This window comes from Lepeophtheirus salmonis, chromosome 6 (assembly GCF_016086655.4).
Source record: "Lepeophtheirus salmonis chromosome 6, UVic_Lsal_1.4, whole genome shotgun sequence".
Lineage (NCBI taxonomy): Eukaryota > Metazoa > Arthropoda > Copepoda > Siphonostomatoida > Caligidae > Lepeophtheirus > Lepeophtheirus salmonis.
This window is the reverse complement of record NC_052136.2, coordinates 52,810,032-52,954,210: the sequence shown is the minus strand read 5'-3', so window position 1 is coordinate 52,954,210 and position 144,179 is coordinate 52,810,032. Positions and strand designations below refer to the sequence as shown.

Below are 144,179 nucleotides of genomic sequence, written 5' to 3'. Positions count from 1 at the left end.
GAATTTCGATACAAGTATTCCCACCCCCTCCCCCGTGTTTATTTATATATTTTAATTTATGTCAAAATATGAATATCTTTTGTTAAATAACTACCTAATTATTTTCTATTTATCAAATTATTGAGTCACCCATTAGTTTGTTCAATTACATGCTCATTAGAATGAAGGAAAGTCAAGCGAGATTGAAGTGTAACGAACATAAATGGCGATAAAACAGAGTGAATAATTTCCCCATTGGCTGAACTCTCGCGCAAATGAGCTTTCTCCAACGCCCCAAGGGGAATAAGTATTTAATTTCCCCTTTTTTCCTGTTCTCCTAGCTAGGTATGAGGAGTGATAGCTGTTGTATAGACTGCGTGTACTACACCATAGAGCATAGTAGGAGGGGGAAAACTGTCGGAGAAATGAAGAGCGCGCGTTTCCGTCAAATCATGTACGGCAATTCTCTAAAGACTCAATTGGTAGATTTAGTTATAATAGAACGCATCTCTTAAATGATTGTATATTACATGTGAAACGGAAACAATCTGAACAAGTATTTCTAATTAGAATCAGTAGAAAAGTCTATGAGAATGGAAAAGACGAAATCCGGAGGAGGCTTCTCCATAGAAAACATTTTATCTACTCCAAGACGAGGAGAACAACACTCTGAAAGAAACAAACCACAAACCCTGACTCCTACAGCTCATGAATCCCCTCTTCCACCATTTCTCCATCCATCATTTCCCACACCATTACCGTCTCTTCCGGCAACCTCCAACCTCCCTCATATATATCCACCCCTCACCCCTCACGGATTCCCATCCTCCTTTCTTAGAGCTATTCACCATGAAGAAGATCATCCAGGATTTCGAAATCATCATCAACATATGAGAAGTGAAGAAGAAGACGAAGATCCTTCTCTCGGTGGCGGTGAGGATGAAGAAGAGTCTCGAGAGGATTCACCTCCATGCAGTGGCTTGGGAGGGTTTATGGGTAAGGCACTCACTCATATTTGTTTTTTTATATCAACACCTTTATGAAAGGATGTATTCAGCATTTTCGAGAAAATGCTGAATACATAAATCAACAAAAATAAAGCACGTTTAAGTGAAGCAAATAGTTGTTACTTAATTGATAATGCCACCTGCTTTTTTGAAGGATTGTACTTTTTTATAAATAAATATGCTATATGTTTTAGTAAATTGAATAATACACTTTTATTATTAATTGAAAGTAATTTTGGACATATATTTATTCTTATTTGGATAAAATATATGCAATTAACACAATCATAGGATCTGTTTACACTCCTCTTCTTGCAAAAAAAAAAATGATAAAGGACTCTAATTAAACGGGTAGAGCTCCAATTATTTATATCATTCTTACCAACAGTTTTTGCACTGTTTTTTATTAACTAATATTAAGTACATTCACAGATCAACAACATCAATCAAGTTCAAAAGATTTATGCTCAGAACACAAATATATAGACTGATCAACTGCTGACAAATAAATGTACTGTAAAGCTCCATATTAAAAGACAATGCAGTGATTTCTATAGGTATACCTAATAATAGGTATTTGCAATAGTTTCAGCATTTTTTAATAAATAAATTATTTATTATTTTCCACAAGATATTTATTTATATACACAGCTATAATTTTGTTGGCATATAGCGAGCAGTTGGCTATGATCTAGTATAGCTGCAGAGCATTTTTACAGCTACAATCGAGTTTTATTTAGTCAGGAACTTATTCCAAATCATAGCGAGCTTTTGAAAGCTATGTAGTTTTTTCTTCAATATTTAAACACTATCAAATAACTAAAAGATTTTTTTACTCAGCTTTTTAGCTAGCAAGTTAATATCAATAAAACTACATGGCTTTCAAAAGCACAGAATACTTTAGCAAGCTATATGCTAACGTTAAGCATTTAAATGTTTGTAGTAAATCGATTTGAACGTAATATTCAAGATTGAAACTTTTGAATGTTGTCTACTGAATTAAACCATATTTTGAAAAGAAAAAGGTCTCATTATATACCCATAATTTGATAAATGATGTATTTTATAGTGATAAATTCATGCCTTAAATATTCAATTACATACATTTTTATTCATAGTTATTAGTTATCAAATTAAGTAAATTATGTTTAGCAATTCCTCGAACAATACAGTTAGTAGATTGCCCAAATAGAACCAACTGTTTAAAACATGAGGTGTATGTCACGACTTTCTGCATACAAACACTTTAATCTTTTTTAATATAAAAATGATTGATATTATAGGTAATAGATTTATAAACAGAGTATTCTAATGCACTCTGCAAATTTATGATTTTGAATTTCTTTTACATTCCACTCCCCCCTCCCCCTCCCTGAAGAAATAACATTGATCGTTTTTATTTTTCTTTCAAAAGAGAAAATAGATTCATGATGTCAATTTTGAGAAAATCCAGAGCTCCCGGAAGATGATTATCGTCCATATTACAGACTACCCTACGGAATTCCAAATGATACCTACTTCATTATGACATTATTTTTTGTCTTTGCTTTTTCGTTTTTCTTAAATTGCTTTCTCCTTAACTCGTTTTATTAACATTATGATGACTTTTGCATGCTATATTAGTAAGTAAAAGACTCAAATTACATACATACCTTTGTAGAGAGGATAATTCGAAAGTAACATAATTGCTCTAATGTCAATAGGTCGAAGATAAAGAGCGGTGAAAATTGTGTTAGGGCGTCGCACTTCCGTTTAAATAATTAAAAGTGATATATTTATTGGGAATTTCTTTGGTATGGTTTTTGAAAAATTGGAGAAGGAGGGAATTTGTCTTCTTCTCTTTGGAGGCTTTTATTTTGAGGAACAGGGGTTTAAAGCTGCTCAATTATACGTATATGGAACTTTCTAAAAATATGTTTTGAAATAAATCAATTAACAAGTTTATTTTGTAAATCATAATCTATTTAAAAAGTGCTTCTTTTCGACATGACTGCGATGTCATATTGGAGGGATACACTTATATTGTTGAAGTAATTAGTAAATGAAATTAAAATGTTGGAAAAACTAAAGCTCAATGAAGTTTCCTTTGATGGACTTAAAAAATAATAAATTTAAATTCTTGTAAATAGGTGAAAGTCGAGCATTTTATACAAAATAAATATTTTAGATGAATAAATAATATTTCGATATCACTCCTTATTGTATATCATAAGTTCTATACTTTTTTTTTTAAATCAACAAGCTCAATTTTTATCAACTTAGCAATTCGAAAAAAAAAAAAAATTTAAACACAAATAATGTAGGTAGATAAAACAGTTTTTATTTTTATTAAATATGGTTTTTCCAAAATGCCAGACATCTCAAATGATAACTTCGTGGCAAGTTATTCTATTTTTTACCTGTGAATAATTGAATACATATATCTGGGCCCAAACAGTACAAAGCACATTTTGAACGACATCGTACTCACGGGGCTATAATCATCAAGGATTTTTTTTTTTGGGGGGGCAGTGGCTTTTTCAATAGTTCTATCTTTCACCCCTTACTAATTTTGAATCCTCCATAGTCGCTCCAATCAGGCCCTCAACAACAAATCCGTGATTACGTTACTGACTCAAAGTACAGACGAACTACAATTTGCATTATTTGATGAATATTCAAACCTCATTAGTTAGTGTTCTGATCGTATTTACGAATCCTTTTCTTATAATATACAAAAGAGTTTAAAAAATAAGAAATTCTCATGGGAAAGAACTTTTAAATTAATTGTTAATTTGCCAAATCTTTTTTTGTAAAAAAAAAATTATGAAAAATGAGAGTAGATGCTATTAGAGTTAAAAACAACAATTTATTTATGTAAAAAATAGTTAAAAGATGGTCTCTTCTGTCATTATGAAAAAGATCATCATTATTCTTTGTACATCCCCTCTTCTCATATTGTGTGTAAATATTTTTTTCTTATTTCATCTCAAGAAGGTGTCACCCTCTCCTCTTTTTTTCTTGTTTCTCGCTCTCCTAAGAGAAATCATTTACTCTTCACGTTGACAAATATTCTCCGTCTGTGAGATAAATTTTCCATGTATCTGTTACAGTAGTTAGTTATTTTGTACTACTATTAAAGATGATCTCTTAGATAACTCATTCAAACAGAAAGTTCTGTAATAGTATTATTTCTCTTCCATGCCGCATATGTAGCTTGAATAGGAATCAACAGTAGAAAAAAGTAATCATTATTATGATATGGACTTTAAATTTGTTGTTTTGTGAATGTATTTATCTGTCTTTAAATGCTTATAGAATTACTTTTAATATGTAAAAAAAAATCAACGTTCACTCATTTTTGACAGTTTGTTTACTTTTTTGTTTGTTAATTAGGTGAAGATTCACCCTCCTCTATTTCACACCAAAATGAGTCCAATAGTGGATCCACCTCTAGTGAGGACCGCAAAAAACGTCCACGTACGGCTTTCACTGCATCCCAAATCAAGGCCCTAGAAACAGAATTTGAGCGGAATAAATATCTCTCTGTTTCTAAGCGGTTATTTCTTTCAAAAAATCTTAATTTGACAGAAACGCAGGTAATTTATAATTAACTTTTGTCACCCTACATATTTAAAGTGTATTTTTATCCATTATATAGATCAAAATATGGTTTCAGAATCGTCGAACAAAATGGAAACGAAAGTATACAAATGATTTGGAGGTGTTAGCACAGCAATATTACTCTAATATGGGAATGGGCCTCCTCTCTCCACGGCCCATGTTTGTCGGAGATCGTCTCTGGTAAGTGGAATAAACCCTACCTTAGAGGCATAGCTGGGCTCAATGATCAGTAGGGGCCATTCAAACAGAAAGAAAAACATAGTAAAGTCAAGGGTAATTCGATTGGCAGTTGATATAATTGCACTATATTAGATCTTTATCATGCCTGCTACAAGACTATAGCGCAACGTGTTTGTAATCTTGATTAGATTCTTTGTGATATCACAGAAATAGTCTACGCCTGAAGTGAACAAATATATGTATGTACATAGGCCACAACTTTGTAAAAGTAGTGATTCATTTCGCCCATTGGTTTATAGCTTTGGGTTGCACCGTAAACCCCCCTTCGAGAAATCGCTTAATATATAATTGTAATAAACCATTTTTGTCAGTATTCCATCAGTCTGTTATAGTTCCATTTTCATTCTCAAAACATTTTTATAAAATCTTCCATTTACATGTAGGTTTGTAGAACTGAAAGTCTCAATCCACGGAATCAATTATTTAAATTTTACGAAAGAAATCCTATTAATATTTATTTCTTTGATAAATATTATTAAAAAAAGCAAATTTAACGTCATCCATTCATCCATGTAATTCCACACAAAAACGTTTAAAAAGTTTCAAAAAATATAGCCGCATATCTCAGAATTGGAAATTAATATGCTTATATAATTTTACAGTCAAATTCTAAAGGTAAATTAAGCAAACTATTGAAGTTAAAGTAAGAGTTGAATTAAATATCAGCGATTTTTTTTTTTTTTTTTTTTTTTTGAGGAAAATATATTTGATTTTGGTAACTTTATACGCTCATATCTCTAGACTTAATGAACTAATTGGTCCCAAATTTTCTGTAGACACCTAGTTTAGTTGTATCTATATCATTTCAAAAATTAGTTAATCAAGATAAACTTGATTACCTCACGTGGTACATTATACATTGAACGGCCCTTTTGTCAAGTGATATCTTGAGAATCATATCATGTCTCCCTCAAGTTTTTGTTTATCAATGGGACATAAATTAACTGGAATAATGTTCTTTGATTTACACATATTCGGGGTGCAAGTTAAGCCACTCACACTGGCTAATCCACAAATATCAATATTCATTTTTTTATTATTATAGGCTTTTCAATCCTTCTGGAACAGGGGTTCCACTTGCGGCCTCTCCTCTTCAAACCTGCCCTCCGCCCTCTCCCTCAAGTCATCATCCTCCTCATCTATTCACCGGACAACAGCTCTCACCCCCAAACACTTCATCTAATCCTTACCATATCCATCATCACCATTTAGGACTAAACAATAATGTTCCTATGGAGTCCCTAGAAGCGCTCACCTCACCACCTGGCTCTCCTCCGGAGCCCCTATCTTCTCTGAGCATTCTGACTCACCAAGCAGCAGCCGGCGTTGGCACAACCGTGACTTCTTCATCTTTCAAATAATATCTGTACATATATTATATTAAAAATATTGACCTACATATATATTACGATTGCTGGGCAAACGGATTCCATCCGGGAAAACTTTAAATACATACTTTGATATTAATACATTATAATTACAAATATACATATATTATAACTCAATCGAATAGAACAATTTTTTTGTCAATTAAATGATGTGTCTTTTTTTATTGATAGTAAAATCTGCATTGCACTTATCAATCAATTTTTCCAACTTTTAGTCAATATATCCGCCCTGAGAACTGATAGTGAGCTCCAAGCAGAAGCTGCTGCAATCACTCTGGATATCCTGGGAGCTCATGAAGTCCCAGGCCTTGTTGACGGAGGTTTTCAGCGTACATGTGATGTTGTAGCATCTCTTGTAGGCCTTGGATTCCACATTCAACTAGATGGAATAGTCTAGGGTGTTGAGGTCTGGTCTTTGAAGCGCCTAGAACACCTTTGCCCAGAAGTGCATCTTGGCATGGAGCTATTCCCGTGTTTTCTTTGCAGGGTGAACAGGTGTTTCATCTTGTTTTCAGAGTATAATTTCGATTTTGAATCATATTTCTAAATAAAACAACTTTATAAATAAAAATTAAAGGCTTGATAAAAAATATTTCAGCACTAGAAAGATAAAATATTTATTAAGTTATCAAATCATACAAAAATCAATTGAAATGAAGGGTTTTAATTAGAACCTAATATTTCTTCCATATTTTTTTCAATTTGATTATATATATTATAGCTAAAACAAAAGAATATACCTTCTATTACAACTTAAAAAGATAAACCGTAAAAAAAAGAATGTTCAAACCCACCCGGTTATACCTATATAAATATATATATATATTTTTTTTTGAAAATTTCAAAAATATACACCTGTTTACGCAAAAAACAAAATTATATTCCAAAAATTTCAAATACTAAATTTCAATATTAAATAATTTAAAAATCAATTACTTTTCTCAAAAAATTAAATTTTTTGGAAAAAAAGTTCAAAAATCAGGAGCTGATTTACTAATTTCCTCAGAGTTCAGCAGATCAACAATTGTAATACAAATAAAGGAAGGAAATTAACAGCTGGTAATAAAACAATTATAAATTATTTATATTTCGAAATTACCAATGGACATCACTATACAAAAATATGAGTTCTAAAAAATCCCCTTTACTCTCCAGAAGGTTTCATATAGAGATGACTGAAGAAAAAACAGACTTCTTGTGTAGCATGTTCTAGAAATTACATCTAAAAATAACTCAGCAATAAGAGAAGATTTTTAATAAGTAAAGATGAACAACAATTATAGATGTATTATATACATCTATAATTGTTATAAGTACGAGTACTTTTATTTAAGTAGTTGACATTTACTCTAGATGAGTAGGAATACGTACACACAAAACAAAACAAAAAACGTGTTAATTGAATTTTTCGCCATTTTTGTTTAAAATGTAAATTTATGTCATTTTTATGATGTGACAATGCAGTTAATTTTTTTATACTTCTCATTAAAAATTAACACATAAATGAAATATTTAAAAAAAAAATGGAGAAATTTTTTTTCTTTTTAGTTTGCAAATTAAATTTAAAACTAACTATATTAATATTTTCATCAAAAGAGAAATTTAGACTTACATACAGTCAAAAATATTGGATCACTAAATTAATATATTGCAGGTCCTTTGTGTTCATCTGTAAATAATTCATAAGTCATTTAAATGATAGCAATAACAGATATATACTTTTTGTATACCTATGAATATCTCTATCATATATATGTATACCGGGCCGTCAGAAAGTCTTTGTGATCTTTCGAACCTATGGAAGCACTTTTGTTGACAGAATTATCAAGTAATATTTGTTAGTTAATCTGTATGCAACGGGGAACCAAATTAGCTTCATTTTGTGACCTTTAAATGAAACAATCCTGAGCATTATTATTGAGGCCGGAGTTTGGTGTTGAACTCTTCGCAGAGGTTGTGTTTGACTTCTCAAAAATATACGACCCGATCATTTTGCATATTGTACACGGGATCCACTCTAAATGTTTTCACGTCCGAGAAAAAAAAATTTGGTTTCTGTGATACCTCAGATCATTGTAAAGCCTTTTGCACCGCTCAAATCGTAATTGTTGTTGTTGTTGAGTGAGCAAGGGTCGTTCAATATGTCCGAGACGTGTCACTAGCTTCTTTACGGCTCACCAATGCTTCTTTTCCATGTCCGTCATCTTCGGATTTTTCAAAAAAGCTTATTTGGTCGTTTTAGGCATTAACTGATCGGCCTTCCGCTTCTATGAACATCACTAATGTCTTCACCACTGTTGACGATAATCCTGACCCTCCAGAAGTTGGTTCTGCAGACATTAGAGTCTTTATATTATCAGAATTGCTTTATCTGGCGATGACTAAACGAGCCACTTTTCTCTCCATTTTCGTTAATAAATATTTATCCAAGAGACTTGGTAAATAAGTATTCAAAAGGTAAATAATCAGCTGTTCTTTTTTGTTAATGCAACTTTTGCACAAAATTAACCCAAATCATTGAAAACGCAATTACAGTCATGTTCCAAAACTTTTTGACGGCCCAGTATTAGAGTAAAGCTAATTTACAACAAATTAAAATTGTGCAAAAACCAAATTAGTGCTGAAATTCAGCACGAAAAATATAATTGTCTAGGTGGCAAACGTTAAATGTCTCAGAGAAATTCAAATTGTATTAAATTTAAATGAACATTGTGGGTTATAAATTTAGAGAAGGAAAAATGCTCGCATTTTTAAGTGTGGGAGGATACGTAGGATATAATTGGCAAAATACGAGTTACAATTTATACAAGAGGAGAATTTAATTTTTACAGGGCGAATGCCCTTATTTTCCCTTATCTAGCAATAATATAAATAAATGTTTCTCCTGGGCCTGTCATCGACACTCCACAGACTCCTTGTACCTCTTGATCGTATAGTGGAAAATGATTTGGACACATTGGGTCTTTCAAGTCCTTGGTACAGCTCTTCCCTTCCAAATGAAGCGAAATGATGGCGCGCTTCGGAATGATGATGTCATCTCAAGAAGATGTTTTAGAAACAATCTTTTTTGGCAACAAACAATGATGGAGGTTGTGTAAATCATATGCAACCAACAGAATTAAAAAATATAAACCCGTTTAGGAGAAATATTAAGTTGAATTGGTTGTCGTAAGACTTATTGGTCACCTTGTTTAGAAACTCTAATTCACTATGATTATATATTAAAGCCAAAGATTTACCCTTCCAAAATTACAGTTTTAGAAAACTGACTTATGTACATATGTATAATACAACGAATGTAATATGTTTGTATCGAAAGCAATATAACATTAATGACCAATAATTTTCTTTCATCAAATGCAAGGAATCAATCAATCTTCTTCTTTTTTATTGATACAATAGAGTGATTACTTCGAGTCCTATCTATCGAGGTATACTTTTTCTAACAGCTGTAAATATCAATAGGAATCAAACAAATGTATTTCATTCGGTGTTCTGTGGAACGCATAATGCAAGCACCTATTAGTGTGCAACGAAAAAAGTACAATAGAAGAATAGGTCAATTAGATTGCATAGAAAAACCAAGAGCTTTCATATTCCATGTTCTAAGAGATATGTTTTTAAAGTCATTTTTCTTTAATTCATTATGCTTATCCACCTCAGAGACTGAAATACCTTTCTAATATCATGTTTGTATCATAATTTACGTCACCTATTCCATCTTATTATATACTTCCCCCCCTCTCCTTGCTCTCACCTGTATAACGAGGTCTACTTATCTGTAATGCCCAAATATATTAAGTCAATATGTATACCTACATAATTATCATATAGTTTACAACACTTTTAATATAAACATGTCATTAATTCAATTATATTTTTTGAAAGTCCTTAATATACCCTTCATCATTAACACGTTTATTGTAAAATGATAAAGAGAACTGATATGAGATATAATGAAAATTACTAACAGATATTTAATAACCTAATTAATATTGATTTATGTCATGTGTTTAAAACTATCTATAATAAAATACAAGTTTTGTTTGTTTAACAACGTATACATATGTTTTAAATTTTAATTACTTGAAACATGGATAAAGTTAACAAAACACTTTTTCCCAAAAATGTATCATACTTTTTTTGTTTTATACTAATTTATCATAAATATACCAATTCAATTTACTATCAAAAATAGCTCCAACTTCTGCAAAAATATTGTTGTAATCAAATTAGTAATGTAGGATTTTGAATTAGTGAAAAAAAAACTATATGGCAGGGCTTTTTTAGAAAAATATTTTGAGCACGCAACTAATTTTGAATAATTTTGAATAATTTTTAGCAAAGAATTGCTTTATTAAAACATTGCTTCTTAACAACTTCTATGCATATTTACAACTCAATGAATAATGAAGATCTAACAGACTAAATATAGTATTAATTTGTCAAATATTTATAATACGAAACCAATGAATACAACATTAGAAACAACTTATATTATATTGATTTGAGAATTTTCTGTCCAGGGTAATTAGAACTGTCTGTAATAGTATAGGTAGCCATGTATCTCAAGCACCTCCTGTTTTTGAAATTTTTTTTAAATCGGACCAGAAATGTCATCCCAGCGAGATTCAATACTTTGGAAATCAACTCTTTTTCGTGCAGGTGACACTCCAACCGAGGTAGTCAGATTTCTGGGAATGGCTCGGAAGACCATCTACAATGTTAAAAAGAGACTAGACCACAATGAGACCATTGAGACGAAGGAGACCTTCGTAAAAAGCCCAACATTAATGCAGATGCCCACAAGAGCGCAACTGGTAGGGTTCCCAGAGGGTTACAGGCTCATGGCAGCCATGTGCATTGACGATTTTAAGGCCAACCTGCCCGACTGACTCCAAGCAAATTTCCCCACCGGTTACGTTTCAAAAATGAAACTTAAAATATTGAATTTTCTAGTAAGAAGCAAAAATTCCTGAAATACCTCATAAATGATAATCGATTTATCGGATAATTGTTTCCGGAAAGGGGACAACAATAGTACTAGGCGGGAAATATAGGTTTAGAGCAGTGGCACCGGAATTATAGGTGCCGTTGGCCCCTCCCGCCCATTCAGAATTTTTATAGTTTTCCCCATAAAAAATGATCTTCTAGTATTTTTTTTTCAACCGCAATGTCTTTATTTATAAATATTTATATGAACAAAAATAAAAATACACACATAAAAGGAAATTTGTGTTTGTATAAAAAACATCATTTAACATTATAATTAAAAATTAATTTCCTTCAAAAAGACCTAAAAACTCAAAACAATATAACTAATATATACGATGTTTTTACAAAATCGCATAATCATCCAATGTGCTTAACTTCTCATCAAATTTTTTCTTCAACTAGAAAAAATCAGGCCATTGGTGTTTTTTTCTTCAAAAGTGAGGATTAAAGAATATCTATAGCACTAAGTTATCTTACTGCGATTGAGTAAAACATATAACTTTGATAATGAGATGAGTTTGACATGAAAATAATTATGAAAATCCATTGCAGAATGAGTATTTACTAAAAAGAAACCGAAAATCAACATTATAAGCCTAACAATTTGAAGAATGTTTTGGAGCAGAGAAAGAATAATGCACATGACGTTTAATTAGATCAGCTACAATCAGCTGTGACAAGGGAAGATGGATGAAATGGAAATGAACTAGGGGCTAGAATTATTCCGATCCAAAAAGGACTTAAAATTATAACTCTGCGAAAAAATCATGAGGATTACGCTCCGTCTTTTATGAGTACAAGCGAATGTTCAATCAGTCTTTGAATATAATTAGATCTATTTAGGAAAAGGTGTTCACTACTCAGGAACTAAATAATAATAACAACTGCTTAGGAAAAGAAAATTGATTCTTCAGACTACCAATTCAAGGAATACTAGAGTACATGGAAGGTGCTTAGTTTTGGGGTGCTTACATACTAATATTTCCTTTAGTCCTGTTCATTTTTTTATTTGTGAAGGAATAAGTGTTTAGTTATAAGTTCCCTATTTGTGTTAATTAATTGAATTAGTTACAATGGAGAGTGGGTAAGTGTTCATTCTACAGTTCCAATCATTAATTAGAGTTAATGAGACTATCCATTTTCCTCATCATACTGAAGCTATGCCTGATTAACTATCAGAGTACTTCCCAGCTCCCAATAATCATTACGCATTACTTCTTACAGCTAATATGTTAATCTGTTGCTCCCGTGGCTGTAGAAATGTCTACCGTGAGTTAAAAATTGTCAAAATGGACCCAATTCTTGTATCACCAAGCCTAAGGTTTCTTTCCACTCATTTCCTAAGAATGACGACCTCAGAAAAAAGTGGATAAGTGCCATACGTAGGGAAGGTTTTGTTCCTACAAAGCATTCTCGTATTTGTAGTCTTCATTTCCATGAGTCCTGATATCAGTTGGAGAGGAATGACAAGAATTTTACTCGATTAAAAAACAATACATCTAAAAGAACCAAAATCGTTTAAAAGTTTTTTAAACGATTTTGGTTTTTTTATTTTAAATATTTTCCTTATTTATATATTGAAATTATTCTATTGTTTACATTTTAGAGTTCAGCAAGAACACCAACGACTGTAGCAAAAAATAACTTCATTCCTGCAAAAAAATCAAATAACTACCTTTGAAGATATAAGAAAAAATATTGACAGATCTTCCCTTCCTCAAAAAATCCACGACGTTTATGAGGAAGATTTGGCTATATTTTTTTCATTTTCTACTCTTTTGGGTGTTGCTCAAATGTGTTATGAATTGAAAATTCTTAGAGATTTGTCATTTGATAAATTTTCAAATGGTTTTTCAGTTTCTAAAAAAGAAATTGCTCATATCTACGAAATCGAAGACGATTGAAAAATATTCACGGATAAATAACTTCATCGCATTTTTAAAGAATAAAAGAGATGATATTTCATCTGACTTATTGAGGGCAAATAATTTGTTAAAGTCTTATTTATAAAAAAAAAGAGTGGGACTCAAGTGAGAATCTCCAATTTGTTATTACAATTTAGGAGTACGAAAAGAAGAAGATACTCTCCTAAAATTCTAGAAATATATACTTTATGGCAAAATAAAAGCCGGGTTCTTTATCGTCAAATCAAATAATCTGGACTGATTTCTTTACCCGAGTGTATTTTTTGTTAATGGTCAGGTGAATACTTCTACCATAGACTATCTTTCTGCATGACTAAAATCATTATCATCGAAAGATGAATTTATACCAATCATAATTGAAGAAGTTTATTCGAGTCAAAGAGTTGAATTTGTTGGAGGATGTTTCTATGGATGTGAAAAAAAATGGATTTACAAAAACTGTTTCACGCTTCATGATTAAAAGTGTTCTTGGGCGATACAATGACATAGTTTGTATGGTTCCAATTACCAAAATCAATAGTTCCACTATCAAGGAACATTACCTCAAAGTTTTTGAGGTTGTAACTGATGCTGACTTTGTGGCGGTTGCAACTAAAGTTGACGCCGATTCTGCGAAAAGGAAGTTTTATTGGGACGAGTTATGCCCCAGAACTAACTGTACATATATATTAAATTCATTTGCCAAAACAGAACAAAAAATGTATCTCCTTTTCGATCCAGTACATATTTTTAAGAGCTTCTTTAATAACTTCTTAAACAAAAGTAGATTCATATGTCCATCATTTACAGAAGAAAAACACAATTCTTTATGCCAATATTTGAAGCCGAACATGGACTTGGTCTCAAATTTCCCCATAAGCTAAATCAAAAAGTTATTTATCCTCAGCCAATGGAAAGATCCATCGTTGATATGTGTAAGAATGTTTCATGAATCAACAATAAATGCTCTTTCTCATAATGTTTCTCAAAATCCATCAAATGAGTGCTACAAAACTGCAGCCAAGGTGTTGAGAATATAAGAAAGATTTTGGAACTGTGTAAATGTCTGCTCTACTTCCACTCATGTCTGTAAGGGAGATGCCACTCTGAAGCACATCACCTACAATGATGAGGACAAAATAATTATTTTAACATCGTTTTCCTACTCGTTGAGAAAGTGGCAAGATGTGACCCAAAAGGAAAGCTTTGAAGGACTCACACCAGAAACATTTACTGCTGCATAACAAACAGCAATTGGTTTAATTGAGTTATGCAAGTATTTACTAGATATTAAAGGACCTTCTTTTACAAAAAAAATTAACTGTGATCCAATAAAGAGAAGGTTTGGATGTTATTACCAACTCGGAGGAGGAAATTATTATATAAGTACAAGGCAATTCTTGGAAGCAGAGAAAAAGATACGTTTGTCTTTACTTTTGAAGACCGAAATAAAGTCATTAGACAATCTAAAAGATATTTTTCGGGGTGAAGATGAGAAAGAATTAAGATTTCAAGACGTAGACAAAAGTTTATCTTCAACCCCTTCCGATTGCTTCTTGAATCTTCAACTTCTTTCCGGAATTGAAGGTCTCATATATGTATTATTTAAGTGGATATTCTACTCAATCCCTGATTAAATCACTAAAAAGAGACTGTTGTGCAACGTTTTTATCCGCATCAGGAGACATTAATCTCCAATCATGTACAAATCGAGCAGATGTTGAAGAAACTGAGAAGTTTTTTAATAGCATAAACAGAGATGTTCTTAAAAAACCAAGCAATGTTATGTTGCTTTTATGTAGTCACATATATTCTTAATTCAGTTTGTTTCATAACTTTTTTATATCGAGAAATCACTCAATGTATCAGATTAAATTGTATTTTTAATAATTTATTTAGAATATATATATACACCTATATAGTATAACTAAATCGTTTTTTGAATTTTGGGATGTTCTTTAAATATTCTATTTATTTATTTAGCCCAACGTTTGAAAGAAAAAAGCGCACGCGGAAAGAAAAGTATCTTCCATGTAACTCTGGTATTCCTTGACAACTTCTAAAAAAAAATACGGCCAGCTAAAAAATACAGCAATTCATCATTACATGGAGACTTGAGTAATAAAGTAAAAAGAATAAAAGAGTGTGATCTCACAGTAAGTAAACACAGGGGAAAATACATATGAAACAAAATGGATAGGACGCATGCACAGCATCTATATTAATAAAGCAAATTTTTTCTGTCTATAAAAATGTATGTATGGAAACGAGTCACTCGATGCACTGTGCATAGAGATTCATGAAGTAGGCATATCATAAACATATTTTGATCTGAGAAATAAAAATACAGTCTTATAAAATAAATATTGTAGCCGTGTGCATATAACAACGAACGTGTATATAGGGGGCATTGTACAGTGTGCCCAAAAAAATTATATCTGTTTTATAGTAAAAAAGAAAATATTTTTGGTCAGAATAAAATGAAATTTTATTGAATTTAATTGAATTTTTCTGATGCAATAATTTTCGATGATTGCATCATACATCAGTATAAAAGTGCTCAGAAAATACCAGAGGATGTTAGTTGAAATTCAATACCCAAAATGGTGAGAGAACACTCTTTGGAGACCAGGGCCAAGGCTGTTGGCATGATAGGGGGTGGATCAAGCCAGAGAGACGTTCCTCAAAGGTTACAGATTCCTTTTAAGACCATTGAGTATTGGTGTAAGAAAAGGAAGGATGACAAACCCTTGCAAATCAGAAGGGTCGAGGAAGGAAGAAAAAAATTAGCAAAGTTCCCAAACTGGTGATTTCAAAATCTTTGACCAAAATGAGGCAATCCACAATTAAACTTGCAGCAAGATGGACTTTAAAGGGCTATCCAATATCCAAGTCATTTGTCCACAACTACCTGAGGCACTCTTTGAATGCTTTGCCATACAAACCTCGTCTTCACCCCAAACTTTCAGAAAACCAAAGGAAGGCCCGGCTTCAATTCTGTCGTGAGCGGACCAACAGTCCTGATTTGTCTTCCATTGAAAATTAGTGAGCTTTGGTCCAGAGGGAACTCTATGAAAATGAGCCAGCAACTTCAGATGATGAAATAAAAAACTTACAAAAGCATGGGAAAAAATTTCTCCAGATACTTTGAATAATCTATATGAAGGGATGCCAAAACGCATAAAAAATGTATTAAGCTTAAAAGTTGTCATATTGGGAAGTAAATAAAGTTTTTCATAAAAAAAACCACTTGTTTAGGTTATTTTATGATTTTTTTTTAAAACCACCATCAATTTTTGGACATATTGTATATAGTACACATATAGTGTATATGTACATCATATAAATTTTTTTCATATAAGATATACAAGGGTTGTTTGAAAAGTCCGACAGATGACACTACTGACACATAACGAGTTTATTAAGCATTAATTTATGAAAGATAAATCTCCTCAGAAGACTAAAAAGAAGCTAGATAATCATTATGGGGACTCTGCACCTTCGATTAGAACAGTTTATAAGAGGTTTCAAAATTTTAGAGTGTCCATATGGGCACCTATGACCTTGAACGTTTTGACGCCCTGTTGAGGTTACTACTCCAGAAATCATTGATAAAATCCAGGATATCATCATGGATGACAGTAGAGTGAAGGTGCGTGAGATTGTTAGTGCTGTGGGCATCTTGTGTTGGAACCCTATTTCCATTAACTTTGCGACCACAACTACAGAGGTGTGAGCTAGTGTATTGTCGTGATGGAAAAGGACTTTTTTGTGGGCCAATCGTGATCGTTTTTATTGCAGCCTGATTTTCAAACGGTCCAATAACGATGAATAATATGCACCTGTAATAGTTGTACCCTTTTCTTGATAGTCAATGAGTATTATTTCTAACAATCCAAAAGACAGTCGCCATAATATTTCTAGCCGTTTCTTCGATTCATACGAATGCCAAACAGAAAGAAATAGACCAATCTGACTGAAATTTGGTGTGTGTTCTTCTGTTGTGTTTGTTCATTATTTAGTTTATTTAAAGTTCTAGAACGGTAAAAGATTCGAACTTCATGCTATTGTGTTGTGTTCATATATGTAATGATCAATAATCAATATACTTAATTATTTTCTGGAAGAGAACACTAAATAATTTATTTACTTGACATTGTATATAGCATATGAACAATAACATTCCGGCAATTTATCATCCAATATTTTTTAATTGAATTAAAATATGCTATCTCATGTATCTATAAAGTATTTATCAAATAGTAAGTTTTGCCCAAATAATCCTTCGACGAAATGTCCGTTTGGCAAATTACCATTCGGCGAATTGTCCGTACAGCAAATAATCCGTTCGGCAAAATTTTGTTCGCCACAGTTAGCAAATACAGGAGCAAAGTTGCTTTCATCCATCTCCATTTGCGCATCCTTCCTGTTCTTTCATTTTAAGATTCCGGTTTGAAATTTTGTTTCAAAAAAATAGATAAGAATCCGTATGTCTACGAAAAAAAGAAAAGTGGACACCGAGTGTCTGTTTTTAATGAAAAGTGGGAAGTAGAGTAGCTATTTGTAGTAACAAAGGACCAAAAAGCTAGTTGCGTAATTTGCAATGAAATTGTTGCAGTTTTGAAAAAGTACAATCTTCTTCGTCACTATGAAACAAAACATATATCAGATATTTAAAGTTTTCCGGAAAGTTACACTCTGAGAAATATGAGTCTATGAAACATGGCTTAGAAACTAGAAAGAAACTTTTTCACGAGAAAGTTTTCATTTTGCCTTATCAATTTCCAAGTAAATAACTTGTTGATAGAGAAAAACAGAGAAGGAAAACTAGTTGTATTTTACAGCTGCTTGCCTGATGATGACTTTCCCAAAACTGAAGGACATTCTCGCTGGTATGAATCAGTGTTTGGAACAAATATTTTCAAAAATGAATTATATTGAGGTCAGTACATCGCTCGCAATTAATTAATTAACATTTGAAAGTAATTCTCTTGATTGGATACGACAGTTCCAAGCCAAACGTCGATGATGTCTTGAAAGCTAAACGTCAGTTTCACGATTCAAACTAACCTTTTTTTCTGCTTAGTTTGTAAGATTTGGATCTGTACACACTGCTCGTTTGATGAAGCTATCTTTTTGCTAAGGTCAGTTCTTTGATAACTTTTTACCAATTAAACATGTTGGTTATTTTTGTTTTTTTATTCATTTCACACCACTCATCCATGCTTAACATAAAATGCTAAACTTGGGATTTCGTCTTTTTTTTCCTGAGTTTTTTTTTCTGGTTTGCAAGTCTTAAACTGAATGGTTATGTGGCTCGCATTCTACATTCTTTCAGTTATCAGCCCCGCAGTAAAATAATGTTTGGTGACCCCTGGTTCAGGTGAATGCTGAGCTACTTAATGCAAAGTAATCCATAGATTTGAAAAAAAAATAGTTTCATTCAGAGACACTCTTCTCCAATACAAGTTAATATGATGAACTTCGGAGGAACTGACAATATAATAACTATATAATGAATACTCCATCAAAAAGTTAAATAATAGGTCCTTACTCCATACTCACTCATACATTAGGAATAAGAGATTAGAAATTAGATCTGAAACGAATATAAGAAAAGTCAATATAAAAAAATAAGCTCCTTCCTTGACAAAATGGAATCATAATTGATAATTACTTTTGGAGCACTTTTTCAAGTTTCACCACCAAAAAATGAAATTTTCGGACAAAATCCTTTGTCCTTCGACAGCTCCATGATTAATTACGTAAATCAAAAGCAAGGGCTTTCAATGGTCAATAGGATAAGTGACATTCATATTCATGATTCATTAATTTTCACAAAAAAAAAATTTTTCTCTTTTTCAATGTTGTTAATTAATGGAAAAAATATTTATTATTTGTTTGCAATGCTCAATTAAAGAGGTGACGAGTCTAGTGCCCATCTATATGTTAAGTAATTTATGGTTCATCCTAATATGTCTTTTTTTCTATTGCTTTATTTTTTTTTTTAGAGAAAAACTAAGACCATATTTGGAATTTAATGACCATCTTAATACAATAAAAATGTCTGATGTCTACCATTGCAACTAATAAATATAATAGTACCTTTGAGCGACAAATATCCACAGGATATATCAATCCACATTACTCAAGATGTACATACATACCTTATTGTCTGATTCCAGGAACTTCCTGACTCATAATTATTGGAAGAGCCTCAAATTACTTACTTCCAATTTCCTTTAGTCATATTTTAAGTTCCAAAGTAGACAATTCATTAAGAATTTCTCCACTCGTCAATTATGAGCTCTCCAACAACACACACACACACTAAAAAAGAGTTGTAGGGTCAAAAGTCATCTCTCTAATAAGACAAAAAAATATTATTAAAACTTGACTCAACTTTTCCATTCCTAAAAAAATAAAAAAAACATTTTCTTTTCTTAAGTGTCTCATTATTGTTTCGTGATTTATAACAAGCATTGACAAAGGTTTCATAAAGTAGAGTATTATGTTATACTTATAGAAATTTATTCAAAATGGTAATTATGTTATATTCATAATTAACAAAAAGAGCATTAAAAGTAGCACCCAACCCTCAAAAAAATCAATTATTTCTTTACAATAACGTTTGACACATTTTTTACTTAATGATTTCCCCCAAATGTGCACAATATATAAAGATCTTATTCGGACTTGGGCGTCAAAATGATCTTATGCAGATAATAACTTATAGTTTTGTTTTGCTAGACGACGTATCTATTTATGAAAAACCTAACTCCAATTTCATGGTCTTAAAAATCTACAACTTTAATTTTGTCAATCCAGTTTTTACATGCTAAATATAAAAATATAAAAAAATCATAACAGCAATGGGAACTTTTTTTTCATGATTTTTGTGTCATTCATCTTTAAAAACAATCGGATCCACAATTTGAAGGGACTAATTACATTAGTAGAAATATGAACACAATAATTATTGGGAAAAAGTGTCAATATCACATGGACGGCTAATTTTTATGAATTTTATACAATTTACTGTGCTTATTTACCCTTAAAAACGTGGCTGAGTTGAATCGATTTACCATGAAAAGACCCCCCATTGTGTTTTGTTTTATAAGTAAGCATGAAAAACTTTGATTCCTTTTTTTCTGTAGCTCGTTTGACTCAGGCAGGCCAAAATTTAAAACAACAACATACTTTCTCTATTGTTTAAATATATTCAAAGATTACACTAGAATGTAGTTAGTTATACCTCAAATTGTATTTGAATACGACCCATCAAATGTTTCAACTGTCCTGTAGTTGGGGAAGATTGCAACAGTTTAAAAAAATCAAATTTGAGTTAGAAACTAAGAAAATTAGATTCATGGTTGTTCAAGTAAACCATGTAAAACAACAACCTGAATGTTAATGAAACCATTTAACTCTGTAATTTCAATTCATACAACAAAATCGACACATTGAAGGGCTCCATCATCAAGTAATGAAACAAAGTATCCTCGATACTTAGGCCTCATATCGAGCGAATTAATTGCAAAATATTAGAACCAGTAAATAAAATTTGAAGCCACTACTTGCTTCCGTTATTGATCAGGATGTAGTTAAAGGGTATTTTAAATTTACCTGAACGACCATATAGATGAATATTTCTCTAGGAATAAATAACTAGACCTTTTGAGGTGTTAAATCGATAATTTTCAATGTGCCATAGCAGATTATTAATTATATAATATGTATATTTTTGATCAGTGATCATATAGCAAATAAATTCAATTCCACAACTCACTTTATTGCCCTGACCTGAAAAAAACAAAAACATACTCGCAATGACTATATAAATATATAAGATAATAACCTACACGAGGAAAATTGCGACACTTTTTGCAAATAACCCCTTTCTACTGAGCGTTACAGAATTATCGAAATACTATTAAATGAATGAATTTTGAATATGATAAAATTATATCGACTATTAGCAAAATAATAAATAATTCAAATAATATCCGAAACCGTAAAAGCAAAGAACTATTGCATTATTAGAATATTTAATGACCCTTAAATAAATGACTTTTACTCCTCAAAATCTTTTTTTATACCATACGAGGAAAGTAGAAAAAGTTGTTGATTTTTTTTTTAATAATAATTTGGATTATTATTTTTGTTTCATAACCCTCCATTAGTGAGCTGGGATATTATACAACCTGAGATTTATAAATAAAAATGCTTCTTTTTCCTTTGAATACACATTTTATCGCCAATACTAGTTTATTATGCTTCTGAATCTTCTTATGTTGTATTGTTTTGGTTGAGTCAAGTCCATCTTTATTAGAATCTTCTTTTATTAGAAAAATGGTTTACCAAGGTTTTGTGAATTAGGAAAAAACCGTCGAAATAATCGTACACCTTTAATAATAAATATTAGGCTAAGTAAAAGATCTGAGCTTTTTTCGCTAAATGTATTTAGCTAGCTATATCTCACAATAAATGTTTTGTGAAGACAATTATGTGTTACCGTGTTCCAAAATGTAAGTAAAAAAGAGATAAATCGATACATTCTGCAGTATCAGTACAACCAAGGTAAAAAGCCCAAAGAATTTGTATTTTTTTATGGAGCAAAGCAAAGCAGTGGTTCCAACGATTCCGTTCTGGTAATATGAAAGTCGAAGATGAGGCATGCTCTGGTAGGCGAATCCTCGAAAATACCGTTAAAATAATAGAAATTGTCTAGTTGGACCCGCATGTGAGTACTTACTCCATTGCCCAGGAACTGAAGATTAGCCAAAAAAGCGTTTGGAACCATTTGCATTATACTGATATTAAGAAGAAGCTCGATTTATGGATAAGTGAAGCGAAAAAACGCTCAGAACTTTTTACTTCACATATTATTTACCTTGTTTATACACAGAGATAAAATAATATAAAGTAATACTTCGATATGAAATTCGTTTTTGAACCGAGCTCCTTCGTCAAAAAAAAATCATCCTTCAATAGAATGTATCCCATGAGAAATATCTAAAAAAATAGGCCTAAAGTTGCTCTGTCGTCCCGTCTCCGTCAAGGCATTGAAGGTTGGACGAAATGGTTGCTGCCGTGAAAAAGTATGTCGAGGGTACAAGACTCCTGAGGCGACCGCAGGTCAAGGCATTGAAGGTCACGCGAAAAAGTCCGAGGACAAGAGAGGCAAGGTCACTGTCAGCGACCTCTCCAGGGAGTTCAACGTCAGCAGAAGGACCATGGACCGGCTAGTTAAGAAAGATCTTGGCCTTAAGGTCTACAAGAGAACCCCTCGTCAAGCCCTCAAGCCTGTAGACAAGGAAAAACGCTTAAAATTTAAAGGAATGTTTAGTTTTAGACGCACACACCTGTATCATAATCGTGAATGACTAGTTGAATAAATAATTCGTTATTGGCGGTTTTTAAAGGGTGTGAAATTGTTGGTTTTCCGGAATCAATCCGGTTCTAATTATCCGACTTGAAAAATCTACACCAATAGAGCTTAGTTTTTTATTCAAAAATTAGTAAAAAAATGAAAAAAAAAAAATTCAAAAATCTATAGCTATTCACAAAAAATAGATTTTTTAGAAAAATTTCACAAATTCACAAGTGTTCACAAAAATAATTTTTTGGAAAAAAATTACAAAAATCCACAGCTGTTTCTCAAAAAATGAAATCTTTAGGAAATAAGTTTCAAAAGATATATTTTAAATATAAAATTTTTCGGAAAAAAATTTCAAAAATCTTCTGTTGATTACAAAAAAATTTCAAAAATCTTCTGTTGATTACAAAAAAAGTTCAAACATTATATTTTTGAAAAAAATTTAAAAATTAAATTTAAAAAAAAAAAATACAGTACAATAAATTAAATTTCAAATATTAAGTTTTTGAAGAAAAAAAATCTAATATATGACTTTCTTGTAAAAATCAAAAATTCCTTAATTGGGAGGGGCTACAGCCTCTCTGTTCTCCCCCTGTATACGCCCCTGGAATTGAACAAATCGTTTTTTTGTAAATTATAAATTGAACCTATTAAATGATTTTCATAAATCGCACCAATAAAAAATCAATTACAATTAGTTTAATTAAATAAAATATTCTGTCAAACTAGTATTTGGTAATGTAAATGGAGTGGCTTTAGCTTTTAAATGTTTCAGAAAAGGACCGTTGCAACAGTTCCCAGTTGTCATTACTTAAATATATCCATTCATTGATTGACAGTCAAATAAATGAGAGCTGTACAAACGTCCTAACTTGTACAACAATGATTCTCCTACTAAATTAGCACATACTATAATAAATACAATAGATCGTATAATTCAAATAGAAATTTATGATGGAACAAAATACCTACCTGACAAAACATGTAATTTCCTTTATTAATGTCAAATAATAAGGGATATGTCAAGTGTTTTCCGATAGCTAATAAAGTTAAGAGATATCAAATAGCTGATATTATTGTCATCACTGACATAACAACCTATACAATCATTAAATATGTGTATTAATAGTAACCTAATACAATAATTTTTAATATTCTATATTATCAAGAAAAGTTTCACTCCATGGTATTAATAATAACTCTTGCTTCCTTCAATATGAAAGGATGTTCCATTAAGGGAACTAGGACATTTCATTATATGAACATGAGATAAAATTTGAGTATTTAGTGAGTTGATGTCATTTTACTGAATTGAGTGAAACATTCATTGTTTTGCAAAAAAAAAAAAAAAAAAAAAAGACTGGCTAATTGTCATCAAGAAGTCTCTAAAAAATAACATTGATTCAACTTTAGAGCCTTCTAGCGAGTAAAAAGTAATTTATGTATGCATGAATGTCTGTGTATATGAAAAAAAGTTATCGGGTACACTTTATGTAGTTCTCAATGTTGAATATTATATACCAATAAGCTCGAGAGAAGTATCAAAAGCAATTTCAATATCTCCAAATGCGAGCCCAAGTCTAGTCGCAAGTTTTTGGATAAGTTAGTTAGTAAGTTTCAAGACTGGAATATTATTAAAATCTTAACCTTATCGATCTGACGACGGATTCGAGTCGAGTTAGGAGTCTTTCATATTGAGTCCTAGTCATATGTGAAATTCCTTTTTTTTCTAGTGCAAATCGTGACCTCGAAAAGTTTTTAGTCCAAATTTAATAAGAGTTCTGTACAACCCGTGTCCAAGTCTCAAACTATGATTCGTAAGTTATAATTATAATTAAATAATGACCGAAAAAACTGATTAATATTTTGTTCACTTCACTTCTAAATCTATATATTGAGTGTAACTAAAGAAAACAGCACGTACTTTTAGGAGGTTGCATGAGTCATTCACGTCCTGAAGTAACAATCCTCGATTTAAGTCAAGTATGTCCCGTGCTGTTTGATAATTTGATGCCAACAAGAATCCAACCTCATAATACCCTTCTCGTAGAAGCCCTTGCCCCTATTGACAAAAAATTCGGACAACCAATTTTCCCAGGCCTCTATTAAGGACAAATTTGTACTCCAAAGTGCGTTGGCCATAGATAGGAAAAGGTGGTAGTCACTTGGTCCAAGGTCCAACCTGTAGGCTGGATGCATGAGAACTTCCCATAGGAGCTCCTAGAGTTTCTTGTGCGTCATCAAAGATGTGTGCTGCCTGACGTTGTCTTGATAAAACACGATTCCTTTTGTATTTGAGTTTTTTATTTAATCCAGCCTTCTGCAAATGGTTCAAAACTCTATTAAAATCAGTATTTATTTCCTGAGTGATGCTATGACTGCTAATATTATAGTCTATATCGATATTTTACATGATTTTATCAACATTTTCGACAAAAGGCCTACCAGTGTGTTGTGGCATTATTCACCTCCACTACACTAGAATAAAATCACTCAAACCACTATTGTGCAACACACTCTAATAGAGTATTGGTCCCGTATACATTGCAAATTTCCTTGGTCGCTTTCGACACTTTTTTTCCTTTCAGATGGTGAAAATGTAAATTATGGCAAATTTATTCCTTTGATACCTCCGTACTCGAAACACCATGACTCACGACTGATCCTGCCAAGTGCAATATTATAGGAAAACCGTTTCTAGTATACACTCACACCTTGGCATCTTTATCGTATGATCTGATGTGATCAATAATGAACAAGATATACTTCGTTAAAAAAGAGCGTGAAATACAAAATTACATTTTCCCCAACCTATTATTAAAAAAAAGAGAGAAGTATTGTATGACTTTAGATGAGGTTTATCAACGAGCTAAAGTACACATCAAATCATAATATTTTTTTCCTCATGCTGTTTTTTATTTTTTTTAATTAGTATGCTCATGAAAAACGAATAGTTCAAGAAAACAAATATACATTCCTTCTACATTGTTAAATCAAAATTTGTATGTTTGTCGACGACTAATAACTTTGAGTATTCCGGGGTAGAAGATTTTATGTTTCTGCAAGCAATACCTAATAACAATATCCATCTTATATAGCTATGTTACAAAAGTCTTTCTTCTCCCCCACGTATTAAGTTGCTCGAACAACTGATCGATAAGAAGTTTGGTGATGTACAAAAAGCCATAAATATATACTTCTTTTAAATTGTATATTTGATAACTTCTTCATAAAAATATAACAAAAATTTACCCTAATAATGTTCTAAAGGGGTAAAACTATATTGGCATTGCAAAAATATAAGAAAAAGTCGCAAAATATAGCTTCATTTAATAACTTAAAATGGTCTCCGAATTAGTTTCGTCATTTTGGGATAAATGACCCTTTTAATTAATAGATTTTTTTTAAACCTAAGGTAACTTAAACATTTTTTTATTTAGTAGTGAAAAAAATATAAAAAGTAATAGACAAAATCAGTTTTTATGCGATGAAGCAGTTTGTTGTCGCTAATAAATAGAGGATGTAATGAACTGCGGATTTGCGTGGAAGTTTGGGAAAATAAATCACCCTTTCAGTTGACGAAGAAAATCTTTAAAAACACCTAAGGAAGCTTGAATATTTTATATTCATTGTTCAAAAAATATAAAAGTTGATTTACAGAATGAGTTTTTAAGTGGTGAAGAAGTTTGTATTTGAGAATGAATAATAGGATTATTTTTTTATCTTCAAATTGGCATCGACTTTTTGGTCAAAAATGACCTTTCTAATTAATATAGAATTTTCTTTTAATCTAAGGAGGCTGGAATATTTTTCTATTCATTAGTGAAAACAATATCAAAATTGATACACGAAATCAGTTAGTATGAGATTAATAAGTTTGATGGGGCTTATAATTTATGAGAGGAGTGTCATGTTTGTGTTATGCTCCTTCTTTTTCAGTCTCTGAACCTCGTACAATTCACATATAGGAAAGTTTAGATTGCGTGATTGAAACTACGACTGTCCTAAATGACTTTTTTTCAGAATTTGTAACATACCTATCCTATATATATTTAAAAGTCAGTTTTTGGTTTTATCCCTCATGGAATCCAAAACAGTCGAACAGATCCGAAAAATAAAATAATGAAGCATGTTCCTATGATATTTTTTTGGTCATTAAGACCCTGTTTCTGACACGAAATATTACCTAACTTTAATTCTCTCTTTCTATATCTCTCTCCTTCTCTCTGTCTCTCTTCTTTTCTTTTCTCCTTTTGTCTCTTTCTACATTCCCCTCCCTGTTTCTTTTAGCTTCAATCTTTGTTTCAATTCCCCTCTATTCAGCCCTGCAACGCGGGTGCCCTCTGTTAGTGTATTACATAAATTTCCAAAGGCCCTTATCCTTTTAAATGAACAAATGCCCACACAAAAGTAAGCTAGAATTACTTTTCTCAAAAATGCAGAGTAGGTTAGATTTCTAAGTTTTGACAAATTACCGTCAATTTCTAAATACAAATTATTTTATTAACCATTTGGAAGCGTCCTAAATTGCACTTAAAGTAGCAAAAATTGATCGTCTCTATTCTATAGTTAAATTCTTGAACATATTAACTCATCCCACAAACTTGAATACAAAGCTAATTGACTCAAATATGTCTATAAAGTAGTGAAAAAAGAAATTATCTTCTCTAATTTTGTTCAAGATTGTTTTATTTTGATACACTCAGAATCTAAGTTATGTATGTCATTTAAAATAAGATTTTACAAAATCTGCTGTGTCCATTTTTTACTTGGAAATAACAACTAGCATGTAGGTGATTGACACAAATACGATACAAATGATATCATTAAATGAAGTACAAAGGATTATTTAACATTCATTTACGTTGCAAAAAGGATATTTCATAATTTGACGAGTTCCACAATATCACCCTATGAGAAGCAATAGATATCAAACTATATTTTACTATTCTACCCATTACTTTTATTTTTGTGTAGTGTTTGTGTGTGACATTTTGACAAATCTTTAAAGTATATTTTGTGCATACTACACATATTATAGGGTTAATTAGATTCAATAGAGAAAAGTAGGTAAAAACTAGTGTTGTGACTAGGTCTGAGATTGGCTTTTTCACGATTTGTTCAAAGGTGATTTTTTTTTACTGATATTGAGAAAAATTCAGAGAGCGGACTTAAATTTTAAAATAAACCAATGTATTAAAATTTTTAGAAAAAAATGACATTTTTTCTGTCAAATTTCGTTTCTAAAAAATAAAAATGACGTTAAACCGGACTAAAGACCAATTTTTTTTAAAAGATATAATTTAACTCCGGAACCATTCAGGACAGAATTTGGTCCAAATTAGTTACGAGGGTGGTCCCAAAAATGTTCGGATCTCCAATAGTTTGAGTGAGCTGATGTGAGTGTTTTCGTGAGAATGGATTCAATTGGATATCAAGCTGTCATTAAATATTTGTTCTCAAGAATGAGAAAAAACTTTGGTGCGTAACTTTGAGCAGATGTTATATGGATGTGACTAACTGACTAGCCATTTTGGAGAACAAATATTTAATAACAGCTTGATATTCAATTTTGTACATTTCCACAAAACCACTCACATCAACCCACTCAAACGACTGTTACATAACAATTGCGCCTTCAAAATGCCTGAAACTTCCGTGAGTAACTGTAAACAGATGCTAGATAGATGAGACTAAAGATATGACTAACTATTATTTACAAGTGCTGTCATCTTCAAGTAGAGTTCGGAAACTATTTAGAACACCTTTGTAAAACTTTTACGAATCTAGGATTTCCAGACTGAAAATCGAAAATATGTAGTAAAAACACTACTACTCAAAATATCTAATTATATTTTTATCATCTTATACATATGTAGGTAAATAGCATTTTGGAAACTTAAATATACATCATAAACTTCATGATATGTGTATAAATAGCCTCAGGTTCTAGTCTGTTTTTTGTCTTTTACAAAAATATATGATAAATGCATCTATGTAACAGTGATTTAAAATACAATGTCTAAATACTCGTAAAGTAACGACACAAAATCATTAAAAAGCAATAACTATTTATTCGTTTTTGTTTCTTTTATAATTTGACAATTTCTCTGTTTTTTATTATCTCATTATCAAGACATAATATGTCTACTCTTTCAAAATACCTAAATTTTGCATTAGTCTTTGTACTAGGAAACTAACTACTTTTTGTAACAACTGTAATTGTATTTTTATATTATCTAATGAGGCTGACTATTCACGGATAGACCTTAATTAAGGTAATGATATCCCTTTTTATGGTGACATATCTACAAAAAATACTGAATTATTTGATTATATTTAGTGATAAAAAGCAGTATGACGATTAAAGTATAAACAAATGTTTCAATATTTGCAATAAAATCCTGCTTCAGTGTACAATTGGAATCAAACACGTATTCATTTTAGGACAATTAATTAAAATTATATCCATATTTAATGAAACCTATTGGAATCAATATGGGATAAAAATTGGCTTTGTTTGTAATAAAGCATGTGAAAAATAAACTGGCCATTTGATATTGGTAAGAGTGATTTATCATAGCTACAATAATATATTATAATTTTTGTATTTTTTTGCTCGTCGAATCCATATTTATAATTATTCCCTAGAGATGGAAAGCTCTGAAACTCAACTCATTAATCACTTAAAATCATAAATCTTATCCCCAAAAAGTAATAAGGAGATAGTTTCTGTTCTGAATGTCAAATACATCTACATAACTTAAATGATTTGTCTATGCTCTTAATTTTTTATGATGCATCATTTCCAAATTGTTAAGTAACTATTTAGTTATAGTATCAACACCTACAGAAAAATGTTTGAATCATTATTATAAACGATTTTGGAAATCAGGGGTCCTCAATGCTGTAAACTGAACATCCTCCTAACTGCTTGGATTATAAGAATTGATTCAACTCATTAACACCACATCTGAAGCATTATCTTTTGATCCAAAAACGCAGGTCAGTCAAATTAAAGAATAATGGTTGTTAAATGGTCAGTCAAATATTTTTTTTAAATATTTTTTAACTAAATAATTTTCTTTGTCAAAAAAATATACTGTTTTAGTAAATTTATATGGTTTGACGATTTAATTAGGAATTTGCAATGATTTTTTTGATCATCACGTCCGGTTTTTGAGAATTTTCGATGATATATTTTTGGAAACAAAATTTTGTTAAGTTTAAGCACTGAAACTTTTCAAATTCCGTATAAAATGTATTTAACTAATTGATTAGTTAAATTACAAAATATGAATCCTAAAATTATACATTTTGCTTTATTTTTATTTGAATTTAATTAAAGTGGGTCGGATCAAATGGGTATATTTTATTTTTCATTAATCACTTTTCATTTTAAAGTATTATAAAATTTTCTTTTAAATACATAAATGTAGCCTTTACTATGGGTTATCGTTTCATCAAATTGATATAGTTGATTGTATTTTTTTTTTTTTTTTTTTTGGGGGTAATATATGCTTTAAAAATATGATAAAAATAATTACACAAATTAAAGTTTTTTAAACTAAAAAAAAAAATATATATATATATACAGGTAGAACTTTTTGTCAAAGCTCTTTAAAGCCTAAAATTTCAGAAGCTTTTAGTTTTTGTTTCATATCTACATTAGTTTCCCCATAAATCACATTTTCTAACGCGGGGTCAAACGGGGATAATATAATTAAAATGAAATTAATATATGGCTATGTCAACAATATATGTGGCTCTCCTCCTAAATTGTTTTGAGCCTTTCACTCCAACAGATTTTAAGCCAGACACAAATGATTAAAATATATATATATGTATTTAAATATAATTTTAATATTTTCCCGTCACCAAGGTTAATAGAAATACAAGATTTTTAATAGTGACGTGAAATAGTATATAATATTACTATTAATCATATAATTTCTATAATTACATGCTGTTAATATATCGTTGTTATTCTCTATGACGTCAAAATCTGTCTATCTTGCCCTGCAGTCCTAACGGTACTTCAAATTGAAAATTCTAGCTAGCCCGATTACATGATGGTCTAACCTCATATTTCTATTAACCTTGCCCTGTACTACTGAGTTTATAAATTTCGAAGGTTCTCCTTTTTATAGCAGTAATTCATTTTCTTCTTCCAAAATTATAAAAACAGGCAGCAGATGTACCATATTTATCGCTCCCGCCTTCTCCTGGCGCTCTTATATATAATCAATCTCTAATTATTACATTAAAAGATGTGATTTAATATATATCAATGTTGCTCTCATTCAATGTCGTGTATGGACTAAAAAATTCGAATTGAACGTATCTAAATTTGAAACCGTGGCTTATAGTAATAATTTAATTTTAAAGACAATAAGTATATTTTTAAGTGTATTTCATTATTTTTCATTTTCAACTAATATCTCAAACTGTTTCAAATTGTCATTTGTCAAATATATTTGTATCTACTTTCTCCCTATTAGGACTTTAAATATTCTCCAAATTATATCTTGCTGATTTTTAAATATCCTTCATATTACATAAGAACTGTCTAATGTAATTAGATATGAGTACTCCCTCAATTTTTTTCTATAATATCGCTAATTTAATACTTTAATTAAGTGATAATGCGACGTAATTGGATAATAATTAATCATATATTGGTCTCCATATTTTAACGTTCCCTTCAGTACCGTTCTAAATACTAAGGCAGCGTTCAAAGCAGGCAGAAAAGCTGTCATATACAATAAACTTTGATAAATGACGTCATCCTATATGTATACCAGAGCATTAGTCCGCTCAAGAAATCCTCAGCGCGCTCCTACTCAGTTACTAATTTTATTAGCGCCCTCTCGCTCCTGCTCAATTAAAAATGAGCTTTGCTCATGTTTTTGTTTGTATTGGAGTATTTGAATTTGACAGCTCTTTATGATAGTAATTAATGTTCCGGAAATTTATATACTCGTATAAAACTGACAGATCTCAAATGATTTGACTCAATGTCAAAAGTTTGTTTGTTTTTTTCAAAGTTTTCATCTTTTAAACTCTGGCATCTATCTTTAAATAATTGACCACCTGTAGAAAATATTCTCTTAAGGGTAGCTCAGAATAGTAGTGTATAAATCAGAATGTAATATTTATGCTTGATTAGATCTAAAGTAAATTTTGCCAAATATTCAAATATCTTTGAATAATAATTATTAATTTGATAGAATTCACATTTCCGCATGTAAATAACATAATATTAAGTGCTAATGGGTAGTACAGTTTGTCTTGAGGCAAGTTCAAGTGTTCCGTACGATTGATGACAATCAGATTTTTTGATGTTATCTCATAAGATGCAGAAACAGAAAAACTGATACAATTTCTTTATAAATGAGCTAAAATTCGAATGATTTTATCACTCTTCTAAAATGGCAAGAACACTCCAGCTCGTTATTCAAAACTATGAGCACGCTCCTTCTCTCACTCAAGAATTTGGAGCACTGCTCACTAATGCGTTGATTTCTTCCAGTGCTGTAATCATAAATCTATCTTCTATAATTTTAATAAGTCTTAATAATGAATAATGCCACTGACTTCTACCACGCTAGAATATGATTGGTTGTGTGTTTTGCTAAAATCTGTTTGTCTCGCCCAACAGTTGGCACGATACAACAAATTGAAAGTTCTACCAATCCCGATTATATGATGATCTCACCTTGCTTACACCGATGTCATATATTAAATAGTACTATCAGTCAGGGAGTTATATTATTTTGACGAACAATCATAATATGAAGAATGAGCATAATTTTATCATTATTTCAACAGAAAAGACCCATTTAATGTATTTTATATTAATAAACATGACATATTTTGACTAAAAAATTCAAAGGGAACATCAATTTCAATCAAAAATGAACAATAATGAGGTATACACCTCATTTATTTATATTTTATGGTGAAAAATCCTTATGGATATATGTTATAAGCTAAAATGTCCTGAGGCAAAATAACTTTAGGTGAAAGTACTGGATACCAAATATAAGTAAATAACGCTCATGCCTACTGATAAACTAAGGTACTTTGTCATAATTTTACTGAAAATGATACCTTGTAGAGAGTGCATTAAAATTTGAGGAATATTGAGGATTGATACAGCCAGTCTATTTTTAAATTATAATATGATATGTAATTTTCAAGATTTTCCCGTCTTTTTTAGAGGAAAGTTTGAAAGATTCTATGAAAGTAAAAAAGATTTTGTTAAATGTTTGTATTGCTGTAGAGTTCCGACAAAAAATTTTAATAGTTATGTTTATCTTGGATTATAAAAATTAAAGGACTTCAATAAAAATGAATCAATACATTATTATTTAACCTATTTAAAAACAGGGTTTTACAGAAGAAATATATTTCTATCATTTCTTATAAATAGTTTAATTTTAGGTGCAAAAGTAAGAAAACATAGTTTATATATTAAGAATTTTTATACGAATTGACGTATTTTAATAATGCAGATCATTCCATTCTATTAAAAAAAAGTATTCGGTAATAAGTGACTTTAATTGATAGTTTTATTTAAAGACGTCGCAACAATTTTTCTAAAGGTGACGGTTTAATTTCATTTTCAAATTTTTCTTCTGACATCCCACTTTTTCCGACACAAATATTCCTGTCAGAGTGTTACCAATGATTACTCTTATAATTTATAATAAAAAAACAGCAATGAAATGTGATTAAAATGCTATTAATATAATGGATGAATGTGGTATTTAAAAAACAATTACGTAGTGAAGAATTCATCATAAGAATTGATAACTTATTGAGCCTTTATTAGCTTTAAAATGTATGTCAAGGACAAAGAAAAGTATATAAATTTTCAAAGCTACGAGGTTACGTTATTTATTAAATAAAAAGTTACGTAAAATTGAAACAGCTAACATCTTTTATATTTTGTACATAGATAAATATTTTTATTTATTAATAAAATATCACCTTAAATATTAATCACTTATCATTAATCAAAATTCACCTTTTCTTGGCGTATGAGTTTTATATAATACAATAGAATTATTACTTTTAGCACTTATCTAATGTATACAGTCATATACTAATTCAAATTAATTACATGAATATTTATGGAAATTGGAAAATATGTTTTAATTTACAGCTCATAAATCATCATAGGAACGCTTATAAAATATGTATTATTGTTTTTACTGCATTTGAATTTTTATAAATGGACAGTTTTTCAAAATAAAATTGTGTATTGTTCTAAGAACGCTACTTAAGTATGGAAGTAATGGACCGGAGGAAAAGTATTAAAGTAGATGATTTGATTGGGGCTAATAACATACACTAAATTATATTTGTGTTGTGTCTTGACGAGGGAGAGACACAAACTTATTTATAGTTGGAGAGATCCAGGATGACCGAGAGACATGAGGAGAAGAAATCACGTGGAGGAATAATATAACACTTATTTATCAGATCATGTGTATTCTTTATAATACAAAACCATACTCTAATTTATTTACAAAATACATGACTATTTATACTACGTAAAATACAGTGCTTTTAATACATATAAAAATAAAATAAAATACAAGAAGATAAGAACAAGGGGGAAGGAAATATGAAATACATTACAATTTGTCTGGGATTACTATTTAAAATGATGTACATAAAACTACGATAATAATATATATATAGGTACAAGACAAGTAGACACTACTCCTAAAAAAGTTCCTAGATTTACCCAAGATACTTAGAGACACTTACTATGGGGGGGGGGGCAAAGTGAAGGAGTTTGGATGGGCCGTCTCCCCCTAGTGTAAAGAGAATAAGGGCTACTACGTCACGACAATAACGCGATATTATAGGTCGGTCTTAGGAACATAGTCTCCCTTGTTTTTAGATTGAATGGTTTTTTTCCCTTAACTAATCTTTCCCTAGATTCCTTTACGTAGAACTAATCCCTATGTCATACTAATAAAAGTAAATAAAGCAATGGGGATACACAATATGTCCCTTATAAATGGTTCTTCAATCCTAATTCTTAAATTAAATACAAAAATATAAGAAATATATATAACATAGGTCGGTATACGTCACATTGTTATCGTCATCACGTGTAATCACGTAACATTTCCCCCGTCGATACCTTTTTGTACCACGCAACCTTTCACCTAAAAATAAACAGAAAAAGGTACATAGTTAGCCAAATAAGTCTATCACACCATTTATCTCTTAAATATTCCCAGACTTTAACCGTCATATTATTTCTTCCCCATTTTGTAAATGAATTACATATAATTAAAATCTACATAGTATTTTATTCTATACTGTATTATAATATTGTTTAATAATATCTTATTAAGAGTAGTTAGGACTAGTTATTATCTTGCTTCTAATGAAGAAATAGCCCAAATTTCTTCATAGAAATAATAAAATGGCCAATATCTATATAATATATTATACTAGCTAAGGATTACCCGGCGTTGCTCGGGCTAAGGAAGGAGAGGTAAATCATTTAGAAAATGGTCAAATTAATTAAGAAGATATTCGGAAAATACTTCTATATTCCGTCTCATCATAGCAACTCGCCCCCCCCAAAAAAAAAAAAATACTCTTATTATTGCCTTTTGTAACTTTAGTATTATTATTATGAATATATAAAAAATATAATGTGTTATAAACTTGAGATAACATACCAACATATATGCATCTAAAAAATTGTCTAGATTAGAAGTCTATTTTCTATTTTCTTCAAACAATTTCCAAATCGAAATTCGTGAAGTAAATTGCAAAATATTTTTTTCCACTAATTTTGCATAAAATTAGTAAATAGCATTTATTGGAATCGTAAAAGAAACAGAAACCTACCAATATTTTTTTTCGTACTTGCAAAAACAAAAAAGTTATGAAGAATAATGTTGTCGAAAAAATAACCCTCGCTAACTGGTTCATTTTTACAAATATTGCAAAAATTATATAAAAAAGCGTTCCGGAAATTGAAAATATTTCTGTGAACAGTTAAAGCTTCAAATTTTTTGTTTAAAATGTATACGTTTTGTTGCATTTTCACCGATTTCTTTTATGTCCATAACTTTTTTGATTTAAAATAAGGTTAGGAAACGTAGTTATTCGTATAGTTGTTGTTTGAAACGCCAATCTCTTTTTGATAAATGACTAAAATCCCTATCTAGTCTCCAAGAGCAGCAAAAAACGGTTTTGTTGGATTTGTTTGCTGGGGAGGTTGAAGGAGTGAATTCCGACCAAGACATTTTTCACCTGTTTATTGTTTTCGTGCTTGTTTCCTTACTTGGTTTAATACTTTTTTTCCCCTAGACTCTTTAGAATAACCTTTAGAATTTACTTTGTAGGTTTATCAAAAAAAAAAAAATATATATATACAGATATATATGAAATGGCCATGACGTATCAAGGGAAAATGAGGAATTCACAGCTGATAACAAAATACGTAGGGTATTTTTGTGTAGCGAGGGAACGCTGTGTTCCTCCAACAAGAAACAGAAAAAAAGGTCATACATCAAATGGTAGTTAGCCAAGTAAGTCAATCAAACCAACTACGATTTATCTCTTATGTATTCCCTGACTATTACTGATCGAAATTGATAATCTAGTTTATTTATTTAAGGAATGTAGTATTGGGCATCAAACATATTCTTACTTTGATATCAACAGTTGATGAATACTTCATCGAAACGAAAGCAAATCAATTGTACATCTATCTATATATAGTATATATTCCAGCATAAAATCAATCTGGATACATGACAATCAAATTAAAATCATAAGCTCAACAATAGGATATATTTTTAATTAATTAAGGTAATATAATATCCTCTTTTTTGTACATCATCAAATATTAATACTAGAATGAGTTGACTAAACTTCACGATAACCCTGGAGAAATATTTTATGATCCTAATAAAATTCGACCACTGGACACCAATATAAATTATATAATATATAGTTATAAAAATATGACCTAATATTTGTGACAATTTGTCTAGTTGTCAGTAAGTCTTTTTTTCCCAAAGCTTTTATAATTATTCTTTAAAGTATAAAGTGTGTTCGATCATGAAAGAAGAAGGATTTGTTGGGGAGTTGAGTAAGTCCTTGTTGGATTCGAAATAGAATTGAGGATTGGCATATTTAGAATCATTGTCTTCTCTTTGTTGATTTCCAGGTCAGATTTATTCCTGAACAGCTCATAATGTTACAAGCAATACCTCGCTTCTTCTTTTGATTCGGACTCTGTAGAGATATAGTTGTCGTCTGCGTAGAATGGGCTGGAAATTTTTTTTCCCACCAAATTATATTCCTAGCAGTTTATTATAATTTTTGTCCATCAAAGGTAAAAGTGCCAAGTTAATCAGCTATGGATATAAAGGATCGCTTTGAGGAGCTCCTCTTTTTTATGTTATTGCTTTGGATAAAACTCCATTCATATATAAGAAAGAGACTGCATTCGAAATGCAACCTATGACAATGTTAAAAAGTCATTGTCAAAACTCTCTTCGATATGTTTTAGAATAATTCGATGGCTTATATAATCATTAAGACATTTTGTTTTTGATGTTTTTTTAGTGATGAGTAGAATGGAAGAAGAAAAGTTTATGATATTAGCATAAATATTGAGATAATAGTTCAAATACTTATTGACCTGAGCTTAGAATAGGATATCAGACGATTATGAAGAAGAATTCGCAAAAAAATATATGTATTTATAAAGAGGCAGTTATGTCAATGAATATTGTTTTAAAATTGAAGACTTTTATAGAAATCCCTCAATTCATTCCGATTAGTGAAGTTAGAGCGTAGTCATATTGAAAAACAGTGTTGTTATTGTACAGAGGTTGGTCATAAATATATTGAATGTGTAGTGAGGAAAAATGGATTGCCCAGGACTTCCTCAAATAAATATTATGAAAAACTGCAATGGTATCACATAAATACTAAAGTCTCTGTTAAAATACAATGAGACTGGAGACGATAATGATGTTCTTTTGAGTTAATAAAAATAAATCCTAAGATGATCGAAGCACTTTTAACTGAACACTACTTCATTTGAATGTAATATCATTCACTGTAGTCGACTCCATCTTTTTTTAAAGATTCCAAGACTTTTCTAAGTTACCACGCCTCCGTGTCTTCCTTCTATTTGGTTCGAGTTGAGTCTGTTTAATCATACTCAGAGTCCAAGTTTATGATAAAATAACTGGAGTAACACAGTTCCGGTAGTATCCACCTTCATGGCAATACATCGAGACAATTCTATCACTTTACAGGCAAAATGCTTAGTATGTATGTCACTTCATTATATAGTTATATTATCAATTTCAAGCCACAAAACTGACTAAAAATGTCTGCTATAACCCATTGATACCATAATTATCTATTATTTAAAAATTACATAATGTTTTAATGAAAAATGAAATAAAAAGGTAAAATTCCTGGGTTCTTCAAATCTATATTTCACACTCACAGCCGGCGAATAATTATATATATAAACTAATAACAATTATGGTCGTAATATTAATAAGAAGTAGCATAGTAGAAATACACAGAAATCACTTTCAACTATTCCTCGCATAAAGAAAAGGAGAACCTGGAAAGATTTGTCGAATTATCGTAGATTTATATCAGTTGATATTATTTTTTTTTTGAGAGAGAGAAAAAAAAAAAAAAAAAGTGGCTAAAAATAAATGCTGCTTCGAACTTTGGGATTTAAGTTTTTAAATAATTATTTAAATAATAATATTTCTTGCATGTTTGTAATAGTATTGTAATTGAACATTATTCTAAGTATAATAATATAATATTACTCACAACAAATGCGTAACTAGAAAAAAAAAGAAAGCGTCTTTCTTAATAAATAATTATAATAGTAAGTAATTTTAAATATTTGGACGAACAAAAAATGTAATAATATAATAATTATAGTTTTTTTTTACAGTGCATTCATTCATCGATCAAGTAAATAACAAGAAATCATCCATAATATAAAAAGCGCACTAAAGTTATGTATCATGTTTTTTTTTAAATATATAAATAAAACAATTGCTGAAATACCTATCGATCATAAAGTGCTCATCACGGAAAAACATTTAATTTTGAATCAGAATATCTTTAACGGGTGACGAAGGTAAAGAATTTAGTTTTTTTGGTGTTGGAGATAAAGGGGGAGGAGGATCTTGAGGAGTAGGAGGAGGAACTCGATCATCCTCAATGATTTCCAGAGCCTGGATCTTATCCAGATTAGGAGAGTGAACCTCAGCTACAGTCTTTTTAATAGCTCCTCCAGCAGCAGCTTCATAATTGTTGTTGCTACTATTCTGTTTATTCTTGAGGGTTTTGACTAAGATGGTGAATCTGGTAAGATCCTTGTCCTGAGGCTCTAAGCGTACTGCCTCTGTGAGATCATTGATAACATGATCCAGATTCCAAGGTTTCCCATCATCTGGATTATATGCCTCTGCATCAATTGCATCTTTTATAGCCTTAGCTCGATACCAATAGGCTTGATAGCAGTCATTTTGAAAATCAAGGACTGAGCTAGCTGCATCAATGGCTTTAGCAAATTCCTCATTCTTGCGACGACTACGTGAGAGATTCAAGAGTAAATGAACTTTGACCCGGAGGAATACACCTCTATGCTGAGGGAAAGTGTTCAAGTCGTTGGATGAAGGAAGTCTTTTTAAGGCGTACTCATAGCGATGTGATGAATCTGAAAGTCTTCCTTTGGAAAACAATACATTCCCATCCTCTAAAAGCTTATTTAACAGAATTAACCTACCGATAAAATTATTATATGAAACAAATAAATAATTAAGAGGATATCTAAGTACTTACAATACAGAGGGTTTGCATTTTGCAAGGGTCCACGTGCTTTGGCCCAGTTTTGCTCCTTTCTTCAAAAAACACATGATAGCAGGAACATGGTCACCCATGATAGCTCGATCAACTGGTCGAAGTCCTTCATTATCATAAGCATTTAAATCCGGACTCTCATTCTTCCGTGGTTCCAGCAATAATTTTAAAATAGGAACTAAGCCCAAACTCGCTGCTTTATGAAGGGGCGATTGACCTTCTTTATCACTGATTTCAATGCTTGCATTTCTAGCCAAAAGAGCTGAAACAGACGTGGCTTTGTTAGACATTACAGCCCAGTGAAGAGCCGTGTAACCCTTTGAATCAGTAAGGTTTAAAATATTTTCATCCAGATTAGATAGCAAGAACTCAAGAATGTTAACATCCCCATTCATGGATGCCATCATGAGACAAGAACGCCCATCAGAGTCTACCTTATCCAGTGCCACACTTCCAGCCTTCATAAGTAACTCAACAATGGCCCAATGTCCATTTTTAATAGCTACTTGCATGGGTGTATAACCAGTTAAATTAGTCTCATTTACATTGATTAAACCCTCTCTTCTAAGAAGAATGGCAACAACATAATCGTGGCCATTTTTACTAGCTGCGGTTAAAGGAGTTTCTCCATGAATGACACTATTTCCATTAATGGCAGTTGACACACGCAACAAACTCTCCACTGCATCAATTTGACCAGATATACAAGCAGCAACTAGAGCATTTTGTAACGACTCTTCATCTGTTTCTGATAAATCCCGATAATAGGGAAGGATGTACTCCAATGCCTTAATATGACCATAGTGTGCAGCAACGGAGAGAGGAGTCTGTCCATCAGAGTCACATGTTTTGACATCACAATTATGCTGTAGAATGAGTAAATCGAGTATTTCAGCTGAAGCGTCATCATCATATCTGTATTCCTCGAGCAGATGCATTAAAAGAGGAGTTTGGCCCCTTTCGTTTGTTTTATTCACATCAGCACCAAATTTTAGAAGCAGAGCTACCATTTCGGGATAGTTTTTCCTCGAAAATATTCCAAGTATAGGAGCATTATCAAAGAGTGGAGAGACCGAATTTGGATCCGCTCCACAAATTAACAGTAGGCGAGAAATAACAATATTTGGAGCCATGAGATTTCTAGGACAGGATAGAGCTGCATCAAGATTTTCGGATGCGTCTTGTATAGCTTGTACATCAACGGAACGAATGTATGGATTAATGGGATCTGTTTCATTTACGGATTGTGCGTCATCATTGATGGTAGGTACTACCGATTTTGGAGGACGAAACATGTTGGCTTTAAGTACATGATGTCCCAATTCCAAAGTTGGCTCGGGACCCAAATTGCCCATTTTAATCAAACGACGAGCAAGTCCAGCATGACCCATTCGTGGATCACAAAGGTATTTCCTATCATGTGGATTATTTCGACGAATAAGCCAATTTCGAAAGCTTGTATGACGAAATATAATTGTATCATCATTCCGTATCACTACAAATTTGACAAAAATGAATTAGAACTCGTAAATATGTACAATGACATCATGAAATACTTACTTAAAAATCGATTTAAAAAGTTGCACATCTTTTTAAATTCCTCCATAGAAAGAGTAGAATTGGATTCAAGAGTGATGACAGCTTGATACAAGCTATTTACTGTCAAAGGATTTAATGGAGTAACTAATACAGAGAGTATATTTCTATAAGGCTCAAAACTAGCCGAACTAGGGAACTTGAGATTAAACTCCAAGAGATAAATTTGTGAGAGGGAGATGGGGAGTACATGAAGGTTGCTTGACTTAATTTTAAGAAAGTTACGTGAAATGAGATCCAGTGTGAGTCGAATAAAGAGTATGTTTCCATAGTAGGGTGGCCCAAGAAAATGGGAAATTAGGAGATCAATGGGAGATTTGGGACCAGGAGAGGTTGGACGCCAAATGCCATAGGATGCAGGACGAATATTGTCCATCATTGTATCTTCATGACGCTTGATCGTCTTTGAAACATATCCGGATACATCCTTCATTACTCTTTCATCATCCGTGCTCCTGTCCAAACTAAAAGAATAGATAGTTAGCAATGAAAAATACATAAATAGGAAACTTATATACATCTATTAAAAATCCTGACGTAATTAAGCCTTTTAAATTGCCAGGCCCATATAGATATGTATATTATTTGCAGAACTGATTTACGAGGGATTTATAGTACAAGAAAATATTTACGCAAGTAAAAATAAATTAGTACTATATACATATCAATAACATAAAAGTGAATTGAGAGCAATGATATTAACATTTAAAATTTCTGGGCCATAATTCAAAAATAAAAAGATATTCCCTTTGTTCAAGAGTAATTATGTATGAAAATATGAATTATAACTACAAATTTATGAATCATATTTACCTGAGTCGATGAAAGGGTAATAATTTTTGTATTTCCTCTTGAGTTTCAGCATTCAAAGTTACAATAACCTTTAGCCAAGGTGGAAATTCGGGTAGAGTATCACTTATAAACGTGGAAATAGTTTCTCTATTGTCTGTGCGATGGATTTCTGCTTCATCAAGCCCGTCTATAACAATGGACTTTAGGTCCCTTTCATCTTGAAACAAGTCCTTTAGAGGAAGGAGTATCCCTTCTACAAAAGATCTGCGAGGGTTAATGAGACAGGCAGAAAGACTGAGTCTCTTTTGTAGATCGGGATCGTCCAAAAGGACTTGACGGTATGGAATAACTGACTGAAAGAGGAGGGACGCTAGGGAATGTACAAACTCTGGTATTGAACAGGTTGGAGCATTGTAGGACTGACAAAAGTGATAGGCAATCACGCTGGAAGAGAGAATGTCCACTGTAGTGGGTGGCTCTAATTTCCTTGCATTCTTACAACCTGAAATAAAGATATATACTATTAAATATATCCAACCATATGTAGATTAAATAAGATTAAATCAATGGATGAAAAAAATACAACTAATAATATTTATTTGTTATTTTTTTAATTAAATCAGAAGACAAAAAAATCTTTTTATTTATTAAAAAAAACCAAGTATCTTCAATAATAAATATTGGATATATGAAGAAAAAAATGCAAAAATATTTATTAGCACAAATAACCTTATTACATTATATTTTGCACCTTTGAAACCATAAAATATACCCATATGTACATAAATGGTGTTACAAAAGCCATAATTATATATACATATACAACCGCTATATTCCACTTTACATACCTTTTCGACCAAATGAACTTTGACGAATCATGTGTTTAACAAGAGCCGTTTTCCCAGTTCCAGGGAGACCTGAGATAATAATCCCAGCATTTGTAGGAAGATCTGAGCCAAGATGATGAACAGAGTCAGTAAAAACCCAACGACGATTCACTAAATCCTCTCCAGGTCCGACCACATCAAAGTCCGCAAAATCGTCATCGTGACCAAAGTATAAGGTTTTGAGAGGGTATTGAAGACGCTTTGAGTCCTTTTCTATAAATATAAAATATAAGAATTAGCTCAAAAAATTCACTCAAATTAAAAAAAAATCCAATTTGCATGAAATTTGATATATTGTATTTTTTTCCAAAAAAATATCGTCTTTGTGTGAAGATATAAGTTACAAGTCAGGAATGTTTCATTCCACTAACAAATTAAAGCTTCTTTCTACATAAGGGGGGACCTGACAAAAATTAAAAATAGAGGATATTGAAAAGCTTTTTAGCACATTTAAATATTACCTACATAGTTGTGGTTAAGTCACGAACCATGATTATTATTTAACTTTAAACAAAAAAAACCAACTTCCACGATCTAAATGCATTTACTCAACGAGGCAAACACAAATTGTTTCTTTTTATCCGCCATATTCTTACTCACTTCTTTAATTTGTACAAAACTTCTACTAGAATTAGAAAACTCTGCTGCAAATTTTATTTAAAAACCTTTAAGAGTAACTCTTTGGTTCACGCCTTATACATACAGCATAATATGATGTGTGATCCTTTAAACGTGTATAAATAAATAAGATGCCCATTTATGCTTTATTTAAGCAAGAAAAAAATAAGGGAACACTCCAAAAAAAGAAAAGGTCTAACAACTTTTCAATTGTTTTAATACTTTTTTTCTATAATATACATATATGAAAAGATCATGCTTCCAAATTGGAAGGATGAAGATGAAGCCATAGTAAAATGAAGAGCGGATATGCATATGTATATCTCTGAAACCTTTTTTTTAAGCAACATAGTTGTTAGTATTGATAATCTCATACTTACACATTTTTGACATGATGATGAAAAGTAACTGTCACAAAATGAATTTTGTCTTCAATGTACAAAAATATTAAAATAAAATGAAGTTGATTTGTAAGTCAATGATTGCAAGGAATTAAATATAATTTATCATACATTCCATAGCGAGTGCCTATTGTTTATACACTTTTGTATAATGGGCATTGATTATTTTGGCAAAATATATACATTCAAGACAGACTCTCATAGAATTCTTAAATATATATTCAACTTACTCAAAGTATTATTAAAGTTTTCTTCATCTTCTTCCTTGAGAGTATTTGGAACTTGAAAAGTTCTTTTAGGAGCAGCATATGAGGCTGAATCAACAAAGGACATGGAGGAGGATCCCGTGGAGTGTTTCAACTTTCTCCAGGATATCATTGAATGTCGCTTTTGATTGTTTCGAAAGAAGGATGAGGATGTAGACATGGACCTCACAGATGAGGGCCTCAATTCGCTAAAACTCGACTGTCCACTGACCATAGACTCTCGATCCATTTCACGATCCTCATAGCCTCCAGCAGAACTGAGCAAATCATCCTCAGTTCCTCCTCCACCATTTGCTGCTCCTCCATAGACAAAATCCTCAATGCGTCTTCTGATGGCATTTCGATCCTCGAGACTCGACATGGAGGTGTTGTAGGATTGAAATCCAGACTCAGAGCTGGCATTGCAAATACTTCTTCGTTTGATGGGTTCTTCTTCCTTCGTGCTTGGAACTGGGGAGCCGCGAAGGGATTGACATCTGAATCGATTTCGGGAAAATGCTCCTGTTGAAGCAAATAATAAAAAGATGATTAACACTTTTGAATTAACATTTTTATATAATAATAAACACATTAATTGCTCTGTAAATAAACACTTTTCAAAGGGAAAAAAAGAAGCCGAGTTACATGTAATTTAAGTCTTGTTTAATAGCTCACTGATATTTCCGTCCCAAAAAATATATATTTATTTATATTTTGCAATAAACATACAAGGTAAAAGTATGTATACAATACGCATACATACCTATTATGACTTTTGAGTATACGGCGGGGGATAAAAAGTATTTAATATATTTCTAACTCTATAAGTACTTTTTTGATGAAAAAAAAAAAAAAAAAATCAACTGTACTTCATAAAAATCCATGAAAATTAGATCATCGAAAAAATATTAAAAATATTTTTTTCAAATAAAATCAAATCATTATCTTATTTAGTTTGTGAACACAAAAACAAGCTAGAATGATGATTCTCAAGATTGAGCCTGGATTACACTTGTGTTCTTCGACGAACAATTTTTTTTTTTTTTTTTGATTAATTCTTTAAAAAATGTCACAAAATGAACTTAAAGAGGTTACATAAAAATTGATAGCTTTTATTTGAAAGGCCGTATTGAGGCCAAATTAAGTATCATAAATCAAATGAAGGTTCTAAACTATACATATTTAATATTCTTGCATATCTTTATTGATCCCAAAAATTGTAATACAAAGCATAGAATTAACTGAAATTGTCTATCAAATATTGGGTTATGTGTAATATATGCTGTAAAAAAAATAACTGGACATTTCTGGATTTTTGTTAAAGATTCTTTTTTTACCAATATTTTTAAATAAATAATAACTTTTTTAATTATAGTAATTTTGTTGAAAATGTTTCTAAAAAAATATATTTTCGTCAATTTCCCTATTTATTAATAGTTATTCCAATGGTTCTCAAAGGAGCTTCCGCAGAACCCAAGGGGGGTTCCTTAGTAGACCTCCTGGGGTTCCGATTTTTTTTTCTCTAGACTATGTGTATTTTATAAAGGCATACAATTGGGATTTCTCTGAACCAAATAAGGTTCAGTATCAAGTAAAGTTTAAGAATTATATAGTTGTATTATCATGTTCTGGATGTAATATAATTTGGAAAAAATCGCACTATTGCTCATGATATAATTAATAATTATAGTTTTATTTTAATCAATATAACTATTTCTAATATTGTAATACTGATTTGGTAATATATGTATGAAATACTGATAAAAACCCTTATATTTATAGGAAAAATCTTTGCTAAAGAGCAAAAATAAGACAAAAAACTATTAAAATCTCATTTTGTAAATTGATAAACAATTTCATTATTTTACAATTTGAACAAAATGAAGTAGCCCTCATATTGAACAACAAAGAAAGAGATCTTATCAGAAGCAATACTATTAATTTGTTAATTTTTCTTCTAATACTGATTTTTAATTTGCACGTTAACACACAAAAAAGAGAAAATATTGGAATACAAATAACCCATGTTTGTATACGCTTGTAGAAATATCTGATTTTTTGATTAATAGGAATAAAGGGGAAAGTATTTTTGGATCGGAGTCTCTTATCAAATTTTACATAATTTGTAATTGGATCAAAAAATAAATCTTAATTTAATATAATAATAAGATGAAGCATATATATTATGATTGGGGATTAAATAGGGCAATATATTCAAAGAATAGAATAAAAAATATAAATATATAAAAACTCAACCCCTTTTCGAGAATAATGCAATGAGGAAGAAAGTTTTATTTTATTTATTCTACAGCTTGCGTGTACATAAAACAAGTGATGCGTTGGCACAAAATCAATACTAAACAAAAACCAAGAACAATACCAATATCTTTTTTTACAACCAAAATATAAACACATCAATATTTAATTGACTTATTTCGGTCAATTGGATTGAGATACTCAGGAATATTAGCTATCGTCTAGAGGAATGGTTCCCAACCGGAGTTCTGAGGAGCAAAATGACTTCGCAGTGTATCGTGTAATGCTCAGGGATATTATCCACTAATTACTTTTCTAAAAAATCTGAAAAATGTAGTATTTTAAAAAGGTAAAAAAGAGTTTTAAAAGACATGCAAGAGACAAATATTTGGTCCAAATGAGTTGCCCCCCCCAATATTCCTAGAAGCTTTGTAGTGATTAAAAGGTTGAGAATTACTAGACTACACCCTTCAATTAATATATGAGACTTGGTTAGCTCTAAAATGGTATTTCAAATCAGACACGTCCGTAGGATTATATAAATATTTGGCGTTTATTTTTTTTTGAAAAAAAAACTAAATTTTTGAAAAAAAAAAATTCAAATATTAAATTTTTCCAAAAAAACATTAAAAATCCATAGTTATTTTCAAAAATCTGAAGTTGTTCAAAAATCAAACCTTAATTTTTTTGGAAAAAATCAAAAATCTATAGCTATTCTCAAAAAAATAAATTTTTTGAAAAACATTTCAAAAATCCATAGCTATTCACAAAAAAAAAAAAATTTTGTGGGAAAAAATGAAGAACAGATTCTGCAAATAGAAGCTATCATATCATTTTTATAACTGTGTAGATTAACGGCACATTCAAAAAATTAATCAAAATAATATATTAGGATAAATGTAAGGTAATTAGATTGAGAATAGATATTTAATCCAGACCCATTCTTGAGAAAAATCACTCAACTTTTTGGTTGTGTTGACGTATCACAAATGTACATTGTATATGTACTTATATATAGATAAATAAATTCGAGTTCCATCTCCTTACCTTTCTGACAAAGAAGACATTTCTGATTTTTAAACATGCAGGCATAGCATTTAGCATGACCACAATTTGAGTCGATGAGTTTGCGTTTATTAGAGTTATTAAAAGGTAGATTACAGCTGGGACATCGATTTGAGGAGCCGGGACGAAGTGGAGGGAGCTCAGATCCAATACGTTGACTTCGAGATGAGGGTGCAATAGAACAAGATGAAGATGAGGAAATGGAGCAGGTCTCAGAGGCAGCTGTTGCAAAAAACTCTCTATTCACATCTAAAAATAAAAATGAATATATTAATATTATTGTTAAATCCATTGGTATTTTCTCTATAATATAATTTTATGTAAATGGATGTATTTTAAGTATCAAAAGCAATTAAGATAAATCATTAACATCATAAGTATTTTATTCCATCTGAAGCACCCACACAATGCATTTCTAACCGGTAGCATCAAAGGACTTACATCCTCAATTAGACAAAACAATCTTTATTAAAATGTCAATTTACGTATAGTAGACACTACTTACGATAGGAATTCATATTGAAAGCTCCAATAAACTATATATGTACAACAAGATTAAATAACTAATTTAAACTGCATATTAAAATAACTAGATCACAAAGAACAACACAGTCAGTCCACCTCTATCACCATAAAGAACTACCCAGTGACTAAAATAAAACTGAAATTTTTTTGGGGAAATGAAAATTACCTGCTGGGAGGCGTAGAGACGCTGCTGACATATGAGCGTGAGCTCAATTCCATTGATGTTGATGATGGGAAGCGCTCGTATTAAATATGTATGTACAATACATATGTGATCTTTAAATTTTGATGTGCTAGGAACACATTTATGTATTTATAGAAATTGAGTTTCCCTTCTATGGGAAATAAAAAAAGGACACAATGACTATTGAAATCGTTCTAACCCTTTTCTAATATATATTTTTAGTACAAGTTGCGACCAATAAATTAGACGTAAATATGAATAAAGAATTTGAGTACTTGTAGTGATTAATGTTGTAATTTTTGACCATTTTTGATGAAAATTACTAATTGATAAGTAAGACGTTGCACATTATAAAGTTCATATGCACAGAGTTATATTACTTGCTCAGGCTCCTTCGTCTAAACTACAACATTTTGAAAATTACAAAAAATTGTTAATTTCAAAAAATACCATCAAATTTGGAAATTTTAATTCATAAATAGAATCAAGGTTTTACACCTTAGTTAGATTATAAATCAATATAGTCGTCTTTTGCCTTAATGACCAGTTCCAACCTGATGCAGACCTTTGCATAGTAGTTCTTTACAAGGCACGGCTCTAGGTTGGCTCTAGCAAGGACGATGTTGGTCTTCAGTTCGTCTTTTGTTGTGTACTGGAATCCCAAAAGCTTCCCCTGAGGTGCTCAAAAATACCGAAGTCGGGACTGTAAAGAGTCCAAAATTTTATTTTTGAACTGGGTAACACGATTTTATCTATCCAGAGGCTTCAAACTCTGACTAGGAATTCTCTTGTAGGGATTAAGGTTTAAGTCTTGATTCACCAAAATGGTGCATGGTGGGGTTGCTGCTGTCAAATATACGGTCACTTTGCCTCTTCTGCTTTTAATGGTGCCTTCAACTACATGAAGTAATTATTTTGGCCTCTTTGACCTTAATCTGGACCCTGTGGAAGCTTTTGGTGTTCTCTCGCGGTCACTCGCAGAGCATTTACATACCAGGACTTTTTCCACATGCGAATAGTTCAAGAATTACAGCTATGCGTTTGGTTATGACACTTTAATTTCTCGGTTGACTTTGCTTATTTTTTAATTGCAATTTATTTAAACAATTGTTTACAATAAGTTATAAGGGTTAAATATCAAAATTAAACGAAATATGACAAAGGCACTCCATTTAAACAGTGTTGTATTTTAGACGGATAATAACCAAGATATTGATCAAAATGCAATGATAACATCCATCAGGTAATATATTAATGATGGTGAAATTAAATGAGGCTTTATGAGACGTGTACAAATTGTACAATTTCGATCTATATACATAGCTAGTAAGTATTTAGGAAAGTATCTGGACCCACTAATAAAAAATATCAATAATAAGGGGTTAAGTTGATAACTATTTTTTGGGTGCAATTAGGAATTTTTACCCCGAGTGGTGAGGTCTAACATAAATCTTTGAGGATCTTACTTAACATAAAAGGAAGGTTATAAGCTATGGCTGGGGTTAGGTTAGGGGGAAATCAATTGTTCATTGTGCCTTAAATCTAGCCTATGGTATAAATATATAATAAAAACTATATTAAACAGATAATAAATAAAAACTGTGTGGAAACTCTATTTTCATTCTTCAGGAACACGTTTCATAAAAATATATTTATTAAAAAAAAAAAAAAAAAGAACATTTCCTCGTATTTACTTCAACAATTATAAATTCATCCATCAATGTCAAAAGGTCGTCGTCGGCTGAGTATGAAAATGAGGACCTATCAAGAGCTTCGTGCACAGAATAATTAATAAACAATCAACGATCTATTGAGAAATCAAAATATATTAGGATTTGAATGAAAAAGTCAGAGGTCACTTCTTTCGGGTAATACCTAGTTAGTCAACAATATTACTAATTGAAATAGAGGTAATAAATTATGGATACCTTTGTATCTGTCCTAGATTGGATGTAAAAGACATCCAAGGAACAATCTTTCCTAAATGACATCATCATCAATCTACCTCGGTTATTTTGGGATGAAACAGATTTTAGTTCCTATATTAAGGACTGATACAACCAAATAGTACTACAGTCAATAATTTACTGAAATTAGCACAAAAATTTTCCAAACATAATTTCGAAAAATAGATTTTTTCTCTTTTGAATGATCAAAATTCGAACCATTTATTCCAGTAATCCAGTATCTAGGCCAGGGATGCCCAAACTTTTAATATATAATATTAAATATATTATATTTCAAATGTATGCCCAATCTTATTTTTCACAGCCAAACTTCTTAAAAAAGGTTAATCTGGCAACCCTGTTCAGGCGCGTCCGCAGGATTTTTTTTTTTTTTTTTAGTTTTTTGAAAAAATTAAAAAAAAAAAAAAAAAAATCCTCAGCTAGATAGTTTAATCGAATGACCTTCTTTTTTAGACCAGAAACCCGTAAAAAAATTATTTTCTCATAATTTTTTCCCCCTCATAGCGATAATTTTTCAAGAAATACTATCTGAAGCGAGAATGAATACTGGGCCGCACTTAAACATTAATCAGGCTGCAATATAGCCAGCGGGATACATTTTGGAAGTCCCTGATCTAGGCGCTTTTTAGTTTATTACAAGGAACAGATAATATCATTATTCGAATAACATGTTCCAAATTCTAACGATCGATTCCAGCCACCTCGGTAACAAGTGAGATACTCTTTTCCGTCATTGGGGAAATAATGATTAAGAAAAGAAGCAGAATTGGTTTTAGTGATGTAGGAGATATCTATGTTGGTAAGTGTGTCACGAAAATCTCCATCGAACATTCAACAAATAAATTCCTATTTTAAAAAACCAAACCTTATTCAACTTCAGAAACACCAATTGAAATTTGGTAAAATATGGTATATCCTTATTCAAACCCAAAAACTAGAATTCACTGAATTCAAGTACTTCTACTAAAACTCCAATCCTGCTAAAAATTCAGAACATTAGTTATAAAGACGGGGTTTCACAAATATAAATGTGTCATTAAGTCCCACAACAGTTTTTCAATCCATTAGAAACTCGATCCATCATCCAACACAAATTATCGTAATTACAATTGAATAATAAATTATTATACAACATAATATGTATTTTGAGTAAAATACTAAACACTCAAAATGTAGCCGACCTCCTAATTGACTCTCATTAACTGAGCAAAATATTTGGGTCAAAAACCATTCAAAACAACTCACATAATACATAGTTCATTCATAAATGGATTTTTTTTGGTGTGTGTGTTACCAATAAATGTTTTATTTTTCTAACTCGTTGAATCAGGAACCAACTTGACACCAGCAATAAAAACAACACCTGTGATTTTCCATTCCTTTCCATTGTTTTATATCGTATATATATATATAGGATACAAAAAAATCATTTTGAATGAATTATTGTATTCACGTATTTTTAAAACTACACTCTTTATTGTTGATAGTAAATGAGGGTTTTTAAAACACCCATGGACACAGAGTTTTTGTATTGACTATGAATTGTAATTAGCTAAAAGTTAAAAGTATTTTTTTTTATACTTTTTTTTTTGGCGGAAAGTTATTTTAAAAAGATCAATAAAATGATATTGAGAAGATTTGAATAGAAGATATATAAGCAACAAAAGTATAAAGATTTTGAACATTGACAACATAATCATTTTTAAACAAATTATATAAATATGTAGTTTAATAAGAAGGGAGCCGACTTTAATTGCTCAATGTATATTTGAACACATATCCACTCAATTGAGTTAGTTTTTTTATGAGCTCAAGTTCAAGAAGAAAAAACAACTTCTTTTTTTTCTGAAGCACTCACGTAGTACTCCTAACTTAGAAGGACTGCAGTGTAAGAATCAAGTTTGATAAAAATTAGCTCATATATATATTAAAGTCATGTCTTTCCTAACTCCAAATGGAATCAAGGCTAAAAAGGCTCTCCCTATGTCAAGCTATAATTAATGAGACTATTTTATTATTTTACGACATTCTAAGTAAAAAAAAATAATATATATAGAACTCATTTCCATAAAATATTTCCCTATATTGCTGATTTAGGACACAAATGTCCCGTTTGGTTCAAATTTTTACCGATTCTAGGAAAACTACTCGTCATTTATTAAAAGTTTCCGGTTGGATAATTATTTCACTATATGAACATAGATTAATTTGTTTCAAAATGATACAATATTGCATTTGCTTTTGAAATACCGCACAATATACATACTTTTGTGCAAAATTTGAATATAACTTCATATTTTTCTTAAATAATTAATCCAACATTTTACAGATTTATATTGGATCAATTGATACTCAAATGCACATCTATGGCTTTCCTATATAAATATCATATTATGGAACTACAAGTTCATTTTTACTTGATTAGCTGCATTGCTAATAATCTTAAAAATGGATAAATTTATTTATAAATATATTATTATTCTATGCAAAGAATTATAACAATTTATATTTTAACTTATTCAATTTCAACGTTTAAAAACTATTCGACGTTTAGAACACTACTAAGAAGCATGTTATGGTAAGTAAAAAACCCACAGCTCAACACAAAAAAATACAGATTTGTATTAGTGTTTTAGATATTCATTTGTTGAAATTGAATTATATATAGTTTAGTTGTGAATATTTCAACTATATCACATCACAATAATCAGCCAATTTCTACAAAAAGTTACCTATATTCATTATTCAAGGTCTACATAATAAGGTATGGGCAGTAAAAAATGTAGAAAATGAAACAGTAATTTTAAGGATCCAGGGGTACCCCAAGTACCCAGTGCAACCTGAGAGTTTGGAACTTTTTTTTTTTTGGTATTAGAGGAGTTCCTCTAATTTATTGGCGGTAGTTTTTAGCAATCCCACACACACTATCCCTGGGCCAATCCGATGGCGAAGGGTATTCAACCATATTATAAGAGGCCCTAAGCTATTTATCTTCTCGCCCTCCCTACCAATAATCTCGATCCATTTCTTAGAACATTGGATTAAATTTTAAAGAAATGCAAGGAAATTGTATTGCAATAATATTATTCACACTTGAAGGTAGTCCCTTGGGGGATGGAACGAACAAATATGTTCAGATATTTATCATTAAACATATCATGCGAATTTATGTGTTATTATTCATCATGAAGTTTGAAAAAAATACGGGCAATTTTCTCCAGGGCAGTTTTCCTTGTACCATTATAGATTATTATAGCATAAATACCCCAACAACAGCGGACATCATCTCGAGTCTCTAACAACCTCCTCATTAAAAACGCCATCGCTCTATACATTATCTATGACTAGGAATGACTTTTGTATTCTTTACTCTCCAGACCTTGACTAGATATATGTATGTATTGTGAGAATCCACTGTTTACAGATCCCCAATCAATTAATGTAGGTATATAAGAAAAAAGTAATCATATTCAAAGAGCAGAATTATTTCCCTTTTCCACGCAAATTAATTATAATTCATTTTCACAGAGTTTTAAAGCCATAAATCATAATTAAATATATTTTTTTTTGTCACAATAAAGGAACAAGATGGACACTACGTCTAGGAAATAAATTTGTATTTTTCTATGTACATATATGAGATAAATATCATATTTAAAATATTTAAAAAAAAAGAAAAGAAGATAAACGACCAAAATAGTAGCCAGCAACACATGTAGGAATGTACCTTTCAATAGCAATTAAAACAACCTTCACTCTCCCCCCTAGGTACTCACCCCCTACACATACAAATAACTTTATAATTGGAGGCCTTAATTTATGTTTTTTGCCTTACGTCATCACCGTTATGGGCGTAGGGAAAATCATCATTGCCTCTAAATAATAAGACAAAGAAAAAAGTTCATATGGTAAAAAAAAAGAAGGATACTACTTATTTTTTTGCAACGTAACCTGATATAACTTAATACTCAAGCCGTCATTCAGATGATAGAACTAATATATAAATATAATTTGTTGATTAAACGAATTGGATATTCAAATAAATTATATGACAAAGATAAAAACTCAATTGATTCTTCTTTAAGATGAAAAAAAAAGAGATATACACACAAGAAGGAAATAAATTGGTAGATCTTTATTATACTATATTGTACAAAATTCTTAATAAATCTACCTATTGGCTGACTACTTATCAATATGGACCTCTAAATTAAGTGCATATTATTTGTTCCTCCTAAAAAAATAACATCTACTTTAATGTTGACTACTTTTTGTTAAGTAGTTACTAACTCAAAATTGATTATTTTAATTTTTATTAATATTACAGACTTCCTTTGTTTGTTCTTTCGGAAGGATAATTAATATATAATATATCAACAATATCTCATTAATTATTATATAGACCAAAGATGCAATTCTTTAGGATTTATCCCCATATTTTGTGATATTGACGTTACGTTAAAATAGAACATCTTGGGATTATATACATACAATAATAATTGATTATATTAATTATATCTTCAAACTTTGTTATCCAAAGCGTTAAGAGTTCAGAATGGCAGAAAATGTGTAAACTGGCAGCCTCCTATAGTTTTTATAACGAAACTTGAACAGGGGAATGTTTATCAACGCTGCAAAGATAGGCTTAAAACGCATAAAGAAAATTATGTTACACACTTATCAGGAGATATTGTTCAAAGTCAAGAAGAATATGACTTATAACGGATTTGAGTTAAGTGTCAAATTGTTTTGATATTTCAACCAGGGGCGTTGCTAGCTTCCATCATTTGCAAGAAGGAGGCTTAGCACATATGTTGTGTACAAATTGCAATTTTGTGCAAGTTGCAATCAAAAAATGGGATGACTAATTTTAAATGAAGGGGTGACAATACTTTGAATGAGGATAATGCAATAATTGAATATTCAAAAATAGATGGTAGAGGTATTAATGCTGTCATTTTTGACTATTTTAATAAAAATACTAAAAAATAATTATTAAGTGGCACAATATTAAGTTCAAATAACCCAAGATTTATAGAAATACAAGGTTATACAATAACACTTTTCCAACTGATATTTGACTTCCACCACGCTTTTTAATAGTGACGTCATAGAGAATAAATGTTACTATGAGTAGCTATATATCACCCTCCTTGACTTTTACTGTTAGAATACCGCTGTTATTCTCTATGCCGTCAAAACCTGTGTGTCTTGCCTAGCAGTCGGTACAATACATCAAATTGAAAATTCTAGCAAGTCTGATTACATGATGGTCTAACATTGTATTTCTATTAACCTTGCAAATACCCAAAATTATATTACACATAAATGAAAAATATCCATGTAATTTTAATAGATGAAAATGAACGGATAGTATCAATGTATAGTTAGTAATTAGAATGACCAAATTTTGTAATTAAAAAATGAATTTTAAGGAGAATAAATTAAAACTTGTACAAGTTGCTTGTATACAGCTTCTATATATGATGATGATTTTTTTGCAGCACTTTCAGAATCGAGGTTCACCACCATTGAAAAATATGATACAAATAATGATTGCATTGTACCGTTAAATACGATTGCACTTTCACGAGTGTTTTTTATTATACTTTAAAGTTGATACATACACAAAAGGAAGTTTTATTGTAGAGGAAATAGAAAATTACAAGTATTTAAATCAATAAATTTTAAACCATTAAGTAGTAGACAGAGAGTACCCACCCATAACACTCTTTAGTGTTTAATAGTCTGATATATGTCTTAAAACATCCACAAATTACAAAATAACAAAAACATACATTTGCAAGACGAAAGTAAGAAAAAGATTGATAAACCCATTAATAATAATATGTATTACTAAGAAAACGGATTTATTCATCACCAAAGCTCGATGTGTCAAATTTATTTTTGATAAATCTTCTGTATGATAATATATGTATCTATAGATATTTATATTTTAAAGTTCATCAGCATATATTGAGTGCATATATCAAAAGATATGAAATTTAACGGAGTTGTTGAAAAGATGATTCTTTGGGGTTAATATATTTTTTTAAACAAAAACAAGCAAACGTTTAATTTGCAAAATATATTGCTATTATAATAATCACAGAACATATATCCACTCCATCACAACAGATTTCAGGGGCATCTGCTGGCGTGGGCTGAAGTCCCCCCCCCCAAATTAAGGAATTTTTGCTTTTTACTAAAAAAATTATTTTCTCCAAAAATTTAATATTTGAAATTGTTTTTCAAAAAATTTTATTGTTTGTGAATAGCTGTGGATTTTAATTATTTTTTCCCCATAATTTTACATTAAAAAATTTTTTTTTTTTAATTCTTTTCACAAAAATTAATTTTTGTGAAAAAACCCGTGGATTTATGAATCTTTTTTTACACAAAGATAAATGCATGCACTGCTGAGAGATAATCAATGCAGAAACAAGATAAGGAACAATTTAGATTCCAGGCATGATAAGTCTATTTAAAAAGCATGCACAATACCAATCACTTTGTATTCAATTATAGTACACTTCAAAATTCCGTATTGCGTTGACTCATAAGTATATATATATATAGGGCTATTTTGTACCTTTTAGATGGAACTTAAAAATTAGTGCTATGTCAATCTTTATTTATTTGCTCCATTCCAGTCTTAGGACTGGTCCTATAAGTCCTTAAGACTGTCGGTCATTCGGACTATCAGTACTAGAACTGATTATAACAAGAAGAATTAAAGTTGAATGATGTTATCAAGGAACGAACTATATATATTTTCAGGACTGCAATCTTTAGTCCTCAATATGGACTAATACAACACAGCTTACCGGGTCAACCGTTTTTATTTATTCATTTATATTATGCAAATTTTGGGAGGTTAAGAGTTATTTTTTTTACAATGTCCCAACAATAAGCAATGTTGTACAAGACCTCATTTTCTGCCGATTGCTATGAAAAAAAGTGTCATAGTCGCCATCATGAGTACACAGTACTAGAATAGGATTGAGATCGCATCGCTCCTCCGCGCGGGATTGTCATAGAATGTCATCTGGAAGCAGACTGGGACCTCGAGGAAACAATTTATAATGTATCCATGCGGTTGAAGGTCGGGGAGGACCTCAGCTCTCCTGGAGCAGGCAGGAAACTCTCCATATCTGTCAACCTCCTGCAGTCGGCCTTCAAGAAAAAAGCCAAATTCCTCAACTGCTGACATGACCCGGAAGATGAGCAAGTTCCCATCAGCAGAGTCCAGGGCTCTAAAAAAGGTAGAAGGAAAGTCTTTGTGGCATATTCCACGGCCACTGTTGACAAAACAGCGAGAAAAGTCTTTTCTAATGAGAAGAAATTTACTGTTGACTTAGAACAATAACTCACAAACTAACGATTAGATTGTCATGAAATTTTGAGAGCTGTCTTTTGAAAATGAGGTTAATTAAAAAATTGCACAATTTATGTGTAAAATCCGGTAATTTTCTGCTCATGTCTTAAGATATCCGAGGTAATAGTCGTGAGACATGGAGAGCCATGTCAGTCGCCCTTTTTAAATTAGGCCTATTCTGGAAATTTAAAAAAAATATGTCTTTAAAAAATTGTAGTTTAATTAGTTATTCGGTCAAAATTGAAGTTGTCCCCCTTAAAAATTTTCATGTCATTCACCTATGGTAAAGGTAGATAGATTTTGACTTCTTTTAGCAAAGATTGCTCCGTGGGGTGTTTTTTGCGTCTAATTTAGACGTGTGCTTAAGATTTAAGACGGGACCTGAGGTGACACCAAAATTTAGAGACCAACTACGAATATACCATTAAAATAAATTGCACGATCTATCAAACATAATTATCAATCATTTAACCAACAAGATATTATAACACAGTAAAAAATAAACAATAATAATTATTCCAAACTAAGAGGCTCTTAGCTGGTAGTTCGATGTACATAGGATTTATGAGAGTCACAAATGACCCATTTTTATAAATGGTCATAAAGATCTCCTTTTTTGACCTCATTAAACTCACTCATACGTATTATTTATACAAAGAAATGAAACTCGAGTCAGTTGGAGTTTTTTTTTTTTTTGAGCCATTAAAATAACTAACCTTAGAAAAAAGGTTATTTTTTGCACAAACAAGGGAATGCAAACGACTTAACTGCTTATAAAATTAGATTGGTGTTTTTTTTTGTTGCCCATTTTGGTTTAACCGTATAATTGCTTAAAAATAATTCATATATAGGTATACAAATTAGGTAAAAATTATAATTTGCTTTCATACCTAAGTACATATATCAAAATAAGTATTTAATTAGGAAAATTGTATTAAAAATACTTATTAAAATAATCATTTTTTTAAATAGGAATAAGTAATATTTGTTTTTTTTTATAAAGTCATGATGGGCTTTTGATTGCTTTGATATAAAAAAAACCCTCTCTTAATATATATTATTTTTACTCTTTGAAGAGCTATTTTTAGTAAAGTCATTCTGTTACATTCTTTTATGCCTCTTTAACATGAAATACCCTTCAAATAAATAAATAAGTATTTATTATTTTAGGTTCATCAATCTTTGGCTACATTAAGAAAGAAGAGGTTAGATTTTTATAAGGGTTGCCAAAGTACTTAATATGGGCCCTGTCCCAATAATCAGTTCTTGAAAACGTCTTCAATTTTTAAGCATCATTTATACTAATATAATTGTAAATATTCTGAGTTTACTAATTGAATTCGTTCAGTTCAAGTATATTTCATACCCACGAATAGTTTGTCATTATTTTTAATTAACTCATTTATGTACAATGATTCATAAGTGCAACCAAAGATCACTTTTATGCATTTTTGAGGTATTTAAAATGTGTCGAATGTTCCGTATGTGCATTTTGTTTGTTGTTGCTATAATTGACAAAATAATGAAGAAAATTGCACAAATATGTTCAAACTTAATTAAGGAGATTTCAAATACATTAAGAACATATCAATAATAGCAGAATCTATTGTTGGGGACATCAGATATTTATGATGATTACTAAGATTATATAGGTCCGGTTCCACGTCCCATTGGCCCTGTACCTTTTGTCGGGGTTTTAAAAACGTGCATAACTCTGAAGAACTCTTTATAATGCATCATTTTTACTAATGATAAGTACCTCAGTTTATTAACGAAATAAGTTGAATAAAGCTTATATCGTCATTATTCTTAATTTAAGCATCTTCTAAGTATTCATGTATCTAATAAATATTGGACAGTCAAAATTGATTGATGATTACGTCACGGCCTGATATATATAAGAACATCATTTAATTTATATTATTCAATTAGACGACTTTTATGTCTGTTTCCGACGCGTCCTTACGGGACCGGACGTCAAAATTTTGGGACTCTTACATTCCTAATGATTAAGCCATTCAGAAATATAATAAAAAGTGGTTTGGAAACGATTTGGACGCATCATTAAAATGTTGAAGCGACGTCATTTTTTTTTTTTTTTTGACCCATACTGAAGTCAGTCTTATTATTGCTGCAAAAGTTTTGGTTCTTCTTGACTGTCTAATAATGCAATTTACTTTTTGATGTTATAGGTAGTCCAAAAAGAGATGTAAACTGTCCTTGCAGCCTTCTCGGGAATAACACGTAGAGGCGTAACCTTTTTTGTTATTGCTCAGAGATTTTTAAACTTAGAGACTTGGGATGAAAACATAACTGTTAATTTTTGTTTCAGCTGTCGTTTAGCCCGTAAAAATAAGGGGGATAAAATCGTATTAAAATGTTACAGCAAGTTTTGGGTCCCCACTCTGTACATCTCTAATTTCTACTTTGAGAGTTAATATTCAAATTTGTAACAGCAATTTTGTATATTATGGTAATAAAAAAATAACAAATAAACAAAAATCCTACCTATAACTTCTGTGTTTACTTTTCGTCTACCTATTTTAATCAGTAGTAGATAGTCCTCATAAAAAACAAAAACAATAATTTAACATATACACATAGGTACCTATACCCCATAGTCATAACAACACTCTAATAGTAATTATTATGGGTTGCACCTGGTAAAAAATACTACTCAGAGTTAATTTACAATATCTGTAAGTTGAAATAAACAAAACTTTGTATGTATTTTTTAACTTAACATGAAGTTATGTTATTACTTGTTTATGCTCCTTAATTAATGTTGACAAATGAGAGGAAAATCTGTACATTCATACACATGTATTATTATGTATTCCCTAGTGATTTGAATTTGTTTCATAAATAAGCACATATATTAATGATTCATAATATAAAATTATAATTTCACAATGTTACGCCATGTTTTTTCTCATTTACAAACGTATCTTTTCCACGGCTGGTTTAAAAAAAAAATAAACAAGGGTACAAAGTATTTTCCTTTCAGTTGTTTTCATAAGTTGACTCTTCTTTGACTTAAAAATCAGCTGATTCTACAAAAGGGTATATTTTGTTATAATTATACGAGGATGGTATGGAAAGTTTCCAACCTCATAATTGTTCACGAGACACTAATTGTTTTCTGGCTCAATTACACGGAGTTGGATTGACTTATACGCGTAAAATTTTAACACAACAATCCTTTATATGTCTTTCAATCTATATAAAGATTACACTTTCAAAAACAAAAATCTAATGACACTTTGAACCTCGATTTAATCCATTTTCAAAAAATACTCACATCAACTTGCTCAAACTGCGCGTCCAAAATAGGCGAAACTTTGGTAAGTAACTGTCAACAGTTGCTAGATGTATGTGACTAGCTTTTATTTACAAATCCTGAAATCTTCACGTTGAGGTCGGAAAGTTTTCAGAAATAATAATTAAAAGAACCTTCATATAATCTGTCATTTAAAACTGACGTCATTGATTCTTATATTGATAACAGTTGACAAAAAAAATAATACAGAAGGCTAGGTGCAACATGTTGTTTTTTTTTCCTTCAAAATTTTCGATATCCTTTTGAGAGTCAAGTTTGCGCATGTATAAAAAAGCTTGACGTGGTCCACATTTAATACACTATCCCTTTACGCTGTGCATACACAAATAACATAATAGATTTCGTACTATCTGGATATGACCTCTTTTTAGGAACATTAAGCTTATATCACGATATAATTAATAAGGCGCATGAAAAATGGAGTAATTTCATTTCTTTTCATTTTTCTCAAAACAAAAAGCTTTCAAAAAAATAAAAAGAAAACCGAAAAGGGTCAAAGAGTCAGCCAAAAATACATCATACGCATAAATATCTTTGCTTTTGTTTAAAAAAGAAAAGAAAATTGCATGACCAAAAAATTAACACGTTCAATTTTTATGTCTTTAGTGATATGTACACTGTACTCTAAATATGAATTGCTATTTTTGTACTATAAATAAACAAACAAATACAGGCATCACCAAATGGAACGTTTCAAAACTTTCAAACATAAACAAAACTTTTTTTTTGTTTTCAAATTTATAAAAAGAAGTCACAAAATAATTTCATATATATATATATAGCAACAAAGAACTCTTGTCTAGTCAAGAAATATCTTACTTATTTATCATCTTTTCAAAATAATATGTAAACATTTATTTGGTCTATATCAAACAATTGCAAATAGAGAGCTGTTGGCTATGACTTAACATGAACCATCGTTAACAGCCTTATTTAAGGATGAGTTGATTCTTAAGTTAAAATACTACTATTTTTTTGGTATTCCATTGTTAGATTATAGTTAGAAGTTTCTTTGATCAGCATTTGATCACTAGTTACAATCATATCAACAATATATTGTCTTTTTTATGTTTGCATCGACATTTTTAGTCCGATTGGAACATGTCAACATTATTTAAAAGGTGAGAGCCTAGGAAATTCAGTGGTACCAACGACTCTTCAAAATTTTCATACATAAGAGTTTTATTCAAACATATGGATAAACAGTGAGGCACACACACAAAAAAAAAACAACAACATAAATTTAACGTCATCACATCACAATTTGAAGAATGTTTGGACAGAGAGCAGCTAAGCTGTCATGAGATTTTATTAGAGCAGCTGCAAACAGTCGTGAAAGGAAGGAAATATACACAAATTCCACTCCGAATATAGCAATAATCTAGGCATAAATTACTCCGATGTCGATCTTTAATTTTACTCCAAGTCCAACTATGACTTACACTTATAACCAGTGATGTAAATCTAGTTAATTTTTTAAATGACTCATTTTCTTTTTGGAAATGGTAGTCCAAAGAATGAATTTTCTTTTCCTTAGCAGTTGTCATTATTAATTAATTCATAAGTAGTTAACATCCTTTCCTAAATAGATTCAATTATATACAAAATCTGATTGAGTATTAGTGTTTGCTCACAAAAGATGGAGCGTAACCCAGAGGATTTATTACTGAGTTATAATTATAAGTCTTTTTGGACTCAGAGTAGAATTGGGGATCGACATCCGAGTAATTCTAGCAAATGTCCTTGTTTAAATCCTTTTTTCCTCCCTCCCTCATCACAGGTGATTGTAGCTGGACTAATAAAACGTCATAAACATTATTATTTCTCCCTTCCAAAAGATTATTCCAATTGTCAGGGTTACCATGTTCATTTTTGGTTTATCTTTTTTTTAACATGCCCATTCTAAACTGGATTTTCATCACTACTTATAACTCCCGAGGAAACCTTCATTGAAACTCGTTGTTTTTTCACTATTTATATTTAGATATTTTGTCTTCAAAATTAAGTAATAATGGCACAGTTCTGGAAAATTAAGTAAATCAAGTTAAGATTAAAAACTAAAAAAAACCCTCCCGCTTTCTAGGACATGCTTATACACATTTATCAATAAATTAGGATGAAAAAGGTGAATTTTAAATTGATATACTCTAGCATTGATCCTTGAACTGATAATTAATTCCTTATTGTGTAAGAGAGAATCAGCAAAATTTGAATGCTACAAGGCCCCAAACTATCAAACAATGAATTATTTTATCATTTTTCTCAAAGACTCCCAGTTAACTGCAGAATTGGTGGTTACACCCTTGGCTTGCTACATGTTGTTAATATCAGTAACATAGAAAATGTAAAAGAGTTGGAAGCTCAAACAAGGAAACTGTTTTTTTAATCCAAAGAATTCCACATTCCTTGACCCACTCCTGCTGTTGTGTGCCACATTAATTATATTAACGATCATAATAAATGTTTTGACACATCATAATATGTACATACCTAAAATAAAAAAATAAAGTCATTAATACAATTAGTTTTAACGTAAATAAAAAAAGTATTTTTTACTAAATATACAATAATACATAGAGTAAGTATAGGAAGATACATTTTGACATAAAACGTTTTCATTAAATCATAGACATGATTGTTTACTTCTTTCTACAACATCAACATCTATTTAAAGCAACACATGAGTAATATTATTTAATTAATACTTATTGGTTAAAAATAACATGAAGGTAAAGGGGGTGGGAGCAGAAAGAATGGAGATTATGTACATTAGGGTGGTTTGTTTTTCAACTTTTTTCGAATTCAAATACAGCATGTATTTTACATTTTACATTTATTAATTAGTCAGTATTCTAAACTATAAAAAAAATTTATAAAGTTTTTTTTCTAGAGCTACCCTATTGAGTACAAAGAGAAAATAACATAAGGAAAATTACATCCTTCCTTCCTGAAAATGTAAAAATAAAATGCGCGTTATATGCGGATCATCAAATTTTCCCAATTGTTTTTTGTTCTATACGACAATTTGAGAAAGAAAGACTTTATAAACACTTTTAATAGGTTTAATTTTTTTAACAATTTAAAAAGGAAACGAAATTCGAAAAAAGTTGAAAAACAAACCTCTTTATTGTACAGTGAGGATGGTATAAACTCATCTAGGCTTAGGAATTAGTGTTGTATCGTCAAATTTGATGATCATCTGTCCCCTAGATCCGCATGCTACCTTTCAAGACATTCCGCTAGATAGTAATTGAAGGCTCGTATGACGAGATTCTACTCTGTAGACAAATTTATAGCTCCAAGGGATGCAATTTTGCATATTTAGCGCTCCAAAGCATGTATCTAGATTTTTTGTTTCTTTTAGGACATTATTTTGATGAATCATTTGAATAGTAATTCAGCTTATTAAAAAAAATATTTACTCTTTATAAAGTTATTCTAGAGCATTTTAATAGATGCATTTAATATTATGATGTACTCATGGTCATATAGTATCGGTCCTTATTTAGGACTGTGGTCTAGTACAGTCTGGTCCTATCCGATACAGTTTAGTCCAATTTTTAGGTCCTTAAATCAGGTAATATCGATCCCAAGTGACGTCAATGAGGGTATTTCTTTTCTTTGTTTGTCTTTGCAAAAAATATATTTTTTAATTATAATACGAATAAAATACAAACATAGCTTATTTTTACATAGTAATATAATATATTCCATTATATAACGGAATAATTAAAAAAAGGAAAACACTCTCAATGACATCCCGAAGGATCGATTATATTTATACCTTCTTTAAGGACCGACACAGCAATATTCGTAATAAATATTTCATTTATCTTATTTGCATTAATAAACATTCGATTTTTTTATGAAAAAAAAACTTCAAGGATCGGCAGTTAAGGACCACCCCAACACTAATTGAGACTAGGTTCGAGATATAATTTTTTTTTTTTTTCGGCATTAAGTCATTTTTATCTACTTTTTTTCGGTATCACCCCCATGGAGAGATCCCCCCTCCTCCCCCCTCTACTTAAATAACAGAGTTGGTCACTTATGTAACAATTTAAACATCATATGATTTTCATTATATCAGTATTCACAATTTGGACTACAACTGAGCAGCTCTTCTAACAATTAACCATTGTCCATTATATACACATTTAAAAAAAAAAATTACGTAAAAAGTATATTTTTTTGTAATCTTATTTTTGAATGGGAATGAACAGAAGGGGGTCATTTCACTTCCTGTTTTGAATAAATAATATTTGGAGAAGATTCAACTTGGGTAATAATCTAAACACATATGTGGTGTTCTAAAAGGTGAGAAAATGCATTACACAAAAAGAAAAGAATAACATTCACAACAGGAGGAAGAGCAGGAACAACAACATCCTTCAAGAATCTCATCTCTTTTTCTTTTCAAATCATCATAATAGCACCATCGTCATCACACAATGGAACTGCATTCACACAAAAAGATAATAAAGAAAAACAGAATAAAAGGTTAAAGGAAAAAAACAAAACAAAGAGCTTTGCATATTGTGAACCTACATAAGTATGCATGTACTTATTAAAATTTCTCTTATTTAAAGCACATCTATTATTTTTATCCAAAAGGAGTTAAGGCTTCTCTCAGCCTATTTCTTATGTCTTCTTCGCTCTCTTGTAATTTTTTGGAATTGTTCTTAAGACATCATTTTAAAGATCAATCCACTTTTCAGCAGTGAAATTACCAGATGTATCAAATTGTATTTCTTTATGCATATTAATTAAACAAACAATAGATTAATGCGTGGTCATAATGAACTAATTCCTTGAAATTAGAGCCTTGTTCATTTCTAAGAACAAAAAAGTGTTTGTGTTTTTTTTTTCTTTTAATTTTTTAAATTCGGAGATTTTTTGCTAAGAAATTGATTTTTGTTTGTTTTCTTATTCAAAGTAATTAACTGACTTCTTTTGCTCATTTTAATATTTTAAATAGAAAGATTTTCTTCAAAATAAGGTTAGTATTTTTTTTTTTTTTTTTCAAAAAAAACCGCATGGTTTTAACATTTTCTCGTTAAAACAATGAAAGATCATACGTAAGAAATTCGTATTTACCTCTCCTCTGTTTAATGATTCATTGATTATATATAAATATAATTGTATCCATGAATATTTTGAGACGTCATTTGTTAAAATTTTCTTTGGTTTTTGATTCTGTTTAACTTGAAAATTCATCAGTTGACCTAAAATTATTTTGGGTGTATATTGAGGAAAAGTATTGAAATAAAACCATTAGTAACTTTTTGTATAAATCTCTCTAATTACATGAACTATTATTACAAATAATAGATAACATTAAAAAAATAGATCATAAAACTAAAAAGAGTTCTCAATTTTTCCTATGTGGAACAAAATTGACTCGTGTATTAAAATTTAAGTTATCCGAATTCCAATTTTTTTTAATGCACAAAACCCTTACAGTCAAAAACAATAGATGTAGGGAAAGAAATGGAGAGATGTCTAATTAATTATTGTTTATACAAGGAAACCATCAGAAAAAGGACATTTTGAACGCAAGAAGTTACAAATTGTACTTCGTCAATGTAGTTAAAACTTAATCAGAAAACCGTTGTCTTATCCTCTAGCTAAATCTCCCTTTATCCCCTTAAAAAAGTTTCAAATAATTACCATGGTACATAAGCAATAAGTAGAAACAGATCTGAAAATAAATGTGTTAGAGGGGGTAGAATTAATGTGAAATAAGTCATTATTAGTCATGAGGGTTAGTCAGATTTAAAAAAAAAAATATCATATGAACAATTTATCATAACAAGATAGGTATTTTTGCGACAATTTTTGATGAATGAGTCATAGATGAACAAAGAAGATTGTATTAATAACTAAATGTTACATTCAAAGTGAGTACGTAAGGGAGAGTGTGCACATTAAAATGGTCCAATAACCATGATTCAGTTGTTTTTCTACATACATAAATAAATACACAAAGATGGCTTTAAAAAGAAAAAAAATCTGGATGGAAAATGCTTGGAAAATCAAAAGACGCTCTAGAACAGAGTGATTGATGTTCATACTTACAAGTTAGCTATTAAAATATATATTTTTTATCCTCAACTTCATGTCGAAACCGTTCTCTTTTTTTTTTTTTTTTGACCGTACACATATTACACACATTTGCAAAGAAAGAAAGAAGAAAAAAGAAATGGAAGGAAGAAGCAAAGAGGATATCATATTTCAACTTTTAATTATTTTCAAGAAATATGTATATAAGTATATATATATAATAATAATAATACGTGACATCTGGGACCCTTCTCAACATTCGTCAACTGCGGCGTAGATAACTTAGTCTTTTCTCCTAGGGCACATTGTATTTATATGTATGTATGTTATATAAATATTTATAATCTAGTTTTATAATATATTATGCTCTTCTATATACAAAACGGATTTGCATATTCGCAAAAAAAACATTATTATTATTATAAAAATAATGAGAAACAATTATCTATTTTTCCCTTCCTTTTTAATAATGTAGAATAAATATTGGTGATGGGATGATTAATTGGGATCGGGTGATTTTTCTGGAATTGGAATCGAGATCAGCAAAATAATGTTTAATTTGCAATTCCGATTCTCATTTATTACTTTTCTAAATTATGAAAAATAAAAAGCCCTCCCCCCAAAAAAAAAAAAAGGAATTTTTCTTTTTACTAGAAAATTTAATATTTCAAATATTTAAAAAAAAATTAATTTTTCGAATTTTTTTTCCAGAAAATTTTTTTTTTTTTTCTCTCGAAAAATATTATATTAAAAATTTAATTTTATAAATTTTTTTGAGAAAAACTGTGGATTTAAGGCATTTTTTTTTAAATTAATTTTTTTGTTAACAATTGTGAATTTTGGATGTTTAAAAAAAAAAAAAAGATTTGATTTTTGGATTTAAAATGAAATAAAATCCAAAAACCAATGCCCCCTCCCAATATAATCATGTGTACGCCCTCATAGCAAAATTGTATTTTTTAACTAATATTAAAGAATCACCATCGGGAATTTTTACAAGAATCGCATTGGAATCGGTATTTTTTTTAAATCGTCTCATCACTAATAAATATCTATGTACATAGAATGACTAAGAGAGTCACGATTTTAATCAGAGTTTTATGTCATGCTCTGTATTTTTTATTCCTCTTTCTTTATCTACCTATGTGCCTACTATTTTGAAGAGCAAAACCGTTCATTCCTCCCTCTCCTTCCATTAATTAAAGACTACGTGAGCTATAAAAAATAGATTTCCAATACTAATTAGTAAAGGCGGCTCAAGTATTGGATAGAAACCTTCAAAAGGGGAGTGAGTCGGTCATCCATGAAGGGTAATTCATCTCCCTTTTCTCGTGGATGAGCTCTGTCGTCAACAACGCCAGAGCAGCACCCTTCACACCAGGGGGCATTCTTCTGTTGCTATTTTAAGAGGACTCTGAGAAAAATAACATGAAATGACAGGGATAATAAGAGTAGAATACAACAATGATATATCTGTGTGTATGGGACCTTCTGACCAAGGGTGGCTTTGTCTATCAAACTACATAGACTCAAGAGGTAGCGACTAAAAAAAAATATTTTTTTTTTACAAGACATTTTTACTCCTCCTTAGTCAGCAAATCGTCTTTGAAAAATAAATAGACTCCAACGGAATGTTTTTAGAGTCTTCAAACTATTAATGAATTCATCCTTCTCACTAACATAATTTATTCAAATTGGCGGATGACATTTTGGTGTGACTCTGTCAAGGTCGTGTTCTTTATTTGACATTTTGTTTGTATAGTGTAGAGTTGAATAATCTACAAAGCCTAAATATTTGTATATTCATATAATTGTGTGGAAAAGGCACCGTACTCATATGGAGAAATAGTACATTTGTGTTCAAAACAAGGTGGTTAAAAAAAAAAAAAATTCCATGAAAAATAGAGCAAATAAACATTACAATATTAAGACTCACAAGATCAATTAAAATCAAATCCAATTATAAATATATTTTTAGATAAAAAAAAAATAACTTTTGCTCAAAACACCTTTACAGATACTTTATGGTCAAAAACGGGTACTCTACAGATAATCACACGTCGGCGAGTAAAATTTATATTAATAATAATATTTATTTATTAGCTTGTACTTGTTTTTACTCGGTTATTAATCATATCTCTATCAGTATTGCTGGGTTATTTCTAGTCCTTCCATTTTTGTATATGCACTGAGCAAAAAAAGTAGTTCATAGTTTTAAGAGCTATTCATCTGACTTGAAAACTCATCAATAAATATGCACGATTACCTCTCATATAATAATATATTTGTTCATTTCCTGCACTCTCGGGAACACAATTAAAAGTAGGTTGGGGGAGCAGTTTAATAAAAATGACAGTCTTATATTCAGGACACATAATCACACAAATTGTCATCGTTATTGTCGTTCGAAAAGTGAGCGAAGGGCATCTTGGCTCTCCTGCTTAATGAAGCTTCTATGTAAGTTGTTCGTGGGTATTATAATAACTGCAATAAATACTCAGTTTTACCCAAATAAAAAGTTCAATTATTCGAAGTTAAGCCCCATTCCCTATGTTAATTAGTGTCCTGATTTTTAAAATATTATAATTTGGTCTAATTTTTATGGAATTTTGTTGAATAAAACCCAATTTTAATATAAATAACGCAATATTTCTCTTAGAGATACATACAGCCATTATTTTGGTTCTACGATATAGTCTAATAGCCACCAATTTTCAAATTTACGAGGGTGATCCGAAAATTTCAAAATTTTCCTACTTAATAAAGATATAGGACCTTTTTTCTGAATTTACATATTTATTTCCTAACATAGTCCCCTTGTAACTCTACAAACTTCTACCAATGATGCTTCCATCTTTATAACCCGTCCAAATAGTATTCGGTGCTTTTTCCGCAAAATAATTGTTCACGAGACACAGCAAGTCAAATTTTAACACAAAAATTCTTCATATGTATGCCATTGTTTGAATCTATTTAAAGGTTAGACTTTCAAAAGCAAATGTTTAATTACAGCTCGAAGCTCGATTTTGTCAATTTTCACAAAAACGCTCATATCAACTCCCTCAAACGACTTTTATATAACAACTGTGCGTCACAAATGGCTGAAACTTTAGTAAGTAACTGTCAACAGATGCTAGATGTATGTGGGTAGCTTTTATTTACGAGTGCTGCCATCTTCTTTTTGAGGAACACCCAAATAGAATTGTTACAAAAAAGGAATCTTTGTTTATGAGGCCACGTGTTTTAAGCAGCCACTATTTCAGTTTCCCTTGCATGAACACTTAGTACAAGTTTGCTTGTACTTTATAATATGCCAATTCATCACTAAAAATATATGATGTTTGAATCATTGGATACAAAAATGTATCCTAAGGGGAGAGTGAGGTAGTCCCTTTTGTTATTTCAACACACACAAAATATGTATTCATTTTCCATCTGTTTACGTACATCTTCAAAAAAAAGGACACTAAAAGTATGTAGATGTTATTACCATAGAAAAAGAAGAATGATAAAATACCTACAATACACACATCAATCCCCTTATGTAGCACAATTCCCCTTTCATCTATCCATTTACATATTATCATCAGAATCAACCACTACTAGTAGTACAATACATTACTACGACGACCTGCTCCTATAATAATTTAACTCTCTGAAAGAATCTTTTATTCCTTAATATCCCCCCTCTCCCTCCTCTCATCAACAGCAGCATATTTCTAACAAATGAATATTTAATCAGACAAAAAAATATATAAAATATAATAGCGTTAGGGATGTCAGGTGTAGTAGGACTGGAGAAGAACATAATCATACTAAAAATATGTATATACATATAATATGTTGATGAATAGAAGGTGATGTAATGATGTAATATGGACTCCACAAAAAACAGCAAATAAATGCATCTACAAGGTACAATCAGACTCATCAATATATATATTGTGTATGTATATGTATAAATGAGTCTAAAAATAGCTACAAAGACGAGGCTTTCTAAAGTAACAATCACGGTGGCAAAAATACAGTAACCCTTTTTGTCTAGATTTACCTATCGTTGTATATGCAATGGAATTTTGTGTAGGTAATTTTCGAACCATATCAGAACTTTTCCACACTAGCCGTAATTCGAAAAAAGTTCAATATTAAACTGCTATATTGTATAGTTTTTAATTTGAAGATCCCTTAAATAATAAGTACATAATTAACAAAAATAAGATAATAGTAAATCTTAAGCAGTTTGTTATAGATAATCAATTAATATATTCTATAAAATGCTTATAGTTATATGCTTATAAGTACATAATACCTTCTCATAATTTGTCAGTTACTATCTTCACACACGAAAAAAAAAATATTTTTTTAAAATTATTATTAAGAGACATTAAATGAAGCACGTAACACCCAAGGAACACTCAGAATAACAAGCTAAAAAAATAATAAATAAATAAAATAACAAGTCATGTTACAACTTTCCAAATACGCCGATGATTTATTCTCAAGACTTTACTTACAAACATACATAATAATCAAATTAATCAACAAAAATCACATCTTTCAAACCTTTTCTTCTCAAAAAAAAGGCAGAAAAATATCCTTCAATCAATTGGTTAACTAGGATATGTCGTCATTATCTTCAATTGTTGGACCATTCTCTATTTAATGGAATTAATATATTCGAGATACAAAAATGGTCAATACTCAAAATAAGACTAAATAGAATTGGAACTAAAAAGAATTACAATTCGATCAAGCCTTGATTGTAAATAGAAAAGAAACAGTCATAAAAATAGAAGTTCCTTAAAGAATTATGATTACTTTTTTTTTATTTTTCTAACTAAGCTAGATCAGCAAAAAACTATAAAATGGGGGGGGCTTTAAAATGTATAAGATGAACAAATCAGTTCCTTAAGGAGAACTTATCAAATATTAATTAACATCATAATCCACTGGATGATTCTATAAATTCCTTCTTTTGACATATGTCTCCTTCTTCACCCCCCTAACTGAATTAAATATTTAACTTAATTAATAGAGGAATGAATCAAAAGGAAACGATGACACACACAAAGTCCCATTGCCAAAAAAAAAAAAAAAAAAATACACATGCCACAAGGGGATTTATAATAAAATGGATTTTTTTGGGGGTTATGTTACTAAAAAAAAATAAGGAACCATTTAAATCAATTTCTAAAAAACAAAAAAAGATTGACTCTACCTTTTCCAAGAAATGGATTTATATTTCCCTACTACTATTTACCAACTATAAAGCTTTTGTGTTCTTCTTATACATAGTAAAAAGTAAGCAATAAATCTTGATATTGTTGGTGTCTTATACATACTTTTTTTTTTGCTGTAGCTGTTTTGTTCAGATCAAAAGACTTTTCATACCATTTAGAAAATATTTTTTTAATAAAAATAAATGTATAAGATACATCGTAATTCATTTAGTATTAAGACTCATTTCAAAACATTTTTTTTTAAATTTGGGTCTTAAATAATTTTTTTTGAAACGATTTGCACCAATATTTGGATCAAAAATGTAGATCTCTAGGGACTTTCCCGGGTTGGGCTGGAGGAGATGTAGCCCACTCCCCCCCCCCAAAAAAAAAAAAGAAAAATGTATCCAAATTTCAAAAAAATTCAATTTTGTTTTAACTTTTTTTTTTCCAAAAATTTAATAATGAATTTAAATTTTTGAATATAATATTGAAAGTTTCAAAATCAAACATCAACCCCTTTCTACCCCAAAAATATTCCTGCGGATGCCCTTGGTGTCAGACAGAGGACTATTTCTTTTTTCGGTCTTCTTTTCTGCTCCAATTTTCTCCTAAACTCAGTTAGACGTTTACGTTTTGTGCATTTACTAAACACTTTTAAATTCATATGAATTCATTGGACAGATGTTCATAATTTGAAAACACAAAGTAAGACGTCATCAATAATTTATTTATAAAATCAGGCTAAACCGAATTTTAAGTGAGGCCTATTTAGACTTAATTATTTATTGTGATCCGTCCTTACGAAAATTCTTTTAAGGACCAAATTCATTCTGCCTAACAAAAATTAGAATTCTCAGACGTTTCTAGAATTTCCAGACAAAAACCAACACTTGAAACGATTAGAGATGGTATTTTTGTAGAGCACGAGGAAAAAGAAGGAGTGAGAGTCATGGTAATCCAGAATTAAGATCTTTATTAACATCAGCTGCCGTTAATTTGACACGATCACATAGAATGAATATAAATTTAAAAAAAATAAAACAGTGTCAACCATTTTTCTTTTTCTAATCCTAACACTATATTTTTTTCTCTACAAAAATCCCATCACTAGCTATATATCCCTACCCAAAAAATATATTAGTAGGAAATTAGTCAAGTGATTCATTTGCATACATAAAATCTTTTATAATACTCCTTAAAAACCCCAAACTTGAACTATACTAAAAAGGAAAAACACATCTACATACATCACAAAAGATAATTAACTCACATTAGCCAAGAAAGTTATACAAAAGAAAAGAACTACTACTCATTGAAAAAAAGATAAAAAAAAAAAAAAAAGAGTATACGCGTACATATAAAATGAAATCAGAGTTGTGGTATTTATTTTACTATGGTTCTAGGGCATGTTCTAAAAATGATGAGATGAGTACAAAAGTAAAAAAAAAAAAAAAAACCTATTTTTTCATTAGTTAATTTATTATTTTTTTATAGATCGCGATATCATTAATTTTTTCTAATTCTAAAAGGAGCTACAAGAGTGGAAAAAAATAACACTTTTCTCACAATAAGAACAAAGAATTTATATATACCTATATCTAATTGTAAAGGTATAAAAACAGGAGTATTTGTGAAGAAAATCAAAGGTACAATAACATTTATAATTTATATATAGAAAATGGTGTAAAAATATACGAGAGAAAAAGCAAGAAAGAAATGAAAAAGGTTAAGGTTTATGAAGGATTTCCTTTCTTCAAAATCCGTTCCTTGAGTGCAATCCACTTCGTAAATAAAATATTATTATATTATGTATACCCTTCTAAGAAAATCAAAATGACTTCCCCACATATGTAGAGGTTTCCAAGAGAATGACGTTGCATATTTGGGTTTTTTTTTAAATATAGAGACTGTAGATGAAATTTCTACATACTTTGCTTATTTAGGTTCACTTCATATCAAATATAGAGAAAATATGCTTGAAAATGTTCAATGAGAGTAATTCTATCAAAACTATCTATATTAATGCTTTAAATGAAAACCATTTAATCAGAAGAGTTCCCAATCTGGAGTATTTCTCGAAGAAGTACTTTTTTTCTTTTACCTTGAATGTTAATACCATGTCACATATGCTACATTATAAAGAAGGGATCTGTGTAAAGAAAAAAACTAAGTCTATTGATTAGAGAAAAAAAAACCGGTAGTCTTCTTTTTGGTTTATTATTTCATAAGTCGTGAAGGTGTTCGCATCTTCCCTTAAAATAAGAATTATCGCTTATCTTTGCTATAAATAATATAACAGCCAGTTGATTTTAACAAGGGCCTAAATTCAGTAACACGATACGTCTCACTTCCACCTTAGCCTCGCACTCTTACACAAATATCATATCTAGATATATTTATTGTATATCTTGACCTTTCCTTCGATAAGTTAAAAAAAGGATAATGGGTGGTAGTTGGCCAATTACGTGATTCTTCTCAACTATTGGACAATTCCTTATTTTCAAATTAGGGAACTGTTCAAGTTTAGTCAAAAAAATTCATTCGAGTTCAACAATCATAAAAATTAAAGGACACAAGAGTTGTCTAATCGACAGCTGTAAAAATATATAGGAAATTATGAGTTGAGTTTATATCCATAATTGTAAAAAAATATGACCTGTTAGTTTGTTTGAAACAACAAAACGAAAATTAAAGTGGTCACCCTGACAATTTGAAATATTGTTAGAAGGAGATCAGTTTCCCTGTCATGATGTTACATTAGATTAAATACAATCAACAATAGGATCAAATAAATCAATATAGATCCCACTCCGTATCTAGAAAAGGATATAGACAAGAATGACCTTGATGTCGATTCTCAATTCTACTCCGAGTCCATTAAGTACAGGTTGCAACTACAAAAAGTCCCATGTCAAGTGTTTTTCAACTATATGTATAGGTATCTCTTTCAGTAGATATGTCTTATCTCAAAGTTGACATATTTCATTCTCTCAAGGACTGGTTTTCACGCTCACTGGGATTTCCATCTTTTTCACATCTCCAAGTATGATTTTAGCTTGCATATTTTTGGTATCAAAGTGACATTATTGTGCTACATCAAAAATAAATGAAATAACACTAAGGATACAAAAAAAGGTACAAAAGCGTCTGTGCCCTTGATGAATTGCATTTTGTACCTACAAATATCACATACATGAGAGTTGAACCCTAATTAATCAGATAAAATATGAGATTTCCCTCTCCCCTTTCAAACGGCATTTTTTATGTATCTCGTATACCTACATAAGGAAGAAAGGTGTGAAGAGATTCCTTTATAGAATATAGAACATACCTATACTAGTAACATAGGTATGTGTGTATAATTGAAAAAAAAAAAAAATTAGAAGCTTCTTACACGAAACAAAGAAAAAACTATTGTAGCATAATTTCCATAGGCGAACTGAACGTAATAGTATTTTGAACAATAGACATAATCAATATATAAAAGAAGAACTCTTCTCTGATTTTAAGATACCTACAATGTATATCTAGGCTCCTTTAAATATATGACGATTATATATCATTACACTACTTTCTGTTATTACAAAGCGATTAATCAGTTATACATACATATGTAAAGTGATTTGACACACAATTAAAATAATTCATTGATATATTAATTAAAACAAAGTCATTTGTCAAATATCAAACAAGAAACATTATTCATTTTGGATAAGTCTCACACCATCATGTCCATTAGAGTAATTAGGTATCCACTCCAAAAACAAAAAATCATCATTAATCTAATGACCAAACATCAATTTAACTTGGTAGATCTTTTATCTACTATTAATATTTCTCATTTACCGGGATAATGTCTTTGAGCAAGACATCCATATCAGGATCCTGTTTGTAAATAATAAATACCGCTAAATTTAAGTATTTCTTTTTATATTTTAAGTACAAATAATTCATTTTAAGATAGTCTTACACAAATATTATCAACTTCCATTTTATCATTATCACAAAGAGTGCGCTACAAAAAAAAAAAAAAAAGAAGAAGGACCTGGGAAGTCCCGCTTTTTTTAATTCCGTTACCCGATCACACCCACAATATAAAAAAACTGAAATTGAAGTGGCCAAAATAGCTAATTTTTGGTTGTATGAATGTTTTTACGCAATCCGACCCTCCGGTTGATAGCTAACTCATTTTGCCTATATAACTAGAATGGGCACTCGGTGGAGCCAAGTTATGTATCTCAATTTGTTACAAAGTTATGTTGGCTTATGCATTTTTTAAGTTTTGTGTTACCTTGGCCTCTCAAAATTTAATGCCCTCTTACTGTGATCTTAAATGGATATTTTTTTTTTTGTAAGAGCGCGAGGAGAAGGCAAGAGCGAGACATATGGTATGGCTGCATTAGGAACTTTGTTAATATCAGCGGCCCGTTTCATGATTTAGGAGGGAGGAAATTAATTACTGCTCTAAAGTGGAGAACTTTCTACATTTAAAATAGCATTAGTGCATGGAAAATATTATAATTATATTTAAATTCATATATGTATATTTTATTATGGATTTTTAAATCAATTTACACCAAAGATAGGCGATAATTCTGCTTTTAGAGGGAGAAATTACCAATTAAATAATGAACAAAAAAGAAGAAAGAGCACACGCATCAACCGCTTCTCCTTTAATAATATCTTTACTTAGTCTTTTCTTTACACACATCCCTTTTTATTCATATATAATCTTTGTACCAAGTTTGATCAAAATCGATCAGTAAACTTTGTCGTAATCCTGTTGAATAACGAACCAACTATGGCAAAAATATAACTTCCGTAGTCCTAAGAATGAAATGAAGCTTATGTTATGAAATAATTAAATGCAGGATCTACTGTCAAAAATAATATTGCCCAGAAAACGAGATCCCGGGAGAGACACCTAGTACCTAAAGTATTTAACATGTATATACTTACATCGTTAGCCAAAAAAGATTTAAACACACGCAAATGGCTACTTTAGATTTTTGTAGCTCTTTAACTAAGAACATGATAAAGGAAGGGCAGATTTTTTTAACTGATATTTCGTGGGTTTTTTTTCGTAGCTCTTCATTATATTAAAAATATGTTATGATATGAGACATTTAAAGTGCGCCAATTAGGTTAATTGCCCTCTCTCCATCGATTTTATTACTAGCAGTAATATTTATGTAGAATGTAATACATAAATAGGGAGATGTGAAGATAACTGTGTCTACATACATGATTACATTTTAAACTATCAATTCTTCAAGAAGGAATGATGATACAATCAATATTTATTACAAGTATTGAGAAATAAAAATTAAGTAGATGAGTCAAGGGGGTTTCCATTAGCAGCTGGGTATGATTGGACAACCTTAGATCAACAAAATCTTATACGTATACGTTAGACATAGACAACTTTTACTTCGATTGGATCGATAGCCCTGTTTTTGGACGTATTAAAAAGAGCAAATTTTAACAATTTTTAATTTATTAAATTCTGGAGTTTCTTTTGATTTGAGAAACTTCATAATTAATGATATATGTATATAAATTCAAATGTATTCTATCTAAGAATATAATTATTTTGATGTTGTGATAATTAATACCTCTAGTTACAGCTGACTTTAGAACTTTTTTTTTTTTAGAATTGAATTCACACAGCTTGAAGACTAGTAATATATATCTATGACCTACACTAAACGCGCCTGTTAGCTTGAGTTCCATATGAAATGTGTTTTTTTTTTCAGGCAAGATTTTTATGGTAGTGTATATGACCTCACAATATCATTCTTGTCATTTTCAGATATGCGGTACTCAAATTGTTCTTCCCTTTACAGGATTTATCTTGTTAATTCAGTGAATCCATGGAATCTGCGAAAACACTACTTTTTACAAATACTGATAACGTGATCTTCGTTTAGGAACTTAGTTATTAGCTTTGGCCATCACCATACATTCCCTGGGGAAAGAAGTAATATATAAAATTGAAATACTCTTGTTAAGTTCGGATTCAGTCAATTCAAATTTTATTATAGTTCGTTTCTTTATTTATAAGACTTATTTATTAACCAATTAACATATCCATAATTGGTTTGCTGATAGTCTAAAAAAGTTTGATATATCTATGGAACCCATTCCCATGCGTTATTCGACGTACTGCTGAATTCAAATTGAAATAAGAAAATCAAAATTTTACGTGATCCATTCACCACACTCATATATGTAGATAGAGGTTAATATAATGGATCAGTCTTGCACAGACCTTGCCTCCTCTATGCTATTATTTCTCTATGATGATTATAAGGAATTAATATATTTTTTTATATGTAATAAAAAAAAAATCAAAATTCGGTAAAATAATCTTATACACATAAAAATATATGTAATTTGTCGTAGAAAACAAAAACCATGAAGGGAAAAAATAAGTAGAGCCTAGGGTTGGTTTATTGGATTACTCTATTATTATGAGTCATTGGTGTGTGATGTTTTTCTATTTGTAAAGAGCTTCTTGAAGTGTGAGGCTTTAGTATAATAACACCACGTGCTATATTTATAATATGCAATGATGAAAATCCAGTGTAGAATGGGCAGGTTAAAAAAAACTCCAAAAATCAACATGATAACCCTGACAATTTAAAGAATGTTTTGAAGGAGATAAATAATGACGTTTCATAAGATCAGCTGTGATAAGAGAGAAAAGGATATAAACAAGGACATTTGCTGGAATTACTCTGATGTCGAACCCCAATTCTATTCTGATTCCAATAAGGACTTATAACTCCGCAACAAATCCTAAGGGTTACGCTCCGTCTTTTATGAGCACACACAAATGTTGTAAAAGGTTGTGCATATAATTGAATCTATTTAGGAAAGGAAGTTCACTACTCAGGAATTAAATAATAATGACAACTGCTAAGGGAAAGAAAACTCCTTCTTTATACTAAAAATTACAAATTAACGGTCCAGCTAAAAAACACACCGGATTTACACCATAGATAATATGTAATATTATAAAATTGCATAGTCACAAGGGAAAAACAATGAGATTCGATGCACCTCTTAGAAACACAAGAGTGATATTCATCAATTCATTAAATACAAAAGCAAACCTTGACTTCCCTCCATTTAAAACAACTCTTTAAAAAAGAAAAACCAGGCCAAGTTTGATCATGAACATAATTATGAATTACTACTTCTTTGGAGTGAGTACCTTCATCGTTAACTATTGGTTTTTAACGAGGACTTATCTTTCCATTTATGGATACTTATATGATGGGCATCATGATCAAATGGACATAAGTGTGCACATATTGATGATTATACCTAAATAGAAATTTCTTCTATGATTAGAGGTCAAATAAACAAAGATGAAATAAATTTACATTATAAAAAAGATACAGAGTGTCCAGCACAGAATCTGAAGATTGGATCAGTATATTATATAGTTATTGTACAATTAGCAATTTTTACGTATCTTGGTTTTCGAAATTTTTGGGATAAAAATTCAAAAATTATTTTTTTCAAAAAAGTTTCCAAAAATCCACAGCTGTTGACAAAAAATGTAATTTTTCTTTAAGTATTATCAAAAATTTCCCAATCCACAGCTATTCACAAAAAAAAAAAAAATTATCAAAAAATTTCAAATATTATTTTTTTTTTTGCTTTGCTGCATAATTTCTTTTAACTTTTTTTAAGAGAAAAGAAATGTTTCAAAAAAAGAAAAAAAAATAACCCTTATTTTGGCAATTTTTTTATTATTAATTTCAATCATTGTATCATATTTTTACTTATAACAAATGATGTAAATTCTTCACTTGTAGAATCCGTGTTTTTGATTATAACTTGTATAATCTGCAAAATACAAGTTGGATAGGGCCTTGAGTTCCGAATCAATTTTCCCAATAAGAAATAACAACAGAAAACAGATTTAATCTCCTCTTAATCATCAAGCTTGTGTGTGTTTTTTATTCATAAATTTGGGAAAAACATTCTAAGAGTTAATTTTTTTGAAATTGGAAATGACCTACTGCTCCATTAGTGAAGTATTTCTGGGTGGCAAATATGTTATTTGTAGCCAGCTAAATTCCTCTGCTAACTCAACTCCCATCTCCGAGAGATGCACAGGAGGACATTATCTAATATGTATGAACTTCTTGAGTTGGGGCAAATTATTGTCAACTCCTTAGACACCAAATAGAGTTTTGTTCGAGCGTAGAGGCAATTTTTTCTAGCTATTTTGTATCGAATAATATATAAAGTACTAAGTAGTCGAGCTCGGTGGTTCTACTGTACTATATTTATGTACAATATAGCCTCCAAGGGAATTATATGTATTAAAAGATCTTTGAATGGAGACAAAAAAATAGAATAGACTACTACTAATGAAATGGAGAACCAATTCATTTTTTTTTCCTTTTAGAAAAAGAGATCATCTCAATTTGGATGTGATGTGAGTGGGAACATATCAACATATATGGACAACAGAGAGGAAAGAAATCAATTACGCAGCATCTATATACATGTGACCATGTATCTGAGACAAAAAACAAGAGAACAGTGGAAGTCTTTCTGTACTATATTTATTTATAGACCAATTCCATTTCCGAAAGATATAAAAGTCTCTATATACGTACGTACGCTTATGGACAACGTTTCTTACTCGGTATACTAAGGCTCTTCTTCTTCAATGGATTTAACAGAACAGGGATGAAAGGGTTCCTTGCTCACCATTAATGGACTCCATATTCATATTATCTCTTATTTTTTGAATGTATGTACAATATATGTTCATATTTCATTTCAATATATTATGTACATACTTTAAGAACACGTAATGATGTATATTAGGGTGTCCCAGGACATATAACATCACTTTTTTCCCTCAAAAATTGGAAATGCTCCCCTTTTTTTCCTATTTGATCTCAACTACTCAATTATGGGAGAAAAAATATCTAAGACAACGACAAAAGGTGCTGAAGAGACCTTAAAGTACATTCGATGACGTGATCTTACGGTGGACCGGCAAATACATTCAACTTTATTTTAACTCCTTTGATTATTGGTAGATAGATGTATGTCTGTTGTGTCAAACTTTGGTCTATCTAATTTGAAGTATCTCAAAGTAATTTAGTAAAAGGTGTTTAACATTTCTCCGATCACCCTACTCTGTACAGTGGGATGTTGTTGAGTGTATCTTTCAGAATTTAATAATAATAGGTTTTATTCCTCATAATAGTATTCCAATAAGTCTTAGTATATTTTGAAGAGAGTATGGTTTTTCATATTACATTTTAAATTTCAAATGAGAGGAATGTTGTGATCTTGTCAAATTAGTCAAATACCATAAATGATGTACTTAAGTTTCTTTAAGGGAGCTTTTGATATTGTCTTGTCTATTTTGTTACTAGCTTTCAATGATTTTAACAAGCATAAATCATTTTATTGTGCTTTGAGTGCATGGAATTGACTTTAAGCTATCGTCAAGAGAGAGATTTTTTTCTTTCCATATTTGAGTAGCTGAGAACAAATAGAAGAAAAAAATGGGTGTATGCATTTTCGAAAAAATACTTTTGATTTTATGGGTCACCCTATTGTACACCTACTATCCCTTACAAATTTCCCCATCTACCCTACCCATATAAGGTCCTTCACTACATATGATGAAACGTTCTTCTCCATTTGAATCAAAATCCTTCCCCACTTCTAACGATTCGCAACTGTTGTGGTGCTCCTTCTTCTCCACGATCCATATTTGGGGATTCACCGTCATAAACATCAAGGTTACTGTATCTACTACTACGGATTTACATACATAAGAAATGACTTAAACATAAATATGAGTAAATGTATGTTTCTTAAATGAGAAAAAGATAAGAATCAAGTACGTAGATACCACACAATATACGAAAAATAATTAGTTCAAGAGCTCGTTTCATACGTAAAGTGTATGTACCGAAAATATCCAAATATATAACAGAACCAATCATTTCTCCCCATCTATCGCAAAATGGATGTTTAATTAATAGTAGTACATATACTATATAAATATATGTATGGTAGCTAATCAATTCGAAAGAGTATATTTTTAGTTCATTATGGATTATATCAATAATAACTATCTTTTGAGCCCTTCAAAAGCAGACATTATGTTACATACATAATATATATGATATGTGCGATATGAGATAATTTTTTTAAAATGATAAATCAATTGAAAATAAAGCATAGGTAAATATGGTGTATCAACATAAAAGTAATACAGAAAATGATAAATTCTTAATTAACCTACTTTTCTACCACTGTGATTACCGGGTGGTCCATTGAAATCTGAACACTTACTAATTCAATAATTAATGAAAGTTGAGTGATTGAAATTAATTCATATTTCGATATATTAAAGTATAAACAATTAGTTACAAAACAAACCCAAGCCTGAGCTCTCTATCTTACGGACAAGTCGAGAAAATGACACTTGATCAACAAAATTCCATTCGCGCACTCCAAGGAGTTAGGCGTCTCCAAGAACACCGTCTACAACGGTAGCATGTATGATTGTTGGAGAGGAAGATGGGGGTCTGTCCAAAAAGACCAAACTGGATGCGTATGAGTTAAAGAAAACAGGCCAGGTCAATTCCCTCAATACAATGAGGGCCACTGCAGGAGATCTCGGGATCCAGACTTTCTAGAAAGCTATACAAAAAGTGGGTGGATAGAGCTTTGTTGAGCATCGAGAGGGCATTTTTAGTGCAAGCAAATAAAGAAACCCATCACCTCCATTGCAAAACTCTTTTGGCCCTCCCTACAGTCCTGATCCTAACTTCCTTGACTACCCCTTCTTGTTGCATGTCGAGGGGAAGTCCTGAAGTGTCCGTCATCCAAACACCGAGCCACTGTCAGCCAGGACTGTGATGCCATCCACAGTGAATGCTAGGCCTTCCGCCATCGAGGACGTCTACATTAATGATTAAGAGAACTCACACACTCATGTAATTATAATATTAATTTTGTTGAAATTCCATCGTTAATAAAATAAATTATATCTTGTTGAAGTTTAAAATTCAAAGTGTTCAGATTTTAATGGATCACTCGGTATCTACGTCACAATATTTCATAGACGAATTGTGAGTCAATTATGGATTTTAAATTGAAACTTTTGAACTATTTTGTGATACTCAGGACTGTTAGCTATAGTTGAAAGCCTTCATTTAATGTATAAGACTTTATTCGGCTCCCATATGGCCTTTCATGCATCGAATATATTATCATAACTATTAAAGGAATTTTGCAGTACTTTCAAAGGATTAATCAATAAATATAATCCACACTCATTTTGTGACTTGCTTTTGTGTCACAGATGGACATTAATGGAGTAGAGATGAAAAATCTATCAGAACGTTAATCCACTAACATTAAAATTTACACTGTATTCTATTATTAGCTGTCGATTTTTTACTATTCTTGCCCTTTAGTAGTGCTTTGAACATTGATAGGTTGAACTTGAATTCGCTCTTGTGAAGCTGTCAATAACTTTATGTTCACTGAGTTGAGAAAAATTAGAAAATAATAAGTAATTAATTATTTTGAGGAAGAAAGGTTGAGAGATACAATTTAGATATCACAATTGCTATGCGGATGGAAATCTTCTTTAATAAACAGACTAGTGACGGGACAATTAATCGGAGTCGGATATGTGAGGAATCGACATGGGAAAAATAATCTTTAAATTGTGATTGCTTATACTTATTTCTTACTGGTACTTAACAGTTTATTACTTTTCTAAGTTATGCAAAAAAAAAATAGCCCCCCCCCCTCATTAAGGAATTTTTGCTTTTTACTACAAAAATTTAATATTTGAAATTTTTTTCAAATTTTTCTATTTTTTCCAAAAAATTTAACTTTTCTAATTTTTTTTACAAAAAAAAAATTATTTTCCTTGAAAAACTATGTATTTTGGAAAATATTTAATATTAAAATTTTTTTTCTTAGAATGTTATATTTGAAATTAAATTTTTGAGATTTTTTTTTAAATAAAATTGTTTTTTGAGAACAGTTTGAGATTTTTGTATTTTTTTACAAAAAAAAATAATTTTTTCTAAATATTTGTGGATCTTGGAAAAATTATGAAATATCCAATTGTATATTCAAATTCTTTTTCAAAAATTTTAATTTTTCAAATTTTTTTCAAAAAAATTCCAAAACCAAGCAAAAAAAATATATATATACGCTTAATACCAAATGGAATTTTGACTATTATTTAAAATATTAAAGAATTGGCATCGGATTTTTTTTTTAAATCTCCCCATCACTAATACAGACCACGTTGTAACCCTGAAGTATTTCTCATTGTATTTGGTTTAAATAGTTTTTGTGAATAAGTAAATATTAAGGGCAACCATAGATGGATGAAACGAGCCATAAAATTGTCCAAAAAAAAAAGAATGGATCGAACGGTTTCCCATCTTATCTACGCATACACAATGTGTTTTAACACCTATCTATGTATGGATGTAGAAATAAAGAGTGAACAGAGACCAATAAATTGGTGATTTGATAGCCTATTAAAAACAAAAATAACTAGTAGGAGTTCTTGATACATCTAAAAGTTTCCACACAGGAAGATGCTATGTAGTATTTCCTACTGAATGTGGAGGTTCCATCTTATTAGGGATCTCATAAAACAAAGATTACTTGGGGGAATTTATTTAGGTTTTAAAAGAAGAGACGAAAACAATTGAAACATTTAGATGTTTTTACACAAAATATATTTTTTTGTTCTATCCTCGTTAATAACCGTTGTAAAAGTACAAATGTTATATGAATGTATATATGTGCGATAGTAAAAATGAACAACAGTTTGAGTATATGTCTGTATATATATATATATATAGGTAGTATACACGAATATCCCAGTGAGAAACGGGGTACAACAATGTTAACTAATAAATTACATTTCCCTTTCAAATGCTAAGCTATATTACATGCATAAGCAGAGAAATAAGACTTTTCGCAAGCGATTCTTTCCCAATTTTGGGCATTATTCCCTTCAACAAAATAGGGGTAAACATGTTACAGGGTGAGGATTCAAAAATTAGAAAATTTTAAGAACCGTTTTCACTTCTAGCTATTTTTATTTTGTGCCATTTTTATGACAAACTTTTGAAGCAAAAGTTGGTAATTCAAGAATTTTCTAGACTTTTTATTGAATATATCCCCCTCAATTCTGAATGATGGATTTAATAGTAAAGAGAAGCATAGCTGCCCTTGATGAAGTCGGAGGACAAGTTGTTCCACTCCTCCGTGATCACAGTCTTCAAGGCATCGACATTTGGCTGAGAAGTCTTGTCCTCCAAAATCCAACAAAAATTCCAGGGGCTAACGTCGGGTGATGACGAAGGACAGCGTGCAGCCATGTTCTCCCTGCAGAAATACTGAACCTTCTTGGACATGTGTTCCGGGCGCCGTCATGGGTAAACAAATAGTTGTCTCTGAAGTATGTGATCTTCAACAATGGCAAGAAATGGTACCTGAGGACCTTTTAGTAACGTCCGTGTTGACTTTTTCGTTGGACTTGAAGAAGTGGGGAGGCATCTTACTGCCGTGGGGCGCCACGACTCAAACGACCATGCTCTGAGCTGGAAGTTTGGTCCTGACAGTTCCCTCTACCTGAGCTCTTGATTTTGCCAAGAAGCGATTATTTTTCCAGTTCAGAACAGCGTTCACTGTGAAGATCTTCTTGTCGGAGATCGCACATGCTCTGCCGTTTTGCTTGCTCAGATATTTTGGATCTCATAAAAACAAAACAAAAATAAAATTGTAGCTTTTTGTCAGCTATTTCGAATGGCGTCAAGTACAAAATTGTCAGGCTTTTAGAATTGAGGCTAGATGGCCTAAAGGAGTATTCTAATTTTTGAGTTCTTACCCGATATTTAGACTATATATGCAATGAGGCTATACAAATTAAGAGACTCAATTAAAAGTACCTTTGTTAAAAGGTATAAGACATCAGGGAACAAAAACAGGGGGAAAGGAAGCATTCGTAATAATTACCCCCTCCAAGCAAATAATGCATAATTTGAAAAATATCTTCATACAAAAATCAAGTAGGGTTTCACTGCAATTTTCACTCATTTATTTCAGATGACCTTTGCACACTTCTTTATACAAAAACGTGACGAAAGGATCCACTTTCTTTAAACAGATAATATACACCACTTTCGTCTCAAGTATTTCCGAAGGGGGTTTTGATCATATCATGGCGTTATTATTTAAAGGTAAAGAAAAGCTTTTTTTCAAACTATCTTGTTAATAAGCGTGAAAAGATACGACACGACATGATATATATATATTTTTGGAAGAATAATTTATAAAAATGTTTAAACGTAATTAACCCATATATTTTTTTATTTTTAAAAAGGGTAAAAGTAATGAAATTATACATCTAAGACAAAAAGATATGAATTGTAATAAATTTTCGAAGCACACAAATTTGCCCTTCATGCATATTACTGTACTGTACACCCTCCAAAAAATAGGATGTACGTTTATTAAACATATTGTGGTATATTTGTTGTGTATGGTCTGACGACTTTTAATAATCATAATGAGCGAGTGAGTGACCTTTTCTGTTTAAAATTATGTATAATTATTTTTAGCTTTATTTTTTTTTGTACAATATGAGACGGGAGGGGGGTAACCGGTCAAATATGAATATCAATAACGTCAATATTCAACTCAGTACAAACAGATAGTATAATTTTATTTAGACAGATTTATATACGTATTTCCTACAAATTGCAGCTTGTACAAGAAAAATGTACAATTTGCAAACAAAAAATGAGATGAATAATTTTAAATGAAGGATTTAGAGTACTTAGGATGAGGACCATGCAATAATTGAATGTTCCATGGATAATCACGATATATTAATGGAGTCATTTTTGACATTTTAACACAAAATAAAAAAATATTGTATTATGTGGCACAATGCCATCAGTATTTTACTCATAAATACATAATAACCATGTCATTTTAATAGATTAAAATGACATGATAGTGCCAATTAATAGTTGGTTAATTCGAATGATCCATTTTGTAATTAAATAATGCACTTTACAAAGAAGAAATTGCAATTTGTACAAGTTGCAACTTGTACAGACATAAGATTCCTTCCTTAGCAACTTTGATGGAATTAAACAACAATAATACACTTTTCTTTCAAAATTTAACAAACCTTATGATAAATAACTTAATTTCATTAGTTTACAATTCAGAGTAATCATAATAAATAAACCATCCTTTTATTTGCAAATTGTACGTTATGTTTTAGGTTACAAATAAAATATAATAAAAAAACCTTGCAGAGTATGATTTTGATATACCGGAATATGTTATATATATATATATATTGGGTGGAGTTGTTGAGTTAATGAGGAATTTGCTTTAATTAACAACATGAGTAAAAACTCATTAGTTTTAATTCCAAATAAATACATAGACCACAGGAGGAGTTGTTCATCCATGGCTCACAAGGATGATGTACATATATGATTAGGAGGCATAAGAGAAATTATAATAATTATTTTTATAATCATTGGTTAACAAGAAACCACCCCCCATGTTCATGGGATTTAAGTATAATTCAGTCTTGTCTATTTTTATGTATGTATAATGTACATACATATGTAACAAAAAACAAAAACATTTAATTTTCTTTGCTCAAGATTCTCTAGAGGCGCATTCACTTGGAGTGTTTGTTGTCTTGTATTTACATACATACATGACGCTAAGGAAATTCGTATTACATTAAATATGTATAACATTAATTGACTAACTAATGTAAGAAGGAAACTCTAGGAGCGGACGGAACAAATGTCTCATGAGGCAAATTTCTTTTCGTATTACTTATGTATATATAGTGCTTATATATGTATCTACATACATACATATATAATAATTGGAGGATTATAACGCATTGTTGTCTTGATGATGAAGAAAGTCATCATGCGTCATTCAAGGAGAAATAAATCCTTGACACAATTCATAATAGTTTTTTTTTTTTGTGTGCGTTTTTCTTAACTGACAAGAGGTTTTGTTGAGGTTCACAACCTTGCCTCACTAACAGAAAAATGTACAATGTATATATTTGTCAACTGTCGCAATGTGTCAGCTTCTTTCGCGTAATCAGTGTTCTAAACGGCGATTTTTGCCTATGAAAAAACACATGTTAAGGGGCTGGGAACAATGACCATGTATATTTGAATGATAATTCCATATTTGGAAAAAATTGGCCCATTACCCAGTGATTTTCGGGATTTTTCTTTATCTTTTCGGTTGAAATATTGCAAGATAGAATAAGGGTACGGAAGTTAAATATTAAAAATCATGGACGGGTCTGTATAAAATTCGGCTTACCATAATCAGGGATTTCTGCAGGAGGTGGACTACAGGGGCTTAAGACTCCTCTCCCCTCTGAATCAAAGAAAGTTTGTAGTTATCACTCAAAATTACTAATGACAAAACAAATAAAAAGAAAGTCCCTAGTTAAAATTCCAGTCCTGTAAAAAAAATGTAATAGTAATTTCTTCAAAAAACAAATAAAAACATACAAATATCCTGTCGGCGCCCCTGATTATGTGCCAATCAATTAATTGATTAAATATGAGTATTTCATTAATTGCTATTTGATTAAACTCTCCAAAACAACATGGCTTTAGTTTACTCAGCCCTACTAACTCTGATTGGACCCATGCCATTGGTCAAAGATGCATAGGCGAATCATTAAAAAAAAAAGTTTTATATAATGGCTATAAGAATGGCCTAAATGCAAACTGGGCCGTTTTTCTGTTTCAATTTGGAAAGGGAAAGGTTGCGATATACAATTAACCTAACTATATGATCTTTATCTAATTATCCCTTTCCGCCCAACCATCTTTCTTCCACTCTTTGAGCCATATTTAGATACATTACTATGTCGGCTCTTTCTTAATTCCTTTTTGCAGATGTTCTTCTATTTTTTTTCTAAATTACATTAGAAAAACCCTCTAATAGGTGAAGCTATTTATGGATGAGAATGAATGATGTCTGCTCCTACTAAGAAGGATGGGAGAAGATTGTGGGTACCTATTAAATTGGATACCTACATACATACTTAATATGTAGGTATGTATTGAATCCAAGCATGTGTTTATTATTATATGAATATTGAACATATTATGTATATTCTTGAAGGAAATTGACCTTTTTATTAATCCAATTTCTAATCTGCCCTTTTATGGCAACGGAGCAAAAAGGCTTCTTTGTATATAGAAAAAAAAATATTATTTGCATTCCTTCATCCATCATATCCATAATATGTAAAATACATATATAAATATATGATTAAGGATGTATCATAAGTTACACCTTCTATAAGTAGATATATAGCCCGTCAACACAAAAGGAAACTGGGAGGAATCTTCTCAAAAGTAAGTCTGGATTACATTTATCTTATATTTCTATTAATCAATTATTTTGATAAATCATTCGAAGGTCGTCCCGCAAATTATACTTCAGTTATATAATAAAAGAAGTAATATATTATATTTGGAAGGTCATATCGGAACTAAACAAAGTATCATTTATCAAATAAAGTCTGCAGATTATACCTCATAATCCAAGGTATCCCAATCCAGGAATTAGAATATGAAGTTCATTATTGTACGAAATGATTCAAATAACAGGGTATGTGTGTATATTCATGAAGTAAAATGTAAAATCACGAATTATTCATTTTCTTGATTTTGTCCAGGATAACATTTGTTTTGACGTAGCACATGTGTGTCACTGGTAATTCATAAAATTGAGTTTGCCCCAAAATGGGCGATATCAACATTGCTGAGGCCACATGAAAACCCTCTATTAAAATGACTATTGTTGTATTTCATTTAGACGACGTTATGAGACGTACAAATTGTAACTTGTACAAGTTACAACTCGAACAAAATCGCTACATGTATGAAAATACATTATGAAAAGTTATGATTCAGAATTATTAAGGTATAAATTCTGGAAACATTCAAATATACTTCTTTAAAAGTCTTTTCGATGAAAGCGTTGAGGAATGAGTCAGGTCTATACTCGTACTGGTGGACTCGTAAACGGAAGATCCATGTAAAAAAAAGCCCTCACATAATACACACAAAAATGTGTTATTAGTCGTTAGCGAACAAAATTTATATTAAGTATTTGGATCTTTGCTTGTTAGCTGATATCCGGTTTTACCCAGATATTTGTCCCATAACTATCATTATTGATGGGTAAATAATATTCTTCCCTTTTTGCATAAGGACTTATGACCCTACAAGTGATGACTGAACAAACAAGTTTGTAGACGTTTTCTGACGGCATCAAATATACTGAAATTCGTAATTACAATTACGTCACATAAAATTATAAAAATGATTGTTCAGAGGCACCGGATCCAATTCAAAAGTGGAGAGAAGGAGTTTCATAAAAATGACGTTATATAATCACACAATCTTTCCCCATTATTATCTTTCAAGCCATGAGAGGAACAATAGCCCTTTACTCATCACTATATTTTGGCATGTAAATAGGGAAGAACTTTATGCAGAAAAACAGTACAGTTTAGTGATTAGAAAAAGGAAAAAACGGTCGGTACATGTATTTTTTAATAGATCGTTGTTGATTAACATCTCTCTCTCTCTCTCTGAATGAAGAATTCTCGCCTATCTTTAGAGTAAATTATTTTTAAAATGAGCAATGAAATAAATATATGAAATTATTTAAAAAACTTTCTTAACAATAATGCTATTTTTAATGTTGAAGGATCTCCTTATTTTAACATTGAAATTTTTTTTTCCTCTCCACCATAAAATAGTCATATAGCAGGCAGGTGACGTTAAAAAAGGTCTTAATCATTAATACCATAAGTATTGCTCCTTGCACTATTCAAAATTTCTATCTCTACTCATCAGTAACTTCTGATTGTTCTTAGTAATTAAGGTCACAGATACAAATTGCTTGCAATTATTAAAATATCTGCTTAGATACTTAGCTTCACCCAAGTCCAAAGTGGGATTCTCGGTTCACAACAGAACAAAAAAATACCAGACACCCATCTCTAAATAAAATGGATTATATTTATGAAGTGATAGAAATTAACTTCTCTTCCAACAAAAAAAAACAAAAACATCTTCCGTGACATTCCACGAGTCTTTTACCAACAAAAATAAATTATGGAAGTTTCTCATCAATTACTCCATTTAAGGAGGTAGAGAGAAAAAAGAGATTCTTGCTTGTTAATCAACCCACAAACCTTGATTGCTTTAATTTTTTTTTAATTACCCAAATATATTTTTATCTTATATTAAAAATACATATAGTTTGATATATGAATAAAAGGTAGCTCAGCTTTGCCGTTTCAATTATGTTTAAGTAGCAAATAATGCGATAATTTCAAAACATCATAAATGTTTTTGCTCATTTTGTTGTTGTTTTGCAAAATATAATATATAATTGGTCAGAATATTTTGCATTATAGCGTATTTTTGGATCATTATATTCTGAGTATGAAATAAAATTTGTACATATGTACAATTAACAAGAGAGTTAAAAAATAATATGAATAGTTGTAGCAGCTCTTTAAGCCAAAAGACGTCAAATGACTCTTGCGTAATTTGAACAAGTTTATAAATACATATTATTAATAATTATTATTCAAAATACATTTATTTAAAATAATTGCAAATATAATTCATTATATGAACATTTGAGACTACTAGAACGACAAATTATACATATATATATATTTATGTATAATGACATAACAAATTATCAAAAAACAACTTAACAGAAAAATTAAATATTTTTTTAAGACACTTTTTTAATAAATATAAACTATTGTTGCATTTTGTTTGAGAATCCTCAGAACCGATTCTAAGAACAACAATGGTCTCATAATCAGATTTCGATCTTTATTGGTATCATGCAAAACTTCAGTCAGATTCGATATATTGATAAAGTGTTCATCCCATCAATTGCTATTTCAAACGAGTAAAAATCACTTAAAATGACGTCATGCAAAGTTTTATTTAGATGGAAGATCGTTTAAAATTTCGTTATTCCATAGTCAGGGACAGATTAAATAATAACGACTAACGGCTTGAGAACAATTAAATTTTAATCCACGGTCTAAAACCCATTTTTGAGTGATATAAAAGAACAGTGATTCCAAACGTAGGGAGTACGCTCAAAAACGGAAGATTTTATTAACTATCTATGGAATGCATTTTAATGATTACTTTTTCCAAGGGGAATATGGAATCAAGAGGGATTTTTTCGTATTTTGGCCATCTTAAAAAAAAGAAACTAAATATCAACATTAAAACGCTGGTAATTTGCTTTGGAGGAGAACAGCTGAGCCATTATGACATAACGTTAGATCAGTTACAATCAGCTGTGACGAGGTAGATGGAGGAGAAGGAAATAAAAATGACATTGACAAGAATTAATTCGATGTAGAACCTCAATTCTACTCTAAGTCGAACAAGGACCCCAAGATTACTCTCTATTCTCTATCTTTTATGACCACATCCGAATGTTCAATCAGGTTTTGAATATAACTTAATGTAGTAGAAAAGAAAATTCCCTGCTCAGAAATAAAATAATAATGACAAAAACTTAGGAAAAGAACATTCAATCGAGCGAGGTATAAAATACAACCAAATTGTGGCAAAAAAAAAAATCTAAGAAAAAAAGAGGTTCAAAGCCAGAAAGGGAAAAAAATCTTTTTTGAACCGAGTCTCAACATTAATACGTCACAATATTATATATAGATGGAGTCCCTGCTTATCGAACAAGAAAAATCCGCGTTCTACAGGGGCTTTTTTGTACTAAAAACGTCACTTTAAACTATTTTTATTATGTTTTGTTTTTTAAGTAATGTTAGGGCAATAAGAACATTTAATTTGGCATCAACTATATGTATCAATGTACGTCAGACCAAGATACTGTCTCTAAGTATCTCGGGTTAGACCAAATAGTTGTAAAGCAGCTATAAATTTTAATCTTTATCGAGTATTTAATTGATTTTTAATCCCCTCATTTCAATACTGTAAAATTGAAATAATCGAAACCTAACCAATATTTATTAAGTAACTTGTTTACCTCAATATAAACTTTTTATAGAATTTATTATAACAATATAAAAAAACTTTCTGTGAGTCAGAATAATTCAAAACATCGAGTTATGCAAAATCCGCGGTGTTTGAAGCCGCGTAATACAGGGGCCTCTTCTATAAATATTTTTCTTGGGAGGGAATACTGTGTATGCATTTTCCTTTAAGCTGTTATTGTAAGTTGACTCTTTCTAAATTTTAAAGTAGCTTACTCTACGTACATATGAATTTAATAAGGTATTAATCCCATCCCAGTGGATACTTTAGCAAGGCAAAACTTCACATTGTTATTATTAAATTATATCAACTTTTTCTGTTTGAAATGAGAGGTTTCAAGTGGGTCTAAGAAGCTCATCGTGTATACATGGATGGAAAAATATTCATTTAACAACACCTGTTTAATATTAGTGCAATGCAAAATAAACAAGTCTTTAGTGTTTTTTTTTTTTTTTTTGGCATTTCTACTAGTGATGAGACGATTAATCGGAATTGGGAATCGTTTTTTTTCCTTCTGGAATTGGGATCGGCATCAGGAAAATATTGTTTTATTTGCCATTCCGATTCTTATCTATTATTGGTATTTCACTATTTATTACTTTTCTATGTTATGAAAAAGAAGTAGCCACACCCCCTAAATTAAGGAATTTTTTTGATTTTTAATACAAAATTAATAATATAATTTTTTTTTTCTGAAAAATTTAATTGTCTTTGAAAAACTTTTATTTTCGAAATATTTCCTGAAAAAATTTAATATTTGATTTTTTTTCCATAAAATTATATACATACTAGAAATTTAATTTTTTTATTAGCAGCTGCATATTGTTGAATGTTTTTTGCAAAACATATAATTTTTTATAAAGAGCTATTTATTTTCGATTTTTTTTTCGAAAAAATCAAAAAATTTGTGACCAGATTTTGAATTTTTTTTTTTTTTTTTTTTTGAATAATTTTGGATTTTGGAAAAAATATTAAATATCAAATTGTATATTTGAAAAAAAAAATCAAAAACTTTCATATTAGAAATTTCTTTCCAAAAAAAATAATTTTCAAATTTTTACAGATGTTCCAAAAGCCAAGCCCTCTCCTCCCCCTAAAAAAATAATAATATGTATATATAATTCTTCGGACACCCAGATAGCAAAAGGTATTTTGCTACTATTATTTAAAATATATTAAAAAATCCGAATCAGTATCGGGAATTTTTTACTAGAATTGCATCTGAATTGGCATGGGGATTTGTTATTGGGAATCGTTCCATCACTAATTTCTATTGCTTTTGAATACACTACCAATAAAAAAAACCAACTGCATCTGAAAACTCGTTTAAATGATATACTGTGGAGAAAAACTTAGAAGTCCATCATGTTGTGATACCATTAACTAGTCCCTTATATTTTAATCAAGGAGCAACGTAATTTTTTTTTCGTTTTTGTTTTAAATATATAATGTACATATATATTAATCAGCGACCCCCTTTGAAAAAAAAAAGAAATGTTCATATAAATTAAAAGAATAAAGAATTTAAATAAAACTTGAATTATGTTTTCTTTCTTTTTACGAGTTGTATTATGTACAGATTGTTTGATGTTGAAAAATTGTAATTTTTTAAGTGTATGTATATGTATAATTAAGTATACCTACAGTCCTACAAACACAGTGACCTTCAAAAAAGGTTTCTTCTACACAAAGAGAGGAGGCGGAGAAGAAGAAGAGCAGAAAGCTCCATTTGATGTAATCATATCTTAAATATTCCGTTTAGTCCAGCTTTTAATTGATATAGTACAGTTTTTAATGATAAAATTAATAGCAGTTATAAAAAAATTGTAAAATGATTGAGATGTGTGTATGTGGCAATTTGTCACCTTGGAATAACCAAATACAAAACTCCAAGTGGGTGACAACGATGACCAACAAATTTAAAGGATTGGTCACCATAAGCATAAAAGATGAGTAATAAACTGTCTACAATGAGAATACTTTAAAAGAAAAACCCGAAAATCAACATGGTAACCCTGACTATTTGAAGAATATTTAGGAGGAGAGAAAGAATAACACTCATGACGTTTCATAAGATCAGCTACAATCAGCTGTGATGAGGGAGGAAGGAGACAAGGATATAAAAAAGGACATATGCTAGAATTACTTCAATGCTAGATTCACAATTCTACTCTGAGTTTAAAAATGACATAGAATTATAACTTCGCAACAAATCCTCAGGGCCTCTTTTATGAGCACACGAATGTTCAATCAGGTTTTGAATATAATTGTATCTATTTGGGAAAGAATTTTCACTAGACAGGAAATGAATAATAATGACAACTGCTAAGGAAAGGATAATTCAATCTTCAGATTACCAATTAAAAAAAAAAAAAAAAAAAGTCCTGCTGAAAATATCACCAGATATATATCATAGAAGATGATAATTGTTAAGAGGACAAAATTCAATTTTGCTAAACCATCAATAACTCTTTCAATATGAATTGGGGACTAGGACTTGAAAATCTGATGCCATTTTTTATTTGCTTAAAATTTGATTCTTTGTTGTACTTTTTTATAGACATTTTTTTCATGCCCCTATTTAAACAAAGTTTCTTTAATGGCATTTTTTATTATTATAAGGGTTTCTAACAAAATACTTACAATTTGATTTGAATATATAGATTTCATTTTTATACTTTTAAATTATAAATAGAAATTGATTGTCCTAAAAATGGGAACCTATGACGTTCGGTGCTACTTTTGATCACTCTAGTATCTACAACAAATAGGACATGAGCAAAAAATATATAGTCTCCACAAGGTGGTGTGATAGTTTGTAATTTGTTGTTTAAACTAGTATTTAATTTAAAAATGGAGCATGGTGGTATGCGGTACCCACTATGTGAGTAACATACAACTATACGTGACCTTAAATAATATCATCATTTAGAATCTTTCGGTAACTTTGTTTACAAACTTATGGTAGGCTCATGGCCCTTGATAAAATAATAATTCCATGGTTGGAAAAAATAGTCTAACTATCAAGAGATTTTTGGCCGTTTTTTTGTGGGTTTTTTAATATATGAAAGGTTGCGATATACAATAAAGATAAAGATGTGCCAAACACAGAAAAAAATTGTTACTTAGAGTTGCATAAAATATAAACTGCGCTTTGTAAAAATAAATAGTATTGTTGTACATAATATATCACATTTTCTCATCCAAAAAGTGGGCGGAAGGCCAGAACAAAGTTCTTGAGAACACAAAACCTCCACGTATGTATACAATTATAAAACCATTCTCACAAATCCCAATTAAACTAACACACTCTCACAAAAAAAAACCTATTTAATTCAAGTAGAGATTTATAACTTTATTTACACAAAGCTTGACGACGACGAGAACGAAAACAAACAATGGAGGAATGCTATTAACAATAGCAACAATCAGGTCTGCATAGTACATTTTATAATGTATGTAGGTATATCTAAAAAAACGTGGAATATTTTTGTGTTGGCAGACCATGAATGAAATGGGAATACAAAAGGGGTTGAATTAATGGGTAGTCGTTTTCCTTCTGAAAAAAGGGTTTTTTTCTAGGTTATATTGTAGATATATATGTAATGGTGTTGGGACTCGGTCCGAGACCGATTTGTTCTCAAGTGATTTCTTATAGACCGATCTTCATCAACAATTCGGTCTGGACCGCATAAATCGTAGAACAAAATTTGCATTCCTTAAATAAGATCATGCATTAAAAAAACCTTTATTTTCTAAGGACCGACCTCAACTAAATACTGATCCACACCAAACTTGGAAAAAATTAAAGGTTCTAATATCCATAGTTATTCATAAAAAAGGTAAATTATAATTATCCCGAATAACAAAAATTCCTTAATTGGGGGAACCTCCAGCCCATCCCTGGACACTATAGTAAAAGATGACATGGGCTGATAAAAAAGAAACAATCACAAAAACAAATAACCTATGTTCATTAATTAAAAAGTTACGAAGCATAATATAAATATATAAAAAGTGTACAATATCAACAAATATTTGATAAAAAAGATTTACATCAGGGACTTATGATGATGTACAATATATTAAAGGAAGGGGAGAATCAAGCCAACCAGGTAGGGAGGACCATCATCCATCCAGACACAGAAGAAGAAGTTTATTGTCTGGTAGTTGAAATATATGTATGGGTAAAGAAAATAATATAAAATAAAAACAAAAAGATATCAATTACCTCTCCCTATAAAAAGATAACCTCACCGGTCAATTTCAAGTAAAGGAAAATTTATTTTTTCCAAGCACTATTTACAGTTTGGGCACCATTAGATTCAATCTACTTAAAAGTAGTAACAAGGAAGAAGAAAAAACAAATCTTTTATGCTTTAAATAAATAGGTTAATGGTACTTACTTATACCTACATATCAAAATAGACAATTCATTGTTCACATAAAGTAAAGCAAACTGATTTTGCTATTATTAGACGACTCTCATTATATTAAATAGGTAGATAAATAAGAGAGTAATAAAACATGCGAAAATAAAATAAATGTAATTTCCTAGATGGAATTGAAGAAGGTAATTGGAGAATAGGGATAAAGTATCATTTATAGAAATAATAATGAATTATGGCCAGTATTTGATTAGCGTCTTGTATTGCAAAAAATAAATACTTAATGGAAAGAATTGTACAAATTACCTATACGTACATAAGCAAAGCATATAATTACAATATGAGTATACCTAAAATATATACAAACCGGGTGGAAACATGAAACTTGCACGCTTACTAAGAAAAAAGAAAATAACCAAAATCTTTATTAATCTTTTTCTGATACATAGACAACGTCAAATAGATTCATTCCATTCGACCGCTATTGAACTCACAGAAAGTGACAATACTCTTGCAAAAAGAGTTGCAAGTATTGCGAATGAAATTCGTGCCTTGGCAGCCCACTCTTGTCCACAGAAGCCTTCATGACTTCAACGTTCACGTGACGGATGCCTTCCTTCCTATCTAAGGCCAGAAAGAAAAGTCGAAGAGATTAACATCCGGACTGTATGGTGAACACATTCTCTTTTCTCAAGAAGGGATATTGTTAGCAAAGAAGGTCTAAGTAATTATCGCAGTGTGAGCAGGGCTCTATCTTGCTGAAAGACGACGTTGCCGTCGGAGAAATTTGCCTTGACCCAGGGGACCAGGTTGGTATTGAAAATGTACATGGAGCTGTGAACCTGTGGCCCTCCGGGAACTAGATAAGGACGACCTTGAGGGCATCCTCATTAATAGTAGGCTTTTCCCCGGAGTTCTCCTTCCTCACTATGGTATCGTGGTGTTCTAGTCTCTTCTTACGATTGTAGATGGTCTTAAGAGACATTCCCATTAGTCTGGCCACCTCTGCTGGTGACTGATCTGCACGAGTAAGAGCTGATACCTAAGCCTTGAATCTCGCTTTGATGACATTTCTCGTCAGAATTTAAAAAAATCAAAAATCAGCAGGTGCTTGAGATACAGGGTTACCTATACAAGTACAGACATTTCTACTTTCCTCACACAGAACCTCTCAAATCAATATACTACAAGTGTGTACTACAGTGTCAAGTTTGCACCCAGTACATTAAAGTAAAGAAATCTGTCTAGCTCTATGTATCCAAGCATATCATCTCATTAAAAACCCGTTAGGATATGCAAATCATTAATCCAATCAAATAATGAAATATACGCAATATAATTACATAAGTTCCGATGATATGTTAGTAAATAATAGGTATTATTCTATTTTGTATAATTGCTTTGGGATATAAATATATGTACATATATCCTTTTCAGAGAGTTGTAGTATTTGAACTGGTTATAAAATAAAGTTTGCAAAATAACCACTTAATGCTGCAATTGGCAATTATTTGTTTTATGAACTACTTACCATAATTTATAGCAATATCATTTCTTTATTTTGTGGTATTTATTGCCAACAGGGGTACAAAATACCAAGTAATTACAAGTGTTGAATCTCGGTCTGTGAACGACTTTTCCTAGACCGATTTGGTCCAATTTCTTGGTCGAGGCCCCATTCTGAGGTAGTGGACCAAAATTTAATCGCTTTCCAATCGTGAATCGATTGTTTTTGTCACCAGATGCCACAATATGGACACCCACACGACGTCATCAACAATTAAATCAATAAAATGGGAGTAGATCGAATCTTAAAAGAAAATTTCGCAGGAATGATTTACAACGAATTTTTCGATGTAGGCGGTCCAGATCGAACCTTTTTAAACCCGAAACCCAAAACTAGTAATGACATGTTATAACGGAAATACTCTATCAGGATGTGAATGGTGCAAAGCTATTTGCAAAAAGATAAGTACAAATTAATTGTACTACCTACTAGTCATTTAATTTTGTTATTTTTGCATGGCCTATAGTTTTATACAAAAGGTGGAACTATGCCATAATGGTTATTATAAAAGATGCAAAAGATTAACCATCACTCCTTGTTTTTCTTGGTTAGAGCAAATACATCTATTGAGTCTGTTTGTGTGTAATTCCATTATTCTTTATAATACAAATTAGGAATTAGTCTAATGAAATGCAATGGATTACCAATTATGTATATTTTTCAAGGCATTCTTTGAATCTCTTTCTCGCTCTGTGTGGTCAAGATTCTTTCATTAATTAATCTTCTTTGGAGAAAAAAAAATAGAATATGAATATCGCTCTTTAATTTCGTTTTTTTTCTTCTTTCTAATACGTATTTCACTCAAGTTCATAAATCTTTCTTTTCTTTTTTGTGAAAAAATAATAATGAGAGAAAGAAAGATCATTAAAGATCTTATGAACATTTCCCCCTCCTATAGGTTTCAATTAACTTTTAAGAACAAGGAAGCATGAGAAGGCTGATTACTATTCTAGGAATCAGATTTGTGGTGCACTAACATGAAATTACTAAACGACTCATGATCATAATAATAATAATATGTAGACAAATCAGTCGTTATGAAGCTCTCTCTCAAATAGAAATATACCATACATACTTTTGCAAAAGAATGACACCAAAGGTCAAATTCATCAATGGAAAAAGCCGAACAACCTACATATACGTAATATATGCATGTATTAATGTAAATAATCAAGGACGAAAAAGAGTCAGGGATCAAATACTTGGGTATATTGATTGTAGGCATTACAGGAGTTTCACTGACGTATCAGATTGTATAATATTGGAAGCAATGCCAACACAAAAGCAAGGTTGAATGATTTTTCTTTAAACCGAGTATGGATTACATTTGTATTCTTCAACAAACTATCGTCAATTTATGTATATGGGAAAATTGTTCTGATGTATCCTTTAGAGCCGTAGCAAAAGTTTATTGTCACAGTTAAAAAATTGTAAGTCGATAGACTTTATTTGTGAAAGGCAATATCGGGGATAATTTAACCTTTTCATTAATCAAATGAAGGGTTTAAACTATAATCAACATTCTTGGGTATCCTAACTCATTACAGAAATTTGAATATGAAGACAATAATTGACCAAAATATGTTCAAAATAATTAATTGGGCATTTATCTTCTTTATATTTATATATTTGTTCAGTATCGTTTTTATGTTAACTCACCACATTACATGGTTATTAAAGAAATATCGGAAAGTAAACAAATGGCTATAAAAATAATTCAAAAAACACACAAGTTAGTGTTTTGTAAAGGTATGTTTCCATCATGGTCGACTTTAAATTTTAAAACAAAGTAGCCAAACACCCCTATTAGCTTGAGTAAATTCATGGTCATTGTGAAATCTTTTTCCACAAGCAAGATGTCTTTCTTTTATGATACCACAAATGACGTCACTATATTATTTTTTTTCTTTTTCCCTTATTTAACTTTTTCTTCCCTTTGTAACTTTACTTAAGTGAAAAACGCATGATCTTCGTTTCCCCACTTGGTTTGTAGTTAATTGTACCATAATTATGACGTCACGTAAAAACCTTAATCGTAAAGACTGATTTATATATATATTTTTTCTTGTAATTCATATAAAATGTTCATTAGGTTAGTTTGCTTTTCAACTTTTGCAAATTTCAATTACGGTTTGTTTGGAAAAGTTATCATGCGGTATAAAATTTTAATTGACCTAAAATATCATCCTTAAGTAGCACATCTAGATCAAATTTTGAAGGGAGACAAAATTTATTTTGTCAATAAGGATTAAAAAACGCAATTAATAATTATATTGCATTAATTAGTTATGACAGACATCATTCTAACCTATAAAAACATTTATATATATATTTTTCTAAGCTAACCAATTGAGCAAAAAGAGAGAGTCACATTAGAAAATTTCATAAATCTTTTTCTCAAAATGAATAAATAAATAAGTGGATCATCAAATTTTACTAACTTTTATACTTTTTTTTCATACTACAATTTTGTGTACTTTTTTTATTGGTTAAAAATATATCAAACAAAATTATTTTATGCAAAATAACTAAAATGTATTTTTAGTATCTAGGTATATCTACTAAGTAAAGAGTTTATGCCTTTTTCATAACTTGATCGAAATATCATCTCGTAGGACAATACAATTTTGTATAGGACATTTTTTTACCATATCAAAACTTTTCTGAACTAGCTGTAATCAAAATTCGAAAAAAGTTGAAAATCCAACCGTTTTGTATGATGTATCTAATTCTGAATATAGTATGTCCTAAGGGAATAACAATAAAACCCTATCATATCTTTGTACATCAATAAAAAAAATGGCCAGACGTTTCGTGCATATATATTCATTTTTTCCCAAACGTCTATCTATATCTATCTGTAGATAATTATCAGACTGCACTGTCTCAAGTATGATTCTATAAGACAATAGATGAAGATGAACTCTCAATCTATCTACTACAAAGATACATATAAAATAATGAAGAGCTATCATCTTCTACTACTTAAATAGATATGCTTGTAGGCTTAAAGAAAGAACGAAGAAAGAAAAAAAGTAATACAAATTCTGGAATGCAAAAAGCAAAATACCAGAAATATTTAAAAATTTTGTAAGGAAAATCATCAGTGATGACATCCACTTTAAAAAAAGAAAAAGAGAACCTACTGAAGCTCCACTCTACAATCCACATACATATATATATATATACCTATGTAAGTAAATACTCAAGCATATACTATGTATGCCTGATTTTTGTATACCTATTATATGTCTAAACACATTTCAATACGTGCTCAAAGAAGCAAAAACTAATTTTTACAAACATTTTTACATGAGAAAAATGTTTATTATGGAGTTGCATATATATATTATACTTATAGGAAACACATGAAAATAACATTACAAAAGAGGGGAGTGCACTGATCTTTTGTCTCCCCCACGTATTAAGTTGCTCGAATATCTGATCGGTAAGAAGTTTCGTGACGCATAAAACACCATAAATATGTACATCTGCAAAATCATAAATTTGATGATATTTTCTTAAAGACAATTTAAAAAAATACCCTAATAATGTTCTAGAGGGTTTAAACTATATTGGCATTGCAAAAATTCAAGAAAAAGTCGCAATATACAACTTCATTTAATAACTTAAAATAACCTCGACGTTTTAGCCCAAAAATGACCCTTCTAATTAATAGAGAATTGTTTTTTTAAACGTGAGGAAGCCTGAACATTTTCCTGTTCATTAGTGAAAAAAATATAAAAATTGATTGAGAGCATCAATTTTTATGAGAATTTGACCTTTTGTAGGGGCTTATAAATTATGAGAATAGAGTGTCATGTTTGTGGCATGCTCATTCTTTTCCGGTCACTGAACCTCGTACAATTCAAATCTAGAAAATTGTAGGTTTCGTGATTCAAACTACGACAGTCAATGAATTTATGAAAGGAGCGTCTCTGGTACCAGTGGCAGGGAGGCCTGGGGGTCAGAGCCTCCATGCCATGAACAGTTAAATTTGAAATAAAATAAGAAAAATAATTGATATTTCTTTTCAAAAAAAAGATGAAGAAAAAAAAGAAGTGTTCCTTAAAATTTCAGTTGTCAAGTCCAATATAAGAAGGGGGTCTGAAAAGTTTCCGAACTCAACATGAAGATGGCAGCACTCCTCAATAAAAGCTAGTTACATCTATCCAGCATCTATTGACAGTTACGCACCAAAGTTTCATCCATTTTGGAAGAACAGTTGTTATGTAACAGTCGTTTGAGTGTGTTGATGAGAGTGTTTTTGTCAAAATGGATAAAATCGAGGTTCGAGCTCTCATTAAATATTTGTTTTTGAAAGATTAACTTAAAAATAGATTCAAACAACAGCATGCATATAAAGTTTTGTTTTAAAATTTGATGCGTTTAAATCAATACAACTCGAAGAAATTGAGCCAAATACCAAAAGGTCTCTTGAATACTTATTATACAGAAAAAATGACGAGTACTATTTGGACAGGTTACAGAGATGGTAGCATCACTGGGAGAAGTGTGTAGAGCTACAAGGAGACTATCTTGAAAAATAAAATCAAGAAGAAATATCTTTTATCTTTGTTAGGCCGGAAATTTTTCATACCCCCTCGTATTACAAAGGGAGGCCATAACAACTTAGGGGTTGTCTCATCTAAAAAATATCAAAAAATTAATTTCTGAAACAAAACTATGATATATAAAATTCCCCTTCAAAAATATATTTTTTGTAGTTTTTTAAATACACTTTTGGAAATATGTTGTGTAGACGCAACAAAATTTACACATGGCCAATCTGACTCTAAAAGTCATGCCACTCCGTTCTTGCCTGAACAAATAAGATACTTAATTAAAAGGTTTGGAGAGTATGTTTTTTGGATTGCTTATGGAGAAAGTCCATGGGTACACATAAGTCTGTCTTACCTAGAAGAACAAAAAAAATGATTAATAATCTTTAACCAAATACGGTCAACGCATATTTAAGCTGCCAAAAACCGTGAGAAAAACACTATTCGAACATGATTTTAGGATTAATTACACTTATATATATATTTACATACGTTATGTTAGATGAGAGGGAGGGGGGAGGCCCCCCACACACTCTTTGAGGGATAAACATATTTTTATTTATCTATCGACAAATTTTTGTTATTAGTGGAAAAAGTTCATTTATATTCAGTATATATTCTTTTTTTCACCGAATGAAAATGGTCGCGACATATTTATGGTTGACCAAAGAACCTTCCAAAACAAATAATCCATCTATTACAATCTCCATCTATCTCCCTTCTATCGTATTTTGTTATTATAATAATAATATAAATCCATCAGATTTTATCTGCTCCCCAAATTAACAATTTGTTTGTAATTTTAAATACTATTTGGTTGTTAAATAAATGGCAGATTTTTGTGGGAGTTTTTAGAAAACAAAATATATAAATACGTAGGCAATTTTCAAAATTGTACATAATTCAGTAAACGATTTTATAAATAGATACATTAGTAAACATTTTTAAGTAACCTTCCCTTCAAAGGATGCACATTTAGCAAGTTTTATACTAGAAATATATTTATACATATCTAAATGATATACGAATAAGTATTTGATTTCTTGGGTTTAAATTACAAAACGTTGTTTATTAATACATCATTTCAAATAAATTATGTAGGACTTTTGAAACAACAGTTTTCACCCTGCATAAAACACACGTCTACAATTATAATATGTTGTGTACAAGTTGCTAATAAGAAATCCTATGAAGTAATTTAAATGAAGAAGTTATTGTAGTATTGTGTTAAGGATAACGCAATGATTGGATTGAAATTTCATTGAATGTTTTGATCTATTTAATCACCATTTTATGTATGTCATTTGGTGTAATTAGTGAGTTTTCAAATGAAAATTACAAGTAGATGAGGGATTTTGTGGCAAATTAGATACTATAACTCAAAGGCTCCAATGAACATAAACAGATGATACCATATATCATTTTATAGTATATATATCAAAATGGCTGGTGTTATCTACAGGGCAGGGCATCAAAACGTGGACTCGAGAGATGGATTTAGAAATACATCAATAATTTTATATTTCATTATGAATCACAGCCTTTACACGTCACCTGAAGGCCAAGCAGGAGTTGATGAAAAATTCCTTTGACAAGTTGTCACATGCAGCCACTATGGAGGACTTCAGTGAGTGCACATTTGGATGTGAGGTTCTGTTGGTTTCCCTCTCCAAAGTGCGCAAGATAGAAAAGTCCAGTGGATTCAAATCTGGTGATAAATCATATCTCCTTGGACCAGAATCGACCCATGTTATCTACACAGAACTTTTGGCACATATTGGAGGTGTGAGAGGGGGCGCCGTCAAGAGTCCACACATAGTTACCCTCCGGGTAGTTGGTCTTCAACAACGGAAGTCGTCGAGTTGGACCGGTAAGTGATAACTTATTGCATTGCCCAGGAACTGAAGATTAGCCAGAAAACCGTTTAGAACCATTTTATTGTTAAAATAAAGCGAAAAAGCGCTCAGAACTTTTTACCTTTACTTTATATTAGTAAAGCAAAGTTTATCTGTTTTTCGACTCCTAATAACTCTAAGCAATGCAGGTTACTATCACTTCTAATTATATGAAGCGTTATGGAATGCAACTTGTACAGTCTGTTTATAAAACATACAACTTATACAAAATTCCAACTTGTACACAATATAAATGTATAGCAAGTATCGAGTTAATAATATTACGGACATTAACAATTAGCTTATGTATGTTTGAACACACATAAGCTTAGCTCTAAGTCCATATTATATACATATAAATATAGCAATTCCCTGCTCTCCCTATTTCAAAAAACAACAAAAAACGAAGGAATTCATAGAATTTATTTTAATGATGGAACTACTTAAGGTAAATCACGTAGGTAATTTATAATAATATGTTGAAGCGTTTTATACTATACGTAAATACTTCCACAAAGCCTTTCATCTCTATAAGCAATATTCCAAACTAATTTTGCAATTAATTTTTCAAACGTACCTTGTACAGAGTAGATTTTAATATTCCTCCTTTATGAAAAAGAAAACAAAAGCTGTCAATCCCTCATTGTATATATGTGGACAATAAGTATATATCATATCTACTTTATTAATGTAATGCAGGGGTAGACAACCTATGAGACATGGAGTGCCAACTTCAACATTTCTAATCAATGAGTCTGCCACTATCAACAATAATGGTAAAAACACACACAAACTACGAGAATATGTTTTAATTTGAGCGTGCCATAGGTTCCCGTCCCCTGATGTTAAGTATCTACATAGTTAGATAGGAAGGCGTTCAAGACAACAAAAGCAGGGATATTATACTTATAGATTAGCGTTGGGGTTCGGTCTGAAAATCATAGAACGGTCTGTGACAGTTATAATTTTTGTAAGAACAAACTAATTTGGTCCAACTTCGATATAAAAACGATAATATAGTAAATTTTGGTCTATATAAAGAAAAGAAAATCTATCTCGATATGTCTAACAAAAGAAATAAACCTATAATTTTTTTTTATATTAGTTCACAATCTGTTTTAAGGAGATTTGTCATAAAAGTTGGACACAATCTATCTGTGCCGCAAAAATGATTTTTTTTTTTTTAGACGTAATTTTCTCTCCAACCAGTTATCAGATAAGAAAAAAACCAAATTCTGAAAGCTTGATAACTTCTTATTTATTTGATTCCATAAAATCACTTCCAGCCTCAATTAAAGTCTCTATACGATGTTGAAAGCGCTGGCATACCTTCACTACTTGGTCCCTTAGCAAATCATTGAATTCCTTCTTGATTCAACTCATAAGTTCGCCTTTTGTGTTCAAGGTGTTGTATTGGTTTGTCGTTGGATCACACCTACACCAGATTCAGATTCGGCGAGTTTGGAGGCCAATATTCCAGCAAGAGAAAATAGTCAAAATTGTCTTACTTGATACTTTTTTCGATGAGTGGTATGGAACCGAGTCCTGCTGCCACGTGTAAGCCCTACCATAGGTAACCATGTCGATCCAGGGCTTCAACTTGGAGCTTACCACCCCAAAGACAATGATATTGGCTAGTCATTTTAAACAGCTTTACAGGCCTCAAATTCCCTCCTAACCTCGCGAACAGTTTGACCAATTGTTATATTGTCACTCCCGACGCGGATATTCAAGGAGGACTCTGTGCCTTTTCCAAATATTTGGTACACCAAATTCGTCAATTGATTCTATTTTTTCCATCTGGTGCAGGTTTGAACAAAATTTCTAACAGAAAGATCAGCTGCTTAAGTGCCCGCATTTGCCCAAAAGATCGCACCAAATTGGCAGTATATATAACTTGCGCAACCTATATATGACATTTTTTATAGAAGGAAATATTGATCTACGAATTAAATTTTTGTCCACGTTGTTAATCCATGATTTGTACCAACACATTGGTTCAGATTACTCTATAAGAAATAACTAAACACATAATCGTGGAAAAATCGGCAGTGAATGGAGTTTCAACAATAATATACAACCATAAGATACAAGACTACAATACTTAAATAGATCCATATCATTCTGTATATTATTGTATTTTCATAACCAGAGCCATATAAAATATATGTTCTTAAGTTTGATTTGGAAATGAACTTACATAGGAACTCTACACACACATAAAAAAAAATTGTGGAGATACTTTTATGTACATATATAGACATAAATCAATATAGCAATTCATATGCAAAGTAACTTCCTATACCACCAAATACCAATTTATAACTCATTGAACTCTTTTTTTATTTCTATTTTTTTAAGTCATTAAATCATCGATGATAAGCCATGAAATGAACATTTTCTGCAAGACCAGAGGTATTATATACATACAACACCCAAAAATGATTCATGATATGTTTTATATTTTTCATAATGAAGAGGGATATATATGTATGATAGTCATGTGGAACATTAAATGAAAAGTGTGCCGATTTTATTATGAATTCGATCTAATTTATATCAACTATATTCATACACATATACAATGGAGCAAAAAAAAAAAAATCACCATGGAAACATTGTAGGGGTTTAACCCAAAAATAATGGTTTTTTTGTTTAATTTATTCCGTACAAATTGTACTATATCCTATTTAAAATATTAAGAACCATAATATGAATAAAATAAAGAAGAAAAATTAATAGCAGAAATGTTATACTTTTTCAATTCAAAACATGACAAATAATGTTATTTTATTCAAAAAAATATGCATATAAAAAAAAAAAAATGACAAAAACGTTCTCCCTAAATGTGTTTTGAACAAAACTGTTCACAAAAGTTATTTTCACTAGTTACTTCAAAATGTATCTAATAATTATTTTATTATTCAACTGGCAATAGTAACCCGGAATTGTCCAGAGTTAATAAGCGTCGTCAAACAGACCAACTTTGCCTAAAAATATAGAAGATAACAACCCAAGAAATCCTCAGTGTTAATCAACATTTTTTCATGAGCACTCACACGTAGTTACTCAATACGTAGATGTTTTCTCTTCAAAAATGAAATAATAATAATAATATTAACAGCTTGATAAAAAAATGAATGATGAGCCAGAGAACAATGTAGTCTCTAGATCGCTATCTAACAGAGCCTTAACTACAAACGCTCGATGCTACATGAAAAAAGGCCTGCAAGATTTCATTAATACTACTACATTGTTAGTTTTTTAATGTTCCTTAAATTGGTCAAATAGATTTATACTGATTCAATATAAGTAAACATTATAGTACGACAATTACTCCATCTGATCTAGGAGTGGTCTTTGAAGTCCATATACATTAAGTACATTTCCTTTTCTAGGAATGACCGTGTATCGAGCCTACGCACATTGAATTCAAGAGAATAATTTCTCCCAAACAGATTGTCCATTGAGCTACGACATTATTCCTTAAATCAAAAATATACATTTGATATACATCAGGAAGCACTATATACAGTGCCCCTTTAAGTCCTCAACCGATGCAACATGCAAAAAGCCTGCGAGATTTCATTAATATGACTTCATTTTTATTACTTAAATCAAAAATATGAATATAATATACATCAGGGAGCACTAAATACACACTCAATGCTACATGCAAAATCCCTGCAAAATTTCATTTGCTTTAATAATATAGATTGTTATTATGTATCCTAATATTATAATACTGAGTCTGACAGTCGTTATTTTTAAAGGTAGCTATAAAATTTATATCAAAACTATTTGAATCCTTATTTTTTCTTATGAAGAAGACAATTTTGATCAGTAAATTACCGTTTTAAAACTGTCAAGGGAGGATGGGGGGTATCACTACTGTATCAGTATAAAGAACAAAATTGAAGAATACAATTGTAATCCATACTCTTTTTTTTTTTTTTAATCATCCTTGCTTGCTTTTGTATTGATGGTCCACATAATTCAAATAGAAACGATCTGGCTATATTCATACCTATACAATATTTAGGTATGTAAGTAAAAGATAACTTTTTCCCCAATAATGTCTCAGTCACGCATATTTGAATATATGTACAATAAGATATTGAATGTATCTACATTGTACACATAAAGCCCTCATTCTATCTCACTTTTATTCATACGAATAATAACAACGTCTTTTGTCAGTGAAAAAATATGAATACTTTTTTTTTTAATATTTCTCTCTTCATTATAACTTTTTCTAATGGATCAACTCTAATTCAAAGAAAGGATTTACAAAGTCATGACTTTGAAGAAGTGTATTTACAAACAATTTGAAAGTGATGTGACGTTATAAGACAAATATAATGAATGCAAAGAGACGTTTCCTTACCTACTATTTTCAAACACGATGCTTGGGAAGAAAAAAGTAACAATTATGTATATAATCACGTCAGACAGAACATGATAATATTTGCTAATATAGGTAAACAAACCTTTTTTTGGCGAGGTCGTAGGAGCTGATAAAAGGATGTATGAGAGAATGTCAGTCATTAGAACTATTTGTAATTGTTTTTTATTTTATTTAAATCCTTCACTTACCACAAACCATAAAATAAGATGGAAATGGTAGTTTGTCAAAAGAGGCTCTCTCTCTCTGGTTTTTATGTCTATAATTATATACATATTAAGGCCATTATCTGGTACTTTTTCTACAAAAAAAGAAAAGAAAAAGAAGACCACCCGAGAGAGAAAAAGAGAAGTAAATAATGTTTTTTTCTATTTAAACAAAACATTCAAAGAATTACAAAAATGAAACAACAGAGACAAAAAACGATTTAAAGCTACAATAATTACTACATATTGTATATAAATATCTTTTAGTTTTACACTAGAACTAAGAAAGAAACAAAAAACTTTCACTTCATAAAAAACTAAGTAAGTAAGAAACAAAAACAATTCTATTAATTAAATAATAACGATAAGGTTCATCATTGTACAGTCTTTTTGGTCTTAGATAATAATAGATTATTAATAGAGTTTTTGTGGCACACAGTTTGAGAATGAATCAAACAAACTTATAAATTAAGTAAGAGAAAAAATCACTTTTAGCATAGTTACCCACGTAAAATACTATAATGTACAGTTAGGGTCTATAATTTTATATCCAAAAAATGTATAGTTTTGTGGCATTTATTATTGAAAAATGATGTTTGATTAAGAAGGAGAAAAAAATTGAAAAATTATTCGGAAAATGAAAGAAATTTCAGTTAAACATCAATTTTATGTGTCATATTTATGTCCAAACAAATTTTGAAGACAAATTACTATAAACTTTATTTTATGGAAATCCTTTTTTTTGTGCCTGAAAAAAAAAAAAAAAAAAAGCGAAACTGCAATTTTCACCGATTTCTTTTTTTGCCCATAATTTTTTTGATTTTGAAATATTTTAGAAAACGTTCTTGTTGTTATAATTGTTTTTTGAGACGCCAGACACTTTTTGATTTATAATACAACCCCTATCTGGTCTTCTTGAGCTCCAAAAAACAATTATTGTATTTTGGGTATAGAGTAAGCTCCCTCATATGACCCTCCCCCCCGAAAATCGGCACCCATTTGCTTGACAAAAAAAGCACCCGTGCAAAGCTTCAGCCTCCTAGGCCCAACGGTGTGGATACACATAAAGGACACCCACAAACTTGTATTTTATATATATATATGTAGATAATATTCATCCCCTCTAGCCTACAAAAAAACGTGTGGAGTAGTCCACTATATTTTGACACATTTTCATCATGGTTCTACGTTTAACTAATTGGTTTATCGCTTTGGACTGAACTAAAAGGTAATAGATTAATCATACTACATAATATATTGCAATCCATTAAAGAGAGTCGATGAATGAGTGAAAAACATTAGTAATATTAATAAAATCTCAATCATCCCACGACTCAACAAATAAACCGACATTTTTTCCCCAGACTTATTCGTACAATCATGTGTACATTGAGTTCAATTCCCATATTATTTACTTACGTTGTATTTACGTGTTTAATCAGCCGAAAAGGAACAAATATACAGAGATTTGCTTTGTCATTCCTGTTGGGGGTGCTGCTGAATCAATAAGTTACCTGTCTACTTTTTATTATTATTCTTTTATAGGGATGAAGTGGAGAAAAACATCAACAATAGCCTCCATAGGTAGGTAGGTAGGTTGGAAACCAAACTCAAACTCAGTATGCACTAGCTATTCACCCAAGTGTTTTCTTTCGTTTCATAACGAACTCATATTTCTTTTGAAATAATAACAAAACACAAAAAATAGATACCTTATTACTACTGCATTGACATTTGTGATACTCAGCCTAGGCACCACAGCAGAGTGTCTATGAAAGACTTTTTGAAATGCAATGACAATGAAGAGTTGTGTGATGGTGTTGTCCACTTCAGAATGGGTCCAACGCTCCTAGTATTTAGTACTCAACATAAAATCAATACGCATCTTTTATTAAAATGGATATCATTCAATCAGTGAAAGAAAATGTTATTATATACAACTTTTGCTAAAAAATGCGACCTTACCATTGATTTTACCATCTATAGTAAATATATTATAAACAACGGCGTTATGACTTGAGAGCAAAAGCTCGAACAAATAAATAAACGACTAATTATAATCCGTCTAAAAATTAGTTGCAATAAAAGATGCCTTCGATGGTTATGTAAAATATTTATCTTGTAGTAAATGTCATTTTTGGGCCTTGTTTTACAATATTTATCAATTTTTTTGTTTTGTAAAAAATATGTCCTAATTATTTTATAGAAGATTTTCTTCTATATATATATATATATTTATTATTTTTTTTCTCAGAGGTCAGTTTTGTTGCAGTCCCACATTATTACACCATATTCGTTAAAACTTTATAAGCCTAGTAATAACAATGCAATTCAACCCATCATTACGATACAAATCAATATTCCTCCCTCCTTAGGTTGTATATATATTTTGACAATAATGTGTCATATGTCACATACGCGCTATACAGATATAGTAATTATTATGAAATGGTCTGATCATCTGCTCCAGTAAATCGGTGTTTTCCACCCGGTGTTCAGTGGAACACAAAGTTGCTCTGAGAAACTGCCTGGTGAGCCTCGTAAAAATGTGAGATAGTAATAAAAAAAAAGGAAAAACAAGATTAAATTTTTTTTATTGTATTCTACAGAATTTATTTAAGGGGAAAAAGTGCAATACCATAAAATGAAAAAAGGTGTAACGACACTCCACTAAATTACGTATAAAATAGAGTCAAACCTGGTCTATCAGCCACCTGTTTTAAGTGTGTCGCCGCACAAGGAGGCCATATACAATTTTAAAATTTGGAGCTTTTACAAAATAGGATACATGGCTTAAGAGGTCTCCTGCACTAAGCAGTTTCTTTTTCAGTTTCCCTTGTCTTACCCATTAATACAAACTTGATTGTATGTATAAATTTTTGTATAAGTTGCAATTTGTGAGTGGTCTCATAACGCCTTATTTAACTACAACTTCCAATTTCCATAAAAAAATTCCGATGCCAATTCCGATAATTTAATATTTTAAAAAAAAAAAAAATTAATTAACACTATTTTGCTATCAGGAGCCTTCACATGATTATATTTTAGTTGGAGCTGATTTTTGGATTTTTTTCAAAAATCGACAACTATTATTAAAAAATTAATTTCTTTTTCAAAACCAAGTGGCCATTCCCAATAAATTAAATTTTTTGGAAGATTAATTTTAAAAATCCGCAGCTATGCACAAAAAAGTTTCAAAAATCCAGAGCTCTTTATAAAAAAAAAAAAATTTGGAAAAAAAAAATTGAAATATTAATTTTTTTGTAAAAATATTTCAAAAACCTCAGCTGTTCTCAAAAAAAAAATTGAAATATTAATTTTTATGTAAAATAAATTTGAAAAATATAACTATTCACAGAAAGTTTAAATTTTTGTAAAAAAAAAATCTCAAAAAAATAAAAGTTCAAAATTTGTTATTAATTTTATTTTTTATTTTTTTTTTTTTTTTTTTTGGGGGGTCAAACATTTTTTTCCCAATTAATTATCCTATCACTAATTACAACTATGTGTTTACTAATAAGATTACTGTAAGAATTTGAACTGTACAATATGAAACATAATTTATGTGAAAACTCACACTATTCATGTATCAATCATCCAAGAAATATTCAATAATTCCATAATTCCCCTTGAAAAATACTCTGAATTCTTCATACCCTTTTCTTGATTGCAACTTGTACACAACTTGAGCAACGTAAGCAAAAGGTAAACCAAAAAAAATTAATGGTTTTTTTTTTTCTTCCTCCTTTTCCTCTCCGTCTTTTGAAAATTACTTCAAGTCGATCAAACAAGAGTATTTTATAGCTTTTTACATTTTTTCTTAAGTCAATATCAAAGATAGGTATACATAATATATATATATATATAGGTATAAGTAGGTATGTGAATAAAAGCCTTTAGCATAGAAAATTCAATAAGTTAAATTATATATGTATGTATAAAAAAAGGAATATGTATTTTCTATAAGATTTTTATAATATTTGATTAAAGTTTTATAGGCATCATTTTACAATAATTTACAAGATGTGGAAGAGAAGGGAATAGTGGTAGTAGTCGGTACCAATTTGGGCAAAAGAAGAATGCAGCTTATACATATAGCTATATGTAATGACCTTTAAAAAAACAATAATGAATGAAACATTAGAACCATTAGATATAAAGATATATCTATTTTTATTAGACTGAATATTTTTTTATTCTGAAAAAACCAAATATATATGAATATAAAAAAAAAAACCCTAGGCGATATGATCCATTTCTTTTAAGTAAAATACACGGTTTTTGCCTTTAAAAACAAAACATGTCTCAAACTGAGGCATTTTTACCACTTGTAGACTAGCGTTCAAACTAGAGGTGGATCGGGGAAGAGATATCGGGCTTCCGTCGAAGTCAGGCCAAGACGTGTCAGTTTTCGGGCCAGTTCCCGGGTTTTTGGGTCAAAATAGGAAAATATATACTGTTAAAAAGGTATTTATATAGATATAAAGTATAAAGTGACACTAAGAGATAATTAATCACGTCACCGTCAGTTTATTTTTCATAAGGTATCAAATAAAGGATGACATCATTGATTAGTGGTAAAGGAATTATTTTATTTTATATATAAATTTCGGGCTGGATGGTTCGGATCTCAGGCTTTTTGGCTGGGCAAAATGAGGTTCGGACGGCGGGTTAGAGCCTATGCCTCTAGTTCAAACACGGGTTGAGACCGATTTTTTTTTCGATTCTGCTTTAAGTGATTTTTTCTGGATCGATATTTAAATCTAAATTCCTTTATCTAAAAAAATGTCACTTTTTTTTTTTTTAAACCATCGTTTTGTACTATTGGGTATATCCCATTTTACTATCAGACCGATCCAGACCAAATTAGTTAGGCCCAACAAAAAATGAATCTGATCTCAGACCGGTCTAGGTTTTTATCATTTTAACTAATTCATCTGGACCGATCTTATAGAAAATTAAGTCTACAAACAAATGGGTCTTGCAACCGGTACGACGTAATATTTCTTTAAGTTAATTTTTACGATACTTTTTTTCAAGAAAACAAAATTTCGGTCTATGATTTTAATTTTATATTACAGTTTGAATATCAATCTACGAAAATTTTGCTCCACAGTCTGATTTTGATCTGAAAAGGAGTATCCTTCAAGATAGACTGTAAAAAAAAAATCATTTAAGTCCAAATCGGGAAAAAATAATCCGTCTCGGACCGAGTCCAACACTAACGAATACCTACATAATATAAGAAGCATCAAATATAACTCCCTTACATCGTTACAAAAAATATACATGTATGTATATAATACAACTCAAAGATTCCTGGGGTTATGAACTGTTTTGATATATATACATATCAAATATATAGTAGTACACATAGCCAACAATAAAACGATGTTTATTTATATGTAAATATTAATTCTTTAGAATTGACAAATTGCTACGAAAGAAATAAAATCTTTTTAAAACAATGATATGTATTTGTGTTCTTAATTGCATATTATCTGAGTATATTTTGATCCAAAAATGAATAAAAAACAAAGAGACATACCATAATAGCTTATAGATTATATATGTATAATCCAAAACGCAACTCTATAATTATTTTTCTATTATAGCAAGTATTAAAAGATAGTAAAATCTATCATTATTTGACTAAAGAAAAAATAATGCTTGATATATATGAAGCATAATTATGTATGTATGTATATATGTATATGTAGGACTTGAATAGATGATAAAGAAGATTTCATTTTTGTGTTCTTTCTTCCCCCCCCCCCCAAAAAAAAAAAAGAAGTAATCAAAATAAGCCATTAAAGTATTACATACAGAAGAAAAAATGTATTAAAAATTAATTCTTAATATATGTATTTTGTAGCGTGCACACTATACAACAAATTTCATATTTTTTTATAGAGGATGCAGTAACATAACTTCCCTTTTCCAAAAGACAATCAAATAAGTTGTATAAATCCAAACAATGTTATACATTACCAAAGTTTAAATTTTTTTAAATAAACGAACTATCGTATTTAATACCCGGTAATTTTTTCCTTTATTTGTTTATCTTTAAAGAAGTTTCATTTAGAGTAAGGGTGTCCAACCTTTTAATATAATGGGTCGCAATACCACTTGAAATATTTTATACCTATTACCTTTAATACCACATAACCTATTTAATTTAATTTCATGGAAAATGGGTTCATAAAATAAAACTCTTTAATACATATTTATTTGAATTTTTCAATGCAAAACTTTTTCAAAAAAGACCAATCTGACAAGCCTGTCCAGGGATGCCCGCAAGATTATATTGCTAAGGCTTGGTTATTTGGTTTTTTTTTCTTCTAAACTAATATTTTTTCTCTGTTTTCTCATTAAAAATTTTAACCCAGAGGAATAATTTTTCAACAAATTCCTTTATTTGATAAAAAAATTTCAATTTTTGTACGTATTATGCGCGTTCCTCGCGTTCTGATGATATTGTGACAATTTTGCTAAAACATGCTACTTGAAGTGAGAATGAGTAGCGGGCCGTAATGCAGGAGTCATGTTGAACATCCTAATTTAGAGCAACGGTTTCTAACCTTTCTGATGCCGTGATCCCTGAAAAACATTTGTGAAGTTGCGATGACCACAAGGAAACAAAATATCATGGGTTGAGACTTTTCACTGCGTTTTTGAAGCTAACTAGAACTAGGCTATATATGAAATTTGACTTTTAAATGTCTGAAAATTTAAAGACAAAATGTTATACAGATACAAAATTGCATTGCGAATGACAAATTGTAGTTTTTCTATTCCTACTTCCACTATGAAAGTAAATCCTAACTTTGTAAATTCCTCACGCTATTATCTTTTCCTAATAATAGTCTCTTTATTCATCTCTCAAATTTAACAAAATAAATTTATAATTTTGTAGACTATTAAAATTAGATATGATTGATATGAACACGAGAATAAAACATAGGGGCTACAGCCATCCAACCCACCTCTGCGGAAGACCCTGTTCTATATCATACAACAACTTTTTTAAGAGCCTCAGGTGATCCCAGCTGGGGTCGCGAGCCTCAGGTTGGGAACCACTGATTTAGAGGGATGGTTGTTATATACAAAAATATGCAAATTTTAATCAGCAGCATATCTTATTAAATAGTTGTGGATAATTAGGTAATTAGCAATTCGGCAAAGGTCTTAAAATGTTATTTTTTCCGGAAATATCCGTTTAAAATTACCTGATTTGAAAAAACCGCACTAATTTGCGTGAGACTAGATCTGGTGATACCAATTTTTGTTCTTTAGCATTGAAATTTTATGATCAAAAATAATAATATAAATATATTTCAAGAATAAAACCGGTCCAGCATTTCCGGACCGAATCGCAACACTAGTACATATGTTACATTCTACCCGTATTTCACTCATTTTTAAACATATATGTTTATTCGACAAACAGAGATTTCTTTCATAATATATATTGAGAGGGGAGGGAAAACGAAGTCATTGATCATCTATAGTCATTGAAAAATAAGCAATTCGTTTCAGACATTCATTATTTTTACAAGTGATGGGACGATTAATTGGAATCAGAGAATCGGGTGTTTTTTCTGGAATCGGCGTTTTTTCTCCAAAAAATTCATATCAAACATTTAATTTTTGTAATTTTTTTTGAGAACAGCTGGGAATTTTTGAAATTTGTTTCCAAAAAATTTAATATTTGAAACTTTTTTCCGATAATTTTATTTTTTGTGAACAGCTATGGATTTTGGAAGTTTTTCTCCAAATAATTTAATTTTTTTTAATAGTTATTGCTTTAAAAAAAATGACCATCTATTTGTATATTTTTTCAAAAAATTTTAATTTAATTTTTTAAATTTTTTTCAAAAAACCAAGCCTCCCTAAAATATAAGCTTGTGGACGACCCTGATAGTAAAATGTTATTTTTTAACATTATTTAAAATATTAAAGAATTGGAATAATGAGTTTTTCCAGAATCTCATCAGAATCGTTATCGAGATTTTTTCGGGAATCGTTCCATCCCTAATTTTTACTTCTTCTTCTTCTACTTATATGTATAACTTACTAATATTTTTTTAATGAAGTAGTAACCCTCTCTCTTTTTTGAAGCCATATAATTTATGTACTTGAAATCAATATGTTTCTGTTTTAATAGTAATCATACGAGTGACTCTGGAATACTACAACAATGTATTATTCTTCCACTCATTGAAGGATGTAGTGCCATGAAAACAAACTCAATTGACTGGATATATACATAAATATATTAGAAGGTCTTCTTCCATCTCCTCCCTTTTGCTTAAATGTTTCCTACATATTGACATATGAAAAACAAATGAATGATAAATCAGTGTCTGTCAAAGGCACGTCGCAAAAAAATAAGGAAGCCATTTCTCTTGTCAGCTCTATGTATGTTTGTATTGACAATGAGGGAAGAGACCTTCCCTGTTCCAGGTCAAAGTGTGAGGTCAAACACAAAGCTTTTGAGGAGGGCTGAAGGAATATGAAGTAGTAACATAGCATTGATGTAAGAGTATATAAGGTACAGAAAATAAGGTTTTGATCCCTTGGCGATTTTTTAAGTTAAATCACTGAGAAGGAAAAGAACGCTCTATCATTTTAGGTTTGTTTTAAAAGTATGATACATTATATGAACAAAAAAACAGTCTTTGGATGAAGAAAAATAATAAGTATAACCCTAAAAACACCATCCCTCCCCGTCATGAATGGGGGTGTTTCTTTACTAAGGGGAAATGTGGAATTCACTGTATCAAAGGGAGGTCATGTACCAGGAAATCTTTGGGGACAACCTTCTTTTCTCAGGTCAGGGCTCTGAAAAAGGGTATTTTAACTAGTCTTCCAGAACGACTATGACCCAGAAAAATACAGCCACACCAACAAAGAAGTAGCCAAAGAAAAAGGACGTTCAAGTCATGGAGTAACCTACCCAGTTGCCGGATCTCAATCCAGTAGAAAATCCATATCAAATACTTATTTATTTAGGGTGGTTTGTTTGTCAACTTTTTGCAAATTTTGATTATTAGTAAAAAGAGAGAAAAAGGCGAGGAATTTTGATGATCTGCGTATAGCGCGTATTATTATTTTTGTCTTTCTTTCTTACACTCTCAAAATTGAAAGATCATTGTTATAAGTTCCAAATTTCCATACGGTCTTCATTATTTTACTCTATATGATGACTTGAAAAAATAGGTTAGAAAATCGTCTATCTAAATTATTTTATGCAAAATATATGTAGAATCCTCCTATATTGACTAAATTAAGAAGTTTTGCCTTTTTTCAATGTGAGACCCAGAGATGACATCAATGAGCAATAAAATTTTGCTTAGGTTATTTTCTTACCACATAACAACTTTTACGCCCTAGCGGTAATCGAAATTCGAACCGCCCTAACATACATACATAAGCACATAGAAACACATCACGTTACTAATAATAATCAGTGTTATTTTTTCCCCAAAAATATATTTTCTTTAGTTAAGGGGGAAAGGCGGTATAAATATTATGTTCTTTGTACTAATGTAGAATGTCTGTTTGAAAATGGGGGGAATAGGCAATTTCACATGAGAATACAATGGGGGAAAAAAGCTGAAGAGAATCAAAAGGCATAAAAACACTATGTTCGCTTATGTTTTTTAAACCATCAAAATGTATAGTTTCATAGTTTTCATAGGAACCAACAGGGATTATTTGTAGAAGATAAAGAAAACCGAGTCAGTTCATTTGAGCAAAGTTAATTTCAGCTAGTGTCATCTTAGCAACATTCAAATGAACAATTATTTATTTGGGGGAGCTTTTTTCCAGCGTTGTTCATTTCAGGCACATTCGCATATAGTAAACCTGGGACGTCCGCAGGATTCTATTGAGAAAATTTTTTCAAAAAACCACAGCTGTTCACAAAGAATTGAATTAAAAATTAAAACAAATTAAACATTTTGGAAAACAATTTCAAAAATCCACATTTTTTGGAGAAAAATTAAAAAAGTCATAAAAATCAATCAAAATTCAAGTTAATTTAAAAAAATTAAAAAATAATATTTTCTTGTAAAAAGTAAGTATTCCTCAATTGGGGGGATATTACAGTACCTCCAGCCTAGCCCTTGCACACGCCCCTGTAAACAATACAAGATGAAATGACGTCATCACTCACCTGAGCAGTGTTTGAAATCATATGGAAGAAATCTAGCAAGAGCAACTGAGGCTCTTACCAGATTTTGTGTCAACTCTGCAGCTTCTGTGGAGGGATGGAATTTAAACACTTATATTGATAGGTACTTGTTGAGTAGGACCTTAAAAAAAGGATCTGCAATCCTCCACCATTTTTGTTGTAAACTTTTAATTTATGAGCCATTTTTCTTCAAAAAATTATGCATTTTAGGTGAAGGCTTCAAGGGAATTGGGACGTATCTTTTTGGGTGCTCCTTTATAACTCGGGTTCCATTGAATGAAGAAATATTCAGCATTCTTAAAGAAGTAAATAAACTATAAATTGTCCATATAGTCTATAACTACTTACTATATGAAAATGTCGCCCAAATGAATTTGGTTCCCGAAAAACAAAGACAATGAATCAGCTGATGTTGCTTCTTCAAATTAATTAATCAACACTGAGTAAAAATAATCACACTCAACCCTTAAATTGCTCACTCCTGTCACTGTATTATAACTAACCATTAGCAAAGTAGCTTCCATAACTTTGTAAAATTATATTCCATAATTTTACTACAGATCATTTTCAAAATTGTGGATTTATTTTGTATAGAGCAAAAAATGAAAAAGATATGTTAGACAATATATGGGATTTTATATGAGTCTTTAGTATAATTGATAATAAATTATCAAATATTTTTTATAAAAGTCGTATAAATTAGATCAGTTAAAAATTATTACAAGTGTATTAAATTACAATAATTCTCTAATAAAGGCGCCAATGAGGGTGGCCATAACAATCCCTTATATTTTTTGGCTATTAAATCATGCATTTATGGAACCCATAGCTCTTATTTTTGTTTAGTTTTTCTAACACAATGTGTTAAAGTGACTCAAACCTTTATATCCAAAAATGGATACAAATACCCAATGTTGTCAGGAGCGAGAATTATTATTAAATAAGTACAGTAGAATCCTGGAGCTCCAGCTCCTCAGCACACGACATATTCAAAGGAAAAAGGAGAGAAAACATTGTCTCTGTGTTCAAACAAAATTTGGAATCCGAACCAATTCAAATTACTTATGTTAGCAAAATACCATTCGTCCTTCTGTACCACGTCGCTAGTTGGTGATGATGTTATAAAGGTTTTAAAAAAATTATAAGATGTTCTCCAAACTTTTGCTGTTTTTCAAAAATATGGACTTGACTGTACTTATTAAATTTAATGTTAGTGATGTGTTTTTCTCTAAATATTATCATATAGCACATTTCTCTGAAATTGTGATATAGAAAGGGAAGGTTAGTGTAAAAACTTGATGCTTGAGAACGAATTAATCGGCTATCAGTTATTTCTTATAGGGAAAATTAACTCGGTTGTAAAGCTTCTCACTGCGCCTTCTGTACAAATTAATGTCGAGTTCTGGAGTTCTACTTTAATTTATTTCTTATTTTTAACGTGGATTTTGATTCGTATTTTAAGGAAATAATATTGATTATATTATAATTCATCTTCAAATTTTGACTCATTACGGATTGTTCTCAAACAGCTTATAATCGGATCTCGGTCTCAAAGTTGATCTTATGGATTTAGTATCCGTAATAAATATCCACATAATGAAAACATTGATGACACTTGTAAACTTAGTCATAAATACATCTCCCAAATAAGGATTAAAACTCATCCCCCCCCCCTTTTGTGTTTTGTACTTTTCCTTCACTGTTCTCAGACCTAATGCTGATAAACGACATGCTAGCCAGAGGAAATCCCTAAATCAATAGCCACCCACCCCACCTCACAACCTCTTCTTCTCCTAATCCACGCATAGTAACACATGATATTAACAACAATGGAGGAGAGTGAGATAATGGAATAATACAATTTTTATTTTCGCAGTTTCCTATAAATATACTTATCAGAATCATCATCATTAGTAAGAAGAGAGGGACTTTTGTCACGATATTTGAAAGCAGTTCCCCTTATTGAAACAACATAACTCCTGAGAAATATACGTAGAGTATATCGTGTTAGCTCTTATGGAATTATGTATATACGGGGTGTAGACTAAAAATTCAAACACTTAACCATTCCAAATTGTGTGGATGTAAGTGAATAATTTTTTTAAATTCTGCTACTAAATAGATGTATCTAGTAGCATAATAGCTCTCAGCAAACATTTATTACATTTAATTGAGCTAAGAATGGTATACAACTCAATATCACACTCCAACTGAGATTTCAAAGCTAATTGGAGGGCCAGGTAGATTTTTTATAATGTAAAAAAAAACCTTCTTTGAGGACAATGTAATCTTTCATGTGAATGAAACTCCTGCAAGCATGGCCAAAATGGTGCGTGTAATTTTTACTTAAAATATGTTACCCTTTAACCATTTCCTCAAGATATTTTGCATTAATATATTTAAAAAAAATTATGTTTATACGTCGCTGTTATTTATTATTGGTTGAAATTGATATTCCCTTTGAATTTTTTAAATCTTTTCTAGCATCAATAATTTATCACGTCTAATGATAATTACTAACCGAGAAGTGATTTTTTCTATTCGAATCGTTGCCGAAGTTAATTTATTCTTGTCTTTCTTACAATACTAATTTTATTAACCATTTTGTTACTGGTTCGAATTCATTACATAGTGAGATTTTGTTAGTGTTTGCATTTACATTTTCGGACATGATTCCATCATTTTTGCAGCAGAAAACAACCATTTAATGCATTTTATAGTAATCCACATGACAAATCCAAAGGAACATCTATTAATAACATATATCAAGACAAAATGTCCTTAGGTGAAATGGTTTAAGGCAAAATTGCCTAGGCCCCATATAGAGAACGTCATGGAAGTTGAAGTCAATGAAGACAGCTGCTGACCAGGTATGGATATAAATTGATCCGGACTATTTCCGCAAGTTTAGTTTCTCTTTCTGTAAGAGTATTACTACCATTGTAGCATCCAATGGGGATGGAATTGAATATATACATAGATGAAAGGATGGGAGATAATTTGGTATAAAATAATATTTATATAACATAAGAAATATTATAAATAATATGCCAAATGTATACACTTTAGTTTTCACCCGGTATATACTTTCAATAATACAAGTCCGGCATGAGAAATGAAGAAAGAATAACAACAAACTTCCTTCTTCCTTCACCCTACGAGTAATAATTATAGGTAGATGATGGCTCCCTTGAGAATCGACGAAAGAGTTGTTATAATATTTGTATGTAGGAAAGGTAAACCACGTCAAATACATGAAAAAAATATGTATATTCCATTTAATACCGTCTTGCCTTGATTTCCATGAAGTAATGGAGGGTGTACGACTATCTAAAGTCAGCGTATTATGTATCTACATAAATAAATGAGAGAAAAATCGATTGAACAATAATATGAAGTAACGTATTATCAATTTTGTCTCAGGATTCAAATGAATATACATATATTAGACTGTCTGATATACATCGTTACCTTTATTGTCTTCATCAACCTTTCCTTCAAAAAGAAAAGGTGTAAAATCTAGAGGCTATGGAATTATTATTTAATAATAGGATGCGAATTGTTCACAGCTTAACAAGTCTTAAGCTTCGTATTCAACTAATCAACGTATAGTACACTACCAAAAGGAAAATAAGCAACAAAAACGACAGTTGATAATTAAATATATAAGAAAATAATCCAACGGTTATATTAATTATGAATACTTTAATTATACCTACATTAAAAATAATTGTAAAACTAAAATGGAGTAAGAAAGTTACTTAAAGTTTTACTCAACAAATTTAAGCAATTTATCATAATATTAGTAAGGATAGTACTAAAATTTGGCTCCAATAATAATCTTTCGGCCATGGAATCTACCATTCTAAATATTTTTCTTACATTGAATCTTTACAACATTAAAGAGCAATTTATTCAGGATTAATTAAAATAACATTAACTATAGAAACTGAAGCTTATTGACTCAAAAAACTAAATATAATTAAACTTTATTTGCATATACATGTTTAATATAATTTTGAAATAATGGTCTCTTTACTAACAAATAAACGCCTAGAATTTATAAATGAATAAAATCCGTACAATACTTTATTAGCAGCTTCGAAAAATGAAATAGTAAATCTTCATAGAGGAAAAATGCTATATTATGACTTCACATGAATTTCCATATCACGATGCACCTTCATATGAAGGTACATAGATTACACCCTACACTTCATCCAGGCAGGCATGAACTCCCCCTCCTATTCAACTTCTTTGTGAAGTAGGTATGTTACTTTTATAACAAAATAACATAAAAACAAGGATTTATGTTGTTTTAAAAAGGTAATTTTTAAATTATAAATCACGATCAAATCTACCCATAGGTAACTAAGGCTATTCCTAAGGAAAACAGTGATAATAAAATACCCTCTCTATCTCTACATCATATCATAAAGCAATAAATTGTACATCTTTTCTTCCTAGTTTCAATGTAATCGTGTTGGTCGGTTTACCGATGCTATAATTAATACCGGAATAATCACGTAATTAACACGATACCATATTAAATTAATATTGGAATGGGTACTTGCCACGTCATTACGTCATAAAAAATTGTGCCGCACATTAAAGTTAAGTGTTGAATCGGTCTAAAAAAAAGAATGCAAGCGTATCAGTCCGGCCCTAATAAAATTTGTCGTTCCTAGGACCGATCCTTATCGGTCTTTTATGATGTTTATCAGTTGGATCTAACAAAAAAAAAAGACTGTAGTTCTACCAGAACAGTACAATATTTGTCGTTTCGGGGACCAGTGATCCCTATGAGTCTTTTATGGTAACTACAACAGCTGAAATGACGTTATTACTAACTATTTTATGTCAGCTATTAAACATAGCTCCCTTCAATGAGACAAGATACCTTAAGTTTAAAGTAGGAAATGTGTGGCTAGAACTTTATTATTATGCGTTCTAGCTATAATTCATTCTTATCCTCGTTTTTAAGTTACTCAATCCTAGCTAGGAGAGAAGAATAGCTAGGACTGAAGGACCATGGAAGGGTAAAAAAGACCGATTAAGAAATTAGTTCTAGGACAGATCAACACAAACTATATTTTTGATGTATATTTTTAGTTAAAAAGTATCGAAATATCGATTTGAAAAATATTGATATCGTGACAAGACTATAATGCAATAAGTTGCTTGCTTTTGAATATTATTCATCAGATGGAAAAGGAAATAATCCAACATATGCATGTATATAAAAAAGTAAGGGATACAAAATTTATGTTGAATCTTCTACACATATTAAAAAAAAGTTTGTTGAAATATGATTTGTATTAATTCACGAATGCATTTTTCATGATCAAATTTCAACTGTTTTTTTATGTATTAATATCCGAACCTACAGGTTCATACAACTCCTTAAATAAAAGAGGGCCAAAGTAATAAATAAATGACTATTTATTAGAAACGACAATGTGTTAATTAACCACATTCATCAAAAACAAAATATGTATGTACAATATATACGTACCTACTAATAAATCGTACAAACACAAAAATACTCTAACGGAAACGGTGTTGGAAGTAGAGACCTGGGAGAGTACATATTTTATATACCTATACAAGGGGTGATAATAGATAGGTAAATCAAGTCATAATAAACCAGGTTTTAAAACAAAGGAGAATATATAAATGAAGAGAACAGGACGAATACATATTATTATATGTAATATGGGAAATGAAGAGCCCTTTCCGATTATTTAAAATAGTTATTAACAGTATAGCCGTTTTAATGGCGGATTATTTTGTATCTATATATGAAGAAACAAACATACATGAACAAGACAAAACATGGAAACAACTGATTTTGAACTACTTTATAAAAATAAAATAAAAAGATGAATATTGAAATCCAAAATCCAGCTTCATTAGATCGAATTTCAAACAAATAACAAATAAATAGCACTACTTTATTGTAACCATGAAGTACGTTTTGTTGTGCATATGCAATATACCAAACAATATATATAATATTTAACTAAAATGTGTCAAATTGCAACTTTTTTTAAATCTGAAACAAGTCTATTCGTAAGCATTAGTAGATTTTAGTATAATTTTGCATCAGAAAGTATGTTAAGTAGGCAATTAAATTGGTAATTAAGTAATAGTAAAGTAATATATATTTATATATCCTATAATTATAAATTTAATGTTGTGTCCAGTGTGCAATTAGACTTTAAATGTGACGATATATTAGTGTTGCTCGGTACATCGATACTACTGTATTGATACCGAGCTATAGGTGCATTCAAAATAGCATTACACTAAATTGGTATAAAAGCGATACTTGCAGCTAGTGTTGCGTCGGTTCTTATTTAAGAACGAGGACCGCAGTCCCACTTGTCGGTCCTTAAAAATAGTAAAATTGATCCCTGTTGACACCATTGAGGTTCTGTTTCTTTTCTTTTTTTAATTATTCCGTGGTATAACAGAATAAAATATTTAATTAATTAAAAATATGATACCTTCGTAATATGTTCCATTATAAGAAAACAGGGATATTTCTTGCAAGATATGTACATTGTACAATGCTCTAAATAAATTTCATATATCTTGTTTGGCTTAATAAACCTTTGAGATTTTCATGAATAAATCCAAGGACCGTCCAACCCCTAATTGCACCGACATTATTTTATTTGGCTATGACGTTACCTTCCATAGTTATATAACAAAACAAGCAAAAATCATGCAGTGCATGGAAAATTGTACTAAACGACATAATTGTTAAATCTTTTTGGTCAAAAAAGTATCGTAAATTATTAAAATATTTTCGTACTGTAATTGGTACGACAATATTGGTGTTGAGACAGATTGTCGACAACTCCCTCTCATAAAGCTTGCAAGACCTAAAACTTGTTAAAAGAAGAGAAGGGGTCATTTTGAGACCACCACACCTGGTCCTCTAATTCCAACAATATCGACTACTTTTCAGGCTTCCATCATCAATTACTGGAACAAAGTCTCCCCTGCGGACGTGGTCAAGGACTGCAAATCCTTTAGGCCTCGTATCGAGCGAATGATTGTCGAAAATGGCAAACCCATTCAATGATTTTTTTTCTTTTATATTATTTGAGCTTTTCAATAATATTTCAAACCTCTTCTTGGCTCCCTTATTAATCAGGATGCAGTTAAAGATAGTCGGATTTACTTGAACGGCCCTGTATCTTTAGATATTTTCATGATTAATGAATATAATAATACGAGAAAATGAAATATATCAAATAAAATCATAGAAAATTAGTTGAAGTTTAGGGATCCATATGACACTGGGATGAGTGAATTATAACAACTACTTTATGTACGTTCCTCATACATATGTATAAATAATTATTTACACAAACGACAAATTATTAAATGAGAAATAGAGTCAATTCAAATCCTTGTAATTGTAATGGGCATATCAATGCTGGCGTATACATATTTAAGTGGGTATATGACAGCTGCACTTTTATAAGAATGGAAATTGTTTACTTTAACTAATACGCCATAGTAGTCATCAATGATTCTTGCCCCACGTACCTATATATGTACAATGTACATGGGTTGACAACACACAAAAAGAGATCAAATTACACTACTTTTACCTTTGATGTTTGAGTATATTCTATGGGTCATCAATTAAGAGACAGAGTCCATGGCTTGTATTTTTAAAATTACATATACCTACAAACATGTATAAATGTTTTTATGTTCATAATTCATACATATATATATGTATGAATTGATCAGTGTGTGTCAACAAGGTCACTTTACATAAATGTATTCAGTCTTCAATCAAAAAACATTTGACAGTGTCAAATTGGAAATGAAAACGCTGACATTGGAGCATGCTAAATATTTATAAATATGTACTCCCAACATATCATATAAAAAGAGAAATATTTGACCGCGATGGCTGTTGATGATTAAGAATGATCACGTAAATAATTCTGTCCTTGCCTCTCAAGAAGAAATTGAAATATTATCCATAAAGGTCACATAAATTGCATAATCTACGTATGGACATTCTACATACAGGGTTCAGTAAAAGTTAGGTTGAATTAATTTTAAAATTAATATATGCTTAAGTTGAGTCGTACTATTGTTGAAAAAGTTATTCGAGTTTTTCTAAAAAAAATAAAAAGTAATTTATTTGTATTAAAATATTGATTTTTCAATCTCAAATGGAAAAGGGATTAAAGGGATCCTATTGGTTTCTTCGGGCAGGCTTGGAAATAATAATACATACCAACTGATCTTATTGATCACTAAAATTCCAAACCCACCGATAATATCAGAATGTTTTTTTTTTTAAATTACATAAAGAAGAAATGTATAGACGACATTATGTAAGAAGAAAAATAGTGTATGTAGAAAAATATATATACGAGGGTGGTCTGAAAATTTTCAAACCTCAAAATGAAGATGGCAGCACTCATAAATAAGAGCCAGTCATATCTATCTAGCACTTATTGACAGTTACTCACCAAAGTTTCAGCTATTTTGGAAGTAAAGTAGTTATGTAACAGTCGTTTGAGTGAGGGGTCTGAGTGCTTCAGTGACATTATGCGTTTTTGAAATTGTAACCTTTAAATAGATTCAAACAATACCAGACATATGTATAAAGGCTTGTTGTGTTTAAATTTGACGCGTTTGTGTCAATACAACTCCGAGTAATTGAACCAAAAACAAAAAACATTTCCTGAACAATTATTTTGCAGAGAAAAACTCCGAGTCGGGGATCGCTGGGAGAAGTGTGTCGAGTTACAAGGAGACAATGTTAAAAAATTCAGAAAAAATGTCTTATATCTTTGTAAGGTTGGAAACTTGTCAGACTACCCTCGTATTTGACAAAATAATCAAAGTATAAAGGATATGACCAATCACAAATGCAGATCGGTGACCGGTCAGTATTTGCAGTACTGTTCTGGATTAGGGTGGTCATTAGAAGAAGTGTCTACATATCATAACTAGCGGATTCGGCGTCACCAAAAAATATATGATAATATTGATGGAAATAGAATCTATTACGGGTAGTAATGTAATTATGTTTATGGAGTTATAAAAATGATGACCAAAATTGGGGGCCCCTATACATATTTATTCCTGCTCTCTTCAGGTGCAATTAAATTGGAATACGTACAGATAAACAAACTGACTAAGATTAAAATTAATGTTGTCTTTTATATAATTCATTTCGGATCTAATTTTAGATCTGGGTTGTTTTGGTCCTTATTAATCATTCGTGAAATTTGTATAATTATCTGGTTCCGAGTGTTAGAACCGAGAAAAATAACATTTTATAATTGTTCTCAGTTCTTTCAAATTACTCATATCAAAGATCAAAAAATTGACTAGGAACATTAAGAGTCGCGATTCGCCTTGGAATCTTCACATTGACAACTCAATTCATTTTTTTTTTTTAAAATACGGTTTTAACATTTTTCTGCTCAAGGCCCGAATATATAGGATATTTTGGGTAACCCCGCAGTCATTTTAACGGTTATTCTAAATTATCTAGAAAAAAAACGAGTTTACGGATCTGCTATTCACTCGAAATCCCTCCCTACAAGGTATATGTTAAAAATGAGACAATTGTTGTCGCTTTTCGACTGTTAGTAATGATTAGGATGCAGTTTTCACTGGTCCTACAGCTGCATAAGGAAAGAGGCAGATGGATAGAAGAGCACTTAAATATTTTTGTGATATTAATACATATTATTCTAATATACACAGAAATGAATGTATCAATTATGGGGTGATGTAGGACATAAAATACGTATAAAACCGCAGGAAAGTGGATGTACACACAACATACGTATCACAGAATATTTGATGAAAAACAGATGTTTTAATTATAGAGTATGAGGATATTCAAAGAGAAGAAGTAAGACTATGGATTTGATGTTGTCAGCGCAGTACAACTTTCACCAAGGAATTATTATTATTAGCAGAGATTTTTTAGATCAGTGGACGGGGAACAGGGGTAAACTACAACACCAAATGGGTTAATTTTGTAAACTTTGGGCGTAATGGGAGTGAAATTATTTCCATGCCATAAAGGAGGACTTTTACTCCTTAGTGCTAAATGAAATAAACATCATACCACTACAAGGACGTGCACATGAACCCCCCTAAAAAAAAGTAATAATAATAAAATAAAGATTTTTTGAATTCTACAAGAAATTAAATATTAGAATTTATTTTTTTTCAAAAATTTAATTTCAAAAAATAAAAAAATTCTGTGAATAGCTATGAATTTATGAAATATTTCCAAAAAATGTAATTTTTTGTGAACACCTCTGATTTTTTTTTTCCAAAAAATTTAATATTTGAAATTTATTTCCAAGAAATTAAATTTTTTATGAAAAGCAGTGGATTTTTAAAATTTTTTTCAAAAAATCTAATATTTAAAAAAAATTGTGAACAGCTGTAGGTTTTGTATTTATCCAAAAATTTAATTTTTGCAAACAGCTGTGGATTTTTGAAATTTTTTTGCAAAAAAAAAAATAACTTTTTGTGAACAGCTGTAGATTTTTCAAAAAAATAAAATATATATATAAATCCTCCTTTATTTTACTACAAGTTATTTTGGTGATAATGCTAAAAAAAAGTTAACCGACCTCTGCTTTAGATACATATATACAGGAAATATCCAATCATCATATGAATAAGAAATTGGATGTTGTGTTATTGTCAAACATCCATCATCCAGCAGTGTGATATCTCATCTCCCCTACTCCTTAAAGATTTTCTTATACATATCTCTGAGCCTAATGCTAATTAATCTCATTCAATTATGAAAATGGATTGTTATTGACAAAACTCTTGAATAGTTAATTAATTAGTTTAGAAGAGTTAAAAGTGCTTAAAAACTAACGGAAAATAAATAACTTCTACATTCTTTATGTATACAAAGGTATAAAAACAGTTGGACAAAGCTTTGTGTTTGTCATTTTCAAATATATAATTCCATCAACACTTTTTATCGATCCGTAAAAATGCGTTTTGTTTGTCTTCTCTCCCTAATATATTTATGTACACATAGATAGGTGGATATTTCTTAATCAACATTTTTAAAACACCACCATTACCTTTATAACAACTCTTGATCTATTTATGCAGATGAAAAGTGACTTTTACCTCTTAAGACTTTTTAGGACGGAATAGATAGCAGATGTTGTTACTAGTAGAAGATCCGTGGTAGACATTGAAACAAATCCCCTCTTCTAACCAGTGTCGGGTTTGGAGGATGTGGGAGGGTATTGGTGGCACTTGCCAGAGGTCCCACACTTTGACATAAAAAATAGGGGCCAATAAATTGTACATCCTGTACAATTTAAGGACTCAGGGCTTGAGACTTTGGGGACAAATTCCTAATTTTTTGTGCAAAAGACAAGTGGTTGTTTTAAAAACTTTTAATAAATTTTGTCAAAAAATGGAATTATGTTGTCCAAATGTGTAATATTTAACTAAGGATGATCTGGTTTTGTCAAAATTCGAAATATATTTGCATAAATGTTAAAATGTGAAATTATTTTTTATTTTATTTTTGACAAAACAGTAAATAAATAAAAATATCATCTCGATATACAAAAAAAGTTGAGCTAGTCAATCGCTCAAACCCCCTCCTCTTAAAAAAAAAAAATCCTAGTCAATGCCTTGAAAGAACATTGCATTTTGTCTTTGCCTCAAACCCAACTCACAGTAAAAACCAGTCCTTTTTCCTACATATCATTTATAAGAAAAATTGTTGTGAGATATCGAGGAAGGTTAGTTTTCAAAATAAAAATATTAAAAACTACTTAAGTCGGCAAAATGGTAAGTGATATTAAATCATAAATTTTTTTTTAAAAATGGAGATTTAAGATATATATAGACTATTCTTAGACTAAAAATCTCATATTGGAAAAAAAGTGAGTTATTACACCTTTGCTCTGAGTCCACAATATGTACATACTTAATACATTCGGAATAAGACACGTAATCCACACTTTAACGCTATCATATTACTCGAAATATATATAATACATGTCCTTGCCTCGTATAGTGTGTCATTTTAAATGATTTGATAAGTTTCTTTTGCAAGGCAGAGAACAACATATTAATATTATTACTATAATCATATTTGAAATGAAGACGACAATAATAGGAGTTCAATATTATACATGCCTTCAAAAAGCAAATTTGATACTCGACATCTATAATTAGAGTTATACCATATTGTGTTGTTCAACCCTTTAATTTACGGATGAATCCAAGTGTGAACTTTATATATATATATTATAATCATTCATAACTCCTTATCCCTTGAGGTAAGGCCAGATTATCATTCTTACTTAGATAGGTAAGTATTGGTGTTGAGACAGGGTTCGAGATCGAATTCATCTTAGGTGTTTTTGTTTTAAATCGATTTATATCAATATTTTGGTCCAGACCGAGATGTTCTTTTCTGAAAAAATAGTCAAATATATTTTTCTCTCTTTTCTAAATCACTTATGACCGGAGTGGGTGTGATTGATCTACTTTTAGATATTTAGCTTTTGATGATTCTTTGATGCTATTTTTGGAAGAAAATTACCATACAAAACCTTCCTTAATTATCCTAATTTTAAAATCCAGTGGGAAAAAAATCAGCCTTATAAATTTAAGGCTGTTTGGCAAATATTTCTGCTAAAACATATCAAAGCAATGTAACAGTTTTTTCCATGCCTTGTCACCTTCATAGGTTAGATCAATATTTTTGTTTTTTGTCTACCGAATTTTACTACAAAACTAATCCAGATAGAGGTGGAACGGAATTAGTTAAAATCATAACGGTCTGAGACCAAACTCGAACACTGGTATGTATATATATATACATATGGTCAAGTCCATATTTTTCTTCTTTACAGAAAAATATTTAATATAATATACATTAAAAATGTATACTTTTATTCATTTCTGAAGAATCATTCAGGAGTGGATTACGTAATTATAACACTTGAATAATTCCTAACGATATCATTTGGGATGTATGTATTGTATAAATATGTATACTATACAGCTACTCACAATTATATTAACAATGTTTGAGTATTTTTCATTTTATACTTCTTTTTTGTTCATAGCTATATTGAATGCTTTATTTTCATATTACATGTATTCTACATCAAAAATTATGACAGGAGGAGATTCATATCCCATTTTATTTTAATTTTTAATCAAAGTTTATGCTTATGCATTCAATCCAGGCCCTACGCAATCCTTATTGTATTATGCATGTAAATATATCCCTTCCCAGAATATCAATGACTTGTCGTAGCGATATTTCAATGAATGGACTACATAAAAGAGATCAATTAATAATGCAGATTTGAGTACAATACACTTACTAACTAATGCAGCTTCCGCCATTTAATATATATAAAAGTCATGTATTTTGTGTTGTGTTGATCCTCCATTTCTGTCATTTATATACATATGAAAGAATTTAAAGTACTTATAACCTTATCATATCGATGCTCACAATTTGGAAAAACACAATATGTCATTAGCAATTTATCTATAAAATCAGTATTCACAGTGTCTTAAATTAAAACGATCAACAAAGATTTTTTGGGCTGGGACAGATACAAGCTGAGCTTCTTTTTAAAGAACTGGGTTAATTATATTCAACAAAAGCTATACCGTCTCAGAGTTGTACAGGATTTCCACACCGTAACATGGCACTAATTACTAAATTATATATTTGCGGATATCTTTGGAATCTTAAGTAATATCAAAATAATTTTGAGCCTTTTTTGTAGTTTCAAAAGTATATAGATATCACATCGAGGTGTAAATTGATTAAATTAATACCGATATTCGCACACATATTGATTTTTTAAATAATATTATGGACTATACGACATGATATTAAAATTAGTTTATTTATGCACTGTCTATTTATAAATTGAAGTATATTGTCAGACAATCATATGCAAATATTTAATGGTTTTTTTTTAGAAAGAAAAATGCGTCCCATCTCCAAATTACTTCCCCAACTCTTCTTAATAGTTAATATTGATAAAAATCCATCAAATATTATAATATAGCTGATGGAAAACCATGGTCATTGAATGAAATGAATCTCAACCTTCTTCATGAGACGTTCTATAGCAATCTGGTAGTTTTATTTATTACTTTGTGAAGATATTTTCTTTAGTTTACTTAACTTCTTAGTTAATATTTTTTAAATATGCTTATTATATTACAAAATAGGTATATGATAATAAATTAATAAACACATGCATAAAGGTATTTGAAAGTAATTATATTAATTGTTGAAGCTTTATTTTTATAATAAAATATTTTCACTTTTACTGCAAATGTATTATGTATACAGACTGACTACCAACAATTATTATTCCTCTAAAAAAACCATATGGGTGTCGATCTCCACCCTAAAGAAAGCATATACATGCATATGTAGAATAAAAAGCTTTAAATTATTATTGTATAACCAAGGAATAAATACATATATAATACGTATATTAAAATTCATTGGATATGGTGAAATGAATAGAATCAATATTTATATAACTATTACTAAAGGGGAATTTCAAAATAAAATAATTTCTTCATCATAATTTAGGGCGTGTTTGCTCATAATTAGCAATTAACTGACTATATACAATACCTTAAATTTTATAATAAGGGGGTGACTCAAAAGAATGAATTTGTCCGGGAAAACAAATATATATATGGTGCTACAGCATAAAACTAACCTATAAAAATATAGGTTGTTATATAAGCTTTATTTGAGATACAAAGGAATGTTGAAAACAAGGGTCAAAAAATTACATTAGATTCCGTAGTTAAGCCTTTTCACAATCATTATTAGTTTAGGATTGGAGCCAAAACTTTGAAGTCGAGTTTTTGAGTTTCGACATAATATGCAATGGGGGTTCTCTGTTTTAATACAATATCAACACTTCTTTAAATAAGAAAGGAGCATCTATAAATGGTTTTTACTATCATTATGAGTGATGCTAATAGAAATTTGACTAATAATTACTCTAATGTTTTGATTGTACGAGTTCAAGTAAAGTCAAATTTCCCCTCCAAAATGTAATTTGGGGGAGTATGAGTAACTTTCTGAAAATTGTACGACTTTAGTAAACTCGAGTTTAAGTAATATTTCAATTAAACACTAATAATTTTATATTGGTTTATTCATTTAGCTATGAAAATCAAATGGCTAACCTGGGATGAAATCCAGGTGCTATTAGACACTCTGAGGGGCTGAAAATTTGTATTTTTTACTATTTATCCCCTGGTAGAGCCCCGGATCTACCATTAGTCTAAGACCATAATATAGATAAATATGAGTAATGAACCACTCAAAGACAGTAGAAATTTCATCATTATTTAAGTAGATATATTTTTACAAGAGTGCATACGCGAGTATGATTGGACCAATTTGTAATAAATTACAATCAAAATATGTACGATAATAAATAGTGTGAAGTGTAATTTTATGCAATAGTTGATGCAAATAATAAGTACGCTGTCTAAATATATACTTTTTGATATTATATAAAGTAAAAGTGAGAAAGTAAGATATGTTTTTATGGCATAGGGGTAACGTTTTGATTTTTGCACTTGGCATAATTTGATAGGAAACGAACTATGAAATAAGTTGTAGTAGACGTATGTGTGACTCGAGGATTATTAGCACAGGTGTTAATTTATTATAGTATCTGACGTAATGTTACTTTACTAATAAGTAATATGTGTATACATTTCATCGTTTATTGAGAGCAAGTAAAGACAAGTTCAAGGTTCCCAGTAATGGATGATGGATTCACAGACACACACATATACATGTACATATTATTACATTCATTGTCCTGATATTGCTATGTTTAACTTGGCCATCATTTTTGATTGATTTTCTTTGACAATTATAAGATGACAACAAACTTATTCTTGACTCCAAAGAGCATTTCCTATTTCAATCCTCCCTCCCCTTCCCCCCCTCAATCATGAATCCGTATCATTATTGCACACACAATCATATTGAATCATGAATGATTATTTATCAAGGATCCCTACCTTGAAAAGGATTCAGATACTGATTAGCATTAAATGTCTTTCTGGGATGCCTGAATTTAATAGGAGAATTCCTTGTCATGACTGTATCTGAGGCACTGGAATGAGATCTCCCCTCCACGTTTTCCGTATGCTGATGAAGGGACTGAAGACTCCATTTCGGGAATCGAAACTTTCTTCGCTTCTTTGAAGCAGAGGACTTGGCAGCCCCAGGGCCACGAAGGGATTTTTCAGAGGTAAGAGAAGAGCCCCCAATGGAAGAGGCTGCGTCCTCTAAACCTACTTCAGACACTTCTAACGAACTCATCACCTCATCACTTCTCGATATAATAATAATATAATTAACGAAAAATATATATATTAAACAGAGCACTACTCTAATGATTCGTAGACACCACTCTACATGCGAACATCCAGCGAGGGACTGACACACTAGGACCAAGCGCACTCTTTTTTCCTTTTCTCTCTCTCTTTTTCCTCTTCCCTTCTTCTCCATTCCCGGCCGGTGATTCACGACAACAACAGCAGCAGAAGTAATAAAAAAACCGCTCTATTTTCTCTTCTTCTCATATTCTACAAAATAGGATCCTTGCAAAATACTATTCAAATAAAAGCCCGCTCTTTTATAACGTACATAATTATAATAATAATATAAAAATGGATATACAGTGTCTCCTCGGTTGAAGAAAATAGCATGCTCATAAAAAACACCCTTGATAGATTCCCTGCTATTGGAGTTGCGAGATCATTGGAATTTATACTACTATGTCAAAGCATTTTGTTGGAGTTCTAGTTAAGTATTGCGTCCTAGACCTCAAGTTTTTTACTTTGAGTACTCTTAATCATGTCAGAGGTACAAGTTTCAGGAAACTTAACCGCAACTCAAGTTAGTTTGAGTCCAAGCAGAGCTACCCACGAGTCATTTATTTACGACACTGGGTTATACCGAGTAGTTGATTAAAATCTGAACACTTTGAATTTTAAACTTCAAGAAGATATCATTTATGAATTAACAATAGAATTTCAACAAAATTAATATTATAAATAGATGTGTGTCCGAGCTCTCTTAATCCTTAATGCAGCTGCCCTAAGCGGCAATAATAGCTTTTAGGCAACCACGGAAGGCCTTACACCCACTGTGGATATAGTCATCTGTCATGGCCTCCCGCTACTGGCTGACAGGCTTTGAGCGCCCCAATGTTTGGATGGTGGAGAATGTAGAGGGTACAAAATGGTAAAAAAAGAGTTCAAAAGGACTCAACAACGGAGAGGATGGATTTCTTTCATTGCCAGTATCAAAAGTGGCCCCTTTACCCTCAGAGGCCTCTTTTCACCCACTTTTTGATAGCTCTCTAGAAAGTTTGATGTGAAACTCCAAGATCTTTAGCACGGAACCTCATAGACTTGAAGGGATTGTCCTGGGCTGCTTTCTTTATCTCTTCCGTGTATCATCTATCTAGCGTCTGTTGACAGTTACTCACCAAATTTTGAACCATTTCGGACGCCCAGTTCTTATGGAACAGTCGTTTAAGTGGGTTGATGTTAGTGGTTTTGTGGAAATGAAAAAAAAAAAATCGAGTCTGGAGCTCTTGTCTTGTCTTATTTTTGCTGTGAGAAACGCCGATTACTATTTGGAAGGATTACAGAGATAGGAACATCCCTGGGAGAAGTGTGTAGAGTTACAGGGAGACTATTTTGAAAATAAAATAAAAAATCAGAAAGAAAGTACAAATCTTTGTTTGTTTGGAAACTTTTCAGACCACCCTTGTACATATTTAAATTTTTGAAAGGCATGTGCTCTCAGTGCTTCCCTTGGGCATGTTTATGATGTAATGATGTGATTGGGGGATTTAGACGCGTCCTTAAGACTAAGAATGGGGCTTCAACATCCGTTACATCCATCCTAATATTGTTCAAATGGTTGTAAATTATAGAACGAATGTACTTTCTTTAAGAGTTCATTTATGTGGAGCTTAGAGGATGGTTGTGATTTTGAGGAATGATGGAATGCAGAAATAATTGAATGTGAGAAGATTTTTGTTAAATTTTAAAAAGAATGACGAGTCATTATTTTTTCTTTAATTTATAGTACCTAGGACTAGTTACACGCTACAACCTTTATTGCCCTTATAACAGGATCACTGTTTCCATTCGCTTAATTTGTTCAGCTCCGTATTTGGAATACGTGTTTTCTCTCTTGAAACTCTAACAACGTCGCTTTTGGTAGAGCGGAGGGGGAGAGTGATTCAGTTGAACATAAGGGCTTTTTAGTAGTGGCCATATAGGTACATGCTCTATCAGTCTTTTATCATGATTCAAGCCCCCTATTAAGCAATATCAAAGGGGTCATTCACATCATCTTCTTAAGACTCCAAATAATAATAATATCTTTGCCAGATCTTTTACATCAGAATTAATTGTTATAGACAAAGGTTATACGACAAAGTATTTCTTTACTGATAAATGATAATATACTCGTATCTGTAAAAACATACATCAGCTATTGTAAGATATTATTATGAATGTTGAGCATTGATTTTTTTTTTATGGGCGGGGAGGGATGAACTACCGCCCAAAAGGTCTTATGGGTTTCTCATCATATCATATTTCATTTGTTGTTCGTATTCCTTTTGACATTGTTCTTATTCATGCAACGATCAGTAAGTATTTGAAGCAGTGGGATTATATAAGTTGAAGACTTTGAAAATAAGCACGTGTTCTGTATTTTTTTTTTTTTTTCTTTCTTTATCAGAATTAAAGATCACTTTTGTTCGGAGGAACGAAAAGCAAAGTTTAAAAAAACAAAAAACCAGTGATTGTTTTCTTTAAAAAAACAAAAACAGTTAATGATGGACTATTAATAATGCGCCATCGTAACTGGGGGATATTTGTTACTTAAAAAAACGCCAATATATCATATTTTTAAGTGAAGCTTTCGTTTCATTTGCAGTCTTGGTCCTAATCTTGGACCAATGCTCAGTTTGGTCGCTAACACATCAACAATTCCTTTGCTTTTTGTGACATCGGTTTATTTATCTCATAGATATTAAGTTTGGGAAAAAGTAATTTTTTATTTCTCGTCTTTTTTTACTAACTAAGTATGTCTTGTTCATTATTGGTAACATCAAATCATAGTATAAGGTGTTATAACGGCGAGAGTGTAAATTACAAACGCTTTTTGGAGAGTTTTGGGCTTGGTCGTTTCAGTTGTAAATTATCGTGCGTCGAGTATGGAGGTCTCAAAGGAAGAAATACGCCATATTTTACATTTTTACTACCTGAAAGGGAAAAACGCGTAAAAAAGTGACCAAAAAATTGTAATGTATTGTAGGCCGATACTCTTTCGATTCGTAATGCACATGAGCGGTTCGAGCGTTTTTTCTGTGGTCAATTCTGCCCTCTACTGTGGAGAACTCGACCGTTTCAAGCTGGCGATCGAGCAGAAGCGGCCGGTATTGGTGAAAATGAGATCATAAGGCATCATCAAAACAAAACCAGATTGCACACATCTCTGATGAAGCACCAGAAGCTCCGGGAGCTCGGATAATAAGTTCCTATGTATCCACTCTACAGTTTGGACCTTGCACCAAGTGACTACCACTTGTTCCTATCTATGACCAACGCACTTGGGGTTACAAATTTGGCCTCAATAGATGCCTGTGAGAATTGGTTACCCGAGTTTTTCTCCAATAGGGACAAGTGTTTTTTAACATTATAAAACAGAACAGGGCATTATTTGGGGAGAAATTGGTTCAAAAATACTTTTAATATAAAATTATTATTATTTAAAATAGTCCAAATGGTTGAGTTGTCAAATTTGACGTATTTGACATGAATGTAAGAAAAAAATGTTTCAGGAAATAAAAATCATATCAAGGGAAAAAACACTTGAAAAGTATAAACTAGTCAAACTCTCAAAGAATATTCGTAGTCGTGACCTTTCCTCTAAAATATGGAACGCCCCTCCTTGGATATAGAAAGTCCAGTTATGGGATGAGTCTGCTTGACAAATTTGTGAAAAAGTCAATTCTGATTCAATAAATGCACGGCGCTGAATTTTGGGGCTCCTTTAAAAATTATCTGATAGATTTGTCTTTTCAATGAAAAGGTATTTTTTTTCGTCTTAAAAAAAAAAATGCATTATGACCTCAAACTTGTATTAAAAAAAATCCAACACTTCCCCCTCCTTCCCCCAAAAGAAAAATTAAAGAACCTAGTAACGCCCCATTCTACTCTACCGTCTTCAAGACCTCACCTCTTTATAGCATTAATTACATAAAATTTGTTAGCTCTGTTAGTTGGAAGACGATTGAAGAAAATATTTACTTTACGGATATGGCTAGAAATTTCAAAATGGATACAGATCCGAATATCTAGATAATGAATTGTAACTATGAAAAAATAATTAATCAAATTTAATGAATTCATCTTTGATAATAAATACATAGTTTAGTATAAGTTCACAGAATCGAACTTCTAAAAGGACTATCCTTTTTTTGGGATAAGTATATGTGACAAAATTTCCCTAGACTGTGACTGGGGGGATATGTGGTAGGTGCTACCTCCTTGACTAAAATCTGCTTGACAAATTTGTGAAAAAGTCAATTCTGATTCAATAAATGCACGTCGCTGAATTTTGGGGTTCCTTTAAAAATTATCTGATAGATTTGTCTTTTCAATGAAAAGGTATTTTTCGTCTTAAAAAAAAATTATGACCTCAAACTTGTATTAAAAAGTCCAACACTTCCCCCCTCCCTCCCCCAAAAAGAAAAAGAAAGAACCTAGTAACCCCCATACTCTACTCTACCGTCTTCGAGACCTCACCCTTCTGATACGTAATCAGCATACATTAATTGAATTTTCAATTGTAAGTTTACTACCTATGAGGGATTATTTTTGAGCATAATGTGCAGGATTGGTTTTAGAGGAGGGGCGATTTGACTCAGCCTGCCACTTGTAAAAAAAAAAAAATAGGAGCCCTGACCTGCATTACATATTTATTTTAGAAAAAATAATCATTTGAATCTGCTTCATAAAAAAGGATCATTTGAAAAAAAAGAAAAAAAAATTCTAAAATTCAAAATTTAAAACAATAAAGAAAAGTGCTCCACTCGTTATCAAACCGGTCTTTATTATATGTACTAAAAGATGGAGTAAATCAATACTGGGCTTTCAAGAATTTAATCTGTTTGGGTCTATAAAACTTATGAAGACGATTCATGGGTTAAATATCATTATTTGTGTTGTTTACTCAATGTCTAATTGTAAGTTGTAAAAATGTGTTAGTTTCTGAAAGGATATTTACTTACTTTTCAAACGCCAAGGAAGGAAACCATTAAGGAATATAAAAGCTATGGGACGGGGATCTCTTTTATGATAATTGGACTTGAATTTTCTTTTCTTTTTGGGGCTATAAAATAAGACAGGGGGAGGAGAAAAAGTAATTTGACCTCAATTGTAAGGAATTCCCTAATTGCAAATGTCTTGAAAACCCGATTGAGGTACCTACCTAACCATTTACTCGAACCGTGAATAATAATAATAATGGCAAAGAATAACAAATAATGATAATTATGTGCTCCAAGGCAATTAATTTTTTGGGGCTCATTGTTAAGTAAACAAATACATATCAAATTATCTCAGTTTATATTAATATTAATTTACAGTATGAATTCACACTCTCCCTCAATCTAATTATTTGTTTACTTAAAACCACTAATGAAACTTTGGAATTATTAATTATAAAATATCCGTTAAAGATTTTCACAGATTTATGTTAGATTTGTTTCGATTCATATGCATCAAAATGTATTTATATACATGTGACGTATACAAGTTGTAACTTGTACATAGATATTAGTAGATTGTACAAGTTGAAAGCAAGAAAAGAAAATTACTATGCACTCGTTGTTGTAATTCAAATTGATATACCTAAGGGTGTAATCTTTTACTTTTTTGATGAAAATTTTAAGTTTATTATTGGTATTTTTTCTGAACTGAGAGATCATAACTCAAAGGTAGGATAAAGAGAATGGATCGACAATGACAATTCAAAATTATATTCAATTTGCATATCCGGTACAATAATAAAGGATGATCTCTACCTCGATTTATGATAATTGATGAGGGAAAATGGAAGACATTCACTATATAAAATTAAAATTAATAAATTTTTTTAACCAAAAGTCAATTGATCTCTAAAGTGTAATGGGTTGAAAGATAATAAAATAGTTTTTTTTAAAACCTTTTTTTTTTAAAGTAAAGATGAAAAGATTTCCCTGGAATATTTCATATTTTTAACACAAAAGCTGTCTTTTTCACAACGTATTGCCAATTTTACTTACATACATCAAATTTTTCCACTGACATCCCAGTTTTCTGACTGGGATGTCAGTGGGAGCAATCCCTCCCTTCCCATTGCCACGACTAGTGATTCAAATCGTGTGATTTTTTTAGCCGGCCCGTTTTTTTTAAATTGGTAATCTGATGAGTGAACTTTTTTTTAACTTAGCAATTGTCATTATTATTTAATTCCTGAGTAGTGAACTTCCTTTACTAAATAGCTTCAATATTATTCAAAACTTGATTGAACATTCGTGTGTGCTCATAAAAGACGGAAAGTATGCTTAAGGATTTATTGCAGAGTTATAATTGGGGATCGACACCCCCTCCTCCCTTGTCACAGCTAATTGTGGGTGATCTTCTTCAAAACATTCTTCAAATTGTCAGGGTTACCATGTTGATTTTTGGTTTTTTTTTAACATGTTCATTATACACGACAATAGGAAAGGCTCTTTAATGACCGAAGGAAAAGTAGGATCTGAGTGTGATATCAGTTAATACCCTTAATCTCTGTGACGTTATTAAGTTCAATTGTTTACAGCTCTAATCCTTTTTTATAGAGCTTTTTTACAGATCTCAAGGTTGAATACAAAAACAGAAGACGACGCTAGGTGAGGGACATATAGTTGATAAATTTATTAAATTAAACGGATAAATTTACAAAAAATTATGTATTAACCTATTTTTAAACTTATGTTTATCTGAAATATAATGAAGAGAGATACGCTTCATTAGACAAACGTAAAATAATAATTTTAATAAATCAAAATATTAGTGATGGAATGATTAATTGGAATCGGAATTAGGAATCACCTGTTTTTTCTGGAATCAGAATGGGAATCTGCAAAATAATGTTAAATTTTTAATTCCTATTCCTATTTATTAATGGTATTTAACTATTTATTACATACAAATTTAAGGAATTTTTTCTTTTTACAAGAAAGTTGATCTAATTTTTTTAAATTTTTTTTCTGAAAAAATTTAACATTTGTGTAGATCTAAGGGATTTTTAAATTTTTCTAAAAAGGTTTTTTTTCAAAAATTATATGTAAGTAATTTAATCTGTGAAATATTTTTCTATTTTATTGTTGAGAACAGCTGTTGATTTTTGAAATTTTTTTCCCAAAAATATATCTTTTGTCAACAATTGTGGATTTTGGAAATATTTTTTTTAAAAAAATAATTTTTTTTTGGAGAATAGCCATGATTTTTTTCAATTTTTTTCCAAAAACTTAACTTTCTTTTATACCTAAGGGTTTTTTTCAATTTTTCTCTGAAAAATGTAATATTTGAAGTTTTTTTTCAAAAAATTATGTATAAACAATTTAATTTCTGAAATTTTTTTCCAATTTTTTTTTTTTTGGGAAATAATTGTAGATTTTTGGCTAAAATTTTCACAAAAA

At 30.6% G+C, this 144,179-nt stretch overlaps 2 protein-coding genes and 1 long non-coding RNA gene across 4 annotated transcripts; 2 read left to right on the top strand and 1 right to left on the bottom strand.

Moving 5' to 3' along the window:
- Positions 1-456: 456 nt before the first annotated feature.
- On the top strand, positions 457-6,364 carry LOC121119424 (uncharacterized). Its single transcript, XM_040714086.2, has 4 exons — positions 457-975; positions 4,362-4,564; positions 4,627-4,769; positions 5,875-6,364. Exons 1-4 carry the CDS (start codon positions 567-569, stop codon positions 6,188-6,190), a joined length of 1,071 nt encoding a protein of 356 aa, XP_040570020.1. The 5' UTR covers positions 457-566; the 3' UTR covers positions 6,191-6,364.
- Positions 6,365-28,860: 22,496 nt separating this feature from the next.
- Positions 28,861-38,572, top strand: LOC121119422 (uncharacterized). Its single transcript, XR_005864755.2, has 3 exons — positions 28,861-29,058; positions 29,147-29,500; positions 38,481-38,572. It is a non-coding gene; the product is annotated as an uncharacterized lncRNA (long non-coding RNA).
- LOC121119421 (protein TANC2) lies at positions 37,975-136,854 on the bottom strand. Of its 2 annotated transcripts, none has more exons than XM_040714084.2 (8): positions 136,438-136,854; positions 47,237-47,503; positions 43,919-44,455; positions 42,631-42,882; positions 41,804-42,284; positions 40,955-41,454; positions 39,377-40,889; positions 37,975-39,316 (listed from the first exon to the last, which is right to left on the bottom strand). In XM_040714084.2, exons 1-8 carry the CDS (start codon positions 136,739-136,741, stop codon positions 38,632-38,634), a joined length of 4,539 nt encoding a protein of 1,512 aa, XP_040570018.1. In that variant the 5' UTR covers positions 136,742-136,854; the 3' UTR covers positions 37,975-38,631. The 2 variants fall into 2 exon arrangements, with proteins under 2 accessions (XP_040570018.1, XP_040570019.1); XM_040714085.2 differs by lacking the exon at positions 136,438-136,854 and adding an exon at positions 47,760-47,919.
- Positions 136,855-144,179: the final 7,325 nt, after the last annotated feature.

Coding starts and splice junctions, on each gene's coding strand:
- LOC121119424 (XM_040714086.2), top strand. CDS start 567: ATGAGAATGGAAAAGACGAAATCCGGAGGAGGCTTCTCCATAGAAAAC. Junction 4,565..4,626: donor TTAATTTGACAGAAACGCAG/GTAATTTATAAT, acceptor TCCATTATATAG/ATCAAAATATGGTTTCAGAA. Junction 4,770..5,874: donor TTTGTCGGAGATCGTCTCTG/GTAAGTGGAATA, acceptor TTATTATTATAG/GCTTTTCAATCCTTCTGGAA.
- LOC121119421 (XM_040714084.2), bottom strand. CDS start 136,741: ATGAGTTCGTTAGAAGTGTCTGAAGTAGGTTTAGAGGACGCAGCCTCT. Junction 42,285..42,630: donor AAGTTCATTTGGTCGAAAAG/GTATGTAAAGTG, acceptor TCTTTATTTCAG/GTTGTAAGAATGCAAGGAAA. Junction 39,317..39,376: donor AAATGCAAACCCTCTGTATT/GTAAGTACTTAG, acceptor TTTTATCGGTAG/GTTAATTCTGTTAAATAAGC.